General features: G+C 38.8%; 5 protein-coding genes across 8 annotated transcripts; 4 read left to right on the plus strand and 1 right to left on the minus strand.

Moving 5' to 3' along the window:
• Positions 1–1,097: 1,097 nt before the first annotated feature.
• Positions 1,098–15,198, plus strand: scinlb (scinderin like b). Its single transcript, XM_041054681.1, has 17 exons — positions 1,098–1,216; positions 3,479–3,666; positions 4,950–5,104; positions 6,610–6,771; positions 7,408–7,557; positions 8,047–8,136; positions 8,538–8,670; positions 9,021–9,109; positions 9,276–9,491; positions 9,577–9,710; positions 9,920–10,010; positions 11,414–11,584; positions 11,674–11,848; positions 12,402–12,517; positions 12,703–12,780; positions 12,876–12,936; positions 14,360–15,198. Exons 2-17 carry the CDS (start codon positions 3,486–3,488, stop codon positions 14,518–14,520), a joined length of 2,163 nt encoding a protein of 720 aa, XP_040910615.1. The 5' UTR covers positions 1,098–1,216; positions 3,479–3,485; the 3' UTR covers positions 14,521–15,198.
• Positions 15,199–16,506: 1,308 nt separating this feature from the next.
• wls (Wnt ligand secretion mediator) lies at positions 16,507–35,288 on the plus strand. Of its 4 annotated transcripts, none has more exons than XM_041055875.1 (13): positions 16,507–16,756; positions 20,201–20,467; positions 24,335–24,459; positions 24,812–24,973; positions 25,084–25,220; positions 28,202–28,370; positions 29,205–29,324; positions 31,085–31,182; positions 31,344–31,407; positions 32,570–32,713; positions 32,860–32,943; positions 33,046–33,199; positions 34,159–35,288. In XM_041055875.1, exons 1-13 carry the CDS (start codon positions 16,651–16,653, stop codon positions 34,266–34,268), a joined length of 1,740 nt encoding a protein of 579 aa, XP_040911809.1. In that variant the 5' UTR covers positions 16,507–16,650; the 3' UTR covers positions 34,269–35,288. The 4 variants fall into 4 exon arrangements, with proteins under 4 accessions (XP_040911809.1, XP_040911808.1, XP_040911811.1 ...); XM_041055874.1 differs by having other exon boundaries at positions 16,508–16,756; positions 33,046–33,214; positions 34,159–35,287; XM_041055877.1 differs by lacking the exon at positions 29,205–29,324 and having other exon boundaries at positions 16,508–16,756; positions 34,159–35,287.
• Positions 35,289–36,103: 815 nt separating this feature from the next.
• On the plus strand, positions 36,104–62,019 carry gng12a (guanine nucleotide binding protein (G protein), gamma 12a). Its single transcript, XM_041055232.1, has 3 exons — positions 36,104–36,461; positions 58,334–58,442; positions 59,100–62,019. The coding sequence occupies exons 2-3, from the start codon at positions 58,350–58,352 to the stop codon at positions 59,223–59,225; spliced, it is 219 nt and encodes a 72-aa protein (XP_040911166.1). The 5' UTR covers positions 36,104–36,461; positions 58,334–58,349; the 3' UTR covers positions 59,226–62,019.
• Positions 62,020–65,737: 3,718 nt separating this feature from the next.
• gadd45aa (growth arrest and DNA-damage-inducible, alpha, a) lies at positions 65,738–67,604 on the minus strand. The gene is made up of 4 exons (XM_041056016.1): positions 67,436–67,604; positions 66,731–66,832; positions 66,313–66,535; positions 65,738–66,013 (listed from the first exon to the last, which is right to left on the minus strand). Exons 1-4 carry the CDS (start codon positions 67,483–67,485, stop codon positions 65,900–65,902), a joined length of 489 nt encoding a protein of 162 aa, XP_040911950.1. The 5' UTR covers positions 67,486–67,604; the 3' UTR covers positions 65,738–65,899.
• A 4,923-nt stretch (positions 67,605–72,527) lies between these two features.
• Positions 72,528–74,768, plus strand: LOC121192586 (putative uncharacterized protein DDB_G0287599). The gene is made up of 2 exons (XM_041054327.1): positions 72,528–72,704; positions 73,752–74,768. The coding sequence occupies exon 2, from the start codon at positions 73,866–73,868 to the stop codon at positions 74,232–74,234; it is 369 nt and encodes a 122-aa protein (XP_040910261.1). The 5' UTR covers positions 72,528–72,704; positions 73,752–73,865; the 3' UTR covers positions 74,235–74,768.
• Positions 74,769–144,179: the final 69,411 nt, after the last annotated feature.

Here is a 144,179-nt window from a genome sequence, read left to right on the forward strand (position 1 = left end):
AAAACATCCTGAATTCCAGTGAAACTGTGAATCATCTGGGAACAAAACTGGCTGTGTTTTGACTTTTAGTCCATCTAATTACCTGCTGTGGGATTAAGCGATTTCTGTTGAAGCCCCTGTGTGTGTGTGTGTGTGTGCGTGTGTGTGTGTGTGTGTGTATATACTTATGTTTCTGCAGGATCTATACACACTGTCATCTCTGTGTGCGCAAAACTTACGGATAAACAGCCATGTTACTCATCACCACTGAGACGACGAGTCTGTCTGCGTATAAATAAAGCAACAAGTGTCTGCAGGAAGAGAAAGAGCACAGTATAGGCAGAGGCTGGGTGTGACCTTTGTGAATATGCCTTCAGGTTTGAAGTGGAATTTGCTCGTGTTTAATGAGCTGCGCAGCAGGTTCTGCACAGAGTGGTAACAAAGAGCAGAGCTGTAGTAAATAATATGTTTGGTGCGTATAATGAGGTAGTTCCAGACAAAGTCAACATTTTGCATTCTCTCTTGGTGGTATTTGTGGTTTCTAATGTATACAGAGATTGTTTTTGTGGCTGGAGTGGGTTTAAAAACACCTGAAATCAGAGAATAGAGCTGTTTCAGCTAAACTGAAAAAAAAAAGAATAATTTTCCTGTGCAGTTTGGGCCAGTTTCCTGGATGTCTTAAAAAGAAATGTAATTCCCATTGGCACTGCTTTCCGAGATATCATAGAGAGGGAGGCACCTTTTCCTGACTGATGTTTTTCTCTTTAATCCAAAGATAAACAGAGCTGTTGTTGATTTCACCGCTACTTCATAAAGAAACTATGACTTGATGAACTTTGTCCTTTCCTCTCTGAGGACTGTGTAATCTGCACTGCAAATAAGAAAGAGCAGAGGTAAGTTAACACGGTACCGAAAAGGCAAACTTAAAAAAAAAACCCCAACAACACACAGATGTTTTAAAAAGTTTAAATGTGATAACAAACGCGTTCCGTGGCTGCAGACAGAACAACAGAAGCATCTTTATCTTTGCGACTCCCTGTCGACCAATCAGCGCTCCCTCTCCTCCTGAGACAGACCCATGGACAGCCTGAACAGTCCCTCCTCCTCCTCCTTCTCCTCCTCCTTCTCTTCACATTAAAACATAAAAACCGTCCAGTCGGTTCACTCCCACATCTACAGCCTTCACCAGCGGTTCTGCACCTCTTTCTCTCTCCTGTGTGATTCGTCTCGCAAAACTGTGAGTTCACGTTTTCAAGTCAACACCTTTTTTTGACTTTCCGGGCTTTTATATATATATATATATATATGTGTTTATATCTGAAAAAAACCTTTGAAATCCTTCAGGATTTCTTCGGTCAGTGCCTCACAGCTTACTCGGTTACCCGTGCATATGCGTTTTGGCTCTTATGTAGTCAGTTTAGGACAAGTTATGGCAAGTTGGAAGTTGTTTTATTTCCAGATGTGGAAAGTCTCCGTTCATTATTTCGCCTTTTTTTTCTGAGTCACTGGGCCAGTGAAAGGAAGGAAAACAGAACTATGCTGCAGGACGCTTAGTTTTTATCATAGGAATAAACTGAAATGCTTATTATGTGTGTCATAAATACTCTGTTATAGCAGAAAAAACGACAGCTGTGTAGGAAGTAGTAGTTTGGATGTTATGTAATACTCAAAAAAAATGGGGGGCGGGGGTCGGGGGCTGGTTTGATGGGGTAGATGGGGTAGTCGCTGTAGTACATAGGACTTAATATGAAAGCAGCAGGAGTGAATCATAGCTGCACTTCTCAAATGAAATAAATAGGAGAAGTAGCATATCAGTCTCCGCAGCAAATTACATGAAGTGACTTCATTAGAGATGCTCTTCCCAGCAGACATCTCTGCATCGATCCCCATAGACCTGCAGTATTATGTTCAGCTTTAGCTCACATCACTCTTATTAACAGTGCATCTGGTTCCAGACACTTAATGTCCGCATGTGATCTGCAGGTTTTGCCCATGATGCAGCGTTTATTGATCAGCCTGTTACAGGAAGTCCAGTGGATGTTTTTCTTCCCTCTCTGCATTGAAACCTGAGCTATGTTAAACCCCACCAGCTGAACAAACTCCACAGTAATGACACTCCTTCAGGTGGTGGTGATGATGGGTGATTGTTTGTTTCATCTCTGTTTGGTGTGTCATGCAGTGTGATCTAACCTTTTAATATGTAACTGTAAATAATACACCAGTGCCCAATGAGAGGGTATAGGTTGCAGTTAAAGTGTGTGGATCACAGGGTGAAGCATATAGAGCGTAAGCTCTTGTGTGTTACAGAAGTGAGGAAGTGGACATTGTCTGGGTTGTGTGGTCACAGTCGACGTCAGCCTCACTGCAGAAATAATCCTTGTAAGCGCCGACTTGTAATCTGGCTCTTGTGTAACCGGGGCGAACAGTAATCTGTATAATCTGGCAACTCTGGTGGGGCAAAGACTCACTGTCATCATGATAACGTTTTTTTTTTTTTTAAATTCAAGGTTCTGTGACTAAAGGGTTTAACTGAGTTAATACACTGAAGCAGTCTGCTCATGTAGTAGTAATTGTAGTGGTACAACAATGTCTAAGCCAACATCTCCAACTAGGTCATGCACGTTGTTCTGTGTTGATAACTTGGTGTGTGGTGATTATCTCGTTCATATTGACACAGGTATGATTTAATGATTAAATATCTACTGATAATGGCACAAAGTTCCTGCTGCAGCCAGGTGTCACTTATTAAAAACATGCGTCATGGGTTTCATAAGCTTCATTTTCAAAAATAAATCTATGAAGAACCACTGTTTCCCTGTATTTGACAATTTATACATTTTTCTTTGGTTTTTGGCATGATCCAGATCCAGGAGGTTAAGGGTCAAAGCAACTTGAAACCCATGACATTTTTGAGAATACCCAGTGGGTTTTACTGGCACCAATCAGTAGAGGAGTTTTCCCAACCCATAAAAGAGAATTTAGTCATGCAGTTTATGTGAGGTGAAAGCTCAGATGTTAGTGGCATGCAACAAATGTCAGAGACGATTAGGAAATCACCCCAATAATGAATGCATCTGAACAATCTACCGATGTGACAGCGGCAGTTGATGAGTAACCTGGAGGCTTAAGAACTAATTTGTTTGGTTTAAACTATACATTGAACACCCAAGTATTGAATATGGCATTAATAATGCGTGTTGACAGGAGATGTGTCAAGATAAAACCATGGTGTTAACTTCTATCAGCTGTCACCCGCAATGCTATCAAAGCATTTGCTGTTCAGGAAACACATCATGAAAAGAAAATAGCTTGTCTCTGTCTTCCTTTGTGGCTTCGGTTCAGACTTACAAGATTCAGTCTGCAGCATCATTTTGCAATGCAAAAACATTAAAATCTCTCCCTGTCTTTCCCTGTCTCCCTCTGACCTCATTTTGTTTGTATGCATCTCTATACTTTTTACCCTCCCTCTCACTTCCTGTCATCTCATTTTCTCTCTCAGAGCCATCATGGTTTCCCATAAAGAGTTTGTGGGTGCAGGGAAGGTGCCGGGGCTGCAGGTGTGGCGCATTGAGAACATGGACCTGAAGCCAGTTCCCAAGAACCTGCATGGCAGCTTTTACACCGGGGATGCCTACCTGCTGCTCTTCACCACCTCAGCACCTTCATACAACATACACATGTGGCTGGGTAAGACATGGACACACACATCAGTGTTTTGTGGTGACATGTCAGAGCAGTTAGTACATTCTAAAAAAAAAAAAAAAACATTTTTAGCCAAAATATTATTATTTGCATTTTGAACTGAACTCTTTCTCTTTGCCTTACTTTTCAAAACAGGAACAGTTTTGCACTTCATTTTTGAGAAGTAATTAACAACTCATGTGGGCGCAGCCATTTTACTGCAGCATGTTCCCCAAATGTGATTGTTTGTTTTTTCCTAATATTTTTTTTTATTTTAATGGAAGTTGTTGTTTGACAATTGTCATTTTATTGTTTCACCACCTGTTTTATGTTTATGTGATGTCCTGAGCTTTCTGTTTAGTCTTTGTTTTACGTGAGCTCACTAAAGCAACTTCCTAATATTTAAATTGTAAAAAAAAAAAAAAAAACTTGATTGCTGAAGTTGGTGGAAGTGCAGTAACGTAATCAGTTCCTTACTGAAGTCAGTTACAAACTAAAGTGAAAATTCTCTCCCAAGTTTAAACATCCATGCATTTTGACTCTTTGACCCACACAAGCACACTAATGTGGCTTTAGATGTGACATTAGAGAGCAAGTGGCTTTGAAGCAACAATAGATCAGATGAGGTAAATGAAGTCAGTGGTGAAACATCCGCTGCTGTATGAGTAGCGGAAATCTTCCTCTCTAAAAGTCATACCCGTTTGTGAAATTCCTCTCCCCACAGTTCCCTCAGTTCAGGCCTGAACAGAACCCGCAGTGACATTAAAGTTTAACTGCTTTAAAATCCTAAATTGAAGGCAAAATCTTTTCTCATCCTCCATAAATTTTCAGTTACATAACAAAAACAGAGGCCTAAATGAAACCGCGGCATGACTCACTCATGGAATATCCCTGTTGGCCACAAAGAGCAGGCACTGGCCCTTGTAGCTCTCTGCTGCCGCTGCAAGCATCTGCAAGATGTTACTCTAGAAACAACACGAGAACACAATTAATCCTTCTGTCTGGGTTTGATGTTAGTCATGTGAAATTATGGAATAGTTTTATCCATGTTGTGTGCCATCTGACAGTAATAGCAGGATCCAAAGCAGCTCAGCCGTAGATGTGGTTGCTGTGATTCAGAGGCTCCGGTCCTGACTCAGAGGTCGCTTAAGGTCACTGCAGAAACTAAAGTGCTGCTGTTTGCTCTGCTAATGTAAAATAACTTAATGTGTTTGTGAGAAACTGATGTGAAGCAATTAAAGGATTTAATAGAACAGGACTGCTTGAGCACAGATATCTCATCTCTGCAGGGGACGAGTGCTCACAGGATGAGAGTGGCTCAGCGGCCATCTTTGCCACACAGCTGGATGACTTCCTGGGTGGTGGCCCGGTGCAGTACCGGGAGGTGCAGAAGTATGAATCTAACACCTTTCTGGGGTACTTCAAGTCAGGGATCAAGTATCAGGTGAGCCTCATTGTACAGCAGAGACAGCTTTGGACTGGTGGTGTCACTATCTGAATGTTTCCAATGTAAGACCCTAGAAGGCCACAAGCTATATGCTATAAAGTTAGCAGTGATAATGTTATGTAATGCAATGTTTTCTGCAGCATTATCAGTGAGAGTTACGATGACTAAACCATACAAATGGGACAAGAATCTGTCTCAGTACTCTCTCTTTGACCTAAATGTAGCATCAGGGTTTAATGATTGTCAGCACCTCATGAACTTTGCCAGACAGTTAAGCCAATGAGTCTGAAGTTCAGAGGAAACACAACATTCCCCTTTTGCTATTTACATCCCAGGGTGTGTCTGACTGAGTTGACTTAGACTGTAACCTAGTCGACCAGCCTGTTCAAAGGAAGACGTTTGGAAAGACACAAGCTGAGCTGCTTTTACCGGCCATCTGTGTCTCATTCCCATAAAGACCTTCCAAACCCCCTCCTGGTTTTAGTTGGATGTAATTAGCCCAGAGACTTGTTTACTACTTTTGCAAAGTTGTAGGGTGGAAACTCTGCTCTGCACATGTGCAGAAACAGAGTCCACACACACACACACTCCCACAGTGATCTTCAGAAAAAGAGCGAGAAACAGAACTAAATCTCATTATCTCTTCATAGTTTTGGTAACTCCACTGTTAGGAAACAGTCCTTCCATTAGAATAAACAGTGCCTGCATTGTTGCCATGGAAAATTTTACTGCCTCTCTCTTGAGAAAAGCACAAAGACGAACAGCATGAATGTGGTTTCCATTTTGAGGCCTAAATAGCCACGCCTCCAGATGCTGTGTCTGTCTTTGTGGGTAAATACTAAACCCTCAATGGACATTTTAAGAAAGAGGAAGCACCCCTTGGTTTTTTATCTCATGAACTGAAAGTGGCTTTAGGTTCTTAAAGCAAAGCAATCAGAGACATGTTGAACATTCATCAGACACCATCTATCAAACTTGTGTCCAGTAGAGAGTGTGTCTGTTGCTCATTTGCAGTATTTCATTTGCATGTCTTGTAAATACCTTTTTTGTTTAATGGCTTCGCCAAGGACGGCACATTACGAGACAATGCATCCTCCCAGGTACATGATCCTCCTTCTGTCTAAAGGCAGGCATCATGTTAGTTTAAGGTTTATCAGTTGCATAGCTGTGATTTATAGTAAGCTAATCTCATTCTAATCTCCCTTTATCCTTTGAGGTTTTATGGAAGTGTAAAACTCATTTCACCATCACCGACTGTACATCTAATGTTGAGCTCTGTGTCTTATGAAATCATCTGACTCCATACATCCTGTTTCAGACCTCTCATTTTTGCATTTGTGACTTTTTATTTTGCCTGCATATTGTGGTTGTAAGCTGAAACTGTGCATATTATGTAAAATTAGTAGCTTTCTCTTCCCTTAAATGTGCCCATCTTTAAATGAAGCAGAGATTTTAGGCGTGCTTACATTACCTAAATTAATTTCGTTTTTTTTTGGTCACAGAAAGGGGGTGTGGCCTCAGGTTTTCAGCATGTGGTGACCAATGACATGAATGTCAAGCGCCTGCTGCACATCAAGGGACGCAGGGCCATCAGAGCGACAGAAGTAGACATGTCCTGGGGCAGCTTCAACAAGGGTGACTGCTTTATTATTGACCTGGGAAAGGTGAGTTCTGTTTTTTAAATATGTGTTTGTGTGCACTTGTATAGCTATACATTGTCTGGACCAGTTTGAGTTTTAAACCACTAGAGGGAGGACATCTTGGCTTGTATCTGCACTCTCATTTGCTCTTTGTGAAAGCGAGAAGACTCGTGACATGATTCTTAAAGTTATAAAAACTCATGAAATTCATGGGATTTAGTATCAAGAAAAAAAGATTTTCATGACACCAAATCCCAACTTTGATCCTATTTATGTTCAGCATTTTTTCAGGAGTTGTCTACCTACGAGTGAGGGTGAAGCAGCATGTAATCCAGCGTTGCTGTCTGTAATTTTATTTCACTGACACCAGATTGTTGTTGCTCATATCATGGAAATAGGACAAGTAATGAGTTTCATCTTTATTAAAACAAACAAAGTTAGTTTGGCTGCACTATAAACTGATACACTAGTCGCTCTTTTGTTATATTTCTGATAAAATAGGTGTTCTGGAGTGTTTGCTGCCTGGTGAATACTGGGACTTGTGGTATTCAACCTCACTTACTGCCACCACCAGAAACCACAACTGTCACCAAACCATCCAGGACTAAAATCTTAACGATTATATCTTTAATATCAGTTTCCTGTCTTCCTCTCCTGCAGGACATCTATCAGTGGTGTGGCAGTGAGTGTAACCGGTTCGAGAGGCTGAAGGCCTCTGAGGTCGCCATCGACATCAGAGATAATGAAAGAAACGGCAGAGCCAAACTGCACATGGTGGAGGAGGGCGAAGAGCCAGCAGCAGTCAAAGAGGTGATACACAATCACACACATTCCTCATTTTTTCTCTCGCGCCTGATGAATCTCATCCACGCACTGAAGTTTTCACCCCAAAGATGATCTCTTGTGAGCAGAATCTATAAGTGCCGTTGATGCATTTCACGGCCAGTGAGTTAGATGGCGTGGGAACGAGTGGACACAGTGCTGTCCTTTGTAATGTGCTGTTCATGTGCCAACTCTGTGCCAAGGCGGCATTGTAAACACTTCCTTTACAACAAGAGAGGAAGGTAAACTCCAAAGAAGCCTAATGAGAGAGAGAGGAAGGGAGAGTGGTTTACCAAGTCTGTTTCAGATTAATCAAGATCGAGACAAACTGTAGAATATAGTCCACTAAACAAATCACCATCAAGGCTGCTGGCTGCTTTATCTGTGCATGAAAACACACAATGATAACATGAAGCATAACAGATAATTATGACAAAAACAGGAACACAGTAATTAATTCCACTGGTTGTTGTATAGGCTCTGGGACCCGTAACCACCATTGCTCCCAGTACTCCTGATGATGATAAGGCGGACACTTCCAACAGGAAGAAGGGCGCCCTCTACATGGTGAGTAACAAAGCGCTGAATTAAACTGAATATCTAATAAGATCGTGCTGCGTTCTTGTGGTTGTAGTTTGAATTTGAAAATACTTTAATCATACAGTATGGACGCAGTTGCCGTGATTTATAAACATGGTCACATATTTGGATCATCCATCAATTTATGAATCACTGAGCATAATTTTCAAAACTCTGGGTAAAAAAAATACAGGCCTGATGACTCAATTTAGCAAAGAGAATGTGTTTTCACACACTGTGAGTCCTTGTATGTATCTCATATAATATCTCATATAATAGAGTCTATACCACAACATCCTGCAACTATAAAATATGACTTAAAATGTGCATTTACAGTAGAAATAAATTAAAAACGAGCTGGTTGCTAATACTATTCCTCTGCTTTGTAGATCTCTGATGCATCTGGTACAATGAAGGTTTCATCTGTGGCTCCATCCAGTCCCTTCAAACAAGCCATGTTGTCTCCTGAGGAGTGCTATATCCTGGACAACGGGGTGGACAGGAACATCTTTGTATGGAAAGGTGCCAACAGCATCATAGACTCAATAACATGGCGGAAAATTGTGTCGCACAAACTCAGAACACTGGCTTTTAGCTTTCTCCCACTGTCCTCACAGCTATTTTTACCTTCACAAATTAGAAAGAAGCTGGTTGGAAAATGTGTGTTCACAATTAAAAGTGGCTCCAAGCTAAACACATGAAAAACATCTGTTCTGTCCCTGATTCAGTCTGGTATTTATAAATTTGCACCCCTTTGCACTTTAATATTTCTGAGATGGTTTATGACATAGGTTCTCTCTCAAGTCAGATCACACCATGTCTTTGAGAATTATGGCCTTCTCATTATGTCCTCTTGTTTTCACTTCAACCAGGTCCCAAGGCCAACATGTCAGAGCGTAAGGCAGCCATGTCCGCAGGTCAGCAGTTCATCAAAGACAAGGGATACTCCAGTAAGACACAGGTAAAGCTGACTTGTACTTCAAACTCAGTCAGAAAATGTTACAGCAATTTTAGTCTGAGAGAAAAGCAAAATATTGTGGCAAATATTTTATGTCACACCTGAAAAAGAAAATTCAACAAATTGAGCAGAAGTATTCATCAAGCTAAAATCCCTGTTTCCCTTTCAGATCCAGGTACTTCCTGCAGGAGCAGAGACGACTCTGTTTAAGCAGTTCTTCAGCGACTGGAAGGACAAGGATGAGACTACAGGCCCCAGTAAGGCCTTCGCCATTGGCCGCATAGCCAAAGTGGAACAGGTGCCATTCGATGCCTCCACCCTGCACTCGAACAAAGCCATGGCAGCTCAGCACGGCATGGTGGATGATGGCAAAGGCAAGGTCCAGGTACGAGTGTGTTAATAAAATAAAAAAACAAAACAAAACTGTGTGATTGATAAGTTGGGTAAAATGGCTGTGTTCTGGCTTTCAGATCTGGCGAGTTGAGAACGGTGAAAAGGTGCCCGTGGATCCCTCCTCCTACGGTCACTTCTATGGTGGAGACTGTTACCTCATCCTCTACAGCTACAGACAGGGAGGCCGGGAGCAACACATCATATACACCTGGTGGGTAAAAAGCAATATCTGTACAAACTCTAGTCTGTACATGTTTATACAGTACAATTGTCTAATGCAGTATGACGTTCAAGCTGTAGCATGTTTACACACATTACCCCAGTACCTCCAATCTAACCACATACAGTACACACCAGCAAATGACCTGATTCTAGGAAAATCATCCAGACTGTGTGTGTGTGTGTGTGTTACTGTGTTAGGCAGGGGCTGAAGTGCACACAGGATGAGCTGGCAGCTTCAGCATTCCTCACAGTGAAGTTGGATGACTCAATGGGAGGATCCCCAGTTCAGGTTAACACACTGCTCACTTTTTCATCATGTGCAAGAACAAGTCTATTCAGTCATATTTGACAAGATAAACACCAGACTTGTCTGTGACTCATGTGTATTAACAGAAGAATAAAAATAGGACAATATTAGAAGTAACTGTGTTTTTCTAAGAGTTTTTCTTCCTAGAAGCTGACATGAACAGACAAAGAAGAGGATTATGAATGTTAAATAAAAAGTTGCATCTCAAGAGAACTAACCAGAAGCTTTCATAATAACATATAATGTTCAGCTTCTTATTGATTAGCTTATGAAACTCTTAACACAACTGGAACAAAGTTATTTTCTCAGGTTTAATAGTTCACCGAGGCAAAAGAGTATTATATCTGGCTGCCTTTCAATAACAGCACTGTGGAAGAACAAAGTAAAATTGTCTTTAGTGGCGATGAGGGTTCAGCTTCTCAAATCTCTTAACCCCATTTATTAAAAAGGATTAAGTAGCAACGGACCAAAACTAAAAATCACATTAGTAACTTCTCTCTTCTGCTATGAAAAACAAGCAACTGTGGACAACCAACAGGGGGCAGTGTTACTTTAATTTTTGTTGTGATTCCGCTGCACTTAATACCACATGATAACTAAAACATCTTTGTGGCTATAATAGTTATCCAACAAATAGTGCTACAGTACATCACCCAATGAAATATGAAGAACTAAAAACAGTTTACTTAAGAGGGAGTTTATTCATTTTCTCAGTGATGTTGGCATCAAAATGTTAGTAAAACCTGACAATCAGTCGGTGGTAACCTCACTAATAATGAAGACATCAACCATATCAGTGTTTTGGTATGTTTTTTGTTTTTTGCCCATTTACAGCAAAACACAACTCCATTACTTAATAGGTCAACACAAATTCTGATGTACTTTTTCTTCCATTTCAGACATCAGCTGGTTTCTGTTGATTTCTGTATGAACATCTATTAGCAGAGTCTTGCAACTTGAACTTGAACAAAAAAATTACATGGCTTTATGTAATTTTTTTGTTTGTGACTGTTCAAATAAGTCTTTACTTAAGCTGCATTAGCATACATTGATAACATTACATTAACAATCAGATCATACAGAAATGAGTGGAAACCAACTGGTGTGTAGAAACTGTGCTTTCAATAATGGTGTGAGCTAAAACCTGCAAATATATTTCTACTGTCCTTCGATTTTATTTGATTTGATATTACTTGACACACTGATATAATCCAAACACTGCCTCGTTTACTTTGTTGTTTATATTTATGTAGTCATGTAAAGATGTTTGACTTTAATTTCTATTCTATTATTCCATTTTCTATTAACTACAGGCTAAACTAAAGTAGTGATAAGCCTTCCCACCAGCCTTAATGGTGAAGTTCCTTAATGGCTTTCATCCACAGGTGAGAGTGACTCAGGGTCAGGAGCCTCCCCACCTGATGAGCCTGTTCCAGGGCAAACCCATGATCATCCACAGCGGGGGAACGTCACGTAAAGGTGGACAGTCACAGGCCAGCAGCACTCGCCTCTTCCACATCCGACAGAGCTCTTCCCGTGCTACCCGGGCTGTAGAGGTGAGCTGTACGCACACTTCCTTGAGTACATGACATGGTGTAGAGAGATGTCTGATTTCCACCTCTCACCTGTGTGCACGTTTCCTCAGGTTGAGGCCTCCGCCTCCAATCTGAACACCAACGATGTGTTTGTGCTGAAATCCCCGAACACCGTGTTTGTGTGGCGGGGCGTGGGTGCCAGTGAGGAGGAGATGGCAGCTGCCCAGCATGTTGTGGGCTCCCTGGGGGGCAGTGCCAGCCATGTGTCAGAGGGCAAGGAGCCAGGTGGGTGTCCTCTGAGGACCAACCCGCCATATGTAACACTACCAGAGAAAGGACAAATTATTAGCTTAGCAGGGTTATTGGGTTTGCATCATCCCTCTGTAGGAACATTATACTCATTAGCCTAATGGCTGTGCAGTAATTTAAAGCCAAAGTTATATGTAAATTTGTTGTACAAAGTCATTGATCTAATTCTGACACAACTTTGAGGATTAAAAACAGCTAAGCCCTGTTTTGTTGTATGAATTGTGTAATGGCACTGATTGTCAATATGAAAGTGCTTGAGTTTCAAAGTAAAAGTGAACTGCCCTAGTTACTAAACAGCCACGTCGAGTTGCTACATGCTTTGTCTTGCCATGCGAATCTAGTTTTTCTTACAAATTACTATGATTAGACTGATACAATGCAACTGCTGTGCTTCTGGTCTGGTTTTGATGTTGTTGTTTGATGTTGTTTGATGTTGCTGACTGGTCCTAAGAGGATTTGATTCACGTCTTGTTAAAAAAAAAAAGGAACTGCTTGGAACTGATGACTGTTGTGCTTTCTTCCCTCCCAGCTGATTTCTGGTCTGCTCTTGGTGGCAAGAAAGATTACCAGACCTCCAAGAGTCTGCAGAACATGGTCAAACCTCCACGTCTGTTCGGCTGCTCCAACAAAACAGGAAGACTCATTGTAGGTCACAGAGTGAAATGATGAGAATAGGATTCATATCAGGGCTTACGTGTACAGTAACAGATGTGGAAAATATTATTGGATGTGTACAATCGACAGTGATACAAGTTAATACAATACTGACACTGAAGTACCCACAAACCCACACACAGTGAGTCTGAGTTTTCTTCTGATCTGTCTCTCAGGTTGAAGAAGTACCAGGAGACTTCACTCAGTCAGATCTGGCCACTGATGATGTCATGATCCTGGATACCTGGGACCAGGTGACGATGAGCTTTGAGCTTTGATTTTGACTCTTACAACTCTGTTAAGCTGTAGACTGCGTGAGTGACTCTGAGTGTGCATCTCCTCCCTGTAGATCTTCCTTTGGGTTGGCAACGAGGCTAATGCAGAGGAAAGGAATGGAGCTCCCAAAATAGGTTGGTTGCACTAAAACCCTAAAGGAAGACACAAATATACCACTCAGTTTATACTGACTTGCGTCAGACTCTTGCTGGCAGAAAACATTAAACGTTCATAGTTGCTGGGTTTAGGGAAAGCAAAAGATATTAAAGACACCCTGCACACTGAACAGGGTGACAATGAACAAATTTACTTCACAGTAAAAAATATATTTATTTAAAAATCAGAGCCAAATTTCACTATTTGTTACTCTGAGGAAACTGTCCACTGTCAGCGTTAACGTCCTGCCATTATCCTATAATAATGAAAAATGCAGTTAGATAAATAGGATTTAACATATACAGACTATATTTTCAAGATTTGTGGAGAAAATGCTCATTTTATGTTTATGAGATCATCTTTTCACACTGTGGCGTCAAGTGCTATTATTCAGGATGCTACTGTGGGTGTCTCAAGGTGTCTTAATTCAAATGTGTCAGTAAAGGACTAATCCCAATTTAGGCTTTCAGGGCAGTTTGCCATCTGGATTCTTACTGGGCACATTTCCAGGTGTCCACCTTACGTTTTGATGACACCCTGACAATGTTAACCACACAACACTCTATTAGTGAGTGAAATTCAGAACAAAAACATATTTAGGCCTTTAAGGCCTATTGCACATACCGTGGCATGATGGTATGTAGGATATTTTATGATGCTTTGCTTTAAACATAGATTTGTGTCCTTAAGTCACAGGGTGACTTTCTGTTCAGTTTTCAGTGGTTGAATGTTTGGCTACAACATTTTAAAGCTGCACTAATCAATATTTTTATATTAACAATGGAGAACAATTAGCTGTGTGCAATTTGAAATGTGTTGCTTATAGTGCAGTGTGGCAGAAAATGATCACCTGACTCTGCAGTCTCCCTCAACTCTATGGAGCTTTTTAGCCTCTTTGGGCTTAATGTTTTGGTTTTAAGTTCCACAACTTTACTGCTGTTTTTCCAGCACAAAAGCTCTGTTTAAACCCACTGTAAGCTAGTGATGCGACCTGCCTGGTACCAAGATAGGACAAAGATAGGAACTAGCTGGTGAACATAGTGGAGCATTTAGCAGCTGGGTAGTCAGAGATTTCCATCAGGAGTTAGAGCTAAAAAGAGAGGGAACATTGGACTTGCAGGTGGCCAGACACACAACTCCAAATGAACGATAGTGTTTCACTGTATCTGCTGGGATGCTGGGATGTGTATATGGCCAACTGTTTTCAAATGTTTGCCAAATGAACTTTGGTGGTAATATTGTTTTATTTACAACCAAAAAAATCAGTTAATGCAGGTTTAAATTTCCTTTATTCAGAGTCTGTTGTCTTCGAAATGATACTGTCAGATTTTCTCACTTTGCCTCGTGTTTCTCTCTGTCTTCTCTACCTATCCCTTCCTCTATCTGCTTCTTCTCATGCAGCAAAAGACTATGTAGACTCAGACCCATCTGGTCGCAGGGGACTTCCCATCACCACCATCAAACAGGGAACAGAGCCTCCAACTTTCACTGGCTGGTTCCAGGCATGGGATCCCAAAATGTGGGAAACAGATCCATTGGACAGAATCCGTGCCCGTTTCTGAACACAAAACCCCAGGCTCTTTCCCTCAGTCTGACTTCTTACCTGTCCAGCACTTCTATTTGCCACTTTCTTTATCTTACCTCCAATCCCTAAGTGCCAAAACCAATGTTATCATTGTATAATCTGCCTTGGTCTTGGTGCAGTGCACTAGACTTCATAAACCGGAATGCATCACATCAGGAGTGAAATGGCTTTCTCTTGTAATGTTACCCTTAACTGATAGAAGTGGTTTAGTGGTCTGTTGCATCCAGCAGCTTGTCGCCTTCATATGTTCAGCAAATACCCACTGAGGCCGTAATATAAATAGGAAATAGGAAAGGAAGCCATTTTAGACAGCTGGAGATATTATCTGTTTCTCTCTGCTCTGTCACTGCCGTACACTTGTGTTCAGAGGACACCATCATGCTTTCCTCTCTGTCGTTCTTAAATCTGTTTGTTTTTCATAAAGAGCTAGTATGTTTGATAGAGACACTTTACTCCATTGCCACACTGTGTCTGTGTGTTGTGTTTTATCATTGGTATTGGAGTGTTGCATGCTGCATTAAAAAAAAAAAAAATCATATTCTGTGCTTGTGAATTTTAAAAGGCGTGGTATGCACATGTCAGTTGCGTAAAGTCTTTATTAAATGACCCTGAAATGCTCGCGTGAATGGCTTTTAAATAAAACTCCCACCCAGGATTTCAAAGCTGTGTTTTTTATTCAAACATTTTCAAGTCTGACGGATAAATGAATCAGATTAATCTTAAATATGTACTAATATCCATTCTGCACCACCAGCATTTATAATTTGAGTCAAACCGACAGACAGCTTATCATCCGGTTCTCACTGAGGTTTTCTCTCTCCTCCGTCTCTCAGGAAGAGAGAATGGGATCTTGTTGCAGCTCGCAGCATCTGTCTAAGTAGGAAGAAGACATGAAAGCTCACTTCACAGCTGTGCTGTCCTTCAGGATGTGCTGAAAACACAGCAGCCAGCATTACAAACAGGACAGTGAGATACTGAAATTTGCTCCTTAAATCTATGCATGAGTCCTAACTCAGTGGAAAGTTGGACCAATCCTGTGAGTGAATGAAAGAACAATTTCAGTGTGAGCAGATGTCCAAACAGAACATTTTAATTACTTTCTTTAAGTAATTTTTAAAAAATGTGTGTCTATGCTTACCTACTTCACAGGCCACCAAAGGTCTTAATGCAATGAAAAACACTTTAAGGAAACCAGAAGATTCAAACTTACCATGTATGGTGGGACTTTAGGGAGGAAACATCCATCCAAAGATGCCATTCTGTTTAAAATTTTAGGTTTTAACAAAATAAAGAGGGGTGGGATGTGTCTGATCTTACAGTTTCCTCAAGATAACAATATGGTAAGCAGAACAAACTATTTAAAGAAAATTACGACTAGGTTACTTTGCACATCTCCATCATCGCCACATTTTTCACCTGTGGTAAGAAAAATAAGATTATGATCCCATATCAGATCACAGGGACAGATGGATGTGAGACTTATGTCAATTTTAAATCACTGAATTACTGTAAAGCATTTTTTTCCTTTTCTTTCTTTCTTTCTTTTCTTTTTTTTTTTTTTTTTTTACATTATATCATGTAAGAAACTCAAGACTGAATAATACTGTGAAATTTTGTTCTAAGTTTGCAGATGACACGAACATTAAATGCAGCAGTCATACCTATTTCCAACGTGGATTAAGAATAGATTTTGAAGGACAATGTGTTGACGGTTATTGAGCACCAAAACATGAGATGGGACCTCTAAAACCTCCCTTTAAATAGCCCTGCAGGCTATACCCGCAAACAGGGGCGCTATTACAGGCATTCAATGACACGGTAACCTGCATTACCAGCCTCTATTGCAATGCGGTGGCGCTCCACAGATTTTCCCCCCGGTCTGGTGTTGGCTGTTCGGGGATAAAGCTGAGTGCTATTCGGTCATGTGATTCCTGTTTTTTTTTTTTTTCCCTCCTCCTTCGAAGTTGAAAGGCAGGAGCAGAGCGGTGGAGGGGGCCCAGCTTGCCTTCCTGCTGGTCGTTGATGCAGCGTTTTCGTCCCTTTTCCAACACATTATTGTTTGTTTCTCGCTCGGTGTGATATTTTGACTCCAGACCTGTGCTTCGCGATGGCGGGGGCTATCATTGAAAATATGAGCACCAAAAAGTTGGTGATAGTGGGAGTTATTTTGCTTTTGTTTCAGGCGTTTACCTTCATGGTCGGCGGTTTAATTGGTAAGTTTTCCATCTCTTTATCCTTGACTTTTATCCTTTATTTAGCTAACGTTTGTCCTCGCGCTCGCGTGCCTGTTGAAATTTAAACGTTAATGTCTGTGAACGTGTAAAAGCACAAAGTTTTTTTTTTTCTTGGGCTGTTCGTTACATGCCTTCATACCAACGTTAAAAAAATGTTTTCGTAGGAAAGAAAAAGACGGTAAGCGCTAACTTTTAGCTGTGTTTTGTGTACCTGGGCTTCACCGAGCCGTGCGCAAACAATGCGGTGCCTTGAAACAGTCGCTCTGACACCGTGCACCTCGGCTAAATCACTGCTTTAGATCAAGGTGTTCGCTGCCTGCATGCCACGACCGCTCTCTTCGTTTCTTTGACTAAAAATAACCCAGGACACCACTATTTGTGGGTTAATGTCTGATTTTCCAACGCAGGAATGCTCTGAAATACACCCAAGCTTTTGTGTTTTTTTTTATTTTTCTAACTTCTTTGATCCAAACTCGAATGTTCTTGTCCCCCTTTCTCTCCTCGTACTTCCCCTTCCCCCTCCTCCCACATATAATGTCTGTCTGCTGTGTGGGGCCCCAGGCAGCATCTCTACCTTCCTTTCACTCCTTCCTCTCCCCCTGTGTGTCTCCCCTTCTCCCCAAATCCCTTTTGCCTGGCAGGCAGCGCATTCATGTTCCCTCCTCTTCCCCCCCTTAGTTTTTCATTTGCATCTAGACAGACAGTGGTGCACAAAAAACACACAAGTGCACGCAGCTGTCAAAGTTGCATTTTGCCTTGAGGACTGTATTGGAGTTGCTGTCAAGTTTCTTCAAATCCACCCACTCGCTCCCTCTCTCTCTCTCTCTCACACACACACACACACAGACACACACACACATATGCACGCAGTTAATAGAAGTTGAGTCCTTGTGAAAGATGCCTATCTTTCTTATGGGCTGAATCTGGAAACCATTCACATCCCCAAAACACCAGTCCGTCTCCCTGTGTCCTTGCAGTCACTCTCACTCGCTACATGGCTGGTGATAAATTAGCTTATTTGGTTCGTTCCTGGCTGAGATGGTTTTAATGAAGCCAGATTCCTTTGTGTTTGCTCGGTGGCCGGGGGCGGCAGGGGTAATTGAGTAGAAAGGGGTTTTTCTCCCCTTGTTTCCCGACAAACCCGGGGACACGGCATGGGGTCAGCGGGCTGAGGGGATGGCCATTATTCTGGACACACTGGGATGGAGACTGGAGGAGCCGGTGTGCTGCTGGATTCACGGGGTCACTAGATAATTGAACTGCAAGGGGTTCCAAATAACTGGGTTTAATTCAGTTTGGTGTCTCTTCTTTGTCACCGTGTGTGTGTGTGTGTGTGTGTATGAGTGAGTTTTTATTATTATTTTTTACACAACTGTTAAGACCCACACTTGAAGGTTTCTTGAAGACAGCCCTCACTGGGTTTTATGGCTGTGGAGTGTGTGTAACCCAAAGGGTGTGTAAACTATTGGTGGTGTCCGCCCTTCAGCTCTCTGTTACGAGTGAACAGATGTGATTACAGGGACAGACAAGTAACACAGACCTTCTGTATAGGTACAAACTAGTCTTATTCATACCTTTTTATTGTTGCTTTCTTTTACAGTTTTCGTGCAGTTACAGTTCGCAAAATATCCAATTATTACTCCTCACCATCATGTACTTGCTTGAAGCACCATTGACAGTGATTACCGCGGAGTCTACTTAGATATGTCACTAATCTCTTTCATAAGCTGAATCTGAAAGGTCCAGGCTTTCGTGTTCATGTCTGTGAGTCAGTACTTCCCACCAGCACCCTCAACAGTGATTACAGCTTATGGAGTTTTCCTAGATACGTCACTAACAACTTGGCACAAACAGGGCTCGAGTATTTATCCCATTCTTTCTTGCAGATGGGCACAGATAAATTGGGAGCATCTGCGCATTTATCTTCAAGTCATTCCACAGAGTTCTACTGGTGTCCAAGGCTTTTCGGGCTACACAAGGACTTTCATATACTTGTTTTGACGACATTTCAGATCAAACAGTGTTTTGTAATGTTCTCTGAGATTTTGTAACACTTGCTTTTCCATCTCACTGATGTTCCTTCCTTTTTCCTTCCTCATTTTCGTGAGTTACTCACCTCTGCGAAGCATCAGGGTGGGTTCCATATTTTTTCAGTTCCCTAATCTTACAAACAGCAGCAACAGCATTTTCTAAATTAGTAGTACCAATACCTTTGCTTTAGGTCTGCAATGAATAATGACATACTGAAATTCCTTATTTTGTCTAATTAACAGTTTAAAACCCTGAGAGGTATTATTTAATATACTTTATTTGCCATCATATGACTAAGAAAAACAGCAAATTGTTAATTTTGAGACTTTGCTTTAGATGACTCTGATTGACAGCCCTGCAATTTATGGAGGAGTTTCTTCTTTGACATGTGGTCTTTTGGAACTGGCACAAAAAACATAAATTTCACTCCAATGTCCAGTCAGTTAAATTGCCTGCAGCACATTCAGATGACTGTGTAAACTCAATTTGAAGATTTAGGCACCACAACCATTAAAATAACTTGTTTAAAAATGTAACTGAGAATATGAACTGACTACATGGATTTTTGTGTTTGTCATTTCCAAATCTTACTGACTCTGCTGTGAATTGTGGTTCTAACACCACACAATTCAAATAACAGTTAAGTGGCTTAAATACTCTGAAGCCAGTGTAGGTTTTGTTTAATATATGGCTGGTTTTCCTCTTGAAGTCTTGATCCCATTTAGTCCGTTTTACTTGATATCAGAAAATAAGTTTTAAATCTCCGGCCACAGATAATCTAACTGGCTAACTGAACATGCTGATTGTCTGACATCATCTCCCCTACAGGATGTTTAAAAAAAAAAAAAAAAAAAAGAAACATCTTTGTGCCTTAAGGCTACAACTCAACTATCAAACTTCTCACTGATGTTGTTCACACCAGCTTTTACAACGGGCAACCAAAGTTCTTTTCCCAAGCACTCCTCAAATCCTCTGAGTAGAGACTACTAACACAGTCTTGTCAAGCTCATGAATCTCAATGCGTAAACAGTGTAATTGGTGCCTGAGAGCTTTCGGGAATTTTCCCTCCCCATCATTTCAGTGAGAGAGAGCCTTGCTACCAGGCATTTTCTAAACAGTGTTAAAAGTAATTGCCAAAGTGTTTGGACTGGATTTGGCTTTAACCCAACCTGTTGACTGTTCCTAATGGTTGCTAAGATATTAATATTGTCCATGCACAGTTTAATCCACCGTGCTCAAGTTTTATTTATTGATTTTTGTATTCAAACCTTTTGTGTGATTTATTAGTTTGGGGGGGAAATTTGGCTTGGCAGGACCTTGAAACACTTCACTGCAGTATTTCAGTATGACACCTGGCCTAACATTTCTCCCTCTTTGTATTTGTCTCCCTAGCTCCCAGCCCCACCACAGCGATCCACTACATGGCCACCAAGTGTGTGGACACAGGCAAGCAGGAAACAAAATGGTTCATGCCTTGGGGCCCTGACCAATGCATGAAGATCAAGAACTTTGACGAGGCCATGGCCAAGAAGATTGAAGCCAACAACATTGTATTTGCTGTTCACATTCCTCTGCCTAACAAGGAGATGAGCCCCTGGTTCCAGTTTATGTTGGTCATCCTGCAGTTCGACATTGCCTTTAAGATGTACAACCAGATAGGTAAGAACCAGGTCTTTCTTATGGGTTAAAAAAAAAAAAAAAAAAAAGGTAAAGACAAATGGCTCACGTTTCTCCTCCAGGACAAGGTTTTCAAGGTGTAGGAGAGGACTGAAACCCAATGTCCACATGCTTGTAAGAGGCCATGCACGCCTTACATGGGAATCTTAACAGAACCAAAAGCCATTTAAGTGATAATAATTACTTGGTTAATTGTATTCAACGTTTAGGTACACAACAATACTTTACAAATTCCTGTTCTTCATTTGCCACATTTTTTCAGTGTCTTGAGTTTTTTCCTCAGTTGTGTCAATATTTTGTCGCTCTGTTATTTCTTAGTTTCACAATCTGAGAGCAAATATTTGCAGAGGCTCAATGAGACCAAGCTAACCTCTGAAATAGTCACATCCTTTTTCACGTAGAATTTATTATGTCTCTTATATTGTGTTCCCTACACAATGTCCTCATAGTTATCTTGTGTTCTCATTTCAGTTTGTTACACTTGAGGAATCCACAGGAGAGTGTCTTTGTCAGTAGATTGTATTTCTGTGACACTGAAAGGCAGCAAACAATGATAGATGTCCTGCTGTTTGTTCACTATAGCGGCTAACCCCTTAGGGGTTTTTGTAGACGGGCTAGTCAGACACCCTTTAGACAGGTATAAAGAGAGAGGAGAGAGGTAATCTGTTTCATAGTTGGCTGGCTCGGAGCAATGCAGTGTCCTATAATCCATTCTTGAGACCCACAACCAAATGATTTACATACTCTGCATATGAGATCATTCCAGATTAGTGGGTTTCAGTTTTCAAAATGTATGTGATTTCCCCCTTCCTCCTCTTTTATAGTCAGGATAGATTACAGTTATCATTTATGATTGGTACAGTCAAATCTCCTTATGTTTGCATTTCACTAATAACATCAGCATATGTTTGCTACATCTTATCCCACTTTTAGAGTATTCAGATAGCAGTAATTGTACATGAGGCGATAAAAATATAAAAATGCCACATAAATAATGTCATATTAAAAAGAAATTTTCATCCGAAACACCTCATATTCATTGTGTAAATAATTTTCTTTGGCAATGGCACTGTGCCTTTTCTAATATGTGTCCTCACCTTTCTAATCACTGAAACCTTTTCAGTTTTAGTGATTATTAAAGCTTTGAGCCCTACATAAGTAAATTTAGTCTACCTACCTCTATCTCTACCCAGTGTCACACAACACTCTTGTAAGTGTTATCAGTGGATAAACAGTGCTGCGGCTTCTTGGCATAGTGTCTGAATGAGAGGAAAGGGACAAGGGACAACCTGTATCTTGTAGAAGACGGGGTTTGGTATCCTGGCGGTGTGCTTGGGATCTTGAAAGGAAGGATTATAGGGGATGATGAGAAAGTTTAAGAAGTGACTGGATCACCAGGAAAGCCTGGGAAAGAGGTTTTGACTCTAACATCTTTCTTTTTAAGTCTTAGAATGTATAGCTATATATGTCAACTTGAGCTTCATAACAACCTCTGATGTGCAAGTCATGTGTACACTGACAAATGCTTGTAAACCTCGATACACATCCACCTTAGGCCAATTTGTAATTAACAGAAAAGTAAGAGGTAATTGTAATAATGCAGGGAACAAAGAGTTTTAGATTTTGTCGTGGTCTGGCTTGTCTGAACAGTCATTATACAATGGCGGCCTAGTCATCATCATCATTTGCCGGCTTGCATTCTTGGCCTCTGTGAAAATCTGTTAGGGGGCTGTGGGTTGTTTACTGCCTGGCTGCCAGACAGACGAGTCGCTGATTCACCCTGGACCTTCTGCCAGATGCTGCAAACTCATTTTGATCTTTATGAGCGACAGGAGGTGCTGCGAGAACAAGTTCATATAGCAGAAGTGGGATTCCCACTTCAAAATTTGATTTTTTGACTATTTTGATATTCTTCACGGACATCCAGCTTTCACCTTGAGTTTAGTTTTCCTTCATCACTGCCCTTTCTGTATTCTCCTGAGACAAAGTGGCAAGGCTAGAAAGAAAAAAAAAAAAAGGTAACCACCAACATATTATAGCATATCTCAGAACATAACAGTGTTTCTCTTTCATTTCATTTTAAACCACAATTAAGTTCATACTGATTTGTTTAATGCTAAATGAGATCCAGCAGTATGTTACAAGACCTTAAAACTACTATTAACATCCATATTTAGCAGGAGAGTGTAAAGGAGCAACCATGTTATGGTTGGATTCTTGTGCTAAAATACTCAGATTCATTAAGCTGTAAGACAAAAAAGAAACAAACAGTTTTTTAATGCAGTTTACAAAACATTCTTGTCATTTAGCAAAATGCCGGAACTGTTTTCTGTCTCGCAAAACGTTTGTATTTTACTTCTTTAAATATAATGACATGTTTAACTCATTCATCAAGATTGTTAAGATTTGAAAAATACTTTAAGATTGAATAAAACACAAACAAACTTCAATCACAAAAATAATCAGGCCAATTAACAAAATGGTGTCAGGTCTTCTGTCTAAATGCTGACCAGAGCACTTGCTGAGCCAGAGCTGGGTGGGTTCTGTTCTACAGCTGTGTGACAAATGAATACAAGGCAGTCTCTTCCTTGACTACCTTATCTGTGTAACAATGTTCATCCAATACAAGCTTTGCCTGTATTATACTACTCCACCCATCGCACTCCACCTCAGCACCAAGCACCCATTGGCCGGGGTCCAGCAATAACACAGCTGTTGAGGAGGCTTAGTTTCCGTGGCGATGGCCGCTGGACTGAAGTGGAATGTTTGCATGAAGTGAGCTGACATTCAAGGGCGTCTGGCTCAACCAATGGCAGAGGGGAGGGCATTATAGAGACAGTCGGCTGCCAGTTCTCATCTGGCTCCCTCTTCCCCTGCCTCTCCTTTTTTTTTTTTTTTTTTTCCCTTTCTCACAGCACAGGCCACTGGGTTTCTTTCTCTTCATTCCAGCTTGTTTCATAACGGCACAAGAGGCACTCTGAAGGGCTGGAGGAGAGAACACTTGGCTTTGTAATGTGATCTAAAGATGCAGTTTTAATAGCTTTGCTTTGGATGTTTTTGTTGGTTTCGCCAAGCTGGGCTGTTGGAGGCCAGCTCAAGGTCTTGTTGAAGTTTATGTCAAGTAGGAAGTAACCTAGATTTGGGCCACCATGGAGAGCACACTGAATCACAGACTATGTTTATAAGCAGAGAAATAATCCTATTAATCTGGCAGTTTCAGACTCATTCCAGGTGACAGTACCACATATTAACACTGAAATGATTTGACCTTGTTTAAACATGTTTGTTTTAGAATGAACCAACCAAAGCCAGTCCAGATGAAAATACAGCCTTCTAAATGAACAGAATGATCCTTGTAATAGACATTAGTTAGAGTCACAGCCATTAAGCTAAGATTCTCAATTATTTCCATCCCTTTCTTTACAATGTCTCTGGAATACATTAGTGTGTGAAATACTAGCATGTTACTTGAAAATGAATGGCACATTTGCAGATTGTTGTGGGGAATGTCTCCATGTCAGTACTAGCAGTGCAGTCACTTTGCTGGTCTGATAGTGAAAAGGGCATGGCTACCTGTCATCAGGACTTAATTTTATCCTTTCACAGGGATAATAGCAACCAGCAGAGCTGGGCAGTGATTAGGTTTAACGCACATCAAAATACAGATGAATGGAAATTATTTTATTATTATTCAAAGCCTTTTCTCTTTTTTCTTTGAAAACAGAAATTCTGAATGGTTTGTGAATATATTTATTTGATATATGAATCTTCAAACTCTTTAACAACAACTAAATACCAAATGGTTATATTTATCTGAGAGTAAATTACTTTATTAATTCTTGTTTCCAGAGGATGGAGCGATGGTCACCATTGACGTGGGTCTGGCCTACAGAGACGACACAGTCAGTGAGTGGACGGAGATGGCTCACTCTTTGGAACAGAGGAAACTCAGCTGCAACTTTACCACTTCCAAGGTGGGGAAATGACATCCTCTGTACTTCACCATTATGCCTTTTTAATATACCAAAAAGATTACTCAATTGACCTGGAATATTTTAGTAATTTAATTTCAACATTGTATGGGTCCACACTTTGATATTACAGCACTCATATTACCTATTATATGTATTTCCTCTGAGTGGATAAAAATGCTATTGTAGAAATCATAAATGAAAATAATTCATGTTGTTTTGAAGATTTAAATTTAGATTTAAATATCCATAGCTTTATGGTGCTGTTTAATGTTATTGAAGGAATTTGAAGGAGCAGTTGTCTTCAGATGAATGTGTTTTAAACCGATATGATGTGTTGCTGTGTGTTTTCCAGACCCATGAGAATGAGGGACGTTACTATGAGTGTGACCTGCTGCCCTTCATGGAGGTTGGCAGCGTGTCCCATAAGTACTATCTACTCAACATCCGCTTGCCTGTCAACGAGCGCAAGAAGGTCAACGTGGGGATCGGCGAAATCAAAGACATTCGTCTTGTTGTAAGTTTTTCATCGTGACCTGTCTGTTTGAGGCCTTTTGGCACACTGCTTAAAGTTAATCCACACAGTCGAGAGGTCCTCACACTGATGTTGTTTGTTTCTCCCCCAAGAGCATCCACCAGAACGGAGGCTTCACAAAGGTTTGGTTTGCCATGAAGACGTTCCTCACACCCAGCATCCTCATCATCATGATCTGGTATTGGAGACGCATCACCCTCATGAGTAGACCTCCTGTGCTGCTTGAGAAGTAAGGCTGCTCCCTCATTATCAGTGTCACGCTGGTGTTCTGTGTTCACCGCGACATTGTAAAGACCATTTTTCTTATTCTTAAATTATTTAATCTTTGCCACCGTATTTCCAGTTGATCATCTCAAGATGAACAACACCTAAGAGTAGAACTCGGTTTTATTTTGATGTGTGTTTATTGGTAATAAAGGATAAATCACTCTTATTTTGAGGAAATACAGCCAGGACCTACGTTAATAGTTTTATCATAAGCCACAGGCTCTGCATCTACTGGCTAAAGGCACATATTAACAATGAATGAAATGTACAAGTAGGTCACGCTAACTCTGCAGTGAAGGTCACTGAGATCAGTCAGCATTGTTCATCAAGCTTCTCTGGAGGAACGTCTGATGAGGTGTTACACAGTTAGTAAGGTGGTGTAAGCAAACATCTATGAAAAATATACAACAGGTGACTTAGTTTCTGATTTCTAAGAAAAGGAACAGAAAAGGAAGCTGAAGAGCAGCAGAAATGCTGCTTCTTGGTCACTTTCCTCTGGGGGCTTTCTAAAATATTAGAAAATAAGATTCAAAACATCAGATATTTGTGTTCATTTCTTAACCAAACTTTGGAAACTCAAACCCACAAACGTTAGAGCAACAAATACAGGTAGTTCTGCTTGAAGCAGATAGTTTGAATTCTATGCCGTGGAAAGTTGAAGCCATGCTCAGAGCCCAGTGTTTGTCTAACCCCCTGCCGTGCTGGGAAGACAGATCAGTAAGAGGCAGCGTTCTGCACCACAGGAAGTGCCTGGCGAAGCGTGAAACACGTTACAAAATCTGCAAGCTAGCACTCAGCTGACACATGCTGCACACACACAGTCAGGACATGCACACCAGCTAGCAAGATACCACATGCACAAAAAGGCACACACACATCCAGTTTCTCTCTGCTTCCCTCTATCTTTTCTGGCTCAAGGCTCTTATTCCCAAATGACCACCATGCTTTCAGGAAGTGCGACTCGTACCCTATTTGTGGACAGCGGATGATTTTTTCATGCTGTAAAAGCTTTACCAGAGTCTCCTGTCATGCTTGTCCACAGAGGTGTCACAATGGTAAACCTCAGACTTCTTATAAACTTAGAGGACAGATGTGAGTGGGCATTCTTAGTGTGGAAAATGATATAATTCATGATGATATAATTCATAAAGTGAGTTTTTACACTAAAACATCCATTTTGTGATATTAGAAACTTCTCTTTAAATTTGTAAAATTCAAAATGTTCTGTGCTCAGCAAAAGCAGAGATACAGACACTGTGGCTTGTTATAGCAGGAACAGCATAGATGGGATTATTAACATTAACAGTTCAGTTATGTGTGCCACTGAGTTAGCGTTCACAGCACCAGGTCACAGGAACTGTCTCACTCAAGTGGAACTCAGACTTAGCTGATGTTGTTAGTTACACCTGTGCATTTACTGCTATTACATGTCAAAATGAAAAATGTCTTTTTAGGACCTTTACCACATTAATTTAGCAGATTTTCTTGTCAAGCCTTTTGTCTGTTTCTGTGCACACACGTTCACATAGATAGATCACGGCCTCAGCTCTCCTGTGTGTTGGTAGTGTTCAGGGCACATTCCCTGCATACCACTCAATTGTGGTTTCAGAGTATTTGCTCCGTAGAACATTGCTGGCGAACTGTCTGGAGTGGAACTGCTTAGAACTTGTATTACTTTACTTCTGTTTCCCACAGCCTTTGCATAAACGGTTTGTACCCACATGTTTTTAAGGTCACCTTTATCTGCCCCCCAACACACACACTCTGTAGCTCTGTTTTGCCCTCTCAACTGACTATTTACGGTCGTCCTTTCATCTACTGGCGGCATGCAGGAACCTGCTGCAGTTGCTTGGAAGACGAGCTCCACTCTGTCTGTCTGTAGGCTGATTGTTCTTAACCCTTTCATGCATAGTGGTCACTACAGTGGACAGCTATTCAAAAGCTGTTCTCTTGTATATGCATGGGCTTTATTGTTATAGTTTCATATCAGCCAACATGGTGGATGCTTGTGCACCAAAGCAAAAAATGCCAACAGATGCCATGATGCTTCATGCACACGAAAAATAAGTATGTCTGCATGCAGTGTCTTGTGTGCTGGATGCTTTGCCAATTGCCATACAAGATGGATGGGAAGTGGAGATGAGCAGGACATTATTATGTGAGAGGATAATATCAAATCAGAGGGGAGACAGAGCATTTGTACACCTCTCAGACAATGTTGTGAGAAAACATCAAATTAGTAGCATTAAAAATGTTTTTATATGATCGTTTTCACGCAGAATGGACATGTTTGTAACTCCACGACAAAAAGGTTCATAAACAAAATTTCAATTGTATTATTTTTTTTTTCATGCCTAAAGTGGGATAAAAACACTGGAAGAAAATCATAACTGAGGTGTTCATAATTCATGCATGAAAGGGTTAATTCATTCACCCTTAGTTTCTCTCTAAATGTCTGGATTTTAAGGTTGATGGAGGTTTGCTGTAATAATGAGGCTACTTGGAAAGGTAGTGAACTGTGTAGAATTGGATAGGTCAGTGAGGACGTGCTGTTCTTGTAGCTGTATGCATATTTTAATCAATAATATCTAACAAGCCTTCTTCGGCCTGTGTTGATGTTGCCTTTCTGTAAAATATTGATTGTGGCTTGGTAAAAGTCGTAGTATAGATTCAGGTGTGAGGTTTTCAGTTAAAGTGAACCTATTTTTTTGTATTGCAAAAAAAAAAAAAAAGAAATTTTCCTCGTCAGGCTTTAGAGTCACCCATATAAAATATAACACATTCAGTATCAACAAGCATCAATAGATATATTTAAACACTTGTGTGGTCAGTATTTATGATTGAAAAAATTGATATGAAAAATTGAACAACCCTACTTCCATCAGCTGCTGTTGACACCTTTATATCAAGATGTATAGATAAAGGCTCTTTCTGCTCCTTCAGGGTAATCTTTGCTCTGGGCATCTCAATGACCTTTATCAACATCCCAGTGGAGTGGTTTTCTATCGGCTTCAACTGGACCTGGATGCTGCTTTTCGGAGACATCAGGCAGGGCATCTTCTACTCCATGCTGCTCTCCTTCTGGATCATCTTCTGTGGGGAGCACCTCATGGTACTGTACCCAGCACCTTGCAAATGTTTGGCATGTTTGATGTTTTTCTCACTGACCTGCAAGCTTGCTCAGCGCTTGTGCATCTTTTCCTCTTGCTTAATCCAGGTTAATGTAAAAACGTGTCGTGCACTACCAGCTTTCAGTAAGACTTGATCAAGCTGTCCCCTGAGAGCTTTATATTCATCTTGAAGCCTTGAAACTTATTCATGGGTTGGATGGATTGCCATACAGTATACCAATATTGCCTGTGTCAATTTTGTGTGTGTATTTAATATGTCACAACTTTACAACCGTCAGAAATTACTCTACAAAACATAAAATAGAGTGCTTTGTTGGGATGAGGGTGTGTATATTTGCAGAAACATTTTACATCTCCATACTCGTCAGTCTGCAAACTGTGCATCTTCAGCTAATCAATCAAATGACATCCAGAGTGCCTTAAAAAGTATTTCGCTCTCCCCTTGGACTTTTAAAAAAATGTTTTATTGATTTGAGTGGATGTAAAAAGAGACTCTTGATAGCAGCAAAGGAGAGAGCCATAAACAGAAAACTTGAGAATATGCGAATGTGTCCAGGTGAACTTGGCTTATATGCCAAGTTATTAGTTGTATTTATTTGTTAGGCAGGCTGATTTCAGTGATACAATTCCACATTTGTTAAGCAAAACCTCTTCGTGTCTGTGCCTTTTGCAACTCTTTCTACACTCTAATACATGCTGTCCTGCATTGATTCATTTGTCTGTCAAACCGAATGAGTTAATGTTTAAAAAAAACATAAAAGACAAAAAAAAATTAAGTTAGGTGTTTTGCTCATCTTGCTGTCATTTTTGTCTAGGATACTCAGTTCTTTACAACATGGGGTCTGGGCAGTGGACAAGTGAAGATGTGCGAGAGCTGTGTACCAGCCACCAAAATCTTCCCTGAACCTGGCCTTCATTGCACAAATAACTCGCAGGTCATTTTCATGTGACGTCTGTAGTTTGGCGTGGATTGGGGCAGTCGTGGAGATGGACAGACTTTTTTTTTTATTTTTTATAATGAACAGGAAAACCATCAAGTTAGCGACCTCTGCAATGAGCGCCATGTCTGCCTCACACAGGATTATAGTCTTTTTTTTTTTTTTTTTTTAAACATTTGACATTGCATCTCAACCTCAAGCCAACTGCCTTGACTAGCAATGTGTTCCTTATATTATCTAGTCTTAACCTGGTTTCTTATTCTACTTGGCACACGTTCTCAGATAAACATCTGTGTATGACTCATTGTACACTCTGTGTACAGTGTTTGCGGCACCTGATGTTTCATCACACAGTCTTTGAATATGTAGTGGTTGCATTGAAATGTAGTTTTTGAGGCAGTTGCGCATGACATCCATTCATTCAAATTTCTCTCTTCACCTTCTCATACAATGGAGAGACAGGATTTTCTTTCCCAAATTGTTTTCAAACAGGTTTTCTGTTCTTATTAATAGAAGGGAATAACGTAGCTTAAAATTCCCTAGCTGGATTTGAAATGGATATATTATGGCTATATGATAAGTCTTCTGCTGATTTTCCAGGATGCCTCAGGTGTGTACATTTCTGTCCAGACTACCTGCCTTATATATTGCACCAGGACTCCAGCTTTTGTATCAGGACAAAAGGCCGTAGTCTTAGTCTCTTCTGCACTACAGTATCTAGTTTCTAATCTTTTACAGAGAACAAGGGATTCAGTAACTGACTGGACGAGTTGTTGGCAAATAAACCAGACTAGTGTCATGTTATAGTGTCTAGAGTATAAACCTCCAATTGAACTTTGTCATGTTTTCAGTTTACAACTCTGAATCACTGTAATTAGGGGATTTTGACACTCATCAATCCAAAGATAAACAGATTGATCTAATACACGTTTCATAACAGATAAGTATTCCAGTCAATATTTAGTTGGCTGTACCACTTTCCCCTCTTTGTCTGTGTTAAACTTGATTAGTCAGGTTGTATAGGGTGACCAGCACACTCCTGCCACAGGCTCTGGATTTCACTGAGATCACTGAGAATAGAGATAGAGAAAACAGAATACCTGAACAATCAGTTTATTTCTTGTGTCACTTTGCCATTATCTCAGTGATCAGTGTAAAAGAAAAATACTAAGGATTTTTACATCTGCTCTGATGGAAGATTTTACAACAGTAAAACATGAAAAAGTCCAAGGGGCTGAATATTTTCATGAGCACTGAACATTTTAATGGTTTTTTTTGGAGCTAACAAGTATCAGCTCTGAAGAACAGGGCACAGATGTAGACTCTTGGTTAAAAGTTGTATTTACTTTCATGTTTTCAGTGCTACTTGGCTCATCGGCTGTGCCAAGTTATAAACGTTTATAAAGGTTTGCGCACTCTGGTCTTAACCACATTTAATCTCAAAACGCAGAATATCCAATCTCAGTAATATCTGGACCAGTTCAAGAGCGTTACCAGTATAGAAACGGGATATTAAATCAGTTCCTCCAAGGTTTTCCTAACTTGTGATGGTTTAATGGATGCATCTCTGAATCATCAATCATTCAGCCTGGTGTACTCAGTTAACTTATGTGACCTTGAAATTTGAATGGCTTTGATAAAGAAAGATTTTTGTTTATAATGGAGTGATCTGTGAATTATGATACAGTATATCAGTGTACAGTGTACTGATATATACATCTTGAAGTGTGTTTTGTCCTTTGGTCCTGTGCTCTCAGGACCAGACGGAGAGGAACCGTTTCTCAGTCTACTGGAAACAGGTTGGACCCATCGTCTTTGGCTCCTTCTGCCTCTTCATCTTTGACATGTGTGAGAGGTGAGACCAAGATCCATTTCCTCATATTCAGATCAACAGAATTCCATTATGCAGTACATTAAAACAGTGAATCTCATTCTTAATCTCAGCCTACTGTAATAAAATGCTGTGATGCTCCAAAACAAAGTATAAAATGTAAAGGTGCTGTTTTGTTTCATCAGAGGTGTCCAGCTGACAAACCCCTTCTACAGCATCTGGGCATCTGATGTAGGAACTGAGCTGGCTGTATCCTTTTTGAACCGTATTTGACAACAGTAAGAGAAAAGGGGCACTTCATCAGCCCTGCAAACAGGTTGTCTGGTCAAATGTACATTCATCAGACAAACGTGATGCTTAGAAAAACCCTCTGGAAGTGTAAATGGCAAAATCATGTTTTTTTTTTCAGTTCAGGAGCCAGTAAATATATTTATGGTTGCTCCTCTGCTCCTATTGTTGGAACAGCTTGTGTGTCTTTACCTGTACTGTGCCAAATGCAGGACTTTTCTGTTTATTTGTGTCTTCTTTTTAAAGCACTGTTAAACATGACTCAATGCTCTGCTTCCAATTTTTGCCCTATTTAGGATTTCCTTCTTTCTTGGCTTTAGCATGAACTGCACTGATATGATGAGCAATAATTTAGTAATGCCATATGTAGAAGTATTGCCGAGGGTCTTGGGATGATGTGTTTATGTCTGTGTACCTGCTTGTTTGCTCTGCTTGGCAAGCTGAGAGATGCGAGATTCATTAGCACACCCTTTCAAAACACAACTGCCCGAAATCCCTCTTTTTTTCTTTCTTTCTTTTTTTTTTTTTTTTTACAGTATTTTCTGCCCCTTCTCCTCTTTTTCTCTGAGACTCATCAAAAGGAAAAGCCTGCTCAGTGTTCCTGACTTTCAGTGGTTCGACAAAGACATTTGGTACAGTGCCTATAACCACGGTCATCAAATCTTTATAAGGCCCATGGGTGACAAGTTTCTTCCGTGCCCTCTACTTCAGTAAGTCTGTTAAGGTTTATAAATGACCTTACAGAGCATTTCATGGCAGTTTTTTTTTTTTTTTTTTTTTTTTTTACAGATCTGTAGTTACTGAAGAACTGATGGAAGCATATATACAGGCCATTAAAAAGGTTACTTTATCAGTTTTGTAAATTAAAAATTGTGAAACCTTTATATCTGTTTTTTTTTTTTTCACTTATTAGTGAATCCTCCAGTTTATAATATAGGCTGTCTGTAACATCACATTCTGATCAAACCTACATACCAGTGCAAAAGTTCCTTTGGTTTAAAATGATGAAAGTGTATTTGTGGTCAAACAGTCCAGGTAACATATATGTCATACATATATGAACCACCACTCTGTTGGCAGACTGTTTTTAAGGAGAGTGTTTCCTTAACTGCTGTTGCTTCAGATGGCATTCATAATTGTGGCAGGGATTTGTGCCTGTCTCTACTTCCTCTTCCTCTGCTTCATGGTTTTTCAAGTCTTCCGCAATATCAGCGGTAAGAGGACGTCCCTGCCTGCCATGTCCAAAGCCAGACGCCTGCACTACGAGGTGTGTTTTTGTCCGTCACTCTTGTTTGTCTCTCCTGTGTGTTAATCATTACTCAAAAATGTCATGAAAGTGCAGTGTCATTGCTCTGCTGCATGTATTGTGTTTTTAATGAGCTTTCTTAACCCATTCCCTTTATCACCCTTTAGGGTCTGATTTTCAGGTTCAAGTTCCTTATGTTGGTCACTCTGACCTGTGCTGCCATGACTGTTATCTTCTTCATCATCAGTCAGGTGAACCTCATTCATAGCGTGATCAAGTTCTACCCTCCTCAGTAAGAATCACTTAGGTGATAATTAGTGACTTATTTTTATTTGTCTGTCATCTGTGTCCAGGTAAATGAGGGACACTGGCACTGGGGAGGGCACACAGTGCAGGTGAACAGCGCCTTCTTCACCGGTATCTACGGCATGTGGAACCTGTACGTCTTCGCAATCATGTTCCTCTACGCGCCATCTCACAAACGCTATGGAGGCGAGCAGTCAAGTGGTCAGTGCATCACTGGTAACTACATATTTCTACTAGCTGAGAATTGGTGCCCTGTCTTGATTCATAGTAGGTCGGGAGGAAGAAGTTAAGTCTTAAGCTTGACGAAGAACTGAACATACCAGAGATAATATAACAATAGATATAGTTAAAGAGTTTTTTGACATGTGATTCACTTTTGCAATGAAATGAAATGAAATGAAATGTTAAGGGATTAAATTAAATAAGTTAATGATTACAATTAGTTTGCATTACTTACTTCTAAGTGTTACATAATTAAACCCTAACTGTATTATCTTCTCATTGTATTAATTAAAGTTATTAAATTGGTTCAATTTCTCCCAGTGGCACTAAACTCATTCTGAGAGGGAGCAAGTGTCTGTCCTCTGCTGTAAAGCTGCCTATTCATCCAGAGTTTGTTTTTGGAAGGGGTGGGGGTGATTGAGAAGGACCCAGATTCCCAGGGGAAAGAAGGGTCTCTTTGGCCCGAGAGGGTGATTCTAATGGACACCAGGCTTCCTTCCAGACAGAATGGGAGGGAACAGTGAAGAGAGGGGGTGGGGTGGAGAGCAGGGAAGTAATGAAAACCATCCATCCATCTCCTGACGTCAGTGACTCGAGGAGAGAAAAAGAGGATTTGAAGTTCTGGAAGCTTTCCCTGAGCTGCGTCAACCAGTGTTATGGGAGGGGTGCCTCTCTCCAAGTTTCAGCCTCTCTGTGTTGATTTACTTTATCAGCTCTTGAGTTTCACTTCTGTTTTAAACAAGCTGAGTCGGTGAAAGTGTCTGTGTCGATGAAATTCAGCTCAACCAACCTGATATGCAGTAGATCATTGGCTGCCCTAATACAGATGGAAACAGCACAAACCCAAACAACAAAATATGTGCTCTTAAAATATTTTGAATTCACGTTATTTTACTGGTAATTTTGTTGTTGATGATATGCTGTGTTTGTTCGTGCAGAAGATGCTGGAGCGAACAGCGGAGAGGACATCCAGCTGACCACTACCATCACCCATGTGGATGGTCCCACTGAGATCTACAAGATGACTGGAAAAGAGGCCCAGGAATAGATTTCACTCTTTATTGATACTCCCTCTATAACCTACTGCTCCACTGATCCCCTCCCTCATATATATTTATCAGTATAATCAAAGGGGCTTTTTTCTTTACATTGCCTGGCCCTGGAACAGCATCAACAGTCCACGTTGCATGAACCTAGCTGTCCCACAGTTGCTTCCCTCTTCCCAGCACCAAACCCTCAGCTGTGTGACTTGTTACGTGCCACCCTCTTCCCAAACTCCCTATTGTATCTCTAAAGGCTGAATATTATCAACACTCCTATCAGTCCTTTTCATTTCATGGTGGATTTCTTTTTCTTACATTTCATACTTTATGTAAGCTTTGTTGTGTTAGTAATGCTTTTGACACAAAGTCAGGTACTGAAAAGCTGCTTTATAAAGATATTTGAGTGTAAAGAAAACTGTTTCTTGCTGGTCAGAGGTTGTGTTCTTGCAACAGTTGCATTCCTGTTTTCAAGTAAAGTGTGCTCAAACTCAGTCACTTAAAGACCTGAGCTTCTGACAAAGATGGACAGCAAAAGTTTGTGGATATTATTTAGCCACTCAGTTTGATTTTCTGCTTTATTACCTGTTATATTCTCAGTCAAGGCATTTACAGCCTGTCATGCATACATACTCTTCCATAGAAAGTAGATCATGTTGAGTACTGCTGTCAATCTTAGTCTTTCAAGTGGTGGAGTGTTTTTTTTTTTTAAATATATATATTGTTGGGGGAAATGTACAAACCACATAGCCACTTTGGGAAATGCATACTGTACGTTCATTATGTTACAATGTAGATATCTATTTTTTATAAAGTGCTTATTTTCAGCTTCACAAATATATGCATCAAGCTCTATCAGTGTTTTTGAAGTTGACAGTAGCCACAGACGGTTTTTAGTTTTTTTTTTTTTTGTTTTTGTTTTTGTTTGTTTTTTGCTTTCTACGCTAATTTAAATAAAAAAAACCCTTTTACTTTAATATCCTCCAGTGTTGTCGTAGTGTTTGCTCCCAATGATTGAGTCATGTATTTCATATATATAAGTGCTCATTTTTAATCTTATTTGCCTAATAAGAACACTTCTTGTGAGGGGTGTACTCAGCTGAAACCCCGTTTTTGTTTTTTAATTAAACTGAGCTTTGTGGGACGTAAATACTGTTTGCCTGAGTAGTATGTAGGAAGACTGCGCCTCAGCGAGGCTGATCGCAGAACAAACCCACTTTCACTTTTCTCAAATCCGTCAAGTTACCCAGAGAGAGCTTGCATGCGACAGGAAGTTACTTTTTTGTGCGTAGAGTCTGAGAGGGGTCCTTTGGGAAAAACGTGCATTTGTAATGCTTTATCAACAACTATTTTCTACAGTTACACATGTAAGTTTCAGAGGTGGAGGATTTAAGTACTGTACTGTTATATGTATTTCTTATTTGGGAGAGTTTAAGTTTTTTTCTGCTACAGTTCAAAGAGAAATATCTTGTGCACGTCTGATTAGTTTAAACAAAGAATCTGGTATGTGACCTTTTCAGGTCCTCTCGTTTCGTTTTTGTAAATTAAAATTATCGCAAATTATTTTCTTAGCAGTAGAGGAGCACATAACTCTTTAACTGATCTTAAATACATGAACATTTATAACATTGATGGGGTGAAGTCTCTAGGAGTTGTTTTTCTTTCACTTATTTACAGTGACTTAAAATCAGATTTAGTTGCACAAATCTGTTCAATCAACATAAAGGCGTAACAAAAAGCAGTCTTATTGTGAAAGTCTCCGGAAGTAGTACTGCCAGTAGTATGTAGCTTGACGCTTTTGAACATCCGCCTTGACGGGGTTTCGGTTGGCCCGCCTCCCTCCTCCCGACAGAATTCGGCTGTTCTCGTCGCGAAGCGTCCAAGTGGAGGAGGAAAAGGAACGGAGAGTGGGGAGACTGGTCGCACCGCGGAGGAAGAAAAAGTAAACGACAATTAAATATTGACACCAACCGTCAGCGGAAAGTGAAAGCGGTGCGATTGGGCAGCTCTGTCGTCGACCGTGAGGTCCATGTAGAGCTAGTTTTCCACGGTCTATGGTGTAAACACACTGGTGTAGTTGTGACATTGCGCCGTGAGCGACAGAGCAGAGGGAAAGGTCTCCTCCCAGTCTGTTGACGGATAGAGTTTGGCTTCAGTGAAAGGAGACACGGCTAGCCCTGACTGTACATAACCCCGGCCAGGTAAGACTGCCATGTGTCGATAAACTCTCACACTTAACACTTTTTTTTTAAAAAGCTGAAGCAACAGTTGTTCTCAGTCTGCTCTACCGTGAGACATATTTATTGTCACAGTCTTCATCCGTTTATGCAACACTTTAACGTGACTCCACAGCTTATTTAGACACAACAGTTTCATTTTCACACCTGTGACTCCGGTGACCACAGACACGAATATGAGATTTGCTTCATGAATGTGGTGTTCAACAGGTGATAGCTTGAGCAGAAGGTTTACTCAGCACAGTGCTGTCTGGGCCTTCTGCCCTGATTATTCCCCACAGGCCCCACCTACTGTGTTTGCCACATAATGACTTATTTTGGAAAGCAAACACATTGATCCAGAACAGAATAGCACTTTTATAGATATGTAAACCAGCCACTTCCTTCACATTAGTCGATTATGCAACAGATAATCGCTTGCAACATTGCCAGTGTGGTCCAACGTGAACCAATTAGATTATGAACCCAGTGTGATGGTTGAAGTGAAGGCCCCACACAGGGAAGTGGCTGAAATGTTTACATGGAGCATCAACAGCTCTGTTGATGGTCCCTGGCCATTAGGGAGGACAGAATACAGGCTGGCCATTGATAAGGACAACTCATTAGTACCCCATTCACGCCATCAAAGCCTCCTCTCAACGCCCATCAACATGAGTGGGTCGCACAGCACACACTGGAAGCTGAGGATCACGCACTTCCTGTCTTTGCGCCGGTGACAGGGGTTTGGTTTGGTGTGACGTGCACTTTTATGAGAGACACCAGGCAAGAGGAAGTGCCTCAGAACTCAGAGGAGGTGAAGTGACAAACATGAAGACAGGAACACACAAAATACAATCTGTGCCAAGTGTCCCCTCACTGTGTTTCCTACAATTGACACATACGTGCGTGTCTCTATGCTCACAACCTTCGCACAGTGGAATCACTGGTAATAGCAGGAATATGCAGCCTTACGTTGCTGTTTTACAAGAGATGAAGATGATGATGGCCGTGAACAGCTACCTTGTCTAATGCTGTCAGGTCTGGTCTTAAGGCTGTCTGGTGTGTTTCCTTGGAATGAACACTGGCCCCCTGCATTGGCAAAATCTGTACACTCACAAGAACTTTTCGTTTCCCTCCCTCGTTGCGATGGATAGATCACAGTTCCTCAGATTATGCCCGTTGAGTTGTGAGTTTAATGTTGAGGTAAACATGTGAGCTTTGACAGTTTTTAAAGTCTCTGTGTGTCAGCTTTGATGGCATGGCCTGCATTTGGAGTTGTGTGAGTAGGTTAGCCTGGATTGCTGGCAGCGTTTAACGTGACGTGTAAAGCATGTAAATGAATCAGTAACAGGAGGAGGGGGGCTAGGTGGTCGAGATGGGAACAATGTCTTGCTTAATGCAAGGATTACATAAAAAGGCTAGGTTTAGGGAAGTCCCTGTGCAGCCAGAGATTGAGGGGAGGGTTGATTTTAATCTGCCTCCTCTATCTCTGCCATATGAGTTCAACTTGTGGAACAATGGATGAACTGTTGGGATCATGTGGGAAGTGGCACATGCAGCTGTAACCAATGCTGTACAGTACCTCGTCGGCTAACAGGCTGCTCTGGAAGTCGGCGTGCATCTCCTCCGACACAGAATGCAGGCCAACTCGATCGGCAGCTCTGTCGGCAAGTTTTTCACAAACAGCCACTTTTGTCGCAGGAGGAAGGCGCGACGGCGGCCACTGCCTGAGCCTCTCATCAGCCAGGATCTGTTTCCTCATCTTGCTATCTGTGGATTCCCCGCAGGTCTTTCAGTGTACACAGTTTGTTGAAGTAGGAGTTGGTGCGTGTACGTGCCTGTGCGTGCTTGCCACAGTGTCCTTTGAGTGATCTTACAACTTCCTTACTCGGCTGAATGATTCACATATTTTCTCAACATGTTACACATACACACACAGAACTTAAGTATAAGTTTCTAAAAGTACATGTTCTAAAGTATATGTTTCCAACTCTTCTGAGAGTACGTTCTCACTCTCTCTTCTGTCACCTCGTCTGTCTGCCTGTGTTTCCTAGTCTTATAATAATGCGACTACATGCTCATTGAAACACAGTGATATTTCTGTCATGTATAGGGCTGGGTGTTGTTTTTAGTCTATTTGGACCTGAAACAATTAGTTGGAGAATAGATGAATGAAAACATAATCATTTAATTTGAGTAATTTGTTGTCATACATGATAGTAAACTGAGTATTTTTGGAATCAGACTCTTAGTTTGATAAAATAAAGTTATTTGAAGAAGTAACACTGGGCTCCAAGAAAGTATAACATATTTTTCTGAGATTTATTCATTAACAATAAAAAGATTTGTTAGTTGTGATATCAATTAACTTTTACTTAATTTCCTCATTTTAAGAAATGAGTAAAAAAGTAAACAAGATTATGAAACTGATGAGACATTTGATGTCAGGTTTCAGTACATGACATTATGTACTGCAAGATAACATAAATTTCTTAGCTGTAAGGGATTTTGCCAAACAGTATATACATTCTTTTATAATTTCTCTATTTGTATTTACAGGCAATCAATGATCAAGAGTTCTTTACGGCAATATTGGATTTTTCAATAATTTTACATCATTAAAATGAAGTAATTTCATTTGTCAGGTGTGTCATTTTCCAGATCCACCAAGAACTAACACTCCTCAGTGGTTATTTTTTATTAAACAGTTTTACGATTGATTTTTAAAAAAAAAGAAAACTTATGAAAACATGGATAATTTTATGTATATCACCCACACCTACAGAACAGTTTTCAGTCTGTGTTACAAATCTTGGTGACTAAAACAAACAAACAAAAAAAAAACAACAACAGTTGATACCTTAAGTTAATACCTGAAAAAAAGTTTGATTGCATGACTTAACAGTATAAAATAATGCTTTATCTTTTTAAATGTGGCACACAACTAACCAACAATTTTTTATTTCTATTCACCAACTGTGATTTTTCATCTCTTCAGAGGTATGTGAAGACCTACTGTAGCCTTTAAGGGCTCGCTCGAGTTAGAGTATGAGTGGTTTGTGTGTGTGTGTGTGTGTGTGTGTGTGTGTGTGTGTGTGTGTGTGTGTGTGTGTGTGTGTGTGTGTGCTCCTGTGCGTGTTGGTAGTCACAAGGCCTAGCCTACAGTGGCTGGTTTACTTGAATTCCACCCTACCCAGGAGCAGATGTTCTGTGAGGAGTGGTGGTGACATTGCGGATATACAGTCACACCCACCTGCTGGTTTGGCAGCAGAATTGCTTGCTTTCATGAAATACCGAGAATTACTGGATCCTTTTTTTTTTTTTTTTTTGCCACAAAGTAGACCAATTCAGTAACATACCTACTCTAAAGCAGAAACATTTTCCAAGATATTGTTTCTTTTTTTTTTGGTCATTCATATTAATTAGAAGCTGTAGGGAATGAAATGTTGCGGCACAAGCAGAAAGTAAGACGAGACGATAGACTTTTCACTGCTGGCGTCAGGAAGTAAGGCGTCTTTAGTGCTCATGAACTAATCAGTACACTTTTGCTAGGCCAAACAGGAAGTGTTGTCACGGTAACCATCTCAGATAGGAAAGAAAGGTAGTGCAACAGGTCTAATTTCCCCTCTTGCTTCAAATATGTCAAGATCTTTAGATTCCCATTCATTGTCACGCCTCTCGGTTTCTCTCTGCTGCCCTCACACTGAATGTCTACCTTTTCATTTCTAGGACAGACTGGTCACAGGCAGGCTAGACATCACACGAGCTGTATTCAGGGTGCAGAGCATCTATAGTCGTGTTTGTCAGACTGAGCGTAGGGACACAGTTGACAGACAGAACGGTAAAACTGGCGTCTCCACCCGAACAAGGAGCACCTAAAATCCATGAGGGAGGAGAACGTGTGGAATGCTCTGTTACCACAACTTCCTCGTCGCAGCTGCACAGCTCATCTTAAAGATCCTGTGTCATTCAGTGTGTTTGATATTATTCTCAGATGACATTGATTTTCTTAATAAATGACCTAAGTGGTTATTGTTGTCATTGGCTCTTTACTAATCGACATGGACTGACCGACAGCACCAGCTCTTTTTTTCATTATTTCACGACAATGAAATCCAATTTTACTTGCATTCACTGGCTTTTTTTAGGGGATAAAAAGGATATTTAAGCAGTAACTCACGACAGCCTATGATATGCTGTGACCTGCTAGTGCCTCCCAAGCAGCGCTGGGGGCCTGTGATATCATGTCATGAGCTGCCAAAGAAATCCAAAACGACTCTAGAGTAAAACAGGCTTTTGGAAGGATATTTTTGAAAACCGGTGTGCTCATTTAGATCCGACTCTTTTTGCTGTATGTGTATTACATCATGAAAAAAACAGATTAAAGTGGGAAATAGTTAACAAGCCGACTCAGCAACGCCATCTTGAGTCTGTTTTACATTCTTTGGTTTTAGCAGGTGAATTTTGTGATGAATCTTTGAATCTTTTTGTTTTAGGTTGAGGTAGTTTTTTTTTCCTCAGATGCAGAGCAATACACAACTGTGCACAAGCTTTATACATTATTTTCTACATTATTTATTATACATCTAAGCTGTTCACCATATAATGGCTATTGATATTGATATACTGCACGGTTTAAGTGACCCGTTTTGTGATACTGCAAAACAGTTAGCACTTAAAGTCAATGTAGTCGTGTCTTCACAACAAAACAAAAAAATTAAGACCCTTTACATTGTGGAATAATATATTAAATATCAACCCAATGTGGAAACGTACACAGCTGCTTTTTTTTTTTTGTCCAGGTTGTACAGGCCTCCATTTGCTGTTAGCACGCTGCTGTTCATCCTCAGCTCCCATTGGACAGGGAAAAGGAAACAGATAAGATAGGTGTGTTTAGAGTGTAAACTATGTCCAAGGTTGAAGTTCCTCATAGACACTGATCTGAGGTTAGATTTGCAACTGTCCCTCAAATTGTCAAGGTTAGTTAATGAGCTGAGAAGCTGACTGCTCGTCAGTATTTGTGAAGAATAACTGGGAGCAGGGAGTGTTTGTCACAGATGTGTCTGATAATCAGACTGAATTATCATTTTGTTTCACTCTATGAATCACTCAACTTTCAGAGGTTGGGACCAGGCAAAACGAGAGAAACTAAGTAGAGAAAGGGAGGAATAAATAATTATACGGTATCATAACAGCCTGTGACTGTGGATGATTATGATTCAATTAAAACAACATCTGCTCTTATTTTATTAAGGCATAACTTCTAATTTATATGTAAATTAGAATGTTTGTTTATAATGCTTATGTGTTGTAATGTTTACAGGTGTGTGTGACGCTGATGCAACCAAAAGGGTTAGCCCATATTTTTAAAAGAAATATCGGTTTGAAAAAAACCGTCTTTAAAGTGTTTGTAAACAGTGGAACGGTCCCACATTTTCATGTCTGTTCAACTGAAAAGAAAAACAGTCCCAGTTTTCTAACTAGTGCTTCTTATTCCTACAAAACAAGCAATTAAAAGGTGTCACGTTGACCACTGTGAAATTGAGGGGCATTGTTCTGCACTTTATGACCATTCCTAGATGAAATGATTAATTTGTTAATTAAATAAAAGGTTAATGTAATTCAAATAATAGTCAGTTGCAGCCCAATTTTCAACTACATATTGGGCCTTTATCTAGAAATCAGCTGCCTTATTAGAACAGAAAACATGTTTCGGTCAAGTTTCACACATTTCTGTGCATAAGAGCTCAGGACAGACAGGAGAATAATGTGTAAATGAGTGAGAAGAGGGACAGGGAGAAAAGGTTATTTTACGCCAGGCGTGATATATTTTAAGGCCCATTGTTACCTTCAAACTGCCACATGCAGGGACATCTCTCTGTCCACCGCCTGCTGTTCACTACGACTCTGAGACTGGGGAGATAAGCGGGGGCCCATGCTGCAAACTAGGATTTAAAGGAAAGATTTCTCTCCCTTGACTTGCATTGCTGTCAAACTATGGCAGGGGATTACTACCTGTTATGATTATTTCACAAAAAACAAAACAACAAAAGCACTAGTAGGAAAAACTTCCTGAGAGTGATCGGCAGGAGGATACATTTCTTGCTGTGTGGTGTGATGCTCCTCCCTGGTGGTAGTGTCACAGGAGTGGAGAATGTGTGGCAGGAGTGGTTTGGAGAGCTGCCTGTGTGTCTTATTAAATGCTTTGCATAATTTGAGGATGAACAAGAGGAAACACTGGTGCTCTGTGTGATGAATTTTTGTGCCATGTACGTATGTGGACTTGTTTTCACACTTTTAAACAGACAAAAGCAAAACATTAATTGTTACGGCTCTGTAAGATTTGGGGGCAGTTGTATAAATCATCTCTGAAAACAGAGCACTTTGGGTTCAGGCTACCTTTTATGTCGGAGTGATACAGTTCCTTCTCTCTGCCACTTGGTGGTGCTCTCTGACTGCTTTCTGCCTCCCTCTTGTTGCTGACTGCTGGAGAGACATTCAGTGGCCCTGCTATAACAGAGGCAAAAATGTGACCACGTGCTTTGAGGCAGCTCTTTAGCATCAGCTAAGGTTTTAAATCGAAGCCAAAGTGTTTGCACTAGTCCCACATGATGCCAACTTGAAAGCCAGCTCTCCTGTGGGGCCTATTTGCCCTCATAATGACAATTCAATCCTTTATCTTGCTCCATGTCTCACACACACACATACACCATCTGTCACTTTGGCACTGCCAGGTGGTCCAAACACTCTGAAGGCTTTTATTAAACTTGTCAATTACACTTAGCCATTTCTGTTTATTCTCATGAGATGAGAGAGACAGAACATGTGTTAGTGTGTGTGTGTGTGTGTGTGTGTGTGTGTGTGTGTGTGTGTGTGTGTGTGTGTGTGTGTGTGTGTGAAAGAGGCCTTTTCCTGCAGGGAGAGAGAGAGAGAGAGAGAGAGAGAGAGAGGGTGTTAATACAGTATGTTGCACCTGTGACGTGAGTCAGTCTTCGGTTATTTGTCCTGTCAGACAGCTCTGATAGCGTGTGTGCACCTCTATAGATCATGTTACTGTCCGGATTATTTACTCGAAGGACTCTTTAGTAACCAACACAAGCAGAGTGTCATCAACAAACAGATGATCTGCTGTTTGTTGGTAACCTACCGATAGTTACAAAACTTACATGTTAATGTAAGTTAATAATAATAATAAAAAAAATAACAATAACATGCATTATTTCTGCATTTAAGTGCTTTATAAAGGCAATTAAAATAAAACCATGCCTGAGTATGAGTAAAGCTGAGAAGAACAAAATGTAAGATTATTAATATAAGATCATATACATCGTACATTTCTACTTTTCTCCATGCATGCATTTCAGAATAAACGAAACCTGATTTCTATTAAATGTTTTTATCTATTTAACAAATACTGGAATGATTGCCAAGTATCTTGAGCTTTGTACTCTCCACTGTATAGTTGCTCTTGTAGATAGGTTATGTAAAGCCAATCCTCCTGTCTGGTTGGACTGGGCAAAGTAGTTTGAAGTACTCCCACACACAGGAAGGCACACCTTTTGTAAGGACACAAACTCCCCTCGCTTACTGTATGCTATTTCCTCTGACATACACAGCATTTCATAAGACTGTAGCCCAAATATGGGCATATCCTGTTGGAGGGGGGGATGTCCAGCAGGCATAAAGCAGCTTCCTGTCAGACAGGTAAGGAGGAATAGGAATGAACATGACTTCAAGACTTATTGTGTTAACAGTAAGTCCTGAATATGTATATGTTGACAGTGTGTGGCGCTTGTAGACTATCTGGGGTAAAGTTTAAGCTGCAGCAGAAACATGCATTTCAACATAAAGGCTCGAAATATAAACGATTCATTCATGATGCTCATAGTGGAATCAGCATGTAAATTCAGCTGTGTGTGTGTGTGTGTGTGTGAGTGAGTGGGTGAGAGAAACAGTCTCACTTTGATGGATTCTTTAATTTCTTTAGAGTCCTTTATGAGTCCTTGGGCAACTTTGCTGGCATCCTAAACAAAGGGGGGTGTGTGTGCGTCCTCACTGAGGCCCAGTTGGGGCCTTGACACCTGTAGCATAAGGCTATGCATCAACACGTTTCTGTGCTGTGTTTGCTAAAAGAAACTGGAAACTGCACCCTTTTTTGCTGCCTTGAAGGCCCCAATTTTTTTTTTTTTTTTTGTCAGACGCCTCACTGCATTTCTCTGTTTCAAACAAGCAGAAACAGGTGTCCGAGAGATAAACAATCGCTGCCTGTCTCCCAGTCCACCATCTCAGTGTCTCATCATTTGCTGAGATCAGGTGCCTCATTCACTCTGTCAAATTCATTCACTTTCAGAGCCCTCCGAGGCTTTGTTTGACTATGATTTACTCACACATTGCTGGTGCACGGGCAGAACAAGGACTCACATTTTGTCCAGGAATGGTTCTTGTACAGTGGCTCCTTGTGCAATTACCTCTCTGAGCTGTAACAAACAGGCAATGTTCCCTCTCCACGGGCTCCTTATTGGAAAACCAGACAGTTATCTTATTGTGTGCAGTTTTTTTTTCTCACCGGGAGCAATCAGTCACAGAATCTGCAATTCAGACATTTCATTCTGGCTCTCTTGGGAAAAAAAAAGATTAGATCTCCATGTACCCAAATTCCTATATGCTGAAACATTTCTTGCTTTACAACAGTAGTGTTTTGTTTAAGAATTTCTACCTTGAGATGTGACCTTGTGGCACAGTTCAGAAAGACAGACTTTGGCCCATGCAGCTTTCTGAGGATTGCCTTGTATAAACTGTTTTGTGCAGAGACCATGTATGTAAGCTGGATTTTAACTCCAGTGCATTTTCTTTAAGTGTCCACTGCTCCTTTTTATAATATATATAAAACTACCTGCATGAATCAGAGAGGTGAACCTAGTGACCTACTTGTGCTGGGAAATGGATAAAGCATGGAGAGAGAGGAAGTAAAGGGAGACGGAGGGAGGATGAGGAGGAGGCAAACATCATTTTTTGAAGGGATTTGGGGTGGGCTGCAGAGGAAGTGGCCTCACTGTGACCCACAGTGTGAGCCTCTTCCTCCTCCCGACATGTCTTTGAAACTGTTAGATGAACGGAGTCGCAGTGATTGGAGGGAGGAGCAGCCATTCATGTGGCTTCTGATTAATAGTAACTCAGACCCCTTTGTATGTGTGTGTGTGTGTGTGTGTGTGTGTGTGTGTGGGGGGGGGGGGGGTTGTAAGTCAATCTGGTTGTGTGTAAGTCAATGTGCCTGTCTGAGAGAACTTTAACTTTCATGCCTTCATGTCTGAAATGTTCTGTAACCATAAATGAATAAACAAAACTGATTTGTAATCTCTCAGAAATACTCACTTTCTGGTACTAGAAAGGCAATGGGGAATTCACCCTCTTCTTCTCATTTCTGCACCCTCTGCCTGGGACTCTCAATATTTAAAAAGCAAAACCAAAAGTATTTTTGAATCACATTTCTTTACTCTGAAGTCACACTGAAAACCCCAAGTTCAACATCCTGAGTGACTTAAGAACTGTTTCAACTTCTCTTGTTTTTTTTTAATGCAGTGATGAAATTCTTTCATAACAAGGAGTTTACCAAGGTTTCAAAAAACTAACCCAGTTGATGAAGATGAAATTTGAAAGAAGTGGGCAATTAGGTGGCAGAGGCTGTGGCTTGATCAGCAGCAGCTTCTTCTATCTTTTTATTTATCTGTTAAGCAGATTTCGTTTAATTTTATTTACCCGTGCATATATATATATATATGTTTATGTATATGGGGTCATACATGTGCATATGTACTGTCTGATTTTTTTTCGTCGTTTCTTTCTTTCTTAATTCACATGTTGGATGTTTGACAGATTCTTAACAGAATAAATGAAAAACAACACCAACATTAGATCAAACAAACAAACAAACCCAATATACTATGATGATTAGTATGTGGTACTGCACATAACTTGGGAGTATCTAATAAAAACGAGAAGTCTAGGAGCATGACCCTTTCTGGGAACTAAAAGTCAAGATATTTTGGCCTCTGGTGCTTAAAGGAATCTTATATGTATGAGTGCAAATATAAATGTAGAGAGTATTACCTGCAAACTAATTTTCTTCCAGTCTTTACTGCTGCCAGGCAGGTGAGGTTTTCTACAAATGAAAGTTTTGAGAATAACAGAAAAGTTATTTTTTAATTTGCCTTCTTGTTCTGAGTTGAACCCTGCACCCGTTATTTTAAGCAGCCAAAAAGATACTTAGACTTATTTCCACTACTTTTTTCTCTGAACTACATAACACAATGTTTTATGCTTTCAGTCCTTTTTTTTTTTTTTTTAAATCTCATTCCCTCTGGTCTTGGCCTTTTGTCCTGACCTCGTCTCTCGCTTTGTCTCAGCACTGACTGCGGCCTTCAACTTGACCGTAAAGCGATCATAAAATCAGTCACCTGGCCTTGGAAACAGTAGCTCAGTAAATGCTTAGAGTTTATTGTGAGAATGTATATATGGCCTGATAGTGCTAATCAGTTTAGCCAGTACTATTAGTAGACATGTACTCTAATAAGACTTTACTGTATCAGTAGAGTATCATCATGACTGTGCATTTTTTTTAAGTGTGACTCTTTGGCATCATAACTATTCGCTTGCTTCTTCAGACACTTTTCCACAAACTTATTCCCCTTTTTTTTTGAGAGAGTGTGTGTGTGTGTGTGTGTGTGTATGTGTCTGTGGGTTACTTCTCATGCAACTTGTCTTGAGTAGTCACATGCAGTAATCTGTCCACTATCCACATGCCTGTCATTCCTGTCCTTGTTTGTTCAGAAGTGTCTCTTCTCACTTGCAGATAATGTGGATCATTGGGTCCTGGACTATATACAGTCTATGTGCTATAGATAAAGAAAGCATGAGACCACGTGTCTTATTGCTCATCACCTCCTGCAATAATCCCACACTTCCCGTAGGCTATAGACTAATGCTATGTCTTATGTGTAGTCTATGACAATGTCAAACTATTATATGAGCCTCAATTCCCCCTCAAATTTAAGGTGTTTGAGGTTTCACCTCTCTCATCCTCTGCACTGTGACCCCCGTGACATCTGTAGCCCTCTTCTCTTTCACTTATCTAAGTTCAGTACAGAGATGACACGCAAGGAAACGAAACCGCTCCGACTCAAGAAAGAAAATGAGATCGACACTATCCCAGTTGGCCTGTTGAACTCTGAGATGGGAGGTCAAAGGTCAGTAGTTTGTGGAGAAATAAATTTCACCCTGAGAGCGACACGCTAGACTGAGCACAGCTTCTCACATATCCACTGATTTAAGGAGACGGTGGCAAAATATTGACTAATGTCTCGTGCAACAGGAGATGGGAGTGCTCTGAAATGTGAATGTTCTCGCTGGTTCTCTCTCTCCAAATTTCACTTTCAGTTTTTTACATTTTTGGATCATAGCCACTGTTGCGATGTCAAGTATCCAGACATGCACCTGTACATACTTTACACATTCACACATACATTTTATATACATGGTTTTATAAAAGGGGTCATGAGAGAGCTACCTGAATTGGTGGTAGGTGAGCAGGCAGTGTCCTTCCAATGCTTTGGATTTTCAATCAGCAGGATGTTATCTGGGTACTTTGTTTGAGAAATATACACAGGCAGCTGCAACCAAATGTTAGGATCATTGTCAGTTATTCTCCTGATTATTTCTCAGTGAATCACTTCATTGCCTGGTTTATGAAATACATGAAAATAAGCTAAAAACCCATCTCCTGGAGCACAAGGTGACATCTTCTGACTGCTTGTTTTATCCGAGCAACAGCTGAAAACCCAAAGATATTTAGTTTACTTTCATATGTGACAACATTTAAGAAGCTGTGCAACATTATTTAAATAAATTGATCATTGAATTTTGACTTTAAAAAATGAGTAGATTTTCTGTTGATCAGGGAATGGATTCAATTGTTTCAGCTACATTACATATTAATATGCAAAAGTTTAAGGCGTTTAATTCCAGTTCCCTAAGAGTGGTAGTTCATAATATTCTGCTGTTTGTATAGAAATGGTTTATGATAGTGTTTGTCCGTCTCACAGTGAGACCAGGTGATATTTGAGTTTTTGTTGAACTTTTTTGATAGTATAAAAAGCTGTTTGTTTTCTCCCTTTCTCTCTGTCTTTGTTTCTCTAGGTCTCTCCCTCTCTCTTTCTCTCTCCCTCTCTCTCACCCTCCTGACAGAGGAAATCATGCAGCCTGCACTTTTCCATCACTAATCCCTTTTGTCCTGTTTGACAGGGTTGGTGACAGGGTTAATTTCAGAGTTGATTGTTCTTGCCTTCAATTTAGCCGTGGTGGTCCTTGACTATTACAGTATATAATCTTTCTAGTCCCTGGAATAACACTAAACATATTAAGTGTATATAATAGACAAAGAGTGTGAAACTTTGTCATTGTCTGTAATTTACATTACGTTATTGACATTATTGCATGTATACCTGAAAATCGTAAAAGGCACATGCAGATATCCTCTAAAGTAGACTTTGCACCTTCTGACACACACACACACACACACACACACACACACATGCAAACACACACACACAGACACACACACACGGTCTTTGTCGCACTCGCACACACTCTGCCCACATTTATGTCACCCTCTGACTAATCCCATTTCCTCTTTGGTTGAAAAACAAACTCATCTTTATGACCTTCATGTTGTTTTCTAATGAGCTGTGTGACGTCCAAGCCATTATCAATTATTCCATCCGTGCACGCTGTCGTTTAACGCTTCCCACTACAGCTTCTGCAGGTAGGAGGGGGCTGTATGATGCCCCAACTAATAAGTCCATAGACCTCTGGCCTCCTCCGCTCCACCTTTGCCGCAGTGGTAACGTACATGCAGTCAGACCAGCTCAGGGGTGGAGGTTGGAAAGACTGAGAGCGTTTGTTTATTGTTCCATATAGGCAGGGCAGTGTTGGGCCAGAGATGGAGATCCATTGTGTAGTATCTCCCTGCCTTCGTCATGAATAGTAGCTTTCAGAGGCAAGAGGGACTGAGGCGAAAGGCAAAGTGCTCACAATAGCTTTAAGTTTTATTGCGTTCCTGTCGCCGGCAGCAGATTTTTGGCACGTTACCAAATGCAACATACACACAGCTGCACAGCTTGTTTTCTCCAGCTGAACTCTCTCTCTCTCCCTCTCTCTAACACACACATATACACACACACACAAACTCTTATCTCTCTCAGTCTCAGTCGCAAGCACACGTCTTTTTCTACAGCTCTCTGCCCCACCATTCATTCCTTCCCTGCATCCATTTCCAGCAAACTCCACTCGGTTTGCACTAAGCTTTCTTTTGTGCAGTTTTAGGGCAACAATGCTGTTTGTTTTCCGAGGGCAGAGCAGAGAGACGCTGCCTGGCAGCCTCTCTGCCTAGGTCGCCCGTGTCTCCTGCATGTCACCCTCTGTGCGTCTGCAGTGACGTCTGAACGGCATTATCTGCCATAGGCCTCTGTTTGTTTTGGGCTGCTCTGGGCTTGATAATGGGCCATTACTGGGGAACCAGAGGCTCACAGGCACCTCAGTGGAAACTGCAGAGACCTTGCTAATCTGGATGATACCCAGCTGGCATTCAGCTTGGTAATATTAGCTACTTTTGGGAGTAGTTTTTAGCTGAAACCAGCTCCACTGTAGCCAGCAACAACACAGACCTGTTGGCTATTTTTAGTGCATACTCTAGCTGCTAATGATATCACGGAGGCACTGGCTGCCCTCTGCGTCTGTTTATGTGTTGCTCCCAGACGTTTGGCATCCTGTGCGTAAAGCCAGGAAAGCCAGTTGTGTCTGAATACTTGTTGTGCATCAAGAAACACTTTTACATAATTATCTCATAATCTCCAGCCGCTCCTGTGGAAGGAATGTAAGGAGTTCACTACACAGTTGCATCAATGGAAAGAAGAAAAATCCGCTGCTTATTGTTGTCACCCTTTGCTGTCACAGAAATTCTTTCTTTGTGAGTGTCACTGCACATACTGTACAATGTGTTTGCATCACAGATGCTGGTATTTTCACTTTAATTATTTTATTTATGTCATCGCTGCTTACACAGGACTGTTAGTTGCACTGTTGCTATGAAAGACTCGGTCTTTGTATTTTGTGTAAGAATACTTACACAATACTTAGGCTGCTGTTAAACCTGCAGTAACACCTGTTTTGATTAGCCAAAATGTTAGAAGAAAGGGGAGTGGATGAAGTTAAGTGGGAGCCTCCCGCGATAGATGTGTTTCTTTGGTAACGCTCAAGGTGTTCGGTGTTACATTCTGGTGCTCCCAATCCGACACCCCCTCCTACACCTGCTGCAGGTGTCCATTAGACCTTCACTTGCCTACACTACACTTACACTGCATTCTCCCTAACATTTAAACCACACTGCACCCACATTTAGGATTACACAACTGATCATTTGCAGTCTCAACAATAGGCTAACAGCATGGCTGACCCTGCTTGCGTGAAATGCCCCACTCAGCAGTCCAAAAGCCATTTCTTTTTTTTCTTTTTTCTTTTTTTTAACCACCTGACTCACTGGTGTGTAACAGAGGTAAAACAAGCCAAGGACAAAAAAAATTGGCCTTTGTTTTAATGCTGTGAAAATCTCCATAATTTCTCTGCAGAAGAAAGTGACCGTCCATGTGTGTTCATCCATAAATGAAACTCATTATTAGCTCAGGAAAAAGGATAAAAGGACAATGGTTGAGTTTTTTTTTTTTTCAAGTGCAGTGAATTTCTGCTGCACCATTACTCTGCAAGTCTAAATTAGGCTACATTAGTCAAGTCAGGAGACTGTGTGTACTGTGCTGTGTGCAGGGAGTGGAGCCTAATTAGAGGTTGCCTGGGTGGAGATTGTCTTATTTTACCATGTGAATTCTTGCCTGCACTTAATCCTGGCATACCAGAGTGTTACTTGTCCCCTGTGTTATCACTGTCATGTTATCTGTCATTATGTCAGGCAGTCAGGAGTCCCTGACACACATGCTGCTCCTCTTCAGTCTTGTACCAGCCACTGAATGTGCAGTCAGCCCTGTTCACACAATCCTGTTCCAAATATCATCATGTTTAAAGGACACTGATTAGCTTTTTGGGTTTGCTATCTCATGGATGTCTTAACCTTATCTAACATGACATGCAGCTTTTGAATTGAGTCTATAATAAACTGGCCTGACTTGTAATTCCTGCAGCAAAACTTGTCAGCCATCTAGTCTGAGGTTGAGACAAGGAATCATTCATAGTTCATTTTGCCAGAAATGAGCCTCAAGTAATTGCACATGAGTTTAGGATTTAGAAATCCTGCAGAAATGAGTCCAGTCTAGTCTTCTGTCTAGACACTGTGCAACTGTGTTACAGTATGCCGGATTGTTTTTGTATCCTGTCAAGCCGCAGAAAGGATTGTGCAGTTTGCCAGATTCTGAGAAACTACTGTAGGGGGTTTAAGTTTCTTCGAGATGATACAGAAATGACATTGTTATTTGTAGCGCCACATGTTTAATCTGAGCAATTTTCCGTTAACCTTTGCACAGTCCTTGTGCTATTCCTGGAAACATCTGCTTACACAGGAAAAAAGGGTAGCCCTCAGCCAATCACAATCAAGCAGCCTTGCAGACCGGCATAGAGTGCACTGAATTTCCCAGTATTCCCTTTGTACCGTACTGAGTGTGCAGCCAATGGCCTGGGCGGGGTTCTGCCAGCTGCACTTATCTCAGTGGCCATACCTGTCAGCTCTGGGGTGGTGCTGCAGCTCCGTGTCTCATCGTAGTTTCACTTAAAGCACACATGATCTAGTTTTCTGCCTGTATGTTCCTCACTGTGGGCTGTACTTGCTTGCAGCTGATAAACCTGACTCTCATGTGCACACTGGCTTTACTACTCTTACTGTAAACAAGGGCTCCAGCTAACAGTTTTTTTTTCCCCAGTGGTTGACATATTACAACTAGGCCTGTCAAGGTTTTTCTGAATGTTAAAGGTCAGGTCAGCTATAGCAAAATTACAAAGTAATGATCAGTGTTGATTTTTTTTAAATTTTATATCACTACTGCTGTGGTTTCTGTTTATTCATCTTGATATTTGCAGTATGAAGTGCACGATAGCAGCTGCCAAAGAAACCAGGGCCTAACAGCAACTGCTTTCCTTTTTCTGGTGGGAAAGTAGTGATATTACTCTGGGTGGTTCTCACACCATCTCCTCCCTGCCTCACCCTTTCTCTTTCAGAAGCTCGAGATAGCCAGAGTTTCTCCCTCTGGCTCATAAACACAATCCCACTTTACTCAGCAGCACCGACGACTGCAGACTGATGACTGAGTATTACGGAGTTTGATAAGCACAGGAACCAAGTGAGAACAAGCCAGTGTTTACATGAAAGCGGGGACGGGATTGCACAGCGACACAGATCTGATCTGAAGGGCAGCAGACTGAAGTGCGGGGTCATGTTTTAGGTGTAGCAGGAGACGGTTTTTCACTCAACTGGGAAATTGCTGACTGGCAGCAGAGAGTATGAGAGGGCTACTTTTAGCTTCGCCTGCAGACTGGGATACTCCTGCTTTGCAGAGAGAGAGAGAGTGCAGGGGGAGGGGCGTGCATGAGAGAGATGACAAAGTTGTGTGTGTGCGTGCGGGTACGCAAGGGAGAACAACTAATATACTGGCTTGTGGCTGGGGCCCAGGTCTTTGAACTCTCTTTTGTTCAAAGCAACAGACATCTGTCTAGACACCAAATATCGCCTTTCCACAATTCAGAGTTACACACTTGTCAGCTGGTGTATAAAGTCAGACAGACGCCAGTGAGTAGATATTTCAGGGCCTTTTTAACATGATCACCAGAAGTGTTACAGGCAATAAAATGTCAACTTTGATTTGGATTTTAGCAGATAAGAAAGTAAAGTTGTGCAAATGTGCATAATGACCGGCTGTGAGTCAGTATGAAACGCTGACTATATCAACAGTAAGAAACTTTAAGTTATAATCCTTAAGATTTCAAGATATTTAATGGCACAGCAAAGACTCCCTAAGTAGCTGCTTTGTCACAAATACAACAGAGGAGCAACTGGAGTATCTGTTTATTGAGCAACCAGACAAACTCTTGTAGTTTTAATCTAGAAGTCAGTAAATAATAATTGCAACCACTGTCTGATTTTATGGTACAGCTAGTTTTTCATGCAACGCCAAGACACAGTAAAGTTTGATACGTGTCTGAAAAGTTCTGCAGCTCTTCCCTGTGGCTGCTCATCTTTGTCCTTAGTTGCTTGCAAAATTTAAAAATAATCCTTTGACAAATGAATGCTTTTGATGTGAAACAGCGACAGTAGAATGTTTTATTTAGGTTTGCAGTTTTGATACGGCCATAGGAGAGTGAACAGTAAACAGTAAGCCTGATATCAGTGAGACAGAATTAGAAACTGTAATGCTGGGTTACATGCTGCGTCGTTCCCTGTACATCATTTGCTCGGGTGTAAGAAAACCAATACAGGAATGGCAGACTCCGCCACTCACAGTGAGAACTGCTACATTGAGAGATCAATACAGAATGTAAATACATTGAATGGCCAAAAAGTCACTCACTGTTTTATTATCACAGTGTCTTAAATTTCAGTGAGATTTGTTAGAACACCAACTACAGGCTGAAACATGCTTCTCTTCCCTCCATGTAAGCTGTCATATACATGGGCGTCATGTTGGCGTGGCTGTTTCTCTTATACTTGTATGAATTTTAAATAGTGTTTATGGGCTTTTTTTTTGTTCCTATATCAAACCTGCAGCCCTGCATAATTCCACCTCAGTCTGCATGAGTTCTACTTAAAAAGTAATAAAAGTTAATGAGGCCAGCCATTACAGCTCCAGAAAAATAATCCACAATGTCTATTATCAGTTTTCCCCTAAAACTGAACAATGGGTGCTAACTTACTTTGTTTTAAAGTCCTTCAAACCATAAAAAAGGTTGAGTAGAAAATGACTAATCTGTCATTTTGGGGTGAACTAAATGAAGGGCTTTGGATGTGGAAGAAGCATGGCCCTTGCCTACCTCTCATCACCTCATGTCAGTCAGGCCTAAAGTGCAGCCAACAATATTTAAGCCCTAAGGCAGTTTATTTCCAGTGAGACTACTTTGTTACAAAAGCTTCTGCAGCTTGAAAAGCCTCAGATACTCAGTGAGGGGACCACACATACTGTATAGTTGACAGGACTGACTCTTCTTTTAGCCTTTAATGGAAGTCGTTTGTGTTCGTCAGCAGCAAATTTAAGAGTTTTTCTTGGGGTCTGAGCTGCAGTATAGCGGCAGTGTAACACACACAGTTTTTCATCTCTCAGTGTTGGTGTTAATGGCACTGACTCATAATGGTTCCCTGTTCTTGGCACTTTGAACACTGTGCTAATGAATCGCATGTGTGCGGGTGAGTTTGTGTGTCTAAGGTTTGTGTGCCTTGCTGCTCTGTGCAGTAGGTGGTCCTGGCTGCTGTATGTGTGTGTATTGTGATAGGGTGGGCTGTAAAGGGGGTGGTCTTGTTTCTGATCCTTGGAGGTAACTCATTTTTTTTGCAAGGCTCCTATATGTACACGGTGGTGTCTAATGCCACACACTCACACACACACACACCGGTGCCCTCCCATAGAGTTTCAGTCAGACCGGTGGTGCTGGTTGTAGCTGGCATCACATCACAGGGGCTTCACAGTTTGACTGAGGTGACTCAGTTGGGATGGTTTGCCTGCAAAAATCACTTCTGAGTGCCAGTGTGATTTAAGACCTGCCACTTCACACGCTGGCTGAACTTATATTTGGCACCACAGAGTAGTAAACTATTACTTCTGTCTTTATTTTATCTTAAATTACAGCTGTAGAGGTGTCTTATTCCCCCTGCATGTCATGCTCAATCACACAGGCAAAAGTGCCATTTTTTGGTAGCCTTGCTAGCTTGTCGATCCATACTGTAAAAAGATAATTAAAGTGAAGAAGTGTGTGACACTAATGCCCTTTAAAGAAATCTTTAAATTCTCTACAGCAAAGGAAGAAACATGGTAAAGCTTGTTACTCAGCCTGCATATATTTAGTTTTAACAAAACAGCAGATTGTTACATTAATTTGAATGTAATCAATGAAAAACCCAACCTTCCTCCAAAATATGACTCTATATATTTCATTTATAGTTATATAAACACAACTCCTAGTTAATCAGCTTTGGTATTCACCAGTAGGGATCTCTTCAAAATAAGTAATTTCCTTCAAATTCTTTCGTCCACCCAGCTCTAGCTAGACTGTCTGACTGCACATGAAGAAGAGAAAAAAAGCTCAAAGCCATTACAGTAAATAGTAACATGACATAATTTTTGATGCTCAGTTTCTTCTGAAATATAACATTTTATAATAATAATTCACAAAACCAAATAATTAAACCCACAGCCAGTGTGGTTCATGACATTTCAATAACAGCTCGTAAAAACCGACAGTGGTCAGTCAATAAACATGTTAACAGACTAGCTCAGTAGTGATGGTGCTAACTCGGCAGCCCCCGTCATGTGACCCTCGATTTGCAGGTCATATCGGTTCGCTCGAGCGTCTCTCTGTGGCACACAGAAGAACATCCACTGCGTTCAGCGTCTTGCTCGCGGGTCACCTCTGCTGTCACCTCAGTCACTGCAGCCCTGCCGTGTGAAGCCTGTTTGCATTTCTCATGTTTATCTCTTTATTCATTGTTGATCAGCGACTTCTGCACTGTTTGCACATTGCACAATTTATAAACTGCGTAATCTGGTTTGCTTGGCAGTACCAGGAGTTCTGCGGTTTTTACCTAGCATTGGCAAATTGCTTACACAGAAAAGCGTTTGAAGCTGACGGAGTACAGAGAAGTTTGTGCTCTAATTGAAGGACTGCCACAAAATTATTTGTAGTGCTGATGCCAGTTAGCCAAGAAAGTCACTGAGTTCACCACTGGTACAAGTGTCCGACCTTGCCACTGAAATGATGAAGTAAAACCATCAGAAATATATCTTTGGAATCTGAAACACAGCTCCTCTAGATTATGTTTGCTTCCAGAATTGATGTTTTTATTCTTGAAAAAAGATAAAAACAGCTCAACAAACATCTTAAGCTATTCTTACTATGTAATGAAAAGGTCCACGTCATTTAAAACTTTGCTAATGTTTACAGTTGTAAGCCTGTATAAGACCTCCTCCAGACTATAGAAAAGAATGCACTCACTCATCATGTATGGATAAAAGGATTTTATTTTCTCCACCTGTGGTGCCTCGCCTTTATGACTAAACTGAGAATGTTTTCTTACAATGATTGCTCACTTTGCATTGGAATGGACAGCCCTTTCATGTCTCGCTTTCCTGTTATCAATAACATTTTCGCTCTTTGAGTCATCTCTGGCTGTGTTTCCTTTAGAGTGTTTGCTTATCTTTAGATGGAAGTAAAACTCTCTAATCAGGCACTCCTAAGCAGAGGTCAGAAAATGGAGATTTTCCTACCCGTCCCATTTCCGTTTTTTTTTTTCTTTATTCCCTAACTCTTTGTTCCTGAAACAAATGAAGAGCCGTACGATCCAGCTGCAGCATCAGAGGCCGCCTTGAGGGACTACATCCTGCAGGGTAAACGGGGTGCAGACAGGGTGGAACAAAATAAATAAACATACAACATTAAAAAAAAAAAAAAGCTGCCTTGAGGGCTTTTTATGGCTGCACTAAGTCCATGTGCGTTACTCTCAACTGTCACATTTACTGCACCTTCCCGTATTATCCCTCTTATTTACTGTTACTGTGACTGAGGCCTGATTACACGACACCGTACACTTATAACTTGAATGAAGTACTTGGAGCATGTATGCAACAAAATATTGAACATAAAAAATTCCCAGCAAACTTTCTAACAGTATGTAGATGGGACAGTTTGCAAAATAAACACACACACAGCATGTAACAGAAAATCTTCATTTTCATTTATTGAATAAACCCTCAGGGCCTACGGCAGCTCTTCTTGTGAATTTCACAATAAACTTCTGAGAAGCTGTACTTGAAGCTTCCTGTTCCCTGCTGAGAAAAGTTTTGGTGAAAGTGAGATGTGTCACAAGACAACATGCGTGTGTGTGTGTTGCAAAAACATCACAGGAAATATGTGTTTGTATGAGAAACAGAGAAGTGGTATTACAAGGAGGCAAGTGCACATGGGAGAGACACTGGAGCCAGAGCTCCCACATGGACTGAAGGATGTGTCGGGGCTTGTTCCCATCCAGTCTGTAAATGATTAGCAAGAGGTGGAATCACAGCTCCCAACATCCAACCCACTGCAGCCTTGGATCAATTATCTCCCAGACATTGGCCCCTCAGCCACACACACTTTTCAGCTCTGAAATCTTTACATTGTTGTAGCTTTCTGTTTGAATACAGATATCCCGCTGTGTCAGATTTTCAGCCATTGCCATAGCTTTGCAGCTATCAGACTGTGTGTACACACAGTATGGACAATGTGGCATTTATATATTGCCATGTCTGGGAGCAGGGATACTGCGCTTCTTCAGGTGTGCAAAAGGAACTTGATGTGTAACTTTTCATTACATGTTTGCACTTCCTAAAAACTAAACAAAATGATTCTGAATGTGCATGGGCGTGCCTCAGCTTTGTGTTCACTTGGAGCTTCACTGAATGAAAAAACAGGTTGCTGATGTCACTTTTGGTAACAGCCCTGCAGAAAAAGAGGAAGTATGGACAGGGAGTTGTTGGCCTTATTAAAGCAGCATCTGTATGGCTTACGACACATCCACCCCAAGCAACTCTAGTTGAATCACTTTTCCCCGTTGTTCTTCATTACAGTGTTGTATTGCCCAGGATGTCTTCAAAGGCTCACAGTTCCAATAACATCGCCCATGCCCGGCGGACGGTGCAGCAGCTGAGAATAGAGGCGAGCATTGAGAGGATAAAGGTACAGTGCAACAATAAAACGTGCAGTGCAACCACTTTTAGTGATCCTCACTGTCTGCATTTGTCTTTATGGTACCAAACCCTACTTATTATATAGATCTGCCTAATGTGCATTTTAAATAAAACCTGCTTTTGCGGAGTAACATGTCACTGAGGAAAGTAAAAGGATTTCTTTAAAAGATTGACACATGTAGGGATAATCCTTGGTTCTGAGCATAATTTCTTCTCCGTTTTGGAGTGCAAATCTGAACACAGACATAATACATACATTTTTAGATTCAGTGTGTCAAACACTTTCTGAGGGTAATGTTTTATCTTACATCTTCTGAGAGTAAATGTCCATAAATCTACTGATAAATCACAGAAAAAAACATATGCTTCTTACAACTCCAGAACTTGCCTGAGAATCCCTGTCAACCTTGTCATAGCTGGGTTTCGTCTCAGATGTTTGAAAATCTTCAGAGTTTGAAAACCTTCTTTTGGGCATCTCATTCTTAGAAGTTACATAAAGGCATCCTGTTTACCACTGGATTGGCTCATTTTTGTGCGAGCATGAGAAAAAAATAAAAAAATACTGCCACTATTTATCACCCCCCCCCCCCCCCCCCACCCCCAACCCTGCCCCCCCTTCGTTTGTTTCTCTTCATTGTTTCTGCAGGTGTCCAAGGCCTCTGCAGACCTTATGAACTACTGCAATGAACATGCCAGAAACGACCCTCTCCTTATGGGCATCCCTGCTTCAGACAATCCCTTCAAGGACAAAAAACCCTGCACTATATTGTAGTGGATGCCACTTAGCCTTTATGTGTTTTACCTTTTTTTTTTCTTTTTTTTGCTTATTAATGTTGCTGTATTCTTTTTGTTGGGAGGAGTGAGGGGTGGACTGTGATCGTATCATTACCACCTGTTCTGCTCACAATTCAACCATGATTTTCTCTCACAGCGATCCGTAATGAGGTGTTCTGTGGCTGCCCCGTTAGCTTGTATTATTCTCTGAAACTATTGACCTCGCCAGTGCCACTGTTCAGTTTGAGCTCTGACCACTAACTAAGACTTTGGCTGTATGAGTTATGATGGCATCAGGTACATAAATATCGAGAGCAGATATTGTTCTCTGAATATTTGAACAGCACTGACACATTTCAGTGATGAATTATGTCCTTCCTCTGTGCACAGTCTTGTCTCCATTGGGTTGTGACTGTTATTGCCTTTCTGTTTTGCCTTAAGTGGATTCATACAGCCAAAGTTTCCCTCCCGTCCTTTTAAAAGTATATCAGTTTAAAGAAGGATAATAATGACTTCAGATGTCATTCCAAATTTTTGTTCAATTCAGATCACTGAATTCAGGGATCAAGGTTTACAGTGAGCTTCTACTCAGATGTTACCATGATCGGGGGCAGTAACTTCTGGTGTTAAATTAAACTACAGTAACTCAAGGTATTCTGTAACCCATCACAGCCGCAGCAGCTCTGACTGGTCCACGACAATCCACATCCCATTTAATCCACCGTTTCCTGTCAGTTTATGTGCAGTATGATTACCATAATACAGTGTTGTCTTAAGCTGATTTAATGAAACATCACGTTGAGATAAATTCCATATAAACATCTTAAATCTAAGATCATTTTTGCTCAGATTCAAGCCATTGGGATAAAATGACCTGTGATGCTTTTGGTACATGTGAGATACAAAGTGAATGAAGCTAAAACGAAAAATCACATTAATACAGTGCACAAATTGTATTTTATTTTTAGTTTTTTGTTTTCACCGCAAGTGTCAGCTGACATTGTGTAATGAAGACTTTGGGACCAAGCCAAACCAATGATACTGCATTTGAAAACATTTAAACATGCGTCTGAATATTTGCAGCCATTCCTTCACTTTACCTGGTACGATATTTTTAGGATGCTGACCTTACGGAGCATGCCAGCAAAGTGTTACGCAACACTGTGAGCCACGCCTACTTGCTCGTCACAATTGTCTTAGTCGAGTGCATGTGCACGTCGTTGTCTTAAGGTGTGTTTGATGCAAGTATTGTAGGCACAGGTGTAAATGGTAGTGTGCATTGATGATAAAAACCACTCTCCCAAGACTGCTCTCAAATTTTTCTTTTTTTTTTTTTTTTTTTTTAAATTTTAAACTATAACATTTTGTGTCGGTGGGGATCTTCAATCTTCAGTCTAACATGTCCTGCATGCTGTGATTCTCTGGGGGAAATGTCTGCTATGGTAAATTTAACAAAAAAAAAAAAAAAAAAAAGGAATAGATAGTATAAAGAAAATTTTCTTACACTCTAAAGCCTTACTTATGTTTGCCTTGTATTATGAAGAGCACTCTTAATGGGAGTACTTTCTGTAGGAAAAAAAAAGATGTTTCTATCAAATGTTTTTATCTGTGGGATGAAAGTGATTTGTAACATTATCGTGCCATCTGTTTTTGTCTGCGTGTCTCTAGCAAAACATGTTAAATCGTGTTTCACTTACCTGGTGCTCCGCTTTTCAGCAGTTTTGCTATTGTTGCCTTCTCCAAAGGGTACTTTTAGGTCTTCAGATCAGGAAGATCTAGTGTTATTATCCCACTGTATTTTTTATGATTGTCTCCTACAGTCAGTTCTTCTTACTTGCAATAAATCATCCTGTACGCCTCTAAAGGAAAAAAATTCAGATTACCACTGCCATGTCATAATTTCTGTCCATTCAGCAGCCCTGTAATGGCCTTATTTGTACTATTGATAGATTAATTTAATTGTCAAAATTTGCATTTTGATAAATGTCTTTATTAATATACCAACCTTTGTATGAAGACTTAACTACGATTAATAAAGTGAAGCATTCCAACAGTACAGTACTGTACTAATATATCAATAAAGATGTTTTGTGCTGCACAGTCAGAAGATCTGAGCCTGTGATGACCACTGTCTTTGACACCTCCTTCAACCAATACTCAGATTTAAACACTATAGAAACCCGATTGTCCAGATTGAGCCTGGCCAGTAAGATCTTCCCACAGTGAATCTGGGGCCATTTCCTCTCATTAGTTGTTTATTTATATCTCACTCGGGAGAGGAGAGACCTCAGGCCTCTCACCGTAGCTGTCAGACAAGAGAGCTAAATATAGAAAGTACCAAACCCTGATTTCCACTCTTGGAGAGTAGTCTAACTATTTTGGGAAACAGTCTGCTGAGCCTGAGAGTCTGTTTTCATTCTCCGTTGGTGGCCACTCGTGTCTTCCTGACCTTGTTTTTGGCCAGCTGGTTCTGCACACAATGGGAGGATCATATAGGAATAACACTCGTTTTCACCGATTGTAACAACTGCAGAAATCCCAATTGACAATTCTGACACTTAAAACAGACTAATGATGAAATAACATTGTCACCTATTATTTATTGTTGAGGACTGGCTAAAATATAAATTGCTTTTCTCTTGTCAGTTTCTCACGGCTGCTTCTCTTTTTCTTAAAAGATCATATGTCGCTGCAGGGAAAACCAGGTGCATTAACACTGTGTGGACTGAAGAACACTTTTATTGAATGTCAAATATATTACACACGGAGAATTAAATCACAATTCATGCTTACCTCTCTGGTGGTATTCTTGTTATGCACAGACATGATACAGATTGCCAGGAAATTCTCTGTAAGCATGAATGCCCCTGAAGGCCACCAGAGCACAGCCTCGGCAGTAATCCCAGTTTGTCATTGTACAGCAATGTGAGAATCACGGGGGGGGGCATGTGGCCAGCGGCTGGCAGGTCAGCTTCACTGACCGTGTGCCTCACTGTGAAAATCTGTCCTGGCAGTTACAGTGTCAGTGTGTTGGAATGTGCTGATGTGGGGGAGAGGAAGGGGAGGGGGTGGGGGGGCCGGAGGGTGAGGATGGTGGGTGGAGAGTGTGGGCTGTTGGAGCGGACGACAGTGGCACCTCTGTTCCTCTGGTAGATCCAGCTGCTAATAGAAATATACAAAACGGATATTTGAGTATATTTTAACTGCATTTGCAGCCAGTAAATTCCCAGTGTCATGTCTTAGTCATATAGTACAATCACAAGATGTTGTGGAAAGTACAGTTTTTAGGTACTTTACTTGCACATTTCCAATTTATGCTACACTGTGCTTCAACATTATAAACTTGTCTCTCATCAAAAATAAAATGAGAGCCTCTGAGATTTCAGAAAATTATTATGTTTGTACTATTGCACAATAAGTTGTAAAAAATCCCCTGAAAGGAGTAAATATGGAAAAAAAGTCATTTGCTATACCTCGCTAACATTTGGTTGGAAATGCTTGGACATTTACCAAGTATTTTTATAGTATTGTTGCTGTTAAAGAATCTGGATGCTTCCTTCCTGCTTGCAGCTACAACTTGCAAACCTCAAGGTTAATTGCACCATAAAATGGAATGTGGCCTGTGTTTCCACATGGATGCACAGCTAAGGGTAGATTAATGAATTTCGTCAGTACATAGTCTAATAAAGCAGTCCCACAATGAATCCTATTTTCATGAAGGCTGCAATTCTGCTGCAAAATGGGTTGGACATAATATTGGAAACACCTCTCAGTGTGACACAGCACGATTCAACAGCACTGTAAACTGCAGCCGCTGCAATGAGCATTAAGTAGAATCAGCACCTTTCTAACACAGTTTCAATAAAAACTTAACATTGTGATATCCTTCACTGTTGTACTAGACTGTGTTGGTTTTAGCTAGCTGTAACTCATGGAAAAAAACAAAACAAACTGTTTATTTTATGGTTGATTTTCCTTTTATTCTGGAATATTGTGTTATCTTAACCTTATGTTTACTTTTTCGCTAACAGTGCACTGATTTCTGTGTGCTCCTAATCGCTGGCACAAAGAGTTAGTAGCACAGCTCCGTATACATCATACCCCTCACTTATCTTGTGCAGTGTCTGCCCCATTTGCACCACGTATGACAATTCAGTGTGTGCTGTGACTTACTAGATCATTAAATTCTTCTTTAGTTTACAAACATCAAGATAATACTTGTTGAAATTTTACCTACAGTTGATGCTGACATGCAGACCTCAGGCTTACACTTACATAAATCCTCCCCTTCTTTGATCTTAAAATAACCTTTTCCCTTTTCAATCACAACAATGACACATTACATCAGTTGGTGTCACACCCTGCCCTGTCATAAGCCCAGCAACCTTTCACACAGTGCCAAGTGATACCACGGGGCATGAGGTCATGAGCTGGTTTAAGTGCATTTTAATTATTTTCACATTATGCCAGAATATATCTGTGTTTATTTACAATACTGAAGATCCTTAAAGCTCTGGCATTACACAGATTGATTAGTACCAACATTTTCCTCAAACCTCATACAGTATATTTATTAAACCTGGTTATGTTTAATGTACTATGATAGTTATGGCAGGGAAATAGACAGTTTACGTGCATGTAGTTTGCCTTGAAATTAATAGAAATACATGCAGCTGAGGCTTCTGGGTAATGTAGTAAGTAGGGAGACCAGCCTGCTTAAGTGTCACTGGAGTGTGCTGAATCTGTACTAGGAATACAGGTCTGCTACCAACACTGTGCAGTCATCCATCCATCCATCCATCCATTTTTACGCTTGCTTATCCTGTTTATCCTGTTCTGGGTTTTGAGTTTCTGGTTCTCCTAAACTGTGTGGGCTGTGAGAGGAAACCAAAGCACCTGGAGAAAACCCATGCACCGGAAAAACATGCAAATGTACTGTGACTATAACAACGGAGTTATTTGAGTTAACTGTGCCAAATGATGACAGGTGCACCTTAAAAATTAATGATGGAACATTTGATAATCATTTTATAACTGATGTTATCTGGCTGAAGATTTTAAAGATTTTATAAAGATTTAGTCATTCTAAATGCTGTCACATGGTCTGTCTCACATGAAAAGCTGAACTGGGTTGGGCAACTCAAGGACAGCCTTTGCCTCCTCTCTTCTCGTGATCATGACTCTGCACTTTCAGAGGGGATTGCCCGCCTTACATCAACCCGGTCACGTCACCGAAATTCAAGTCCACAGAGATCACCTGTCTATGAGACACAGTTGGAAAAGGAGATACGGGGGTGGGGGTAGGGAGTGTTCAGACTGTCTTGCACAACAGACTGCATGCCAGTAGCTCCTTTTCAAATTTTTCCAAGTAGCTCCAGTCATGTGCTCTGCTGTAAACCACACCACATATTCTAGTCCCGAGGGCAGAGGGAGTTAGCGACACAAATAGCATGAAAACACCTGATGTAACCTCAGTCTGAATGATACATAACTCTTCTATTATGAATGTTCTTTGTAGTGCAATGTGTGAAATATAGACATTTCAAGTTCTTATTCCCTCTTCAACTGTGCAGCATGTGTAGACTGTCTCATGCTCTTCTCTTTTCTAGGAAGTCAGCTGATGAAAATGCAAACTAAACTGTCCAACAAATCACTGAGAATTGGTGAAAAGGGAACCTGTTTGGCTGAATGAACATGTTCCTGCTGACCGAGGCAGAAGCCTGTGCAGAGAGAGCGGTGAGGATTATTGTTCTCTTCAGCTCAGAGATGGCACTGAGGCCACAGAGGCCAACATGACCCCTGTGATCCGCACGTGACTCCTCTTTTACAACTGCTAAAGGTCAGAATTCAGCCCGGCTTTGTTAAAATTTCCAGAAATGAAAAAAAGAAAGAAAAACACAAGTAGTTCTGGCTCCAAAAATACTTTTTATTGACAGCAATACATGTGTGTGTTGTATTCAGATTTTGCAAATAGTTTAGGTAAAAAATGAAACATAAATACATTTAAATATCATTAGAAATAACTTAAAATTGTAACAAAAGAACTATTTTACTTGTGGCAAAAAACCAGCTGGCATAGGAAACACTAAATACACAGAATGTCTTCACTGGATGAGTAGCCCTTCCCTTTTTAAATTATGACAATAGCAACATCAACATTAACAATTTAAATCAAATAAGTGAAATTGCAAAAGGTCCAGTGTTTCAACAAGTGCTTTGTTTCTGCAGAGAGAGGCCGAGGCCTTGGTCCACTCAACAGCTCCATGTTCTGGTTTCTCCCCCCTTTTCTGACTCGTTACAGAGGCTTTACCAAACAAATACATGATATAATCCTTCTGTACAGTGTCCAGCTTCTCATTAAAAGCGTGCATGCTTTTTTTTTTCCACCTCATGACGATACAAGTGCCTCGCCATCCCCTCTTGGTTGCAAAGACTGACAGACGCAACTCCAAACAGTCTTGTCCAAAGTGGAAATCCATCCCCCTGCCTTTTTTTTCTCTTTTAAATACATCCCATGTCAACAGCAGGGTCTTTTTTTTTTCCTCCGAAATTTTCTTTCCCCATAAGCAGTGCTTTGGAATTTGATCTCTGGGTGGTAATATGTCCATCAGGGTTCACATCACTCTTCCTGTGCTGATAAAAGTCCTTTCACAGATTTTTGCAGCTAATAGTTCATCGTTCAGGCAGGTTGATGATAGGTACCCACTGATCCATACAGCGGCTCTCTCTGCAGAATCGGTTCACTTTGCTCAAAGCGGGGTCCTTCCACGATGTAGAATGTGGGCTCTGAAAATATGGATAAAAAGAAAATAAGGTATTTAAATGCATTTATATGGTTGCCACTGCACTAAGCCACAAATAACCCTGGTGATTTTGCAAGGTATTTCCTTCTACAGAAATTCCTCAGGAGTCATATGAGGGAGGAGTCATATACATGTTTACCAAATGCACAAGAACAAGTACTGACAAGTTCTTCCTTGAAAAAGAGTTTCAATCACATGCATCTCAGCATCTTGTATAAAATCACAACATGGCAAGATCCACGCAGCTATCAAACATATAGATTGATGAGAAAAGATACTTACAGTGACCAGGACACAGTGTAGGTCCATAGGTTCACCCCCACTCTGTTTTCCACCTCCTCCACCCAGGATTTCTGCCAGGCGCCTGGTGTTGTTGACTCTGAGGATGTTGATGTCATTCTCGCAGCAGAAAGCCTGAATGAGGGTAAAGTGGATCTGCAGGGCCACATCTTTCACATCTTCGTCATCCGTGGCCAGGATGCACAAAACCACATTATCAGGGTCTCTGAGGAGGGAAGGAAAACAAAACAGATGCTCTTAGACTTATTTACATTTCAAACAAAGCACAGTGTATGTGCTGCCAGAAATAAGTAAGTCAAGCAACGTCTACATATATGTTCGACTTTTTTTTCAGTGTTAAAGATAAGTAACTGACAGTAGGTCAGTAACTTAGTGTTAGCTGATATAACCTTGTACTTACACATTGAGTGATTTGGCAGCCTCGTACACACCGACTGTGATGCAGCCCTGTGGTAACGCAGAGGTGAGGACTTCTTCTAAAGCTTTCGCCACAGAATCCATTCTGAAACACAGAAAAATAATTTGGGGTTAACATCGTTAGAGCAACGGAAAAAAAAAAAATTTCCGACGTCCATTTTTCTGGCTAATGTTAGCTGGACTCCTAGCTAACCGGGCACAACTGACAGATACGCACCAGTTGGTTTCGACAAGTAAAAAAAAACCCAAACTGTTTCAAATGGGTTTTGCGGTTGTAATCCCTTTGACTGTTTTAAGAAAGTGAAAAAGCATATTTAAGATGGCCATGTCAAGTTTTCCGATACTTTTCTTCACCTACACCCCGGGTGCAGCGTTGTGTTAGCTAACCTAGTTACGGAGAGGTGAGGACCGAGTCACGACTTGGTCTCAACACGAGCAGTTAACCGATCGAGCTCCGTATTTTACTATCCTCAGCCATCTGTAAGGACGCTGTAGGTTAGTACTTATGACAGAAACCGCTTTGAAATTACCTTTATCATGCACTCGTCTATTTAATGCATGTAATTTCGCTGCACACAAGCAATAATATGGTACCAAAGATTAGTGAAGCAGGTTGACACCGGTAACGTGAAATATATGACTCGACGTTGTATCACAACATAAATGCAGTCATAATCCATATATTTACCTTTCTTGAGAATAATCTCCACTTAGTTCCTCAAATGTCATGTTGTACATAAAATCCAAATCCAACTTAGAGCAGAGGGAACAGTACTGGCGAGTGATCCCGGTATCTTCTCGACGTGACACACTTTTTATCTTTAGTCCACTATGCTGCAACTGAGAGATAAATCTGGCAACTTCACATTAAAACCGTCTGGCACAATGCGAGTCAGGCGAACATTTGCATGGCCATCCTCATTGGTCGTATGCTAATTTTCGGGTGTACTCTCCAGCGGGATTGGACCGAGACAGAGCAGCAGGCGTGTCTGTCTCCAACCGGGTTACTACCGTAACTTCCCCTGACTGCTGGACACTAATATTTTGACAAAAATGAAAAATAAATACTCAGTAGCATGGCTGCAACACAGCGCTTGTCATGTAAAAATAAGTTGTGCACAGCTGTAACGTTAGTTTTACTGGTGAACATCTAATTTCTCCAAACCTTGCACACAAAAACAAGTCTAATTTGACTGAAACGATGATTTCTGGCGGCGTAAAAAAACAACAACCTGGAAATAAACTGGAATCTACATTTAAAATATGTCGCCCACAGTGATTTAATCTCTGTCTTCAGAGTATTTAATAAAGTAATGAATGAGTAATGTGCTGCCGCACTCACCCTCGCTGCCGGACAGGACAGGACAGGTTTCTGGATAACTGCATGGCAACGGGACGCTTCTAAGGAAAGCGGCCCTGTGATTGGTCCCGTGCGAAGCGTGCGAAAACCTACCGAAACCGCGCGCGAGATCCAAAGGACTGGCGCGAGAACAACGGGGACTTGGAGCCAATCCTAACCAAACTACTTTAACACCTGAATCAGTCCTGTTGAGCAGAGCTGAAAACTTAGTTTAATTCCTCACTACTGCTCTTTTGACCAGATCCCTGTTCTGTCCTTTATTGACAGATGTTTAACGTTAGATTTATGTTTGAATACAAAAGTAGAGTTAATTTAACACCTAGCACTCCTTCATGTTATAAATATACTTATTCAAATAAACTACTTATTCAAGATTTTACTTAAAAAAGGACAAAAGTAGGCTATTAGTAGCAAAATTTGTTGAAAGCATCAAAATTAACAGTGCTTATTTAGACAAATGGTCCCTTTTAAATTGGTATATATGTGTATACATACATACATACATACACACATCATATTATTTGAATATTAACACATTTGCAGCATTTTAATATGACAGCTGGTCGCTACTATATGTACTGTTGGGTTTAATAGATCATCATGTTTGATAATCTGATCGCATGTTTATATGTCAAATCTTTATTTGCAAAGCAGCTAGAAACTACAGCTGCTAAATAAATGTGGTGAAGTAAAACGTATATAATATTTCCCTCTGAAATGTGGTGGAGTACAACGATAAAGTAGCATTAAACTGGAAAACTCGAGTAAAGTAGAAGTACCTCAAACTGTACATAAATGCAGTTTTTGAGTAAGTGCACTCAGTTGCTTTCCACCACTGGTCCACAGGGGGAGGCCACCTGGGACATGGGGACAGCCTGATGATCCCATGCAGGGAAACTTCAGTATAAATTCATGTCACTCTCATGCATAGAAGTGACACAGGGAAGTTAAAAAGGAATGTTATGCTGCCCCTTGGTGGTTGCAGTGAGAACTCACTGAAAAGTCATGGATGTACACGCGAACACAGTTTTATCAATAATACATTGCACAGAACATGCTGTTTGCACTCTTTGGCTGTAATACAATCTGTCTGAGGCTACTTGAATCTGTTATCCTTCAAAATAACTTCTATACCTCACCCTCAACCATAATAACTATTTTAATAAGATTTTTACCTTGTGGTTGTGTACATTATATAGACTTTATTTTTTAACCTGATTTAATTGACATATTTACTCGGGATGCACCGAATATTAGGCAACCGAAAATGGTCGAAAAGTGCATTTTCGGACTTTTATCACCGAAACAACACGGCGGAAACCGGATGTTGTGATGACGCAAGCGAAAATCGCGGCCAGTACGAGTTTGTCTGGAAACGCCAACATGTCTGCGGCCTGGACGTATTTTAGTAAATCTGAGAAAGACACACGGATAACGATTTGCAAAACATGTCATGTTTACATTTCAAGTGGGGTTGCATCTGCAAAGAATTTCTCCACGTCGGGTTTAATCTATCGCCTGAAATCCAAACATCTCGATCGCTGTGCTGAATATGAGAGGAATGCAGCGCAGAAAAGGAAAATCCCTCCGAGCACGCACACTCTGTCTGTGGCGGACGTTTTTGAAAAGGCAAGAAAGTTTAAAACTTAACTTAAAGCGCTGCAACTCTTGGTGCATTTGTTGTTGTTAAAGGCCTACGGCTAACATATGGGTTATGGCAATCTTTGTTTTGATACACTATTATGTTGTAGCCCTACAGCGAAAATTTTAAAATGCACTTGAAATGACTTAAATGCACTTTGTGTTTTTATGAGAGAACATGTTTAATTTTACAATCTTGTTTAAATTTCGGTGATTTAACTGAATAGAAGTTTGAACTGGACCCTCCACTAAGCGGCAGCACTAGCACACCTCATACACATGCACTTTGTGGCCCTTCTCTGATAATGCCTGTCTGCTTATTTCACCCTTAAATTCCTTTGTTGATTACTAACTCATGTGCTACAGGATCACATGTAAACCCACATTCACTGTTTGAACAACAATCAGCATAAGGTCTTTTGTTTAATACATTGTGTTCATATTTAATCATTGCATTAAATACTTGTCCTCTGTGTTTACTTGCTACAAGTCTCCTTAGAGTTGCTGTCGCTGTGTGTAGCTAACAGTATCAAACAGGCGATTACTGACATTTCAAGAAAGTTACTTTGTCAAACCTGCAATTCTTCTTCTGGCCACTTGGGGGCAGCCCAAACAAGTCGTGAACAGAACATTGCCATATCATCAAGCAGTGTTAGTGAACCAAAGCAGAACAGCTGTGATCCAGAAAGTTAAACTATGAAACTCAATATAAAGCTCTAAAAAAAAGAGTAAAAGTACCATGTTTCAGTTTTTCATTAAGATTGATGAGCTCTCTCTTGTCACCTAGTGGAACAGAAACTGGGTTAATGTTATTGATGTATAAATGTAACTTAACTGTCTTCTTGGTTCGGCCCTTTAATAATCACAAGAACAAATGTCTCTTTTCTCCTGACCAGATACTTCAACTACCTCACCTACTGTGTTGCCCTGGGTCCTAGCCATGTTAGCCTTTGCTGAGGTTAGGCATGACAACCCCGAAGTGAAGAGACCAGAAAGACCTCCTTGGTGTCCTTAATGTCCCTAATGACCACTGTTGTGGTGCTGAGGGCACTCATGTGGAGGGAGCCATACTCGATTACCATGTCCATTCTGGGTAGATAGGAAGCCCAATTCAGGTGAGTGAGTACTGTATGCAGTGTGGAGGATATTGGATCCTCTGTAGGATGGTAAGCAAATTGGATGGGGTGGTAAGCAAATTGGAATGGATCCAGTGATGTGGGGAGGCAGGGTCGGATGTGGGCTGTGATGTGGGCCTTGATGAGCTGCTTGAAGCATTGGAATGTAATCAAACAGGTCAAACAGGCCACAAGTGGTGTATTTGCTACTGGAATTATTGTGGTGGTTTCAGACCTTATTGTCAGGTCCTGCAGCTTTTGCGGTATCTTGGTTCCGTTGAAACAAACTGATTTGCTCAGAAGTAGAGTTTGATTTGAAGACTTCTTGTGTGTAAAATGTCAGGACGCATTTGCTTATGTCTCTTTCACTGATCTGCAAAAGAATGTGCCCTCCGTAGTAACACCAAGAGGCAATTAATTGCTGAATTTCACACCTTTACATATTCAGCTTGTTTTGAATGATTAAGGGGGACTCCCCACCAGTCAGTTAGAACTGAAGATCCTTGCAGCCAGGTTCTGACATCTCGTGGACAGCCTGAAACCGAAAGAGTAGAAAGTGTTACAGCAGCACACTGATGCTCATGGGTGTTCATGTTCAGATGCCCTCATGTTTTTGGCCTAATAGTGTATTTTAGGTCCCTTATCTCGTTACAGTCACAAACAAACAAAGGGGCTAATTGCTTTACCCATCTTCACAACTGTATTACAGTAAAGCTTCAAATCTGTGATCCTACTGTGTTCACAGTTTGGACCAATGTATTAAATTTTAAGGAACAATATACTATAAGTTAGATTTAGTTTCACCTTACTTTCACTCCTCTCATGTTGCAGAAGAAGGTGAATACAAGAGTGCACACGATGACGAGAAAAAAAAATGTTGCTTCCTTTATCTCACCTCATATCCTTACATCTGTGGTGTGATCAGAAAGTGAACACTTCTCTGACAGATTGATAAAAGGCTGCGTTGGCTCTGAAATAAGCACGCCATGAATATGGGGTTAAGGACAGTTTTAAAAAGTTAAACTAAGTTTAAACAAAGGCAAACATGAATGCATGGAAAATCTGCAAAAATTAAACAATAAATGAAAGTGAAAGCATCCTCCTACCATCTTGGTAGGAGGCTGGCACATTGTCTAAGCTGAGAATGTGTTCAGATGTATTTGCCTTTGTGACGGACACATTTTCACTCACCTGGTAGAGAACGGACTGTTTGGCAAATGTTTGATTTTTTTTAGAGGACAGCAATATCTTGCAAGAAGAATCTAGTGGAACAGAAGAAGACACTTTACTGCGCTGCAACAGCATTCTTGAGAAAACAGGTTTTTAAAACTCTGCTTCAGCCATCATGGTCCACCTTTCCGACATTCCTCAAAACCTTTTCAAAATCTTAACAAATGTTGTGAGTACGTTACTGCTCATAGCCATTTTCTTCATTCTGCAGTTCTTATTTAATATGGATTTTCCGTGCTTATGTGCACCAGGTGTAAATCCACAGGATTGCATATTCCTGTTTCTCCCTCCTTTTGTCCTCACCTCAGTTGCCACCATAATCGAGCCTTTCTACCAAAAGTGGATAAGTTGCTCCAGTAGTGCAAGGTGCTGCTGCAGTACATGTTACTCCAGTGTTATATGTTGTAAAAACTGCTGGAGCTTTGTTGTGATATTTTTTTTTCAAATATATTTTTCTGGGCACTGTTTGGATATCCACTGTTCTAATCGACGGAGACTGGTACTTCTGCCTGGTGACAAACCTCAACACCAACCAGACTGGAATACCTTGCAAGAACAATGTGACCTATGAAGAAACACTCATCAAAGCAAAGTACAAGAATGAATCACTAGTAAGTGTCAGCACTGACAACACAGCAGTCTAATAAGCTGCCCGTGTTAAGAATTGTGTATTGGTTTGTTAAAGAAACTGTACCAAATTATCACTATAAATTTTTGCATTCTTCTTCTTCATCATCTTTTTCTTATTATTATATTAGTCTCAGCAAATCAGATATAAACTCTTAACTGTCATTTATGGGAGTTAAAACAGAGTTAAAAGTTGTCTTTTGACTTTGAAACGTAACTGTTGCTGCAAATGTCACTTCTTTCTCCTAAGGCATAAAGTTGTAATATTTTCAGAAAGCTTAAGTTTATGTGGAAACAAAATTCCACTGGCTTACAGAAAATCATATTGTGAACATTTAATAAAATGTATAATATAACATTTGTGTGGGGATGAAGTCAATGAAGTAGAGAAAAAAGGCATAATATTACAAGGTAAAGTAATTATTACTGTAAAAGCATTTTAAAATAAAAGTTTGATAATAAAAATCATTCAATTACTCTTAAAATTCAAATAGCATTAAAACTTTTTGTTTTGGAAGAACAAGACTGGTTCTATTATTAAATTACTATACAAATACTAAAATAAATACTACATTAAATAAGCAGACCTCAAAATGCCCAGTTCAACTGTCTCCTAGATGCATGCTCTTACTTAAGTCATACGTAAGTCAAAAGAGGACTAGTAACAATTGCTAAAATATTGTACTTGAGAAAATAATTTTAAAATACTGGTACTTTGAGGATTTCCATTTTGTGAGATTTTATGCTTTTACATAACTACATCTTACAATAAAAGAGTATCCTTTTCAGTACTTTAATTTGATGGCTGTTAAAATAGATATTTCACATGAAAATTGTGATAAGGAGCCACTGATTAGGTAATGATGTCACTTAACAAAAGATCCTGAATAATTCATGAAGGCTCACTGGTATCATGAACAACTACCAGGCTTTTACATGTATTTCTTTCTTGTGTGATTTGGATCTGCAAATATATGATTGCATTCCTTGAAATCTTAGAATAAATATTTTGTCTTTTGTATCTTTTCTAGGTCTATGGTTTGACAATAATCTCTGGATTTTTTTTCGTTTGGAACATCTTGGAATTTGTGAAAGGCTGTGTTAAACGATGTGAAACATGGAAAAAGGGTGTGCCCAAACCTATAATGGGACTGTTCTGCCCTCCTTACTGCAGATGGGAATATGAAAAGTTTCTGTCAGAGGAGGTGAATGACCATTTGAAAGGGGAGCTGAGAAAAATAGCCAAAGAAAGAGCAATAAAACTATGTAAAGACTATCTTTCAATTATTCAAAATAACGAGCTACGAAAACAAACCCAAAATGCCAACGACAATGGAAACGGCAATCCCAATGGAAACAACAATCCCAGTGGAAATGACAATCCCAGTGGAAACGGCAATCCCAATGATGATCCCAGTGGCAATGGCAATGAGAATGACAGTACCAATGGCAATAACATTTTTGATACCTGGCATACAATTTCATCCTCATGTTTCTACTTGACAGAGGTATAGGGAGGGGTAATTGGTTGCTGTGTTGATGTTGGGGGAGTAGAAATCTGTGAACACATGTCCTCATGATGAGTAGAAACATTATACTGGTATTTTGTGACCCTATATTAAGCTAAATAGATTTCAGTATTAGCACTTCTTCTAAAGGGAAACAGAGACTAAAGGCTTTTGATGTGTCAGTTCACCTTTGTTCTTTTTTTCTGCTGTTTTCTGTGTACAGTCAAGCCCGAAATTATTCATACCCCTGGCAAATTTTGACTTAAAGTTACTTTTAAATGTAGATAAAAGCTGAGAAATATTTTTTTCCACAATAATGCCTCTTACATTGTCTTATTATCTTCTGGGAGACCCTGTGTCATTTTCAATGAAGAAAACACTTGCTGGTTGAATAAAAGTAACTTTAAGTCAAAATTTGCCAGGGGTATGAATAATTTCGGGCTTGACTGTATGCTGAAAATAATTGTTACATTTTTGCTTTGGTAATTGTTTGAAGTTGTAAATCTATTTCAGCTTAATTAAAATGGTTTGTTGTGTAGAGATCGTCTGAGTTCATTTTCTAAGTTTGAAGCGTCAGTTCTTCCTTTGACATGAGGAACTTACAGCTGTAGCTGTAACCATTTCATACCAGCATTACCACAAAGAACACATGCGCTCCCAGTGACTCTGACAGATTCTAAATGTACATGGGAAGGAACTGAATTACAGTTGACTGTTATCGTTTGTGTGCTGTCTTTTGTTCTTGTTTATTGTTTGCTGTTCAGTTGTTTAGATAGAAAGATATAGGTGTATGATTTTTATTTATTCAAATAATTATGTTAGATAATGAATGGATGGATTATTATCACTCAGTTATGACAATGCGCAATTTCAATAATGGAAGCAACATGTTCAGTAACTTGGCCTGTGTGAGCTTGTGTTTTACAGAACAGTCACAAACACTAGCTTCAAAAAGTGTGAATCCTAGATAACAATAAAGATAAAAAACAAACAAAAAACTGATCACGTCAGTTTAGCGCTACTTAATATTAACTGAAAGTGTTGAAACAATGTCAAAAACACAGCTGTCAAAGAAATTAAACCAAAAAATAATTTTTAAACACACACTGCCCCTGCCCATGATGCAGAAGGAACATGGTGCAGTCTAATTGGCAACCAACACCTGTTCCAGTCTGCTGCAGCTGGGATTCCTTCAGTTTGCCAACCACATAACTTCAGCAGCAACCCCCTGGAACTGGTAAGTCAAAGAAAACTGAATTAACTTCATTTAGACTAAATAAATTAATGAAACTAATATAGCAAACTTCACAAAGAAACTTAACTAAATGTGTGCTCTTCAAATAATGTCATAAATTGATGTTATGTGAAATCAAAATCTGTATGTCCAATTTTTTATCTGTTTGTATGCCCATTAAATTCAATAAATGACACAGAAACGAAAAAGTTAGCACCATATCCTTTAGTTCAGTGTGTGACTCCTGGTGCAGCCGTGTAACAACCACCAAAGGGGATTTCACACGGCTGCTGGTGCACTTTTCAGTGTGCTTTCAGTGCACCAGCAGCCCTGAAAGTGCATCACGGAAAGTGTACCACTGAAAGTGCACAAGTAGCTACTGGCACCACTTGACCACTAACCACCACCACCAACAAGTGTTTCTTCCAGAGTTGAAACTCTTTTGCTGATGAGACCATTTCTACTGTCTGTTTGAGATCATTGTTTTGGTTTTACAGCCTGCAATCATCTACTGTTTTGGTTCATTCCGTATGTTTTGTTAGGGTTCACCTGTGGAATCCCCATCTTCTTTCTGGAAGTGTCTCTGGGACAGATAGCTGGTCGTGGTGCAGTCACATGTTGGAGGAAAACATATGCTTTACTTGAAGGTGCAGCTAGTTTTAATATAGTAGAGTTGATATAATATTACATTTTTGAATTGACTTTGTATTGCTTGTGCCTTATGTTTATATTTAGTCATGTTTGTGTCAATAGGTTTAGGCTACGGCACTCAGGTTATTATACTTTACACTGATATGTATTATATCGCCATCTTGACCTGGGCTCTCTTTTACCTTTTCTCCTCCTTCAACACTGAACTCCCCTGGGTCAGCCGTGACAACACCTGGAATATAGGTAAACATATGCAACTGACTCTGTGACATTACTTTGTGTGTTACATGCTCATATTTTGAGGGTTAGGGTTAGGGTTATAAATACAATGAAAATACTTAAAAAATGAATTAATTTCACTAAAAAGTGTTAGTATTGTCTTCAAAAACTACACCAATGAGCCACACTGGTGTATTATGTGGCAAGATTAGACATGGTCATCAACCATTGTCAACAGTCACTGATTTCAGCACATCATTTGCGGCCTTAACTGAGCTTCTCACAGTTCTGTGATTTGCCCACCAGAGGGGGATAGATGTCAGATGTTGGATCACCATGTCAGCTGTCCCATCCACTTTGCATGCTACTTTGGTGCAGGTGTTACAAGGGGCCTTATGCAGATTTCTATTCTATCGTGTTTTAATATCAGTTTGTTTAAGCATCGTGTTTGAAGGTGATGATTATCCAGACGTTTGCAGAGTTAATTCATTCAGACTTTTTTTAAGCACATGCACAGAAATGTAGAATTGTCAGAGCGTCTAAACAAAGGCCATGTTACTGCTGAGGGTGGGAAGAGGTATCACAGTGTGTACATCCTGCTCACTGAGAGACAAAACACCACAATCTGTAGAACTCTTTACTTTAAATTCAGTTTGATTTTATTCATGGCAGTCTTCTCATAGCGTCTGCCTTCCAACCATGCACCTGTTGCACACAGATACAGAAAGAAGCTCACATCACTTTCATTAGATCCACATATTAACAGTCTATAGCTGTGCCACAGAGCAGCCAGTGTTTTGCCTTCACTGTGCCAAAGGGACATGTGTGAAGATGTGAAGATTTCCACTGATTACACTCATCTATTTTTTATATCTAGACCTTTTCTAGTGCTGTGCTGTACTTTAAGAGTAGCATGCATGATATGACAGTGATCATGTTATGTTATCATTAACAGTGCTGAGGAGATTCCTGTCTGCAGCCAGTGTTCCCTATATAGCAGCTTCAAATATGTGCATGCCTGCATCTGGCCAACGTCTGGTGCTGTTATTTAAAGCTACTGTAAGGATATTTAAGAATAAGAAGCATGGTGGAAGTTTTACATGTCAATATTTTCAAGGGGAAAATGTTAAAATGTATTGTATAATTCAGCAAAAAGCATCACTAAACTGCGGCTTTCTTATTCAGACTTAAAAAGCACAAAACAATTAAATGGAATTGTACTGACTTTCATCTTAATGTTTCAGTGATGCCATCAAAGAATCTGTGACATTCATTCTGACGTTACTGTATTTGTTATGTATCTCACTGTCTGCACAGAATTTTTTTATTACCTGTTTTCCTTTATCTGTTTATTGATCTTGACCGTTATAATAATATTACTCAGCAGCTACAATAGTAATGTCTTCCTAAACCCTCTGAGGAAGCGACTTTGAGGGAGAAAAATCACAAACACATTTTGTCTAGAGTCACCTGATAAACATAATACTGAACTCAGCCGGGGGGGAAAAAATGCAAACAAATACTCATGTATCTGACATTTCGGGCTCTAATTTATCAGGGGACATTCTCCTATAATGTTCTTTTCTTTGCAAATTTAACATGGACCCACTGCTGGGAGAAAAATGGGACAAGGTGTGCGAGCTGAAAGCCTTAAGACTGTGTGACAACCGTGATAAATGCAGCAGGCGCTGACACGGCTATGGAAAAAGACAAAAGATACCTTTGTCTTGTCACAATAATCCTAATCTGTTTGAAGAACAGAAGGCCACATTAGAGAGAATGAGAGAGGAAAGAGAGAGAGAGAAAATAAAACAGGAATGGAAGCAGATTCCTGGTCAGCAGTGATAAATGTTGCTACATCAGAAATGGGGCTCAGTATGATGTTTCTCTCTAATGGCCTGATTGCTCAATTAATTCTGTGGCCCGCTCTTTACTGGCCCCCTTTAATGTGGAAACAGCTATATTTTCTCCCAGATTAGTATAGATACAGGCTGACAGTCTGCACTGCTCAAGGTATTTGGGAGGTATAATTCATTCATAATGCCACAATGCGCCCCATCTATCATCTCAGGTTTTTCATCCGCTAACTTGCCGCTTGCTCCCTCCTCTCATTCCAAGCTCCTGGCTCTTCTGGGGCAGGTGGGCTGGAGTGGTGGGGGTGGGGGGGCTAAACTCAACCCTGAATGGTGTGTGTGTGTGTTTTGTATGTGTGCATGCATATATGCGAGCGAGCGCTGAGAGGTTGAGATGCGAGGAGTGTTAAGATGTGAAGTGTGTTTTTTCGGGGGGCATGTGGGGTGGTGGGGCGTGCAAGGTTGTGAGGTCGGCAGCTTCTCTTCTTTCTGATGAATTAGCTGGCATATGCAAGCGATGAATTACCAGGCAATGGGAGTCAATTATCCAAAGCAGGAAAAAAAAAAACGAAACATGGACCCTGCGCCTGCGGCCCCAGGGCCCCTTTTCCAATTCAGAGAATGATTTTCCCAAAATGTAGAAGGAAAGAGAAGAGAAGCAGCCTTGAAGGAGTGAGAGTGGGATGATGAGGAGTTGAAAAAAAAAGAGAATGAATGAAACTATAGTGTATATATATATGTGTGTGTCCCCCTCCATCCCACCTTCCTCTCCCTTTTTCCTTCATCGTTTTCTCTCTCCCTCCAATCAAATACAGAAGGCAAAGCGCAGTGTGAAAATGCAAAAGGCTATTATCAGGCCTTCAGAGTGCACAAATGCCACTTATGATGGATGAGTGTGGGATTTAGAAAGGCCTCCTGTCAAACACGGACCGTTTCCCCTCCCTAACTGGCCCTCTCGTTTTCCTCAAATGTCTTTTGTATCAAAACCATATCAGGCCCCTGGTTGAAACAGGAATAAGTGGAAGACATTTGTAATATATTGAAGTCGGTGTACACACATAAGCACCGTCTGTCCCCTGCTGCTTTTGCCATTTAATTTTCTAACCCCTTCTGGAGAGGGAAAGTGAAAGATGGATTGTTTGTGGTTTATAACATATCTGAGAACAACAGGAAAGGTGCAGTGGTCACATCATAAGCGTCTCTAAGTGACAGTGGTCAGGAGTGGCAGTGGTGAAATGAGATCATTAGCAGGAATTGTGGTGGGTTTTGGGTGTTTGTGAATGTGTTTTAGTGATGGAACCACTAAAGGAGGACAGCACATACTGATGTTACTTTATTGCATCAAAGATAAAGAGAAGCAAAGTCCTATTTCATGTGCAGCACTAAGGAAAGAGAATTTCAAATGATTTCGCACAACTGCTGCATTTTCATGCAGAAGAAGACAATAACTCTTAGAATCTGCATTTTACTTCCATGGACATAAATCCAAATCACTGGATGAACCTGGCCACAAGTGTTTATCTTTTGAAGAGTTGCTCTTGATAGACCAATTTAATCTCAATAGTTGGACTTACATTGTAACCAAATTGCTTCAAGACCATAAGAGAAAAGAGGATAATAGAAGCTCATAGTGGGCAAGCACAGCCAGAAGTTTTAGATTAGACTGCCAAAGGAAAACACAGTACCATTAACAAAAGATTCTTAAGTTATAAGAATGAGCGCAGACGTACTGTATAGTGAGTTAAAGCTGGGGGAGAGTTTCTAGTGAGATTTAAAACAGGGATATAAGAATAAAACAAAGGAAAATTAAAGCTGCAAGCAGCGATAGGCGGGCCCTCGCACCCCTTGCAAGCCGCGGGAGTTGCAGCCAGCGCAGCCACGCACAAGAGTCCTCCTATGTCCTCTCCTCTCTCCTGCTCTTCTCCCCAGAGAAGCACAGCAGTATACAGCAACAGAAAAGACACAGCCCCCTCCCTGCAGGGGGCGCTATGAGTGTATCATCATATGAGCATATAAATGAGTTGAGAGTGTGAAGGTCACCCTGATTATCTGTGCAGAGCAAACGTAATTTGGTTTAATGGACAGTGTGTTATTTGTAAATTGTGTTGTGTTGTTTAGAGTTTGTGTAGACATTTCAATGTTATTTTCAGCCTCATATGTTAAGAATACCAGGATGTCCGTGGTTAAATATATCCTGGTATTTCTGGATATATATATGAAAAAGTTAACTTTAATGGACATTTGTACTTTGAGTGAGTTGTGTTTATGTGACTACATGTGTAACGTGGTTACCAAAAAGTTGCACATATTAAGAAAAAGTATCATGAAGTTTGTCAGAGGATAACTCACGCAGTCAGTGTTCAGTTAGAGAGATGTTGATGAAGCAGGTTAATGGAGCCTGTTGTTAAAAGTTAGACATTGTTTTTCCAAGCATTGTGTAATTTGTATTTTAACCATACACATTTCATGATTAAATGTAGGGAGGTGGGACTAGTTGTTTGGATCATTGGTGTCTTATGATTGATGATGAATGATGTCGGTGGCCGCACCCCGTTTTGTTTTGGGAACTCTGCCAAAGCGTGAATAAAACAACAAGGTGAGTTTAGGTAGATATTTTTGCCATGTGGATGATTTGGTAATAGTTAAAGCTTTGTATAATTTGTGTAGTGTGTTGGTTTTTGGTTAGATGGTTTATTTTGGCAGTACAAATGTTAATCTGCATTGTAAGATGAATTATCTGTGCAGATAAAACACGTAATTTGGTTTGATGGACATTGTGCTATTTGTATCACCTTAGTGTTGGTTAGAGTTTGTGGATGGAGGTTGAGAATGTTTTAGTGATTAAAAACAATCAGTATTTTTATTGCTGGAGCACAACAGAGCTCTGGTGCATTTTCTACATTTCTACTGTGTTTGTGTGCTCTTTACATGTCCAAATCCTTTGCTTTCTCTACTTTCTCAACAATTAAGAACTATTTCAAATCACATGCAATCATGTACATCACCACTTACCCACAGACGTAATGCAAAAATACATAACACATTATGGATTATATGTCATAAATCCATGCTTTGATTCTATAGCAGTAATACCTACACATATGTCATATACATTATTCAAAGTAAGGTTTTCTTTCCTACATTAGAACAGTATTTTTTTTATGATTATTTTATGATTATTTTATTTCCACGAATTCCATATCTCATTCTAACTAGATATGTTGATAACACAATATTTAAGAAATGCTGTTGAAATATAGGTTTTGCTTTACCTTTACATCACTTCAAAAAGCAAAAGCCACTGGTTATGGTACACCTAGTACACTAGGGTGGGGTTCAATTCCCTGCAGTGCCCTGCTAATAGATTGATGATGTAAGATCCACACAAAATCCTAAATCTACACAGCTTGTCATGACAACTCCATGTTAACACATCTATGTAGAATGTATGTATTTCCATTATATAGCTCACATGGCACACTGACATAAACAGACATTTATGGCTCCAAGTAAAATTAGCTCAACTGCACCAATGCCTCCACTATCTTCTTTCCAACAGCCCTAATCTCATCTGCTCTCCAGATATACAGACATACACATGTACAAAAGACATGTCTTCTCCCCCAGAAAGTGCTGTATCTGTGTAGCATAATATGAGCATGTCACTGTGTTCTCTTTTGTATGCTGATCAGTTTCTCCCTCTTCATCTGGTCTCCTGTGTGTTGGCGAAGGGTCAATTTTGTGACTGTGCCATGGCCAGACCGTGTAACCCAGACCAAAGCTTTTCACAATTTTTAGTCATGAAGGCCTTAAGAGCAAACAGAGCAATTTTTAACATGATCGGACCATGCTCCTAGGACGAGTTTGACGAAGCTGTGCGAAACACAGAATGTTGGCATTTTTCCAAAATGGTGGACTATATTGTAGAACTTTCCTCCAAGAGAACCGAATTTCAAGTCCGTGGGTTTTACTTGGAATATTTTCGCACTCTAGGGGGTGCTAAAGAGCCGTTTGGCCACGCTCGGTCGCACGGAAAGTGTCAAACAAGAACTTTCGTTGGGGGAAAATTTTGGGTAAAGTTTGGTGAATTTTTGAGTACGTTCGGGGGATCAAATTAGCCGACAAACCAGCGGGAGAAATATAAAAGAGGAGGAGAGTAATAATAATCCCTTCAGTTAAAATAGGGCTTTGTATGAATTTCGTGCTTGGGCCCTAATAAAAAAGGTCATAGTATAGGAAGGCTTCAAGAAAGGCCAAAAAAAAGTCATATTTGAGTAAGACCTCAAAATTTCATAAAAAACATCAAAGAATAGCAAGGCGTGAAAATAGGCCAAAAAAAGTCCTATTTTAGTAAGACATCAAAATGTCATAAAACACGTCATAGTATACTAAGACGTGAAAATATGACAATATGACATTTTTATGACATTTTGAGGCCAAAAAAAAAATTAACTTTTTTTGGCCGATTTTGACAACTTACTATACTATAACGTTTTTTTATGACATTTGGAGGTCAAAAAAATTTTGTGACTTTTTTTGGCCGATTTTGACGCCTTACTATACTATGACGTTTTTTATGACATTTTGAGGTCAAAAAAAATTTTGACTTTTTTTGGCCGGAAAAAACGCCATACTATACTATGATGTTTTTTATGACATTTTGAGGCCAAAAAAAAAAATTTGACTTTTTTTGCCCGAAAAAAACGCCATACTATACTATAATGTTTTTTATGACATTTTGAGGTCAAAAAAATTTTTGACTTTTTTTGGCCGATTTTGACGCCTTACTATACCATGACGTTTTTTATGACATTTTGAGGCCAAAAAAAAATTTGACTTTTTTTGCCCGAAAAAAACGCCATACTATACTATGACGTTTTTTATGACATTTTGAGGCCAAAAAAAATGTGACTTTTTTTGCCCGAAAAAAAGCCATACTATACTATGACGTTTTTTATGACATTTTGAGCCCAAAAAAAATTGTGACTTTTTTTGGCCGAAAAAAACGCCATACTATACTATGACCTTTTTTATGACATTTTGAGGCCAAAAAAAATTTTGACTTTTTTTGGCCGATTTTAACGCCATACTATACTATGACGTTTTTTATGACATTTTGAGGAAAAAAAAAATTGTGACTTTTTTTGGCCGAAAAAAACGCCATACTATACTATGACGTTTTTTTTGACATTTTGAGGTAAAAAAAAATTTGGACTTTTTTTTGGCCGATTTTGACGCCATACTATACTATGACGTTTTTTATGACATTTTGAGGTAAAAAAAAAATTGTGACTTTTTTGGCCGAAAAAAACGCCATACTATACTATGACGTTTTTTATGACATTTTGAGGCCAAAAAATTTTTGACTTTTTTTGGCCGATTTTGACGCCATACTATACTATGACGTTTTTTATGACATTTTGAGGTCAAAAAAAATTTGGACTTTTTTTTGGCCGAAAAAAACGCCATACTATATTATGACGTTTTTTTTTGACATTTTGAGGTCAAAAAAAATTTTGACTTTTTTTGGCCGATTTTGAGGCCATACTATACTATGACGTTTTTTATGACATTTTGGGGTCAAAAAAAATTTGGACTTTTTTTTGGCCGAAAAAAACGCCATACTATACTATGACGTTTTTTATGACATTTTGAGGTCAAAAAAAATTTGGACTTTTGTTGGCCGAGAAAAACGCCATACTATACTATGACGTTTTTTAAGACATTTTGAGGTAAAAAAAATTGTGACTTTTTTTGGCCGATTTTTACGCCATACTATACTATGACGTTTTTTATGACATTTTGAGGTAAAAAAAAATTGTGACTTTTTTTGCCCGAAAAAAACGCCATACTATACTATGACGTTTTTTATGACACTTTGAGGTCAAAAAATTTTTTGACTTTTTTTGGCCGAAAAAAACGCCATATTATACTATGACGTTTTTTATGACATTTTGAGGCCAAAAAAAATTTGGACTTTTTTTGGCCGATTTTGACGCCATACTATACTATGACGTTTTTTATGACATTTTGAGGTCAATAAAAATTTGGACTTTTTTTGCCCAAAAAAAAACGCCATACTATACTATGACGTTTTTTATGACATTTTGAGGTCAAAAATTTTTTTGACTTTTTTTGGCCGATTTTGACGCCATACTATACTATGACGTTTTTTATGACATTTTGAGGCCAAAAAAATGTTGACTTTTTTTGGCCGATTTTGACGCCTTACTATACTATGACGTTTATTATGAAATTTTGAGGCCAAAAAAAATTTTGACTTTTTTTGCCCGAAAAAAACGCCATACTATACTATGACGTTTTTTATGACATTTTGAGGCCCAAAAAAATTGTGACTTTTTTTGGCCGAAAAAAACGCCATACTATACTATGACGTTTTTTTATGACATTTTGAGGCCAAAAAAAATTTTGACTTTTTTTGGCCGAAAAAAATGCCATACTATACTATGACGTTTTTTATGACATTTTGAAGTCAAAAAAAATTTTGACTTTTTTTGGCCTTTTTTTACGCCATACTATACTATGACGTTTTTTATGACATTTTGAGGTAAAAAAAAATTGTGACTTTTTTTGCCCGAAAAAAACGCCATACTATACTATGACGTTTTTTATGACATTTTGAGGTCAAAAATTTTTTTGACTTTTTTTGGCCGAAAAAAACCGCCATACTATACTATGACGTTTTTTATGACATTTTGAGGTCAAAAAAAATTGTGACTTTTTTTGGCCGATTTTGACGCCATACTATACTATGACGTTTTTTATGACATTTTGAGGCCAAAAAAAATTGTGACTTTTTTTGCCCGAAAAAAACGCCATACTATACTATGACGTTTTTTAATACATTTTGAGGTCAAAAAAAATTGTGACTTTTTTTGGCCGAAAAAAACGCCATACTATACTATGACGTTTTTTATGACATTTTGAGGTCAAAAAAAATTGTGACTTTTTTTGCCCGAAAAAAACGCCATACTATACTATGACGTTTTTTATGACATTTTGAGGTCAAAAAAAATTTGGACTTTTGTTGGCCGAAAAAAACGCCATACTATACTATGACGTTTTTTATGACATTTTGAGGCCAAAAAAATTTTGGACTTTTTTTGGCCGATTTTGACGCCATACTATACTATGACGTTTTTTATGACATTTTGAGGTAAAAAAAAATTTGGACTTTTTTGGCCGAAGAAAACGCCATACTATACTATGACGTTTTTTATGACATTTTGAGGTAAAAAAAAAAGTGTGACTTTTTTTGCCCGAAAAAAATGCCATACTATACTATGACGTTTTTTATGACATTTTGACGTCAAAAAAAATTGTGACTTTTTTTGCCCGAAAAAAACGCCATACTATACTATGACGTTTTTTATGACATTTTGAGGTCAAAAATTTTTTTGACTTTTTTTGGCCGAAAAAAACCGCCATACTATACTATGACGTTTTTTATGACATTTTGAGGTCAAAAAAAATTGTGACTTTTTTTGGCCGAAAAAAACGCCATACTATACTATGACGTTTTTTATGACATTTTGAGGTCAAAAAAAATTGTGACTTTTTTTGGCCGAAAAAAACGCCATACTATACTATGACGTTTTTTATGACATTTTGAGGTCAAAAAAAATGTTGACTTTTTTTGGCCGAAAAAAACGGCATACTATACTATGACGTTTTTTATGACATTTTGAGGGCAAAGAAAATTTTGACTTTTTTTGGCCGATTTTTACGCCATACTAAACTATGACGTTTTTTATGACATTTTGAGGTCAAAAAAAATTGTGACTTTTTTTGGCCGATTTTGACGCCATACTATATTATGACGTTTTTTATGATATTTTGAGGTCAAAAAAAATTGTGACTTTTTTTGGCCGATTTTGACGCCATACTATACTATGACGTTTTTTATGACATTTTGAGGTCAAAAAAAATTTTGTTTTCTTTTGGCCGATTTTGACGCCATACTATACTATGACGTTTTTTATGACATTTTGAGGTCAAAAAAAATTGTGACTTTTTTTGGCCGAAAAAAACGCCATACTATACTATGACGTTTTTTATGACATTTTGAGGTCAAAAAATTTTTTGACTTCTTTTGCCCGAAAAAAACGCCATACTATACTATGACGTTTTTTATGACATTTTGAGGTCAAAAAAAATTGTGACTTTTTTTGGCCGAAAAAAACGCCATACTATACTATGACGTTTTTTATGATATTTTGAGGTCAAAAAAATTGTTGACTTTTTTTGGCCGATTTTGACGCCATACTATACTATGACGTTTTTTATGACATTTTGAGGTCAAAAAATTTTTTGACTTTTTTTGGCCGATTTTGACGCCATACTATACTATGACGTTTTTTATGACATTTTGAGGTCAAAAAAAATTTGGACTTTTGTTGGCCGAAAAAAAGGCCATACTATACTATGACGTTTTTTTATGACATTTTGAGGTAAAAAACAATAGTGACTTTTTTTGCCCGAAAAAAAACGCCATACTATACTATGACGTTTTTTATGACATTTTGAGGTCAAAAAAAATTTTGACTTTTTTTGGCCGAAAGAAACGCCATACTATACTATGACGTTTTTTATGACATTTTGAGGTCAAAAAAAATGTTGACTTTTTTTGGCCGATTTTGACGCTATACTGTACTATGACGTTTTTTATGACATTTTGAGGTCAAAAAAAATTTTGACTTTTTTTGCCCGAAAAAAACGCCATACTGTACTATGACGTTTTTTATGACATTTTGAGGTCAAAAAAAATTGTGACTTTTTTTGCCCGAAAAAAATGCCATACTGTACTATGACGTTTTTTATGACATTTTGAGGTCAAAAAAAATTGTGACTTTTTTTGGCCGAAAAAAACGCCATACTATACTATGACGTTTTTTATGACATTTTGAGGCCAAAAAAAATGTTGACTTTTTTTGGCCGATTTTGACGCCATACTATACTATGACGTTTTTTATGACATTTTGAGGTCAAAAAAAATGTTGACTTTTTTTGGCCGATTTTGACGCCATACTATACTATGACGTTTTTTATGACATTTTGAGGCCAAAAAAAATGTTGACTTTTTTTGGCCGATTTTGACGCCATACTATACTATGACGTTTTTTATGACATTTTGAGGTCAAAAAAAAATTGTGACTTTTTTTGGCCGAAAAAAACGCCATACTATACTATGACGTTTTTTATGACATTTTGAGGCCAAAAAAAATGGTGACTTTTTTTGGCCGATTTTGACGCCATACTATACTATGACGTTTTTTATGACATTTTGAGGTAAAAAAAAATTTGGACTTTTTTTGGCCGATTTTGACGCCATACTATACCATGACGTTTTTTATGACATTTTGAGGCCAAAAAAAAATTTGACTTTTTTTGCCCGAAAAAAACGCCATACTATACTATGACGTTTTTTATGACATTTTGAGGCCAAAAAAAATGTGACTTTTTTTGCCCGAAAAAAAGCCATACTATACTATGACGTTTTTTATGACATTTTGAGCCCAAAAAAAATTGTGACTTTTTTTGGCCGAAAAAAACGCCATACTATACTATGACCTTTTTTATGACATTTTGAGGCCAAAAAAATTTTTGACTTTTTTTGGCCGATTTTAACGCCATACTATACTATGACGTTTTTTATGACATTTTGAGGAAAAAAAAAATTGTGACTTTTTTTGGCCGATTTTGACGCCATACTATACTATGACGTTTTTTTTGACATTTTGAGGTAAAAAAAAATTTTGACTTTTTTTTGGCCGATTTTGACGCCATACTATACTATGACGTTTTTTATGACATTTTGAGGTAAAAAAAAATTGTGACTTTTTTGGCCGAAAAAAACGCCATACTATACTATGACGTTTTTTATGACATTTTGAGGCCAAAAAAATTTTTGACTTTTTTTGGCCGATTTTGACGCCATACTATACTATGACGTTTTTTATGACATTTTGAGGTCAAAAAAAATTTGGACTTTTTTTTGGCCGAAAAAAACGCCATACTATATTATGACGTTTTTTTTTGACATTTTGAGGTCAAAAAAAATTTTGACTTTTTTTGGCCGATTTTGAGGCCATACTATACTATGACGTTTTTTATGACATTTTGGGGTCAAAAAAAATTTGGACTTTTTTTTGGCCGAAAAAAACGCCATACTATACTATGACGTTTTTTATGACATTTTGAGGTCAAAAAAAAGTTGGACTTTTGTTGGCCGAGAAAAACGCCATACTATACTATGACGTTTTTTATGACATTTTGAGGTAAAAAAAATTGTGACTTTTTTTGGCCGATTTTTACGCCATACTATACTATGACGTTTTTTATGACATTTTGAGGTCAAAAAAAATTGTGACTTTTTTTGCCCGAAAAAAACGCCATACTATACTATGACGTTTTTTATGACACTTTGAGGTCAAAAAATTTTTTGACTTTTTTTGGCCGAAAAAAACGCCATATTATACTATGACGTTTTTTATGACATTTTGAGGCCAAAAAAAATTTGGACTTTTTTTGGCCGATTTTGACGCCATACTATACTATGACGTTTTTTATGACATTTTGAGGTCAATAAAAATTTGGACTTTTTATGCCCAAAAAAAACGCCATACTATACTATGACGTTTTTTATGACATTTTGAGGTCAAAAATTTTTTTGACTTTTTTTGGCCGATTTTGACGCCATACTATACTATGACGTTTTTTATGACATTTTGAGGCCAAAAAAATTGTGAGTTTTTTTGGCCGAAAAAAACGCCATACTATACTATGACGTTTTTTATGACATTTTGAGGTCAAAAAAAATTTTGACTTTTTTTGGCCGAAAAAAACGCCATACTATACTATGACGTTTTTTATGACATTTTGAGGTCAAAAAATTTTTTGACTTTTTTTGGCCGAAAAAAACGGCATACTATACTATGACGTTTTTTATGACATTTTGAGGTCAAAAAAAATTGTGACTTTTTTTGGCCGATTTTGACGCCATACTATACTATGACGTTTTTTATGACATTTTGAGGTCAAAAAATTTTTTGACTTTTTTTGGCCGAAAAAAACGCCATACTATACTATGACGTTTTTTATGACATTTTGAGGTAAAAAAAAATTGTGACTTTTTTTGTCCGAAAAAAAACGCCATACTATACTATGACGTTTTTTATGACATTTTGAGGTCAAAAAAAATTGTGACTTTTTTTGGCCGAAAAAAACGCCATACTATACTATGACGTTTTTTATGACATTTTGAGGCCAAAAAAAATGTTGACTTTTTTTGGCCGATTTTGATGCCATACTATACTATGACGTTTTTTATGACATTTTGAGGTCAAAAAAAATTTGGACTTTTGTTGGCCGAAAAAAACGCCATACTATACTATGACGTTTTTTATGACATTTTGAGGTAAAAAAAAATTGTGACTTTTTTTGCCCGAAAAAAATGGCCATACTATACTATGCCGTTTTTTATGACATTTTGAGGCCAAAAAAAATTGTGACTTTTTTTGGCCGATTTTGACGCCATACTATACTATGACGTTTTTTATGACATTTTGAGGTCAAAAAAAATTTTGACTTTTTTTGGCCAAAAAAAACGCCATACTATACTATGACGTTTTTTATGACATTTTGAGGTCAAAAAATTTTTTGACTTTTTTTGCCCGAAAAAAAGCCATACTATACTATGACGTTTTTTATGACATTTTGAGGTAAAAAAAAATTGTGACTTTTTTTGGCCGAAAAAAACGCCATACTATACTATGACGTTTTTTATGACATTTTGAGGTCAAAAAAAATTGTGACTTTTTTTGGCCGATTTTGACGCCATACTATACTATGACGTTTTTTATGACATTTTGAGGTCAAAAAAAATGTTGACTTTTTTTGGCCAAAAAAAACGGCATACTATACTATGACGTTTTTTATGACATTTTGAGGGTAAAGAAAATTTTGACTTTTTTTGGCCGATTTTTACGCCATACTATACTATGACGTTTTTTATGACATTTTGAGGTCAAAAAAAATGTTGACTTTTTTTGGCCGATTTTGACGCCATACTATACTATGACGTTTTTTATGACATTTTGAGGTCAAAAAAAATTTGGACTTTTGTTGGCCGAAAAAAACGCCATACTATACTATGACGTTTTTTATGACATTTTGAGGTAAAAAAAAATAGTGACTTTTTTTGCCCGAAAAAAACGCCATACTATACTATGACGTTTTTTATGACATTTTGAGGCCAAAAAAAATTGTGACTTTTTTTGGCCGAAAAAAACGCCATACTATACTATGACGTTTTTTATGACATTTTGAGGTCAAAAAAAATTGTGACTTTTTTTGGCCGAAAAAAACGCCATACTATACTATGACGTTTTTTATGACATTTTGAGGTCAAAAAAAATTGTGACTTTTTTTGGCCGAAAAAAACGCCATACTATACTATGACGTTTTTTATGACATTTTGAGGCCAAAAAAATTTTGGACTTTTTTTGGCCGATTTTGACGCCATACTATACTATGACGTTTTTTATGACATTTTGAGGTCAAAAAAATTTTTGACTTTTTTTGGCCAAAAAAAACGCCATACTATACTATGACGTTTTTTATGACATTTTGAGGTCAAAAAATTTTTTGACTTCTTTTGCCCGAAAAAAACGCCATACTATACTATGACGTTTTTTATGACATTTTGAGGTCAAAAAAAATTGTGACTTTTTTTGGCCGAAAAAAAAGCCATACTATACTATGACGTTTTTTATGATATTTTGAGGTCAAAAAAATTGTTGACTTTTTTTGGCCGATTTTGACGCCATACTATACTATGACGTTTTTTATGACATTTTGAGGTCAAAAAAATTTTTGACTTTTTTTGGCCGATTTTGACGCCATACTATACTATGACGTTTTTTATGACATTTTGAGGTCAAAAAAAATTTGGACTTTTGTTGGCAAAAAAAACGCTATACTATACTATGACGTTTTTTTATGACATTTTGAGGTAAAAAACAATAGTGACTTTTTTTGCCCGAAAAAAAACGCCATACTATACTATGACGTTTTTTATGACATTTTGAGGTCAAAAAAAATTTTGACTTTTTTTGGCCGAAAGAAACGCCATACTATACTATGACGTTTTTTATGACATTTTGAGGTCAAAAAAAATGTTGACTTTTTTTGGCCGATTTTGACGCTATACTATAGTATGACGTTTTTTATGACATTTTGAGGTCAAAAAAAATTGTGACTTTTTTTGGCCGAAAAAAACGCCATACTATACTATGACGTTTTTTATGACATTTTGAGGTCAAAAAAAATTGTGACTTTTTTTGCCCGAAAAAAACGCCATACTGTACCATGACGTTTTTTATGACATTTTGAGGTCAAAAAAAATTGTGACTTTTTTTGGCCGAAAAAAACGCCATACTATACTATGACGTTTTTTATGACATTTTGAGGCCAAAAAAATTTTGGACTTTTTTTGGCCGATTTTGACGCCATACTATACTATGACGTTTTTTATGACATTTTGAGGTCAAAAAAAATTTTGTTTTCTTTTGGCCGATTTTGACGCCATACTATACTATGACGTTTTTTATGACATTTTGAGGTCAAAAAAAATTTTGACTTTTTTTGGCCAAAAAAAACGCCATACTATACTATGACGTTTTTTATGACATTTTGAGGTCAAAAAAAATTGTGACTTTTTTTGGCCGAAAAAAACGCCATACTATACTATGACGTTTTTTATGACATTTTGAGGTAAAAAAAAATGTTGACTTTTTTTGGCCGAAAAAAACGCCATACTATACTATGACGTTTTTTATGACATTTTGAGGTCAAAAAAAATTGTGACTTTTTTTGGCCGAAAAAAACGCCATACTATACTATGACGTTTTTTATGACATTTTGAGGTCAAAAAAAATTGTGACTTTTTTTGGCCGAAAAAAACGCCATACTATACTATGACGTTTTTTATGACATTTTGAGGCCAAAAAAAATGTTGACTTTTTTTGGCCGATTTTGACGCCATACTATACTATGACGTTTTTTATGACATTTTGAGGTCAAAAAAAATTTGGACTTTTTTTGGCCGATTTTGACGCCATACTATACTATGACGTTTTTTATGACATTTTGAGGTCAAAAAAAATTTGGACTTTTGTTGGCCGAAAAAAACACCATACTATACTATGACGTTTTTTATGACATTTTGAGGTCAAAAAAAATTGTGACTTTTTTTGGCCGAAAAAAACGCCATACTATACTATGACGTTTTTTATGACATTTTGAGGCCAAAAAAAATTGTGACTTTTTTTGGCCGAAAAAAACGCCATACTATACTATGACGTTTTTTATGACATTTTGAGGTCAAAAAAAATTGTGACTTTTTTTGCCCGAAAAAAACGCCATACTATACTATGACGTTTTTTATGACATTTTGAGGTCAAAAAAAATTGTGACTTTTTTTGGCCGAAAAAAACGCCATACTATACTATGACGTTTTATATGACATTTTGAGGCCAAAAAAAATTGTGACTTTTTTTGGCCGAAAAAAAAACGGCATACTATACTATGACGTTTTTTATGACATTTTGAGGTAAAAAAAAATTGTGACTTTTTTTGGCCGAAAAAAACGCCATACTATACTATGACGTTTTTTATGACATTTTGAGGTCAAAAAAAATGTTGACTTTTTTTGGCCGAAAAAAACGGCATACTATACTATGACGTTTTTTATGACATTTTGAGGGCAAAAAAAATTTTGACTTTTGTTGGCCGAAAAAAACGCCTTACTATACTATGACGTTTTTTATGACATTTTGAGGTCAAAAATTTTTTTGACTTTTTTTGCATGAAAAAAACGCCATACTATACTATGACGTTTTTTATGACATTTTGAGGTCAAAAAAATTTTTGACTTTTTTTGTCCGATTTTGACACCATACTATACTATGACGTTTTTTATGACATTTTGAGGTCAAAAAAAATTTTGACTTTTTTTGTCCGATTTTGACGCCTTACTATACTATGACGTTTTTTATGACATTTTGAGGTCAAAAAATTTTTTGACTTTTTTTGCCCGAAAAAACGCCATACTATACTATGACGTTTTTTATGACATTTTGAGGTAAAAAAAAATTGTGACTTTTTTTGCCCGAAAAAAACGCCATACTATACTATGACGTTTTTTATGACATTTTGAGGTCAAAAAAAATTGTGACTTTTTTTGGCCGAAAAAAAAGCCATACTATACTATGACGTTTTTTATGATATTTTGAGGTCAAAAAAATTGTTGACTTTTTTTGGCCGATTTTGACGCCATACTATACTATGACGTTTTTTATGACATTTTGAGGTCACAAAAATTTTTGACTTTTTTTGGCCGATTTTGTCGCCATACTATACTATGACGTTTTTTATGACATTTTGAGGTCAAAAAAAATTTGGACTTTTGTTGGCAAAAAAAACGCTATACTATACTATGACGTTTTTTTATGACATTTTGAGGTAAAAAACAATAGTGACTTTTTTTGCCCGAAAAAAAACGCCATACTATACTATGACGTTTTTTATGACATTTTGAGGTCAAAAAAAATTTTGACTTTTTTTGGCCGAAAGAAACGCCATACTATACTATGACGTTTTTTATGACATTTTGAGGTCAAAAAAAATGTTGACTTTTTTTGGCCGATTTTGACGCTATACTATAGTATGACGTTTTTTATGACATTTTGAGGTCAAAAAAAATTTTGACTTTTTTTGGCCGAAAAAAAAACGCCATACTATACTATGACGTTTTTTATGACATTTTGAGGTAAAAAAAAATTGTGACTTTTTTTGCCCGAAAAAAACGCCATACTGTACTATGACGTTTTTTATGACATTTTGAGGTCAAAAAAAATTGTGACTTTTTTTGGCCGAAAAAAAACGCCATACTATACTATGACGTTTTTTATGACATTTTGAGGCCAAAAAAATTTTGGACTTTTTTTGGCCGATTTTGACGCCATACTATACTATGACGTTTTTTATGACATTTTGAGGCCAAAAAAAATGTTGACTTTTTTTGGCCGATTTTGACGCCATACTATACTATGACGTTTTTTATGACATTTTGAGGTCCAAAAAAATTGTGACTTTTTTTGGCCGAAAAAAACGCCATACTATACTATGACGTTTTTTATGACATTTTGAGGTCAAAAAAAATTTGGACTTTTGTTGGCCGAAAAAAACGCCATACTATACTATGACGTTTTTTATGACATTTTGAGGTCAAAAAAAATTTTGACTTTTTTTGGCCGATTTTGACGCCATACTATACTATGACGTTTTTTATGGCATTTTGAGGTCAAAAAAAAAATTGACTTTTTTTGGCCGAAAAAAAGGCCATACTATACTATGACGTTTTTTATGACATTTTGAGGTCAAAAAAAATTGTGACTTTTTTTTGCCGAAAAAAACGCCATACTATACTATGACGTTTTTTATGACATTTTGAGGTCAAAAAAAAAATTGACTTTTTTTGGCCGAAAAAAAGGCCATACTATACTATGACGTTTTTTATGACATTTTGAGGTAAAAAAAATTTTTGACTTTTGTTGGCCGAAAAAAACGCAATACTATACTATGACGTTTTTTATGACATTTTGAGGTAAAAAAAAATTGTGACTTTTTTTGGCCGAAAAAAACGCCATACTATACTATGACGTTTTTTATGACATTTTGAGGTCAAAAAAAATTTTGACTTTTTTTGGCCGAAAAAAACGCCATACTATACTATGACGTTTTTTATGACATTTTGAGGTCAAAAAAAATTTTGACTTTTGTTGGCCGAAAAAAACGCCATACTATACTATGACGTTTTTTATGACATTTTGAGGTAAAAAAAAATTGTGACTTTTTTTGCCCGAAAAAAAACGCCATACTATACTATGACGTTTTTTATGACATTTTGAGGTCAAAAAAAATTTTGACTTTTGTTGGCCGAAAAAAACGCCATACTATACTATGACGTTTTTTATGACATTTTGAGGTAAAAAAAAATTGTGACTTTTTTTGCCCGAAAAAAACGCCATACTATACTATGACGTTTTTTATGACATTTTGAGGTCAAAAAAAATTTTGACTTTTTTTGGCCGATTTTGACGCCATACTATACTATGACGTTTTTTATGACATTTTGAGGTCAAAAAAAATTTTGACTTTTTTTGGCCGATTTTGACGCCATACTATACTATGACGTTTTTTATGACATTTTGAGGTCAAAAAAATTTTTGACTTTTGTTGGCCGAAAAAAACGCCATACTGTACTATGACGTTTTTTATGACATTTTGAGGTAAAAAAAAATGTTGACTTTTTTTGGCCGAAAAAAAGGCCATACTATACTATGACGCTTTTTATGACATTTTGAGGTCAAAAAAAATTTTGAATTTTGTTGGCCGAAAAAAACGCCATACTATACTATGACGTTTTTTATGACATTTTGAGGTCAAAAAAAATTTTGATTTTTTTTGGCCGAAAAAAACGCCATACTATACTATGACGTTTTTTATGACATTTTGAGGTCAAAAAAAATTGTGACTTTTTTTGGCCGATTTTGACGCCATACTATACTATGACGTTTTTTATGACATTTTGAGGTCAAAAAAAATTTTGACTTTTTTTGGCCGATTTTGACGCCATACTATACTATGACGTTTTTTATGACATTTTGAGGTAAAAAAAAATTTTGACTTTTTTTGGCCGATTTTGACGCCATACTATACTATGACGTTTTTTATGACATTTTGAGGTCAAAAAAAATTTTGACTTTTGTTGGCCGAAAAAAACGCCATACTATACTATGACGTTTTTTATGACATTTTGAGGTAAAAAAAAATTGTGACTTTTTTTGTCCGAAAAAAACGCCATACTATACTATGACGTTTTTTATGACATTTTGAGGTAAAAAAAAAATTTGACTTTTTTTGGCCGAAAAAAACGCCATACTATACTATGACGTTTTGTTATGACATTTTGAGGTCAAAAAAAATTTTGACTTTTGTTGGCCGAAAAAAACGCCATACTATACTATGACGTTTTTTATGACATTTTGAGGTCAAAAAAAATTTGGACTTTTTTTGCCCGAAAAAAATGGCCATACTATACTATGACGTTTTTTATGACATTTTGAGGCCAAAAAAAATGTTGACTTTTTTTGGCCGATTTTGACGCCATACTATACTATGACGTTTTTTATGACATTTTGAGGTCAAAAAAAATTTGGACTTTTTTTGGCCGATTTTGACGCCATACTATACTATGATGTTTTCTATGACATTTTGAGGTAAAAAAAAATTGTGACTTTTTTTGGCCGAAAAAAACGCCATACTATACTATGACGTTTTTTATGACATTTTGAGTCCAAAAAAAATTTTGCCTTTTTTTGGCCGATTTTGACGCCATACTATACTATGACGTTTTTTATGACATTTTGAGGTCAAAAAAAATTTTGACTTTTTTTGGCCGAAAAAAACGCCATACTATACTATGACGTTTTTTATGACATTTTGAGGTCAAAAAATTTTTTGACTTTTTTTGGCCGAAAAAAACGCCATACTATACTATGACGTTTTTTATGACATTTTGAGGTCAAAAAAAATTGTGACTTTTTTTGGCCGATTTTGACGCCATACTATACTATGACGTTTTTTATGACATTTTGAGGTCAAAAAATTTTTTGACTTTTTTTGGCCGAAAAAAACGCCATACTATACTATGACGTTTTTTATGACATTTTGAGGTAAAAAAAAATTGTGACTTTTTTTGGCCGAAAAAAACGCCATACTATACTATGACGTTTTTTATGACATTTTGAGGTCAAAAAAAATTGTGACTTTTTTTGGCCGAAAAAAACGCCATACTATATTATGACGTTTTTTATGACATTTTGAGGCCAAAAAAAATGTTGACTTTTTTTGGCCGATTTTGATGCCATACTATACTATGACGTTTTTTATGACATTTTGAGGTCAAAAAAAATTTGGACTTTTGTTGGCCGAAAAAAACGCCATACTATACTATGACGTTTTTTATGACATTTTGAGGTCAAAAAAAATTGTGACTTTTTTTGGCCGAAAAAAACGCCATACTATACTATGACGTTTTTTATGACATTTTGAGGCCAAAAAATTTTTTGACTTTTTTTGGCCGAAAAAAACGCCATACTATACTATGACGTTTTTTATGACATTTTGAGGTCAAAAAAAATTGTGACTTTTTTTGGCCGATTTTGACGCCATACTATACTATGACGTTTTTTATGACATTTTGAGGTCAAAAAATTTTTTGACTTTTTTTGGCCGAAAAAAACGCCATACTATACTATGACGTTTTTTATGACATTTTGAGGTAAAAAAAAATTGTGACTTTTTTTGGCCGAAAAAAACGCCATACTATACTATGACGTTTTTTATGACATTTTGAGGTCAAAAAAAATTGTGACTTTTTTTGGCCGAAAAAAACGCCATAATATATTATGACGTTTTTTATGACATTTTGAGGCCAAAAAAAATGTTGACTTTTTTTGGCCGATTTTGATGCCATACTATACTATGACGTTTTTTATGACATTTTGAGGTCAAAAAAAATTTGGACTTTTGTTGGCCGAAAAAAACGCCATACTATACTATGACGTTTTTTATGACATTTTGAGGTAAAAAAAAATTGTGACTTTTTTTGCCCGAAAAAAACGCCATACTATACTATGACGTTTTTTATGACATTTTGAGGCCAAAAAAAATTGTGACTTTTTTTGGCCGAAAAAAACGCCATACTATACTATGACGTTTTTTATGACATTTTGAGGCCAAAAAAAATGTTGACTTTTTTTGGCCGAAAAAAACGCCATACTATACTATGACGTTTTTTTATGACATTTTGAGGTCAAAAAAAATTTGGACTTTTTTTGCCCGAAAAAAATGGCCATACTATACTATGACGTTTTTTATGACATTTTGAGGCCAAAAAAAATTGTGACTTTTTTTGGCCGATTTTGACGCCATACTATACTATGACGTTTTTTATGACATTTTGAGGTCAAAAAAAATTGTGACTTTTTTTGGCCGAAATAAACGCCATACTATAATATGACGTTTTTTATGACATTTTGAGGCCAAAAAAAATGTTGACTTTTTTTGGCCGATTTTGACGCCATACTATACTATGACGTTTTTTATGACATTTTGAGGTAAAAAAGAATTGTGACTTTTTTTGGCCGAAAAAAACGCCATACTATACTATGACGTTTTTTATGACATTTTGAGGCCAAAAAAAATGTTGACTTTTTTTGGCCGAAAAAAACGCCATACTATACTATGACGTTTTTTATGACATTTTGAGTCCAAAAAAAATTTTGCCTTTTTTTCGCCGATTTTGACGCCATACTATACTATGACGTTTTTTATGACATTTTGAGGTCAAAAAAATTTTTGACTTTTTTTGGCCGAAAAAAACGCCATACTATACTATGACGTTTTTTATGACATTTTGAGGCCAAAAAAAATTGTAACTTTTTTTGGCCGAAAAAAACGCCATACTATACTATGACGTTTTTTATGACATTTTGAGGTCAAAAAAAATTTTGACTTTTTTTGGCCGATTTTGACGCCATACTATATTTTGACGTTTTTTGTGACATTTTGAGGCCAAAAAAAAGTTTTGACTTTTTTTGGCCGATTTTGACGCCATACTATACTATGACGTTTTTTATGACATTTTGAGGTCAAAAAAATTTTTGACTTTTTTTGGCCGATTTTGACGCCATACTATACTATGACGTTTTTTATGACATTTTGAGGCCAAAAAAAATTTTGACCGATTTTGACGCCATACTATACTATGACGTTTTTTATGACATTTTGAGGCCAAAAAAAATTGTGACTTTTTTTGGCCGAAAAAAACGCCATACTATACTATGACGTTTTTTATGACATTTTGAGGTCAAAAAAAATTGTGACTTTTTTTGGCCGAAAAAAACGCCATACTATACTATGACGTTTTTTATGACATTTTGAGGCCAAAAAAAATTGTGACTTTTTTTGGCCGAAAAAAACGGCATACTATACTATGACGTTTTTTATGACATTTTGAGGTCAAAAAAAATTGTGACTTTTTTTGGCCGAAAAAAACGCCATACTATACTATGACGTTTTTTATGACATTTTGAGGTCAAAAAAAATTTGGACTTTTTTTTGCTGAAAAAAATGCCATACTATACTATGACGTTTTTTATGACATTTTGAGGTCAAAAAAAATTTTGACTTTTTTTTGGCCGATTTTGACGCCATACTATACTATGACGTTTTTTATGACATTTTGAGGTCAAAAAAAATTTTGTTTTCTTTTGGCCGATTTTGACGCCATACTATACTATGACGTTTTTTATGACATTTTGAGGTCAAAAAAAATTGTGACTTTTTTTGGCCGAAAAAAATGGCCATACTATACTATGACGTTTTTTATGACATTTTGAGGTCATAAAAAATTTGTGACTTTTTTTGGCCGAAAAAAACACCATACTATACTATGACGTTTTTTATGACATTTTGAGGTAAAAAAAAAATTTGACTTTTTTTGGCCGATTTTGACGCCATACTATACTATGACGTTTTTTATGACATTTTGAGGTCAAAAAAATTTTTTGACTTTTTTTGGCCGAAAAAAACGCCATACTATACTATGACGTTTTTTATGACATTTTGAGGCCAAAAAAAATTTGGACTTTTTTTGGTCTTTTTTTATGCCACACTATACTATGACGTTTTTTATGACATTTTGAGGTCAAAAAAAATTGTGACTTTTTTTGGCCAAAAAAAACGCCATACTATACTATGACGTTTTTTATGACATTTTGAGGCCAAAAAAAATTTTGCCTTTTTTTGGCCGATTTTGACGCCATACTATACTATGACGTTTTTTATGACATTTTGAGGTCAAAAAAATCTTTGACTTTTTTTGCCCGAAAAAAACGCCATACTATACTATGACGTTTTTTATGACATTTTGAGGTCAAAAAAAATTTGGACTTTTTTTTGCCGAAAAAAATGCCATACTATACTATGACGTTTTTTATGACATTTTGAGGTCAAAAAAAATTTTGACTTTTTTTTGGCCGATTTTGACGCCATACTATACTATGACGTTTTTTATGACATTTTGAGGTCAAAAAAAATTGTGACTTTTTTTGGCCGAAAAAAACGCCATACTATACTATGACGTTTTTTATGACATTTTGAGGTCAAAAAAAATTTGGACTTTTTTTTCCCCGAAAAAAATGGCCATACTATACTATGACGTTTTTTATGACATTTTGAGGTCAAAAAAAATTTGTGACTTTTTTTGGCCGAAAAAAACACCATACTATACTATGACGTTTTTTATGACATTTTGAGGTAAAAAAAAAATTTGACTTTTTTTGGCCGATTTTGACGCCATACTATACTATGACGTTTTTTATGACATTTTGAGGTCAAAAAAAATTTTTGACTTTTTTTGCCCGAAAAAAACGCCATACTATACTATGACGTTTTTTATGACATTTTGAGGCCAAAAAAAATTTGGACTTTTTTTGGCCTTTTTTTATGCCACACTATACTATGACGTTTTTTATGACATTTTGAGGTAAAAAAAAATTGTGACTTTTTTTGGCCAAAAAAAACGCCATACTATACTATGACGTTTTTTATGACATTTTGAGGCCAAAAAAAATCTTTGACTTTTTTTGCCCGAAAAAAACGCCATACTATACTATGACGTTTTTTATGACATTTTGAGGTCAAAAAAAATTTGGACTTTTTTTTGCCGAAAAAAATGCCATACTATACTATGACGTTTTTTATGACATTTTGAGGTCAAAAAAAATTTTGACTTTTTTTTGGCCGATTTTGACGCCATACTATACTATGACGTTTTTTATGACATTTTGAGGTCAAAAAAAATTGTGACTTTTTTTGGCCGAAAAAAACGCCATACTATACTATGACGTTTTTTATGACATTTTGAGGTCAAAAAAAATTTGGACTTTTTTTTCCCCGAAAAAAATGGCCATACTATACTATGACGTTTTTTATGACATTTTGAGGTCAAAAAAAATTTGTGACTTTTTTTGGCCGAAAAAAACACCATACTATACTATGACGTTTTTTATGACATTTTGAGGTAAAAAAAAAATTTGACTTTTTTTGGCCGATTTTGACGCCATACTATACTATGACGTTTTTTATGACATTTTGAGGTCAAAAAAAATTTTTGACTTTTTTTGCCCGAAAAAAACGCCATACTATACTATGACGTTTTTTATGACATTTTGAGGCCAAAAAAAATTTGGACTTTTTTTGGCCTTTTTTTATGCCACACTATACTATGACGTTTTTTATGACATTTTGAGGTAAAAAAAAATTGTGACTTTTTTTGGCCAAAAAAAACGCCATACTATACTATGACGTTTTTTATGACATTTTGAGGCCAAAAAAAATTGTGACTTTTTTTGGCCGAAAAAAACGGCATACTATACTATGACGTTTTTTATGACATTTTGAGGTCAAAAAAAATTGTGACTTTTTTTGCCCGAAAAAAACGCCATACTATACTATGACGTTTTTTATGACATTTTGAGTCCAAAAAAAATTTTGCCTTTTTTTGGCCGATTTTGACGCCATACTATACTATGACGTTTTTTATGACATTTTGAGGTCAAAAAAATCTTTGACTTTTTTTGCCCGAAAAAAACGCCATACTATACTATGACGTTTTTTATGACATTTTGAGGTCAAAAAAAATTTTGACTTTTTTTGGCCGAAAAAAACGCCATACTATACTATGACGTTTTTTATGACATTTTGAGGTCAAAAAAATTTTTGACTTTTTTTGGCCGATTTTGACGCCATACTATATTATGACGTTTTTTGTGACATTTTGAGGCCAAAAAAAATTTTGACTTTTGTTGGCCGAAAAAAACGCCATACTATACTATGACGTTTTTTATGACATTTTGAGGTAAAAAAAAATGTGGACTTTTTTTGGCCGAAAAAAACGCCATACTATACTATGACGTTTTTTTATGACATTTTGAGGCCAAAAAAAAATTTGACTTTTTTTGGCCGAAAAAAAGGCCATACTATACTATGACGTTTTTTATGACATTTTGAGGTAAAAAAAAATGTTGACTCTTTTTGGCCGAAAAAAACGCCATACTATACTATGACGTTTTTTATGACATTTTGAGGTCAAAAAAAATTGTAACTTTTTTTGGCCGAAAAAAACGCCATACTATACTATGACGTTTTTTATGACATTTTGAGGTCAAAAAAAATTTGGACTTTTTTTTGCCGAAAAAAATGCCATACTATACTATGACGTTTTTTATGACATTTTGAGGTCAAAAAAAATTTTGACTTTTTTTTGGCCGATTTTGACGCCATACTATACTATGACGTTTTTTATGACATTTTGAGGTCAAAAAAAATTGTGACTTTTTTTGGCTGAAAAAAACGCCATACTATACTATGACGTTTTTTATGACATTTTGAGTCCAAAAAAATTTTTGCCTTTTTTTGGCCGATTTTGACGCCATACTATACTATGACGTTTTTTATGACATTTTGAGGTCAAAAAAATCTTTGACTTTTTTTGCCCGAAAAAAACGCCATACTATACTATGACGTTTTTTATGACATTTTGAGGTCAAAAAAAATTGTGACTTTTTTTGGCCGAAAAAAACGCCATACTATACTATGACGTTTTTTATGACATTTTGAGGTCAAAAAATTTTTTGACTTTTTTTGGCCGATTTTGACGCCATACTATATTATGACGTTTTTTGTGACATTTTGAGGCCAAAAAAAATTTTGACTTTTTTTGGCCGATTTTGACGCCATACTATACTATGACGTTTTTTATGACATTTTGAGGTCAAAAAAAATTGTGACTTTTTTTGGCCGAAAAAAACGCCATACTATACTATGACGTTTTTTATGACATTTTGAGGTAAAAAAAAATGTTGACTTTTTTTTGCCGATTTTGACGCCTTAATATACTATGACGTTTTTTATGATATTCTGAGGTAAAAAAAAAAATTGACTTTTTTTGGCCGATTTTGACGCCTTATTATACTATGACCATTTTTATGACATTTTGAGGTCAAAAAATTTTTTGACTTTTTTTGGCCGATTTTGACGCCATACTATATTATGACGTTTTTTGTGACATTTTGAGGCCAAAAAAAATTTTGACTTTTTTTGGCCGATTTTGACGCCATACTATACTATGACGTTTTTTATGACATTTTGAGGTCAAAAAAAATTGTGACTTTTTTTGGCCGAAAAAAACGCCATACTATACTATGACGTTTTTTATGACATTTTGAGGTAAAAAAAAATGTTGACTTTTTTTTGCCGATTTTGACGCCTTAATATACTATGACGTTTTTTATGATATTCTGAGGTAAAAAAAAAAATTGACTTTTTTTGGCCGATTTTGACGCCTTATTATACTATGACCATTTTTATGACATTTTGAGGCCAAAAAAAATCGAACTATACTATAGTATACTAAGACGTGAAAATATGACCAAAAAAAAGTTATTTATTAATAAGACCTCAAAATGTCATAAAACACGTCATAGTACACTAAGATGTGAAAATATGACAAAAAAAGTGATTTTTCAGGAAGACCTCAAAATGTCATAAAACACGTCATACAGCCGTAAGGCGTCAAGTTCGGCCAAAAAAAGTCATATTTTAGTAAGACCTCAAAATATAATAAAAAATGTCATACAGCCGTAAGGTGTCAAAATAGGCCAAAAGAAGTCATATTTTAGTAAGTCTAAAATTATTACAAAAAATGTAATAATATAGTACAGCTTCAAAATCTGCACACAATGGTCTCACACACAAGAATTTTCGTCAGGGGATAATTTTTGGCAAAGTTTGGTGAGTTTTTGAGTACGTTCAGGGGGTCAAATTACCCGACAAAGGGGCTAAGAGGAGAATAATCCCTTCAATTACAATAGGGCTTCGCACGGGCATCCTAAGGTTTCGCTGGCACCAGTGGCCTCTGCAGAGAGTATTATGAGGGTAACACTTGAAATGAACCATTGACACAAGTTGAGAAAATATAAGGCACAAAACTGCAAAATAGACTTTTAACAGTGAGATGATTCTCAAATTCAGCCAGGAGGAAATTTTCAGATTTTTATTTATTTATTTATTTGTTTAGGAGCTTTGATTGATTAATGTGAACACTAGCTTAACGTTTAGTAACATAATCTAGTAATTCCCAACCAGTGGTATGTGATACCCATTGAGCTTCTGCAGTCAGCAGGCGTGAGGTGGACAGATGGTGGAGCAGAATAGAAAAAAAATTGTTATATGATTAACAAAAAAGTGTCTATGTAGATAAGTGTGGATGTTTGTGAATTCACAAATTACAGATTGTTTTGAGACTGATTTATAAAACATTTATTTTCTCAATAACCAGCTAAAATCAGCTCATCCTATCCCCATCTTGAGCCAGCTGTGATAGTTGAACAACAATAAATAGCTAAAGGAAAAAAAATTGCATAGATGGTTGAAACTTCCAGCTTCAATCTAAAATGCAAACCTGCTGAGAAAAAAAAAGACTAGTATCAATCAAACCTAAACACTGACAACTGCAGGATCACTATGTTTTGTATGAAAAACGTTTTGCAACAATATCCACTTTTAATTGTCTCAAATCAAAAAGTAAAAATAAAGTAAAATATTTGATGGGTGGAGTCGATGAAGGTGTACCTGAACTCATCTAACTGAGCTGTGGGGTTATATCAGACAAAAAAAGAGTAGAGTTGGTGTCTGCTGATGAGAAAAGAATTAAAACATGTATCTAAGAAAAACACCTATTGTACAAATTACTAGTTAAAGAAGCTTTACAGAAACTCTCGAAACATAGGAAACACATGAGTAAAAGACAGACGTTAATGTAATGAAAGGTGTATGCACACGTGTGGTCCTTGAGATGATCACAGAGTAAACATCCCATCATGCTCTGGCTCACTGTGTGACACCGCCATGCAGATATACATAGCTGACATAGTTCAAGCTGGAGCAGACTCAAGGTAAAGCCTCATCGATCAACCTGCTGATGTTTTGTGAGAAAGCTGAAGGCGAAGTGAAGGTCTGAAGAAATAAAAACTAAAAAAACACTGGCCACAGGGAGATGAAGTCATGACGTCACATCAGCCTCTGTTCCGCTGGCTTCTGGGGCTCAATGCAATCTCTCATTCTCATTCATCAGCCTTTCTGAAAAAAATAAAGAAATCGCCATCCACGACAACAGTTATTATTTTTAAAATTTGTTTTGACAAAGTTAAAGAACGACTACTTTGTGAACACAAGAAACAAAATCATCCAAAACATCAAAATGTACCTACTTATGTTTCACCTGTATCCACAAAACTCTCCACACTCAAAGGACATTTTCTTAACTTTTTAGTTGTAATCTCAGCTCTGTAGTGTTCAGTCTGCTCTGTCCTGCTGTTATAACAGACATGACACTGAACTAACTGGTGAACTGACCACTTGACTTTCTCAGTGACTCTTCTTTTCTGCTGAGCCATGATATTTAATCTGCCATGGTCAGACTCATGGGAAATGGTGTTTGTTAAAGGCTGCCACAAAACTACCAAAGAAATCTTACTTCTGGAACTGAATCTGGGAGTTCTGGTTCCACTTTGTCTCTCTATGAAGGAAAGTATAACATCAATATAAATGCATGAACTGGTGAGATGTAAGGAAACAGGAAACTAAACTACGGATCAGTGACTGCAGTATTCAGATCATGGCTGTAGGGCTGTACAATAGACTCCAAGGTCATGTCTGAGGTTTTGTTTCAGGGTGTATCAGACATGTTTACTTTCTATACCTACACACAAATTACACACGGTGAATGTTTTAAAATGTGACATTTAAATTAAAATGAAATGGGAAGATTTTGAATTTCTCCAGAAGAACTACGGCCCTGATAGTCATGATTCTTTGTCGTAAAATATTATATTTCACAGAGATTTCAGTGCCTGGCCTGTTATTTCTTTAGAGGGTTTGCGCTAGCACTGGCTAAATCTGTTCTCCTGGCCTCAGTAATATCACTAATATCTTGGCTGGAGCCCTGAAATTAGGATGTAGTTTGGTTGTGTCTGGTACAAGATATAAAATAATCTGTATTGTTTTCAGACGATTGTCTTTTCCTCTTTCCAGTCTACCTGGTGGTGCATCTCTGCTACTCTCTACCGTCACACTTTTCCTCTGAGACTATCAGCCCCTTCACTATTACCCCCCTCACACACCCTTACATCCTCCTACACACACTCTCACACACACATCACCTCCCTTCCCCGCGGCGACAAATGCGCTCCACAATGGAGAACAGAGTGGTTTGGGAAATGATGGCCATTTATAACTGCCTGACGCTGTATCCCACCCTCTCTCTCTCTCTCTCTCTCTCTCTCTCTCTCTCTCTCTCTCTCTCTCTCTCTCTCACACACACACACACACACACATACACACACACACACACACACACACACACACACACACACTGAGAGTTTGGTGCTGGGGTGGGAATGGAGAGATGGGAGACAAAGGGAGAAAGCACCCTTCTCCTGGCTATTGTCACAAACACATTAACACTTAACTGCACAGATGAGCACTGTGCAAAAGTGTCGTATCACATCCAAACAGTGTGTTTTTTAGATGACTGTGGGATATGTGTGTGTGCCTGAGTGAAAGCATGCAGGAGCATTTGCGAGCTTGCAAAATGAGGGAGTGATTTACACTGATAACAGAATATGAATATATCAGTGTTCAGCTGTCATCAGTTTATTAAGGTGCAGTGACGGAGGAGCTCTTGAGTCAGAAGAGCTCTCCAGTCCCTCTGTCTGTCTCAAGTCTTCCCCTCATTTAGGGGATATCGCTCATCATTGAAGTTTAGTTTTCACTGGTTACCACCTTAAACACTTTATCCTCATACACAGTAGTATCTTCCATCTGAACAAAATCAATGTTGACTCTTTTATTTTTGTTTGTGCACAAACTCAGCCTCTGATTGGTTTACAAAATTAAAGGTACCCTGTGGAGTTTTTGACCTCTAGTAGTGCTATAGAGCAGTTTTTATGAGTGCGTCCAATGGATGTATTATAGGAACTAGGTGCTGAGCTGAAGGATGTCAAAAAGTCAAAAATGTTTGTGTATTTCTGCTTTGTTTGTCATGTGCATGCACAAGAATGCACATACATGTACATGTGGGTGACGCCATGCACATTCCTGCCAATGGTTTCACACTGTCCTATAGATCTACAGGTAGTGGTAATTCACCAAGATATGCAGACATTTGTCTGTACAAGAAAACTCCACAGGGCACCTTTAAGGAGTGGTTTTAAGGAGGAGTTTTGCCTGCTGCTGATTTCAAGGTCAAATCTGAACTCTGAATTCTCAACAAAGCAGTCATAGATACCCCTGTAAAGGAATATATGTTTTTGCATGATTCAAAATGCCAAAAATCTGGCAATTAAATGACTTTTCATACAGCAACAAAGGATTTTTTTTATTTTCATCCAGTAACATCTAAGAAATGATTCCTACAACATATGTTAGTTTATTAATATAATGTGGGAAAAAAGAAAAAAAGAAAAAAAAAAGCTAAAACCTAAATCTGATAATTTACATATTATGATTTCTTCAAAAAGATCAGCTCACAGGGAACAAGATTTAGTCATTTAATGTGTCCCAGTTCTACTTATTGTACACACTATATATAGTATTTTACCAGTCATTATAATATAACAAGGAATCAGTGTACTTAAAATTAATTAGACAGTCAACAACGGTTTTCCAAACATTTTCTTTTTTTTTCTTTGTGCAGTGCCTCCTTTTCCTTGTGCACACTCACAAATAAAGCACTTTCAAATATGCACAGAATAATATTCTGCTTTGAGTGTACTTTGTCATGTTTCCATGAGCAATAACTTGAGATAACCTATCTATAACAACATGACAAAAGGCTCTTCATTATTGGTAATAACTGGATCATAGTGGGTTAAAATGTCAGTGGTGAAATTCTTTTTTCCACTTTAGTTCCACGCTTGTATCTGGCACAAGGATGTGAAACAGATGAAAGTAGATGACAGAGAGCCAGTGCTTTCATGTTAATTAGGCTGCTCACAGACGACTTTTATAAAAGCTGGTTATTACATGGAAGCTGGTCGTGTGCATACATTTGTATTTCTGCATGTGTGAGTGTGTGTGACTGTGAGCGTGAGGCCGCGGCCTGTCACTGTGCTGGATGGGCTGTCACTTTCTTAATTGCCTGAGTGTGACCCCGCCCTGCTCCGCTCACCTGGCTAATTACTGTGTCTTTCCAGCCAAGAGATTGAAGCGAATTCAGATTCATTCAAGCTTCATTGGCATGAAAAGTGAGGTTACTGACATTGTCATAATACAGTACAGTACAGCAGGTTTGTCCTTCTTGCGATATTATACAACCCTGAGAGTTTCATCCCTGTCTAGAAAACAAATGACGATAAAAGATGTGTCACTTTCGACTGAGGAAATCTAACACCTAACACATTTGTGAGTCCTTCTCAACAGTGAAGTATAAGCAGTTTGTGAAAACACTTGTGTGTTCCTCTAACTTTACACATTGATGGACTGGCAATATCAAAAATATCAGAAATTTTCAAAATAAAAGTCACAAATACACAAGTTCAATAACACAATCCATGACACAAAGGTGAACAAGTTCTGCTGAGGGCTGAGAAGTGAGCAAAAAAAAAAAAACACACAAAAGGATGTGAGAAGCAGAGCAGGTTGAATTGAATCAGATTGGAGCCATGCAAATGAAATGCTAATGTGATGCTAATGAGCAGGGGGAGGGAGGGGGAGTGTTAGGTAGGAGGTAAAGTTTGGTTAGAGAGCGAGCTGGCGAGACAGCAGGCAAATGGGCAACGCTTGGGTGAGCAGTGAGCGGGCTACCCATGATGCCTCGATGAGAGAGGGAACATTACGCGATAAAAAAAATGGAGTGAGAAAGAGACTTGGAGGAAAGGCCCCGTGGGCTAATGAATGCTGATTAATTCCCAAATTACATTTCACAACTTTATTGTTTCTTTTTTCTCTGGTGCACATTTTCCATCAAAGCGTTCAGTCTGTTAAATCAGTTGTATTCTTTGCTCATTAATTTGTACTTGCTTGTCTTTTAAAGTCCCATTTAACTCAGTCTTAATGCCAATCTGAAGCTGCTGTTGCTGCTGTCATACAGCAATAACGACTCAGTAAGGTCGGTCCTGGCAGGGGCTCCTTCCTGTGTTTATCTTCCTGAAGTTTCTCCCTGTTAAAAAGTTGTTTGTGAGACAGGTTATAAAGTCCTCGGGGATGAATTTGTGGCTTTTGACTATGAAAATAAAATGAACCTGACTAGACTTTTGTAATCTTTAAATATAACCATTGTCCTTCTCCTTGGGCAGGAGGGTAGGAACCATATTATTAACTCCACTGTCTAAATCAAACATATTTTCAGATGCTAAAAGATACAGTTGAGATTTTTTACTTATTTTAATTAGACAGAACGGAAACGCTGAGATGGGGATGAGAAAAGATGGGTATGACATGGAAAAAAAAAGGTCCTTGGTCAGAATCAAACCGAGGACTTGCCATTACATGGGATTTACCTTAACTCGTAGGCCAAGAGATGCTCCCAAAGAGTCTGTTGAATATACATATAGAGAGTTGAATATACATATACTAAAATTTACTAAAACGAAAAGAGTCGCACCTTATCTATACTCCACTACAGTTCATAGGGAAATATTGTACTTTTTACTCCACTAATACATGACAAATCTGAACTGCAATTGTGTACATTTCTAAAAAAAAAGAAAAACTTTTTAAAATTGTGTCTATGTGCCAGTCTCATACCTCATACTCTAACAAGTCTTTTTTACTTCGACTGAATTATTTACTTAAGGGCAATATAAAACAAAGTACATCACAATTTCTGTTTTACCAAACTCATAAGTGATTGCAGCCTCCTGTTCATCAGTACCATCAATAGATAAACTTGACTTTAGTTGACTCTCTGTTCTCTGTCTGTTTATTCTTCAATCAACCTGACTCTGCCCTGGCTCGGTTAATAAAGCCACTCCACCTTTTTCTGACACAACAGCAATCACAGCTGCTTCATCTGCCCCTGTCAGTGTCTCAAAGTTAAAGACCTTCTGAAGAGACAAAGAGCAAATATCTTTTTGAGAGCCTGTCGGGTTTTCTAGAGCTTTCACAGACCAACACGTACACATGCACTCAAATGCATTCATCAGAGCTGGGAGGGGGAGAGAAGGTGCAGTAACTGAAAAAAAATGTGATCATCTGCATCCCCCTGATGTGTTGGAGGTGAGAAGGAGCATCTCAATGGCAAGCAGAGCACGGGGAGGGAAAATGGCAATATTTAAAATAGGAGACACAACTCCATTTCTTTTTGAACAAAATATTAATGATCTTTCATTTGGATCTCATCACAGATGCGGCCGGGGGAAAATTGCATTCTGTGTGGCAGAAGTCTGGGGAAGACATGAGACAGGATAATAGCCAATAGGTGTTTGGAGAGAGGGAGTCAGAATGAATGAGAGCGAAAGACAGAGAGAAACAGAATTGACAAATTCCCATGATGGGTACGCCGTGAGAGAAGGGGAAGCAGGGGAGGAGTGGGGGTTTGAAGAACAAGAAAAAAAAGGAGCAGAAAGATTGGAAATTGAAATTTATGACATTGAAAATGACTATGACAGAGACAGAGGCAGGTCCCTCTTTGCTCTCCCCTCTTTGGTAGCAGTCAACCTTGCAATGAGGGCAGATCAAACAAAAATAGGCTGTTAGGGGGGCAGAGGGGGCGGCAGGCGCTGAGCACTGTGGATGGGATGAGAGAGGGGGAATGAAGGAGGGAAAGCAGCGGTGAAGGTGGAGCAACGAGGGGAAGGATAGAGGGGAGGGATAGAGGGATGGGAGGGAGGTGTATAGACAGAAGTGAAGGAGGACATTAAAGGAGAAAATGATGATGTTGTCAGTGAGCGATGTAAATCGCGGCGGCTACATAGTCAACAGATACAGTCGGCTGGCTGTGCAGGCCAGGGCCTGTCTCAGCTGCAGTGGCACTGACAAATGGAATATTTTCGGAGGACTTAATCAGAGGAAAATGGGCTTTCATCTGCTCGCCTACCCGCTCTGCCGCTCGCACAGAGAAATGATTGCCTGTCGCTCTTCCTCTCCCTGTCTCTTTCTCTCTCACAGTCATTGAATGTGGCCACTGAACCCTGCAGAGGTTACAAAAAAGGGAATTTATCAGTCGTGTTTTACAAAAGGATATAGGGACATTGAGACGCGCAATCACACTCCCTTCATAATGGGCTTTGATTTGAGAATGCTGATAGCTGGTTTTGCTTTGCGTAAATACTCACACAAATTGAAATAACACATTTTAAAAGGCAGGAAAGACAGATTATAATTCTTGTGCACACTCAACTTTTTTCTTGGTGAGGTTTGAGTGCCTCAGGTGACTGGATGGACACTAATAAATCTTTCTGCTCACCTCAGTAATCAGTCATTCATCAGACGTCTGGAGCAAAAAGCAGAACTTTATGTGTTCTGTGAGAAAGTACAAAGTGTGCCACACTGAGATTGTCCCGATATACTTCAAACACACTCATCGTCCACTCAATAAAACCTATTACTTGTCATGAAGGCCTCATTTCCTACAGTTGTGTTTGATGTAGTGCCTCGGCCGCCCCGTCTGTAGGCCCACAGGAGCAGCAGATAGGCCTCCACAGAACAGACAACGGTGACATGATCTATTTCTCCCGTGATGAATGTAGCAATCTGCTGCCCTGTTGCCCTGTCCGCCTAATTTGTTATGATGTGGCACCATCTAGACTCTTTTCTATGATGATGAACTTGCTGCTAGTGTGTACCAGCAGGTAAGGGGGATGAAAATGTCAGGATGCTCTATGATGCCAGTGTAGCACTTTAATTTCACAGCATGACCACAGGCAGAAATCAGTGACAATTCAGTTGAATAAAATTTAAGTAATGGTCTGTGTTTGTTGTTGTTGTTGTTGTTATCGTTGTTTTCTATCACCAAATGACAGCGAGAAAACTGAGTCAGAATGCAGTCTGCTTAATCTGCGAAAGTTTTTACATTAGCTGTTCTAAACACATGTCTTGAGAGTTAGTTGAGGAGATTGACACCACTCTCAAGTCTGTCCATTCAGGAAACAGCTATGACCAGGAGGTGATTAGCCTAGCTTAGCATAAAGACTGGAAATGGGGGGAAACGACTAGCCTGGTTTTCTCCATTGCTAACAAATACGCCTTCCACCACCATTAATTAAAATTAAATTGTATTGAAATGCAAAAATACCAATTTGTGGTTTTAGAGAGCAGGTAAGATAAAGTGTTGTTTGTCAAGAAATAGAAATAGAAATAATCTGTTAAAACAGATAGATATACAGTCAAGCCCGAAATTATTCATAGCCCTGGCAAATTTTGACTTAAAGTTACTTTTATTCAACCAGCAAGTGTTTTCTTCATTGGAAATGACACAGGCGTCTCCCAGAAGATAATAAGATGATGTACAAGAGGCATCATTGTGGAAAAAAATATTTCTCGGCTTTTATTTACATTTAAAAGTAACTTTAAGTCAAAATTTGCCAGGGGTATGAATAATTTCGGGCTTGACTGTAGATATATTAGTTATAGATATATAAATATCCAGATGCATATGTATTGGATTTTCTCATCAGGTTAACTGTGTCCCCTTGATTTCAGTCATCATGCTAAGTTGGGTCAATTGGTTAATTGCCTACTGGCTCCAGCTTGGTATTTGCAGTACAAACATCAGAGTGGTATCAAACTTCTCAAAGTGAATAAGCACTTTTTCCCAGGTGTTAAACTATTTTAGTTGACTTTGGATGCACTTCATCAAGTTTGTCACTGTTGCCATAATCACCTTGCATAAACAGAAATCACTTATACTACTGTGTACCCCAAACAGAGTCTGGCACATCATATGCTTCTACCAGTGCTCTATAATTAATGACCAATCACTTGAAAAAGCCTAGAAAGAGTAGTGCTGGAGAAGTTACTACTTTTTCTCAGGAATGTTGTCAAGCAGCCACAGGATGGACAGATAAACAGCAGAGGCAAAAGCGGAGAAATTATTGAGTGGTTAACAATTATAACTTTAAGCACTGTTCTATGGGGTGTGAGTGGTTGCAATGGCATTTTATTATAGGTTGATACTGATGTGTGAGCTGCCAGACCAAATGGATTTCTTTTTCGCAGTTTTGAAAACACACACACACACAAACGCTGGCTCTGTGCAGCCAGGCAGCAGGCTGCCCTGTGAAGGAAGGCAGTAATGGCTTGTTGAGCTGCTATAAGGCCGGGCCTCAGGGCTGGTCACAGCCATATCTCACACAGTATTGATCAGCTCAGAGCTAAGTGTGGCCCAGAGCCCTTCATCCCTTCCTTCTTCATCTCCCTCTCCCCCTGTTCTTGATCCTGTAAAGTTATAACTGTACTCATGTCAGCCACGTAATTATCATTGATCTGCTGCTGCAAAAGGTGACAAATTCTACTGTTGCTCTACCATCTGATCTGTGATCTGTCACGGCCTGCTGCCCTGACTTCAGAGCAGTGTAGATGGACACTTGATGCCATGAACTCAGCTGGTGGAGGGCTTTGGATTGTGTCTGTGGTATTTTACTCATCAGGTTTCATGGCATACCGATCATCAGTCAAACCCATCATCAGTTTGTTCATTTTCATTGCAGATTTCTTAAGTTTATTAAGAAAGATTATAGCTATGTTTGCATAACTGTGAGTGAAATTGTTCCTGGAGTAGGACTATTTCACAGAACTGTGTCGATAGTCACTGACAATGTACTGCCTGCTACACATTCAAGGAACTGTGGTTTAATACTAGCTTAGTATTCCCGCGGTGTGGTGGATTCGCAATGTTTGTTATGAGGTGTTTTTCACCATTTCCAAAATTGCCTTTTCAAGAAATATATATAAAATATAAATATAAATATATATAAGAGAAAAATACCTGGGGAAAGTTCATGGTTTGGGCACATGTTCAGTGACAGCCATGTTCGGCCCCATTTAAGCTGGTGTAGAGTTAAAGACACGGATCTGAAACAAAGAACAAAAAGTGTAGAAAGAAAAATTAGACAGACAGGGAACAGTTGAGTGTGTGGTCAGTGACAGCCCAGGGCAAATCATCTTCATCTCCAAACTTATCCTCTGAGATCTGTTCGCTTGCCTTCCCTTACACACACACAGTCACACACAGACACACATATGGTTCATAGGTTGGTAGATGATGAGGTCTCTCTTCCAGTGTCTCCTGGCAAGGATTTGTATTGTTCACTCTGAATGTGAATCCGGGGTCTGTCGACTCGGCTGCTGCTACAAGCTTTCACTCTGTGGAGGGAGAGGTGCTGATGACCTAGTTAAGCTTACGGAAAATGTCCAGATGAATCACAAAATCACATAAATACCTGTATAACACAGATTCTCATGCAAGCAGTCATTTTAGCACAAACTGATTCATGAACCCTCTGTATAACATGTTGTGGACATGATGCTCGTCAATCTGAGCTCTGAGAAAATTATGATTTCTTGTAATGATTTCTTCTGTTTTATTTCCTTTGTTCCCCAGATTTTACAAATTTGAACATTTGAAGTGCGTGGTCTGCATTTATTAATGTATTACGAGGAAATTAAAAACACCAGGACCTCTGATTGACTGAGTGCTGATCTACTGTGAACAGTAGAAGAGCTGTGAAGGTATACTGTTACTGAGCACAGACTTTTTTTTTTGAGGAATTATGGTTTCATTTTAGCATTTGGGGAATGATGTCAGCAGAAGTTACCAGGAAAATATCTGATGTGTTCAGTTGAATATTTTTGAATATACTGAGGATGAATGGACCAAAAAAAATCACAAAACCTTAACTTTAATCATTGATGACTTTCCATCCTAAACCCTCACTTTAACTACTGATGATTTTCAATAGTCTGAATTGGCCCTGTCTTACACACACACACACACACACACACACACACACACACACACACACACACACACACACACACACACACACATACACACAAACCTCCATCCACTAATCTATAGCAGACAAATGAGGGTGGGCTAACAGAGTGGGGCAGAGAGAAAAGATTGACTCAGAGAGGGAGGCCTAATTAGCAGAGACTCATTAGGAGTCTTTAAGAGGCTGTGATTAGGGATGTTTGTTCACACAGCATGCTGCTGCTGCTGCTGCTACTGGGCTTAATGACTGGGACTGATTGCTAGCTAGTTTGGCCTACAGCGTGACAGGGGCTTGGAGGAGGGCTGAGGAATGAAGGAGGTGGAGGGCTGTGTCTCAGCAAGTCATTTGTCTGCAGTTAACTGATGTTAAACACAGGAAAAAGAGCATCTTAAGGCTTTTTTGATGTCATACACCTGTGATGTTAGCACAGTGTGCTAAAATCATGAATCCCATCTACCCAAAAGTATAGGGTTTATGCATAAGTTGTCATGTTAAGGCATAAACAGCAAAGTTTAAAGGACTTTTGGGGGAAGTACACTTCGCCACTCATGTTTGTGAATTAAAATAACATCATCACTTTTTACACTTTGGTTTTTGTATGGATTAAACAAGATAAGTTATGTTTTCAGAGTTTTGACACCCTTGGACAGAACCAGGCTAGCAGTTTCTGACTGTTTTGAGTTACTGTGCTAAGTTAAGCTAGCCAGCTGATGACTCTAGTCTCATATTTAGCAAAAAGGGATTTGATCTTTTCATCTCTTTCTCTTGGTAAGAAAGTGAATAGCCTAAGTGAATTTCCCAAAATGTTGAACTATTGTGTATAAGTATGAAAAGCTGGAACACGATTAACTTAGGCTAGCATTTAGACACAAACCCCAGCGCTAACCGTAAAACTACAAAACACTGTTGTACTTAGAGAGCTTTAGTTTTTGAGAGTGTTTGTTGGTGTAATTTTGATCTCTGAACAGAGAACATGCTAAGCTAACTGCCTCCTAGCTCTGGCGCAAAGATATGAAGTGGTAGAAATCAAAGATATAAATCTGGGGTCAGATCAGGGCTTTTTAGAATTAAAGTTAAGGTGAGAATCTCATGTCTGTGTCCTTTACAGTGGTTGATATTGAGTCTGCATCTAGCAGAGCACAGTTTGAATCATGTTCCACTGTTAGTTAAGGGCTAATCAGGGAGCTGCAGCAGTGACGCATGATGCTCCTCTGTTTCCCGTCCAGTGGGGAAACTTAGAGGCTCTCTCTTCCTTAAGGTTCAAACCCATTTCAATAATCAGCGCACCCCCCACCCCCACCCCCAAGTTTACCACTGAGCCAGAGCTCTTGGCTTTATAAACCCCAAACCCCTTCACTTAAATCTGATAAGACTCCCAGCGCTATTGTAATACGATTTCCCCCCTTGGAAGTCCATCCATGATCCCGCATTTCTCTGAGTCCTTCTCGTTCCACTTCCTGAACTGGAGTGGATTGTCTGGAATAAACTCCAATCCTCCTTAAAAGAAGAGAGCAGGGAAGGGGGGGAAGGGTGGTGGTGGTGGGGGGGTAAAAACCGAGAGGATCAAGGATGCGAGGGCCAAAGCAGAGGATCTGACAGAACAGAAAGTAGAGTTAGCAACTTTGTCTCCTGTCCTTGAATTCCTCCAGCTGTCTATATGTTTTTTAAAAATTCATTCATCCATCCATCCATCCCTTCATGCACTTCCGCCCCAAGCCTCCGGGCACTGCTGTCTCTCTGGTGTTTGCAGTGGCAGATTTGGTTGCATCAAGCAACGGGACTGATCCATTTGTTTGTTTTCTGAATCCAGGATTTGCAGAGATAGATTAGACAACAAAAGCATATGGAAAAGATAAAGAACACTTAGGTAATGGATTCTGGCGGCCTCTCTAGCGCAGTGGAGAACTCATCCTCTTTCCATCTCTCATCTCTCCTCCTTTCTCTCTGCTCTAAATATGTTTGTTGTTCTTTGTTTTTTTTCTATCACACTTTTCTGAGAAGAGAAAAAGCCCCAGCTGTTTATGAGGATAGAGGGAGTTAACTTGAAGAACAGTGGTTAAAAAGTAACACGAGTTCTAGACCAAACAGACCTTGGCCTTTGGTTTTAAATGCTTTCCAGTCATATTGCACACACACATTTACACACACTTTAACATGGTTTGTCCCCAACACAACTGTCCTAGAACCCAATCAATACAATCTTGTTAAAGAAAAGAAAAGAAAAGAAAAGGAAAGGAAAGATTAATAGCCTAACTAAGGTCACAGGGTAAAAATTCAAATTAAGGTATCAGTGTGCCTTTTGTTTATTTATGTTTTGCTTCCTTTAACACAGAGAAACAGGAACAGCAGGTACTTATTCAACAATGGATTAGAGGACACAGATATTGGTGTGTATCAGAAGTATGTGTGTGCTTGTGCACCATGATGTGAATTATGTATTAATAAATTGTGTCTTCTAAGCCCATCCACAGCGGGAGTGCGTGACACTTGGGTGATGTAAATATCTTAACTTCTCAATGTATTTTGCAACCAGGGCCGTGTGTAGGATGCAAACATACAGAGGGATGAAGTGGCGATTACTGGAGCTTGAAGCGAACGGTTCTGGGTCATGCAGGCATCATGGTGGAAGCCATGGGTCAGGGTCATATTGGCCAGCAGATATGGGCGGATTATTGACACAACAGGCCACTAGGCACAGACATGTAAAATGCCCCTCACCTCCCCTTTATAGGAGCAATACACCTAGAGTGAAAAACACACAACATGACTACAAACAACACAATCGTTTGCGTGTCTTGGTAGATTTATGTCTCTGTGATTTTGTGTGTTTGCAGCCTTTTGCATCTTTAGGTAATTGTTTTGCTTTTCATTGTAGTTGTAGATATTTTTTTGATATTTTGCCTTCATTTGACAAGTGATAGAGAGACAGGAAACAAGGGTTGGGGTGGGGGCTGTGACAGGAGTCGAGCTGTGGACATTGTGGTCATGTGGCATATGCCTTAATCATCACGGAATCAGAATCAGAAAACTTTATTGCCAGGTATGTTACACATACAAGGAATTTGCCATGGTGTTGTTGGTGCAAAAACAGAAGATAATAAAAAATGTCAAATAAAAAAGAAAGAAAGAAAGAAAGAAAGTATTAAGAGAAGGATAAAAAATAAATAAAGAAAGAAAGAAAATACTAAGAGAGAGTCATCTTCTGTCTTTTTGTGGCTGTTTTACATCTCATTGTAGTTGTTTTGTTCCTTGTTTGTGTACTTTTTTGAACTACCAATGCTGCTTTGCCACTTGAGCCACAGCCACCCCATCATCAGATTTTTTCACAGAGTGAAAACACAATTTGCTGGTTTTGCACAGTCTTTTTTTTAGTTTGTAAGCATTAATTTTCACTATTTATTTCATGTGTGAAAGACTTTAATTTAAACCAGTTTTACAATAGTTTTAATGATGTAGTCTCTACCTCCGTGCAGTTTATGTCATTAATGAAGAATCATTTCAAAAACTATTCACAAAAAACCTTGAGTTTCATTACATTAATGAAGGAACATTAGCTCTGGTGCCTGTTTAGCGTAATTGAGTTTAGAGTTTAAACAATACCTGGAAAATGATCATCACTAATAGATCCAACAGACTTCATTATTTTATGAGGGGATCGCGTGCTTGAAAGCCACACACACACGCACGCACGCGCACACACACGCATGCACACACAGGCAAACGCAAACTGCACATATGGATGTGTTGTATATGCACACACACACATACACAAACAAACAGCATGGGTGCCTTAAATAACAAGAAGCAAACAGCTTCAGTAACCCAACTCCTCTGAATTATCACCTCCTTGCTTGTGGCTGTTTATGAATACAAATTGAATTTCCACTGCAACCTTGTTGCAGTCATGGCTCATTTGATTTATTCCTTAATGAATATTTCCCCTTTCAACTCAGGAGATGGGAAAACATTTCCACACTAAATGAGACCCCGGCTTTTATTGTAGCCTATTCTTTCCTACATCTAGAAGTACATTACACTTATGGTTGTGTTGCTGCTTTGGATTGAACAAGGCTGTTCCATTTTGTAGAGGGCAACAAAGGAAAACTGAGACAGTAAAAAAATGTGTTGTACCTTTATTTTTTTTTTACTCTAATAGCTGCACTCTGAAGTTTTTATTTTCCTTAGTTATTCTACTGAAAAACACACTGGCATTTTTCTGTATTATCCTGAATTTAGAAAATGTCATACAAGTTAGAGACAGATAAGGAGATCTAAACGTTGGATTCAGAGACTAAACCCTCTACACTGACTGTCCACTGTGACAAAGACACTGGTCCTCACATCGGTCAACGACTACTGTTAGACAAATTCCACATGAACACCATTTACCTGTTAATGTTGTGTAGATAATGTGCAATTGACTGTACGCCTGCTGAATAATGCAGTGGCTTGTTTGGGGCCATAAGGAGAATTTAAATAGTATTGATAGCCTAAGCTGCCAAGGTGTAGGATGTATGCAGTCAGAAAGCCCCACTGTGTATTGATCAAAGAACGGGCTTAAAGCAGAATAGCTCCCAGTTCTTGAACAAATGAGGAAAAAACAAGCAAACAGAAGATCGGCAGCATGGGGTGATAATTCAGAATAGGTGGAGGGAGAGAAGGTGACTGTTATAGTGCGGGAGGTGGAGGAAGAGGGGTGATGTGGAAAGAGACAGAGTGAGAGTTAGACAAGGAGACGTCGGGGCCGTCTATCCATCCATCGCATCGCCAGGGGCAACAGGAGGAGTAAAGTTGTTAACGAGTGTGTGTGGACAGCGGTGTCAGGCAGAGAGGAGGTCCATCAGGGAAATGAGACACCCAGGTTCTATTATGGCCCCAGGTGCATTATGGGAGGACAAAGGGAAACTTTTGGTGGAAATAGATTACAGACAATAAAAGAACAGAAGAGAATTCGTGTGTTATTTTATTCTGATGTGTTGGTTTTTATTTTCAATTTGTGCCAGTTAACTATTTAACTGAATCCTTTTCATTTTTAAAATATCTCTGCTGTGGACTCAGAACTGGCTTGCATTATATTGAGTCTATGTGTTCATAATGTGGAGAAGTCTGATGTCTTCTCCACATTATGAACATTTGATGCATGAATGATGCTTAAATCTGTATTTATCACCAAATAAATTAGAGATTATTAAGCATGAGAAATTTTGTAAACTCTGTAAATTTTCACATAGCTTCTGAAAGATACATCCAAAGTGCGATACGGATAACCAGCTACCTCTAAATAAACACAAGTTCCCCATTTCAAAATGCTTTCCCTGAAGACAATTTCATTCTGCCTCTGTGTTTTATTCTTAATTTACACGTAAACTAAAAAGAATATTTTTGCCTCATGCAGAAGCGTTCAGGTCTGCAGATGTGAATCCTATCTACGGGTATAGGCTCTCCTCCAACAGCAGATGGGCTGCCTGCACCACTCAGAGGTCTTACTCTCCACTCCTGGAGTTGTTCACAAAAAGAATTAAAGTTACAGTGTCAGTGTTTCATATGTTTTTGATGCATTGCTTAAGTCCAATCGGTTATTACAATTAATAAAAAAGAAAAATCTGATTTATATGTATACTTCTGAAGTATAGCTAATTTCAGTTTTGTGACAACAACAACAAAACAATAACGGGGCCATATTACAGGTGACTAATACAGGACCATACTGATTTGTTTAAGCCCATTAATTTAAAAAAACATCTATCACATCATATGCGTATATTGCATTACTTTTGAAACATGAAATTTAAAAAAAAATCTCATTTGGAGTCTAAAAAAAAATACTGTATGTCTTTAAAAAAAAAAATCAAATAGGTTTAATTTAGGTAATTGTACAGCAGAAAAGGCACATGTCCTTCAAATAGCGCCCCAAAGAAGGACACCACATATCACAGTCAGATCCTTTTAGATCTTCTTTAGATTGCTGATATTGATAGGTGTATATGATATAAATGTGTTTTTCTCTTTCTTGATATGTATTCCACTAAAACCTTAAAGAGTTATTTTCTCACTTTGTGCTTGATCTGACGAAAATATTTGTATTGACAGAAGATTACAAGACCAACAAAGTAAAATCTCATATCCAGATTTTTTTTCTTCTTTCATCTTTCATATGGTGTTGTTCTGGTTGGTGTCAGGAATTAACGGCACTTAAAGCCGGATGCATCACAAGTCTGCAAAAAACAAACAACTCACCAAAGATATGTGCCATGCATCCTTCAGTTGTTATGAAGAAACCTGGGATTTAATCTGTTATGATCGGTATCAATGACGAAGAAAAACATGTTTCTCTGACCATTAGTGTGTGTAGCTTGTTAGTGTATGTACAGTGGCCCCTGTGAGCAGTGGCCTCAGGCTGTGTGCTTAGTGAGGATTGAAATAGGACAGCTTTAAAGGGGGATTAATGCAGCATGTCGGAATGAGAAAAACACTCATGTAGAAACAAACACATGTAGTAATTAACAGGGCAAACAGTATAAATGGTCAGAAAAATATATTATAGATTGTAGCCTGACTTTATATGTGTCTACTCTAAATGGTGAGATACTACATTTTAATAATTAGCATGACTTTCACCTGGAAAATGCTATTTTACATGGCTATAAACTGTTATCTTAAATGCTGGTCTTTAAAGTGTAGTTTCTCTCTCCTTTCATCTTCAAGTATGTCAAAGGATCATAAGTTCACATTTAATTTCCAATATTCTAATATATTCTAATATCTATTCTAATAGCTCAGCCTATTTTAGCCACCTCCCCTCTTAGCCTCTGATGTTCCCTCTTTGCATGATAAACAGCTTTTCAACCCTCAGAATATGTATGTGGCCCATATTTATTCATATGCGCAGCATATGAGAGCAGACAACTCTGCTTTGGGTGTGGGAGAGGAAATATATAAATAAGAAAGTAAATAAACAGTCTAAATAAATAGCAAGAGTAATAAGGTTAACTATTTAGGTTTTTTGATATTGATATTTGCAGTGAGAGCTACAGGAGGGGGCAAAATTAATGACAGCAGACATAATGCCATTGGGATACTTGGGAGTGTGTCCAATACTTTAAGTAATAGCGTTAATGGCGAATTTGAAGGAATTTAATTTTCGACATCAAACACCAGCGCCTTTAGAAAGCCACCTCCCTCTCGCCTCCACATGTTTGGGGCTCTGAGAGCTTCTGAACTCGCTTCCTCTCAGAAGAAGGAAGAGGAGGAAATCATCTCCGGGGTGGCGGGCCATGTGGGGAAGGCAGGCGGCTAAAAACTTCCAAGCAGAACCCAAGCAGAACAGCCTCTCAACTCGCAGGGTGACGCTTGTTAGGCTCAGGCCCAGAGGAGGGAGCATGGCCAGTAAGTAAGGTTATTGGGAAATAATTAGCCTAGCCCAGGAATCAGCGGGGATAGCAAAGTCCTCTGGGGTAGAAACGCCAGTGCCCCTGGCCTCTTTTCCACAGCTAATTAACTTTGAAGAGAGCCTATTAATAAGGTTGTCTTCATAGAAAAAGCCTGAAACTATGTGCAGAAGGAACTTTTGGGTGTGGAGGAGGCTGGAATTCAATTCATAGATGAAATACAAAGAAATACAAAAGACTGTGGAAGTAATTGAAAATGAAGTGGTCTTTTTGAGTATTTCTGAGCTTTCTGAGGGACCTTCTCTCTTTATACAAGACATACACACTATTCAGAAACCTTATCAACCCTTCTCTATAAGCGTCAAATTGTCAAATCAATTCCAACAGAATTTTTGCCCCAGATCGCTTGCTCCCCACTTCCACCTACTCAGTGGACGTCATCCCCAAGTGGCCACATGTCCCCTTACCTGTCATCCCAGAAACAGCTGGTGTTGCCACCAGGTCTGGGTGTGCTAAGAAAAAAAAAAAAAAAAAAAAAGAAGAAGAAGAAAAAAAAGAATCTAGCTTTACAGCCTTAGGCTGTGGGAGAACAACGCAGGCCTCAGCGCCTAATCACCCCCTCCCACGACAGCACTCATCAGGACAGCAGCTCCAACAAATCAATCTCCCTCTGACAGTTCATTTAGACTGAATTAATTTGGAATTAGGGGCCATTACTGCAATTGGCAGGCGTGGATATTCCCCTAACGCTGGCTGTTATCCTGTTTTGGGGATAAAGAAAAGGAGCCAGCTTTTCCTTTTTTTTTTCTGTAGGATCGACTGGATAAGGTGTTTTTCTGTGCTGATCACAGGGCTGAGGGAGGGAGGCATTGGATTTTCACTTTAACTAAATCATCATTGTTCTCAATCAACAGTCAGACTCTGCTGATTGTTTTTTTTCTTCTGTCTTTCTCTTGATACCAAATGCAAGTGAAATAGGTGTTTAATGAGGGTCGTTGCTCTATCGACTGTCAAATTCTTGCCAGGGGCCAATTAAAAGTCCAATAGTCTGCTAAAATAGCAGAGAAAACAATGAATTGGGATAAATACAAGACACAAGACAGAATCAAAGGACTAATAAAGTACTTTTAAATTCCTGCTGTCAAGGGTAAGGCAGGATAAAAGACCAAAAACAGCAAAAAATATCATACTAACAAGCGTTGTGCCTTTTGTGGCCTTTATTGCACCTGTCTGTGACCCATAAAGAGGCTGCCAGGATATATTCATGTTGATTCAGACAAACAATAGCACTTTTACAATTACTTGGATACATGCTACAATACAAAAACACTTTTTCCAGGGATGTAATAATTCAATCTTTTGGTGAATTTTACTTCCATGATGTTACTGTTATTAGCGGTGCAGGACTATCACTAACCTGAAGCTGAGGCTGAGCTACAGAACGGATTGACTTGGCCTCTCTCTCCTGCTGGGAGGCAGCAGCTTGAAGTTTACCCAGGGTTCACGCCCTCGTGACCCAGAGGTTTGACCGAGACAGCTCAGCTCCATGGAGACGCCGCTTTGAAAAGATAAACACTCTAACATCACACGCACTACTGCACAGAGGCACATGAAAAAATAGGTAGATTAGAGAGATATTTAACCCTAAAATACAAAAGAGCGTAGCGTGTTCCTCTGAGCTCACTGTGATTGGCTCAAAGAACTTGTAAAATATTTGCTTTTTTTTTTTATTTTTTATTTTATTTTTTTTTTATCTTTTACATTTTTGAATTTCTAAAAAAGGTCAATATAAATGTCAGGTTTGTCTGTGAGTTTCTATGAAGAAAGAACAAGGCCATCTTTCTAAACTACTCTGATTTGCATATGGGTGAAGATGCAGAGGAGCTGTTGTAGATGCTCCCATGGCTGTTTCTTACTTGCGCACATCAACCATTCTATGAGCATCTGCGGCCTGCGGATACTCATTGCAATCTTTGCTGCTCAAGTTTGCAGAAAGCAGAGACGTTCATTTGTATCTTCACAGAAACACAACCCCCCCCCAAATACTGTCCTTTTTATGGCACTATACCTCTTAGAAAGCTTTAGTTACTAGTTACTTTGCAGATTCAGATTATTAATACAAAAATCTAATCAATATATATATACATATATTAATTAATAGATTAAAGTAGTTACAATGAGCCTCTTCTTCACTAGTTCCAACATTAAAGCAATATGTAAGCTGCATGAATATATGAATATCTATAATACAATAATATATGTTCTGCTTAATGCATATTATTCTGCATATTTTGATGGTTAGGCTTTTGTACTTTTACTAAAGTAAAATTTCAAATGCAGGACTTACTTGTAACAGTATATTTCTGTGGTATTTCCACTTTTACTTACATGAGTAACCCCTCCATCACTGCACTGCACTACACTGAGCATAACGCTGACGTAAAGGTGATGGCCTCTCTTGAGTTAAAAACGTAATTGTTTAAATAAAAATTTAAATGAAATTTTGCTGCAATCCTTGAAATAAAACAATAATTATGTACAGGCATTTTATTTTAGTCAGGTCTATTCTTATACATCCAGTTTTGGCACTCAGGGTTGTAAACATGGCCGAGGAGTTATGAGGAGGTGTACGCTGGGCGACAAGGAGGAGCTCCTCTGTCCAACCATGAGATCAGAGTAAATATTAACACTGACACACTGCTGTGGAAATACCTCAGTGACTTACAGGGGCTACAACGAGTAGGGCGGGAGAATGAGTGGGAAGAGAAGAAAGACGAGTGGACGCAGACATTTAGGTGAGCCAAAAGGTAAACAGCAGGGCACAGCACACACATAGCCCTGAATGCACACATGGACTACACACACACACACACACACACACACACACACACACACACACACACACACACACACACACACACACACACACACACACACACACACACACACACACACCTCTTAGCCCCCCTCTCCCCATTAACACCCCAAACTATGAACACCTCTGCCCCTCTGATGACATGTTCCCTCAACACCAACACAGAGCTCACCAAGGAAAACACAGGCAAGTCCTCAGCTAACACAACACACCAAAAAACACAAGGACATGTTCATTATACTGTTACTTTCTGTTTCATTACTTCATGTTTAAACAGGGGTCCACATAGCAGATTTAAGGATGCAGACAATTTTAAGACCCTATCCTTTAAATATCAGGAGGGACCTCAGTAGTTTTCTCTTAAAGCACTTTGGTTTTTATTGTTTTTATCTTGTTTAAAAGCTGAGGGGAGGAAGTTGTAATCTGAGCCGACGATAAAAGCACACGAGGAGGTTGTGGGTTCGAGGATGATCACATTACGAATACATGCTAAAGCTGAGCGCAGACAGTGCGGCCCTCTATTTATTATGTTTTCGGGCCTGGGCAGAATGTTCCATCAGCCTGAGAAATATGACAGTGATTTCACCGACACACTCTCAGGTTTCTGTGCAGGTAGGTAGAGGGGTGCGTGTGTGTGTGCATGTGTGTGTGTGTGGTGGACATGCATGAGTCAAGTATTACGTATGTATAGTGAGGGAGAAAGAAGAGGGGCAGAAAGACAGTAGGGAAGAAAAGATGAGAGAAAAGGAAAAGAAAAAGCGAGAGGTGGCGAAAGGAAGTTCATGTTACGTATTTGTAGTCGGGGTGTAACATTTCAGCACTGGACTGATAATAGAGTCAACACACTCTGCACAGGTTTAGGGGCACAATGATGTATATGAGGAATGTAAGAGCGTCAAATAAAAGCTCTTCTACACCACAGATGAATACACACACATACTCAAATACATTTTACCCAATAAGACAAAAGAGTTATCAACACAATGGCTAACTGTTGGATTTAGTGTTCACAACTGTGATTCAAAAATAATTAGGAACATTCCAGCTACCTAAGAAGAGCCACAAGGAGAAAGGTGAGTTGCTCTGATCCTTTCAACAAATTGCAAGAATATATGTGCTGAATAAAGCCATGAAGTGGCCAGAAAATACAGCTAGTTCACTTAATAATATACAGACTGTGTTAAAGATATAGCTCAACATCTTCGTAAATATGCATATATGCTTTCTTTGCCAAGAATTAGATGAAAAGATTGATATGATTGATTTATGTCTGTACAGTAAATATGCTGAGAATCAGCAGCCAGTTAGCTTAGCTTAGCACAGAAAATGGAAATAATAATAATAAGGAAAGAATTACCCTGACTCTGGTCGAAGGTAATAAAATTTGCCCACTCACTCATTAACTTGTTCCTTTTCATTTTAACCTGTACAAAGAAGAGACAGAGGTGTAAAGACATTTGTGGTTGTCTGGCAACATGACAAAGAAGAAATATAAAACCAAAAACTGATGTTTTTACACTTTGGTTTTTGTATTAATTAAGCAAACAATACATGAAGTGTTAATTAGTAAGCATTAGAGATGTTGGTTGGCAGATTCACTTTTTAACCTTTGAATAGGGCTAGCTGTTTCCCCCTGTTTCCAGTCATTATACTAAACTAAGTTAACTACCTGCTGCCTGCAGCCTTATATTCACTGTACAGACACGAGAGTGGTATTGATCTTCTCATTTAACTGTCAGCAAAAAAGTGAATATGCTCATTTTCCAAAATACTGCAGTATACCTTTAAATGAGAAAATGTTCATCAGGAACTATTTAACTACACAGGACTAGAGAGAATAGGCTCTATCGGGTCTATTACACATTCTTATCATTAAATGTTCATATGAGCAAGTGAAAGGAAGTGTCAGGGAAGCTGAGCACAGTGATCGCTCGATTTGATTAAAACAATAAAATACAGAGAATGTAAAAGAAATGTACATATAAAACCTTTTAGTGTCTTTTTTATGGGATTTCCACAGCATCACTGCTACCGCACAAACAAGATTGGAAGATTATGAGCAACAGAGATGCAGACTAATCGCTGGATTTGTTGTGGGAAATGCCTGAAAATCCTGGGATTTTCCACTGTGATTTAGTTTTAAATCCACTCTGATATACACAGTGGTTTCACTCTTTCCCTGCATGACCTTATGCCATCAGACATTCTGTAAGAAAGGCTTTTGTCAGGAAACAAACGAATATTACGCCGACATGTACGTTTAATATTGCACACAGAAGTGTTTTGTGTTTTGGTGTTTTGTTGACTGTGTATAGTTTGTTTTGTTTCAATTTTCTTAGTACATTGGCGTCTGGAGAAGGTGGGAAGGGGACTCAAAGGAAAACCTTTTCTGAGCCCCTTTTATTCTCCTACCCATAAACTTAATTCAAATCATGAATATTATATAATACAAACTATCCCAAGGCATTTAGGGCTCTATAAAGTCTTGCAACTGAACTTGTGGTCTCCTGGTGCAAACAAACTCCCAGTGTGCTCCACTACCTGCTGCTGAGGGGTGTCTCTGGAGAACAGAAGTGGGGACATGGAGGAGGGAAAGGGGAGGCACAACAACATGGAAGATGAAAGAGATAGATGGGAGAAAGGCAGCATGGAAAAGGGAGGAGAGAAAGCTTGATGGGGGAGGCATGGGGAGGGTCACAGTTCTCAGCGGAGGGAACGCGCTCTCTGAGGTAGCAGTGTGGAACCACCCAGGGCCTTGTAATAGTTAAATCATATCAATTAACCGTGGGACATCAGGGGATTAGGGGTTAATCTCTCCCCTGAGAGAGAGAAACAGTAAATTAGGAAGGAAAGAAAGGGGAGAAAAAGAAGAGATCATAAACGGCTGTATTGAATGGGAGATAGCTGACATGATGAATTACAAAGCATGAAAAAGCATTTTTCAGATAAATAAAGAAAGCGCCCGAAGGATGACTTCTTGTTCAGTTGTGGTATCAACAATGACGTGGTAAATTACTATACAGCAAATGAGCAGTGTAGTGCTACATTTGCATTTCCCCAGCAGCAGTGATGGGACCAGAAGTGGCATTTAGGGATTAAAAACAACACAAAACAGGAGATAATCCCACAGCTCGGCCACACCCGCCTGGGAACTGACTTACGCCATTTTCAATTTGGATGAGGGCCTGGAAGAAGAAAAGGGGTGCGAATAATTTACCCCCTCCCTCTAAAGCCTCATTGCGTCCCATAAAATTGTCCTCTCAGATTTAGAAACATCCACATTTGATTGAAAATGAAATCACATACAATAAAAGATGGTATATGAGGCAGAGGTTTGGGGGATCTATATTTGGGGAGGATTGGGGGACTGAGCTTTGGGAGTTTGAGAAAGAAGAGAGGAGCCCCTCTTTCTTTGGTGTATATATGCAAAAACGGCTGAAGTAGGTAATGGAGCCGTGAGGTAAGAGGATTAAGATCAGCATTGGGTCAGGACTGATAGTGAGAAATGGGGGGATGGAGGGACAAAAGGATGAGTAGAGGAGAAAGGAAAAGGGGCAGAGAGAGGGGAGAGAAAGAGAGGCAGAGAGAAAAAAGAAGATATTATTAGAGAGAGATGGGTGATTTGGTGTGAAAAGATATGAAATGGAGAAACTGTCCCTCTCATCCTCTGTCTTCCAGGGCCCAAAGACTTTGCTTCATACTCATATGTGATCATATGGGATCTTTGCATCCCTCTGATAGGGTAGCGGCAGGATAATGCTTAACCTGATACTTGAATTGGCTTTGCAGACAACGAGGGGGTCAACAGCAGCACCTCTAAAGCTCACCAATTAACTTATGTTGCATTTGTTTTATTTGTACAGAATTGTGAAGTGTAAAAAGCAGACGCCGGGTAGTCACTGCTCTATGAAAAGAAATAGTCCAGCACGTAATTCTCCAGAAAACTACATCTTGATGTTTTTATACTTTGGTTGTTGTACAGATTAACTAAACAAAATACAGTGTGTTAATGAGTTTTAGAGGTGTTGATTGGCAGATTTGTTTACCTTTGGACAGAGCTAGCTGTTTCCCTCTGTTTCCAGTTCTTATGCTAAGCTAATGTCTCCTGTCTCTGGCCTCAGATTTCACAGACACAAGATGGTATCAATCTTCTCACCAACTTTAGGCAAGAGAGCAAATTTCTCAAAACACCTGTGCTACAAGAAGGAAAACTCCACCCAAACTTGTGTGACAGAAAATACCTAAAAGTGTCTGAAGTTTACAAACTTCTTCCTCACAAGTATCTTCCTTAGTGGACAAGCTGTAGCTTGACAACCAGATGGGGCTCAGAGGCCTCATCTAAATGTTCCTCTGACCAATACGTCTTTCCTTTAGCCAATTTGCAGGATCAGACTCAACTCTTATTTGCCAGTCAAAGAGGCTCAGCTGCTCGACCCCAGCAGTAGTAGCCATGGAGCCACGTTGCCTCCTCACACCCCTCCCTGCCTCAGTCACCCCACCCCAAGTCTTAATTCACACTTTGAAGTATCTTGGTCTGTGGTGAGGAGCCACTCAATCAATTACGAATGAAATAATCTCCTTATGATATTTCGAGGTTTCTTCAAGTAGAGGAGGGGGGAAATGCAAGAAAGAGATTATGGAAGCCAAATCAGTCTCTCAGCTGCGTCTAAAGTGACAGGGGGAGAATCAGCTGAGAGGATGGTGGGAAATTAAATAAGAAAAAAAAAGATTATGTCTAAGTGTGTCACCTCCAAACACTGCTGTGAAATCTCTAACCTGATCCATGAGGAGGTGGTGGTGGAGTGGAGAAGCGAGACTGGATTATTGCAAGCTGCGTCAGAGAAGGACCCACAGTTTCTTAAAAGGCTTTTCCTTACCACTAAGAGATAGCACACATATATCAAACAACCATCTATGTGATATATCTGTGCGTGACAAAACAAACAAAGAAAAAGATGTGCCGCCTTGATGGGTATCTGAGTTTATCTGTTAAATACCGAGATACACCACATATTTCTGCTTTGAACCATGAAATGAACAGATATGGAGACACGTACAGAGCCATAAACCACTGCAGTCACAATTAAATGTAACTCGGAAAATAAGGGTATGCTGCTCAAATGTTAGGGTGACACAAGGTGACATCTGTGCGAGTGAGGATAAAGCAGACTCATCCGAAAAGTTTAAAACTCAACCAGTTAGCTTAGCAAGGGGTAAAAAGAAGAGAATAAACTGAAAGAGAAAAGGTGGTGGAAAATGAAACAAGCTGTCTCTGCTGTGATTGTTTTGCCCCTCAGTGGTGTTAGGGGCTTCATTTTACCTGTGGAAAACAAGACTGGATTACTACCATGGGGTCTCAAACTACCAGGGCAAAGTATTGGTTTCACCTTGAAAACCTTGAAATGATTAGGGACATAACACAAAGGAAAACAGAGGGAGAAATCCAAAAAGAAGAATAGAAGGACACAGAGGAAGCGAATTTTGAATGAAATGGTATGAGAAAGGAACTAAGAGGGATCAGAGGATGGATGAGAAGAGAAAATTTAGTTTCCACTTTATGTCATAAGGGATGATTGTACTGTCAACTGTCAGGCTTGTCAGTTACTAACAGACTCATACTGTAGTTCCTCCAAGAAAAAAACAATATCATACATTTAGCTTTATGGAGTGTTGTAGTTTTATAATTATTATGTAACTGTTTCTTCCACACCCTCCATCTTTAATTCTACTTTACTGCTATTAATTTGTGTCAAGCGTTTAGTAAAGCATCAATAAATATTCAATTTATCTGAAACTTGACAAGACAACAGCCAAGACCTTCCTCGTCTCCCTCTAGCCTCCCCTGTCTCCCCCCTCTCACCTCCCATCAGTGCTGCTCCCCTATCTTGCCTCTAGCCCTTTTGATTTTCTCCATGGCTGACTGTTGTTTCTGCTGCTGCAAGCTCAGCCATCAGCGCGCATTGATCGCTCCCCTTCATCCTCAGCATCCCCTCCGTTATACCTGACTATGGCGACTAATTCCTCCGTTCTCACCCCTCTTCATCCCAGATTGAGAGGGTCGGAGGAAAAAATCAATAACAGTGCCAAGTGGGGCGGGGTCAGGGGTCAACGAGGTCCTTGACAAGTGTGTCAGGGGAAGGAAGGAGTGAGAGAGGGGAAAAAGTGCTTGTTTGTGTGTGAGTGTGAATGCGCGAGTATATGTGTGTGTGTTGCACAAGGAGTGGTCAAGAGAAACAGAGTGACCACAGGCCTCGTGGGTACAAGTGTCAGGCTTGTCAGGGATCAAATTTATGACCATTGATCGGGGCTGCGTGTGTGTGTGTGTGTGTGTTAGGAGGTGATGAATGTGTGTTTGTTTGGATCATGGTGGAATCTGACAGGGTGAGGAGTCATCATATAAAGCCCATTATGGCCAAACAAGCCAATGAAACAAATGAATCCCATGAGACGCCACCGTAAAGCCCCTGCCACTCATGTGTCCGTCCTTCCATCCATTCATCCATTTGTCTGGCCATCCTTCGATTTTAAACTGTAATAATGCCAGAGCTTGGTACACAAAGATATCCAATAATGATGAAAATGGTACACAGTAACTGAGGTGCGCTTTTCTTGATAGGTTTGTCCATGCAGACTGTGGACTAGCACGTGCTTCGACACATACTTCAAACATGGGTCTGCATACGTGTTCCACACATGTGGACTGTATTTGGCCGAATAACTAATAAACACCTAAGTACAGTACACGAACCGAGCACTGAGTTTGCTTTCTTTGGTGGACTGGTAGTCCGTAAAGCCCTTGTGGTCACAAATTTTGGGACCTTTTTGGACATGGGCTGATGACAAAATCTACTGTGAGCCACTCAAGCCCCTGTGGCCACATGGCTCAAACAAGCATGAACTGCACTTTAAAGGAATAGTTCAACAGTTTAAAGAATGACATGATTTGCTTTGTTGCCAAGATTTAGACAAGAACAATGACACCACTCTCATATATTATATATTCATATTTGAAGCTGGGGCCAGGAGACTGTTGGCTTAGCATAAAGAGAGGAAAAGGAGGAAACAACTAACTGGGTTCTGTCTGAATGTAATGGAAATCTTGGTAACCATGAAGTTACAAGGCAACCAGCAATGAATCCAGGGAGTTGGAATGTACCTGGAATGCATAATCCTTCTCATAACTCACCATAAAATCACAAATTGAACTGGCTGTTGAAGGGACTAAACAACAATATACAACATGCTAATTACTGAGCTTTAGACGTGTTGCTAACTGGAGTCAGGACAGGAGTTGAGGGAAGAGAGAGATGGGGAAAACAACATGCAACAAAGGCCCCTGGAGAAGGAGGACGTTGTAGTTCATGGTTGGCAAGTCAGCCCCTAGGCCACCAGGGCTTCCTAAACTATCCCCTTCAAATTATGCCCAAGTGGAATTGAATTTTGATGGTTAAAATTAAAAAAAAGATTTTAAAAAATTGTCACCTGACAGTATTCAAATATCTAGGACTGCACTTCAAATGTATTCAAAACGCAGCTCTACAGCCCAAACCGCTTTACCACAAGCTCATCTGCGATAGTGTCAATTAGCCCCTAGCTTAGCGATCTCCTGCTGCTGCTCAATTTGGCTGTTCATTCCCCACTGTTTAAAGTCCGCATCAGTAATCGTTCACTGTAATCTTCCCAGTAACACGTAATCATGGGCTTTTAATGCCCAGGAATTAGCTCACACTCCTCCCAGGGGACTCTGTGTGTGTGTGTGTATGTGTATATATGACTTGATGACAACCATCTAATAACTGACATCCACTTCATGAAACAGATAAGTATCCCTGTTGTACTCCATTTAAAATGGAAAATTAAAGGGACAAAGACAGACACTCAGTTTTCTCTTCTGATATACAACTTTAGTGTCAAGCTTACAAAAACATTTATGCAAGCGAGGGCATTACGCTGTGCTCCAGAGGTGTCCACAGACACACACCTCTACTGTACATCCATGCCACACACACTCAGTGGAAATGGGAAAGGAAGATGAAGCCTTGAAGAAATCCATTTGCAATTTAAATGGAAATGTAATGAGCCCGTGGTGGCAGTGAATTAGCCTGCTGATCAATTGATCATGTCAAGGACAAATAGGTAAACAAACATATCCATTAGCCTCCTGCTCCACCTCCTCCCTCTGCTCCCTGCTGTGGAGAAGTACTGGAGGATCAGTGAGAGGTGAGAACGTGTGTGTGTGTGTGTGGTTGTGTGTGAGCTGAGAGGAGGCAGGGGTGACAGCAAACACCATCTAAAGTATGTTTTCATGGGGAGACTCCCCAACGAAAAAAAACACAAAGTGCTCACTGAGCACATATACACATATGTAAACACAGTGACACACACAATTGCATACCCCACTGTGACTGTCCTGCCCAGCTCGTTACACAGACTGTTGGGCCCAGCAAGGTTCCTTTCAGAGGCGATGGAGAGAGCAGAGGAGGAGGAGGAGAAGGAGGAGGAGTGACAGGGCCTGAGATTCAAACAAGGAGCAGGACGGAGAAAACAAGCGAGCAAGAGCAAGTGAAGAGGCTGCCAGCAGACAGTAGACTGGAACTAGACCTGCTGCCTGGCCTCACCCCAGTCTGTGTTTATGTGTGTAGTATGTGTGAATGTGTGTGTGTGAATGTGTGTGTGTGTGTGTGCGCGCAAAGGGAGAGGGAGCAATCTAGCTCTTAATGGTCCTCATTTCAAGAGTGTTTCAGCAGTGATGTAACTGTTAATTACTGCTTTAAGAAACTCCTAATTTGGCTTCTAAAACTGTTTGTACCATAGTTCTGTTCAGTCTTTAGTAGCAAAGTCATCAAACTTTAATTTTCTTGTTTCTTTGAAACATTGATGTTCTATAAATCATTTCAGTCCACACTGAAGTGAGACATCACTCATCAGTCACAGCTGCTTGTTTCTCTATCAGAAGCCTCTGGAAACTCAATCACCACAACTAATTCATCTTAATAAGAAACTGATGAAGAGCTTCTCTGGTTTGATCGCCAGTCAAAATAACTTGATTGTCACCTAATGGTTAAAGCAAACAGAAAGACCTGTTCAATGGCAAACCTTTGTGCCAGACTAAAAAAATGCATGGGGCATTTGTGTGGCCTAGTGCTCTGAAAACTTTAACCATGTCATTAGATTTGTAGGGATATTAGTCAAATTTAAATTTTCACCTGAGATGGTGCTCGATGAAGACTCAGGAGATCACCAGTGTTAGGGTACATCATCTGGGGACCACAAATGTCTGTACAACTGTCCTGCTGTCACCCTCAGAGCCATGCCTCTAGCATCATGTTATATATCTAGTAGTTATATATCTAGTACACTTGTTAACTTTTATAACTGTTGCCTTGATGGCCAGTCAGAAAGTATTCATTAATGCGTCAGGAACATACACAATGCCGTCAAAGAATAAACACTATCAAAAGGGACTTTTCACAACCTGGCAACCCCAAAATTGCCATTATTAATAGTTTATAACTCAAACATAAAGTATTAGTAAATGATTTATAAATTATTCATAAATCCATTAGTTACAACTTATAAACCATTTATAACTAATGGCTGAAAGTGGTACCAGGAATTCTCTTTATATGAAAAATGAATTCTGATTTTCTCATCCCCAGGGCAAAAACGTATAAAGTTTTCAGTCATTAAATTGGATAATTGTTTGAATTTCTCGGGTCTCGGTTGCACACAATCTATCCAGATGGCTCAGTAAAGAGGAGATGGAGACATGGGAGAGGATGACAGCTTGAGCATTTGTGTGAGGAGTTATTTCATGCAGGCTGCCTGTTCAACGAACAGAAAAAAGTGCCACCATCTCCCCTTTCAAAGCAGGACAGGATATTACCCTTAGCTTTTGAGGGCAAGGACACATGGAAAGGCATTCGGAAAATTATAATATCCTAGCATATACTGTATGTTGCAGTGTGCATGATCTATTTTGGTAACACATCATGCTGGGAACACACTGCTAGCTAGTAGGAAATATAATGCACTTAACACAAGACCTTCAGAGGAAGAGTAGGTCCACCTTGATTGTGTCTAATTAAAATAGAGTTTTTACACATCAAAGGAGGGAAATCTACAAATACACATTGCTAAAATGCTTGACCCCAAAATCTGACATGCATGACGACAAAAAAAAAAAACTGCTGATGAGGAAACAGCAGGTTAATACAGGATGAAGAGAAGAAAAAAAAAGACCCCCACAAAAAGAAAGTGCTTTTTAAAGAGGACCATTTGTAAAACAAGGAGTTTAAAGCCAGATTATAGGCCAACAATGACACAATCCCTTATGTTCATTCCTGTAATACGCTGTGAAGAAGAGGATTTATACTTTATTGTGGTGGAATGCATCAAGGCTGCCTCGTGTCTCCTTCTACGTCTGCCTGCCTCTTTGGGAAACATTTTCCTCCTCCTGAGGCCAGGTGTAATCCCTGCATGGAGGAAACCGAGATGCCTTCAGCCAACTGCTGATCAGCCTTATAATGGTTCAAGTATTACGAGTGATACCACCAGAGGGAAAATTCCTTCAATCCAGTCTAAAGCGTTCTCAGCACTAGCTGACTCCGCAGAGGACTGTGCTTGGTTTGGGTGGCTGGTTGTTGGATTTCTCCCCAACTATCCTGCTTGTCTCCTGGTCTGAGTTGGATTGCATTGGATTGTCTTAATTGTCTCTAATGACTAAATTGTCCCAACTATTTGCTTCATTAGCTCTGTGTTAGCTCTATTAAGAGGGAACGGAGCCGAGGAGGAGACGGTAATTGAGGGTGTTAATGAAGGCTACATGATGAGTGCCCTGCTGAAAGCAGCTGAAAGTAAAAGAAAAAGTGTGATGCTTTAGTGTTTGAAAGCTTTGACAGAGTGGCAGAGCATTTTATTCTGAAAGGATCTTAGATAAATTACATTTTAAAGCTAAATAAGTGCCACTTCCGAAAAAAGGTAAACTCTATCAGTCTCTCAGAATAATGTCATATTCAACACATTGGACAGTTGGAGCAATTAGTTCAAATATTAGAGTCAATGTTTACAACTAATGCAGCAGGTATGACTTAGTTTCACCACCTATCCAGCAGAGCTCTGACTTAAACCCTGTGAGCTCTCAGTCCGCTAAACCCAGCTCCAGATTAGGGTCTGATTGTCCATACTGGAGCAGATAAAGTGGGATTTTCTGTAGTAAAGACAGATGTTTCAGAGGAAATGAAGGGATTCTGGTTCCACGAAGGAGCTTTAGCTTTGTCATCGCTGTTCAAAAATTTGGCCCCATGCACCCATTTCTTAAACTGGAATCTGGGTAGAGAAGGCCACGTCCAGTGTCAATATTAGCAGAGGGTCTAAAAGGAAGGGAAGGGCCACACATGAGTCAAATAACATTTGGGATATAAAAACCCTCTGACTGTCTTTATTCTGCAGATACTATCACAAGTAGATGGCTAGGGAATTTTGATTTTTGAATTTTGGATTTTTGACAGCACTGTAACCCTGTGCAAAAAAAAAAGGACAAAAAGCTAATTTAAATGTAAATATCTACGCACAAATGAATCAAACAGCACATATGCAAGTAAATGCTCATCAGAAACCTGAAATCTCTCTCAGCCAGACAATGTATTTGTATGTGCCTCAACTACCAGACCAAAGTGTTCAAATTTTACTGTCAAATATAAGCTTACAGTAATTAATCCACATTTAGTTAAGAATATGAGCAGAAAAATCCCATTATACTTCTGCGCAAAGACAACAGTGAAAATCTGTTTCTTTTAACTGTACATCTCTAGGGGCAGTTAGAGACATCTGAATTTTGGCAACTTGATTTGAAGATATTTCATCTTCTTGTCATCATGTAAAATGCTCCACCACCCGAAATCAAAACACACAATTAAAACTGTTATTACTATAAGATTGTGTAACAGGGCTTTTAATACACTGAATAACCCTGGTCAGCAACTTAAGTTTTGTGAGCATTTGTTTACATTGGTCATGTTTGTGAGCAGGAGCAGACCTATGTTTTAATTATCGTCAGACTGGAAACGCATGATTTTCCTCTTCACCTGTTTCTGTCATCTTCTCATTTTGTCCATTTAAATATCACACTGCTCTTTGTTTCTTCAGTAATATGTTTGCCTTTATATTACGTGCTCACAAATACGACTGTGGACTTTAAATGACAGAGGCTCTCAGTGTTTTCCATTTAAGCAGCAGTTACAGTTAACACACGTGAAGTTTCCTCCGTGCAGGTGAAAGCTTGTGTTACTCAGCTCTTCTGAGAAACTCTGACCCTCCCTGTATGATCTCTCTCAGTTCAATCCTAGAGTGTGTGAGATTTTTTTTTCCTCTTGTTCGCTCTCTCCTTTTCTTTCTCATTCTCTCCTCTCTCCCATTCTCTGCCACTCTCTCCAGTTTTTCCTCCTTTTTTCAACACATAGGTGGATTAAGGCAGAGGGGCTTTTGTTTAGATAAAGCGAAGGATTAGGGAGAGATTTGCCCCCATAAAGTTGTGGGCTTGATGGGCCTTTTATCCCCGCATGTCCTTAAAGCTGTGTTGCCTCTGGATTAGGACTATACAATGGGGCCCCTTGTGCAGAGGGATCCGGGCCAGAGAGAGACAGGAGAGAAAGAGAGGAGAGAGAGAGAGAGAGAAGGGAAAGAAGGCAAGGAAAAGAAATGAGACACAGGGATTGAGACAAGGGAGAAAAGAGGGCAGGAAGAAAGAGAGGAGGATGGAGAGAAAGAAGGGGGGGGGGGGGGGGGGGGGATTATACAGCTTTTAGAGGAAACTGACAGGTTGAAAACTTTTAGAGGAGGGATTTGCAGAGGAGATCCTGAGATCTTGTCACCAATAAAGGGATTTCAGGAGGATTCAGAGGCGTGGTGCTGACAATAAACCGCAAAATTGTCGCTGTCTCTTTAAATTCATTTATCTAATATGTTAGAATATAGATAAATAAATAAATAAATGAATAAGAAAGCGGGTCTTACTGTGGAAGTGCTGCTAATAACGTGTCTAAGAGGTGGCTCCTGGCAAATTGCTTTGTTATTCTTGTCAAAAAGGTCTCCTGTAGGAAGTCGATTTTAAACTACACATCAAAATGATTAATTGCCGTGGGATGAACAGATGCTGAAATACCCTTGAATGGTGCCGGGGTGGCTGAGGCTCGCTGGATTGCAGACCTAATGTATTCATGAAAGTTGCAGAAACATCATTAAGAGTATTAATTAGCTATTAGAGAGCAGAAATTCACCGGCTGTAAAGATCGTTTTGTTCTTCGTGTCTCTATAAAACACAGACTCAGACAAGAGGAGCAAATTCACTTTAGATATCTGTGTGTATCATGCAAAGGAGGAAAATAAAAAATCCATGTTTTCTGCTGAAAGAGAAGCAGGGGCTAAACCTGATAGGAAATCAATACAGAAAAGTCTACTTTGACCAAGACTCTATTCAAGAAAGGAGTTTGGGGGTTAAAATCCAGAAGGAGGAAATCATTAATAGCCCAGATGCTTCTGTCAAATTAATATATGCATATTTATAATTTGAATTGTTCGTCAACTGGAGGCCATTGTTTACCCTACCCACCTTGTATTCAGCAGTGCATGGCAGGGTACGGGGGTAAAGGGAGCTGTTTTTTGGCGTTTAAGCCCTTCAGATGCGCTGGACAGCTCTAGTCGCTCTAAGGAGCTTTAGGTGGAGAGGCGCTGAGAAGAAACTCTTTCTCGCTTTAATTGCTTTAGAGACGGTCCTCACAAAGAGACAGTGGCCAGATTTACCTCCCGTTTAAGTTCTTATTTCCATTGGTTCACAAGTTAATCCTCTTTCTTTCTCAGACCTCGGAGGAAAACCGAGTGATAGGAGCCTACCAAGGAGCGGCAGAAACAGGGAGGCACACGAGTTTTTCCAGTGGAAAGACTTTGAAGAGCGCAACGAGAAAGTTATAGGAGGTGAAAAGAAGCAGAAAGGCAGCAGGGATCTATTACACCAGTCAGTAATAATAATAATAATAATAATAATAATAATAATAATAATAATAATAATAATAATAATAATTGTATTGACTAATGAAATAAACAAAAGTAATATATTTGTAGTATTTAATTCAACGTTTAAGCAAATGAACACATCGATTATTTAATCTGTCTCAAGTTACAAGAAGCCTCTATTATAACAGGCTTATCGGTTATCGAATCAATTTATGAAGAGTGCAGTCCTGTGATTTTTCTGTCTTTCTCTGCGTTTAATTTGACTGTTTTTGTGTTTCAACATTTAACAGCAGTCGATGTAATAATTTAATACCAGATTATATGCCTGGTGCTGGGCTGTTATTTAAATTACAAGACTTTTTTTCCTTGGAAATAATAATAAATATATAGCTTGTAAAGCTCTCTCTCACACAGAGTGACCCATGTAAACTTTATTATATGGTATGTCCACATAACACTGACTGTCCCTGAAAAGTGCAACTGGGTGCAGTGATATTTTTTTTATGTAGCCTCAGTCGAAACGCCTGAACATTAATATTCTCTACTCCATGAAATCTTTTGTCTCCTGTTCATATTTGTCAGAGTGAGAAACATGGTCAGAGCTAAAACTGCGTTATAGGCAGGCCAAGCACTTTCCCAAAGAATCTCCCAACAAAATATGCAAGCTTTACATTAAAAGGCTACTTTGCGCTGCCCTTAATTCCCTACCTAAACGGTTTTGCTCCGGGAGAAGAAATCTTCTCTAAAAACCCTTCAAGAAGAGAAGGGCATTATTGCCCTAATCCTCTTACCCGCAGTCATTTTAAGACAGGGGTTTTTGGAGGCTGAGATGGCGTCTTGTCTTCCCTATCCCATCCCAAATCCTTCCAGGCCGGGAGAGAGTCTAAAGGCAGCACCCTGGCATCTATTAGCCATCTCTCTAAAGTCTCCCTCTCATCCAGTGGCATGGAGAAAAAAGCCGAAAAGCAAACAAACTAAAAGTTGAGTTCTGTTCTTCACAAAACGTAAGGAAAAGGAATTGGTCTCATGCACCAATTGCGCACAAGAAATTTGAGGATAGGAGAATCGAGAAACAAAAACAAATAAAATCACTTTTATACATGTAATCCGGTTCATCTCACACTCGTAATTGTTCAATATGAGTTGACAAACTCATTGGTTAAATAAAATAAAATTAAAGTCAGTGTATAATTAATTGATTTTTTTTTTTTTTTTTTTTTTTTTTTTAATAAATTTCAGTTTGTTGGTCAGAGCTGCAAACGTGAGGTTCAGGAGAACAGTCTTGTATGTGCCAAATTAGATCACACGCCCCCAATAAACAAAGAAACAAATAATAAATAAATAAATAAATAAATAAATAAATAACTAAATAAATAACTGAATGATCGAATGAATGAATGTTTCCTACTTTATATCAGCAAGACATCAGTGTCTACACATTTGCCAAAATGGTGCCATTAAAAAGCTTCTCTCCTCACTTCTCAGATTTGTTTATCAAGTCCAGGGGAAGAAAGAAACCGTGTAGACAGACACGGAGGGATTTAGCGCACATAATGTGCTTAAATTGATCATATTTGAAAATAACTCCAGAAGTCAGAGCACCGAAAGCCTGCAGCTGGACGATCAACTATCTTATTAACTTGACTGACAGCACAGAGAGCCAATAGAAAAGCGGCAGGACCCCCGCGAAGCTCCCCTTAAAATCCCTCCACCGGGCTGTCGCGCACCAGCAGATGGCGGCTTCCCACATCAGCGCGAGACGCGGAGAAATCACCACGAGGAGAGGAGAGAGAGCTGTGTGCACGTTGGAGCGCGAACGAGCGGACTTGAAGTTGAAGCAACAGACTGGATGAGTTTTTCTCTGCCCTGACTCGGTCAGTTCAAACCGGACTGAAAGGCGGAAAAGTGAGCACTAAAAAAAACCAAAAAACCAAACAAACCAAACAATAACAACGACACAGCAGCTGAAAGAGCAGAAGCTGAAGCCTGAAGAAGTTGAGGAGCTTGGATTCTCTGTGCTGTCTGAGGAGGAAGTGGCAGAAGACAGAAAAGACGACCGTCTCTACAAGAGGTAAACACTTTTTAAACATCTGTCTATTCAGCTCTGGTGCTTCGCAATAAAAAATAGTTTTAAATTTTTGTTTAAAAAACGCTTTGCTGTTCGTGTAAAATCGGCTCGCATTTTTGTCACTGAAATAATTTAAGCAAATGTATTCTTGAACAGAATTTAGTTATATTTGCAAAGTGAAAAGGCGCATACATGTTATGCTAGAAGCGGTAACAAATGTAGATTTATTTCCTCATGTGGTGAAGAAAAAAAGTTTTTGTTGGAAATGTATTTTTAATTAATTGAGGACTGATTGTTTTGTGTTCACCACAAAATGTTTAACCTGGAAGCTAAAATTCAAAACGGCCACGTTAGAAATAATGGGCCAAATTAAACAAAACACAAACAAACAAACAAACAAAAAAAAGCTAACCCTTACCAAGCACCTCAATTTTATGTACGAGCTCAAAAATGACAGCTAAAATAAAAGAGCTCCTTTCTTCACTCCTTTAATGAGTTTACCAATAATTAAAAAGGCCGGAATCACTACAAAGTGACACTGAACCAAATTTACAGAAGAACAAATAAGATAATGTGAAGTTTCTGTCCTTTTTGTTTTTAAAATACTGCACTCAAACATAATAATAATACAATAACATAAAATAATCAGCAATTGTCGGAGTGACTCTGGGATCTTAAAATGCTTTAACAGACTTGATAAATTGTGAAAAATTAAAAAAAAAAAGACGCGGAAATTCCTTTCAATTTCATACTATATAAATTACATGTAATATAATAACATGTCAGAGAAAAATCAAATATGCTCGTCGCCCTCTGACAGTTTAAACTAGTGACACAGCACAAGTGCAGATTGTCAGGTCGACTCGTGCCCCTGAGGGCTGTTAGCAAATAACATTTTTCCTAATTTAGTCGGATCAAAGAGTTGCACTGTACACGCCAATTTACATAATGACGGTTTGATAATCGAAGCATTGAGCGGGGCTGCCAGGAGGGCCCAGTGCCTGGAGCAGATCGGGGCTTATGAATGACAATAACAGCACTGACGGGCTCACGGTGATGAGCTATTGTGCTGAATTTGATATGGACAGGAGGATACGGGCTATAACCAGAGATGCAGTGGTAAATATAAAGCTGGTAATCCTGAGGAGGCAGGTTTGAAGCTAAAAAGTTTACCAGCACACAAAACAGAAGGGCAAAAAGACTAAAGACATGCAGCTGGGAAGATCAAGTCTTCTTTGCAGCTTCATTACATAGTGCAAAAAAGTAAGATTAAAATCAGTGGCGTTTAATCCCTCAAACTTTCATCAGTGATCCAGACAGGCAGGTGTAAACAAATACGAATCTGTAGGCTTACCTTTGAGAAACGTTATAGACCCATGGTGTATTTCTTTCCTTTATCAATTTTGTGATTTAAAGTTTAACCATATTAAAATGTACACCTTTAAGTTCAGAGAAAACATGCAGAGTAAAAAAAAAAAAACGCCGGTGAAAAAATAAATCGTTAGCCTATTACTAGAACACACACGCACGCACACGTGTCCGCGCGTGCACACACGGGAACTCCAACCCAGAGCTAACCAGCCAGTCCCACTGTACGTCCGTCCGTGTCAGCGTTGATGATAAATGGAGGGCCTCGCAGTCGAAACCTATTTGCACTTCCATTAGACGGGGAGCCAAATGGGGATCAACATGCATATTTTTACCCGCGGAGAAGCCATACATCTCAGCCAAAACGTTGCCCCGGGGCGATGGGATAAGAGGCCGCCAGAGAGGGGAAGGGGAGGGGGGTCGGGGGGAGAGACGGGGAGGGGGGTCCATTCAACTCAAATACTTGGGGGAGTAAAGTAAATGTTTAGCGAAGCACCTTCTGTCCCGGCGAATTAAACTATTCCCCACTGCCCTCTGATCACATTCATCAGCCACCGCAGCCACTTAATAGGCTGGGAATGGGCACTGCGGGCAAACACACGCACACACCCGCGCGCACACGCACACGCACACGCACACACACACACACACACACACACACACACACACACACACACACACACACATGCACTGCACTGAAAAACTGAGAAATGGGCAGAAAAAACTACCTTTTAAAAAAACGACCACCCAGTTTACAATAGCCTCTACTTGGCCTGTATGAATACTACTAACAATAATAAAAAACAAAACAACAATAAAAACAACAAACAACAGCAACAATAACACTAATAATAATCATCATAGTACCATACTGAAATTCAATGCTTTCTTTTTTCTTACAAGAATTATCAAGATGCCTCCTAGTGATAATGTTACATGAAAGAGTTGGACTTTTGTCAAATCAACACAAATTCAAATTCCAACAAATATCCTGCCTAATGTCAGAGCATAGAACAATTTAAACCCTTCAAAAATATATCTGGAATTATGTACCAAATACTAACTAACAACGATTTA

The sequence above is a fragment of the Toxotes jaculatrix genome, chromosome 14, assembly GCF_017976425.1.
Source record: "Toxotes jaculatrix isolate fToxJac2 chromosome 14, fToxJac2.pri, whole genome shotgun sequence".
NCBI lineage: Eukaryota > Metazoa > Chordata > Actinopteri > Toxotidae > Toxotes > Toxotes jaculatrix.

What these genes read in the sequence shown, in the direction of transcription:
- scinlb (XM_041054681.1), top strand. Translation starts at nt 3,486, where the DNA reads ATGGTTTCCCATAAAGAGTTTGTGGGTGCAGGGAAGGTGCCGGGGCTG. An exon ending in AGCCAGCAGCAGTCAAAGAG is followed by an intron (nt 7,558 to 8,046) that starts GTGATACACAAT and finishes GTTGTTGTATAG; the next exon opens with GCTCTGGGACCCGTAACCAC. An exon ending in CAACACATCATATACACCTG is followed by an intron (nt 9,711 to 9,919) that starts GTGGGTAAAAAG and finishes TTACTGTGTTAG; the next exon opens with GCAGGGGCTGAAGTGCACAC.
- wls (XM_041055874.1), top strand. Translation starts at nt 16,651, where the DNA reads ATGGCGGGGGCTATCATTGAAAATATGAGCACCAAAAAGTTGGTGATA. An exon ending in TCTGTGGGGAGCACCTCATG is followed by an intron (nt 28,371 to 29,204) that starts GTACTGTACCCA and finishes ATTTTTGTCTAG; the next exon opens with GATACTCAGTTCTTTACAAC. An exon ending in AAGTGGTCAGTGCATCACTG is followed by an intron (nt 33,215 to 34,158) that starts GTAACTACATAT and finishes TTGTTCGTGCAG; the next exon opens with AAGATGCTGGAGCGAACAGC.
- gng12a (XM_041055232.1), top strand. Translation starts at nt 58,350, where the DNA reads ATGTCTTCAAAGGCTCACAGTTCCAATAACATCGCCCATGCCCGGCGG. An exon ending in CGAGCATTGAGAGGATAAAG is followed by an intron (nt 58,443 to 59,099) that starts GTACAGTGCAAC and finishes TTGTTTCTGCAG; the next exon opens with GTGTCCAAGGCCTCTGCAGA.
- gadd45aa (XM_041056016.1), bottom strand. Translation starts at nt 67,485, where the DNA reads ATGTACAACATGACATTTGAGGAACTAAGTGGAGATTATTCTCAAGAA. An exon ending in GGAGATTATTCTCAAGAAAG is followed by an intron (nt 66,833 to 67,435) that starts GTAAATATATGG and finishes TCTGTGTTTCAG; the next exon opens with AATGGATTCTGTGGCGAAAG. An exon ending in TACACTGTGTCCTGGTCACT is followed by an intron (nt 66,014 to 66,312) that starts GTAAGTATCTTT and finishes CCATATTTTCAG; the next exon opens with AGCCCACATTCTACATCGTG.
- LOC121192586 (XM_041054327.1), top strand. Translation starts at nt 73,866, where the DNA reads ATGGGACTGTTCTGCCCTCCTTACTGCAGATGGGAATATGAAAAGTTT.